At 34.9% G+C, this 136,999-nt stretch overlaps 1 protein-coding gene across 2 annotated transcripts; it reads right to left on the bottom strand.

Moving 5' to 3' along the window:
* Nucleotides 1-15,380: 15,380 nt before the first annotated feature.
* Nucleotides 15,381-101,964, bottom strand: LOC136025257 (kinesin-like protein KIF11). 2 transcript variants are annotated; one of them, XM_065701105.1, is made up of 10 exons: nt 101,872-101,964; nt 72,170-73,008; nt 61,501-61,642; nt 55,430-55,585; nt 42,328-42,485; nt 36,182-36,331; nt 32,504-32,737; nt 27,707-27,936; nt 24,568-24,999; nt 15,381-15,558 (listed from the first exon to the last, which is right to left on the bottom strand). In XM_065701105.1, the coding sequence occupies exons 3-9, from the start codon at nt 61,549-61,551 to the stop codon at nt 24,881-24,883; spliced, it is 1,098 nt and encodes a 365-aa protein (XP_065557177.1). In that variant the 5' UTR covers nt 61,552-61,642; nt 72,170-73,008; nt 101,872-101,964; the 3' UTR covers nt 15,381-15,558; nt 24,568-24,880. The 2 variants fall into 2 exon arrangements, with proteins under 2 accessions (XP_065557177.1, XP_065557178.1); XM_065701106.1 differs by lacking the exon at nt 24,568-24,999.
* Between the last annotated feature and the right edge of the window lie 35,035 nt (nt 101,965-136,999).

Here is a 136,999-nt window from a genome sequence, read left to right as displayed (position 1 = left end):
CAAATAATCAAAGAAATGTCTTTGCCTTTGAGCCGGTAAACAGAACAAAGGTAGGGTTTACATGATTCAACCCTAGGTCTATGATTCACTTTAATCTGAGAATATGCAAAATATTTTAGCCATATTTAATCAGAAATTCGTGGTAATGAATTTAGAACAAGAAGAATCATGATCTTTCTAACCTGAGTTAAATAAAAAAAAAATAAGTTGTTTAAATGAAAGTAAGGAGCATTATTAAAAGTTAAAACGAACAGAAATTACACCGTATATAAAAGGGACTGCTCCCTCCTCAACACCCCACTTTTTACGCTAAAGTTTGACTCTTTCTCTCAACTCTACTTTTTAAAACAGAAAAAAACTTTAGCGTAAAGAGCGGGGCGTTGAGGAGCAAAGGCCCCTTTCATATACGGAGTAATTTCTGTTCGTTTTAAGTTTTAATGTTGCTTCTTACTCTCATTTAAAAAAACTTGTTTTTTTTATTTAATTTCTGGACGTTGTTGAATTAATACATATTTTGATTTTGGCTCTCCGCACATAAATAATCAAAACAAATTCGCGTATTAATTTTTTTTTGCTAAATGACTTTCTCATAGTTTTAATCGGAAGATTTTAAGAAAAAAGAAGCGAGGGAGGAGGCCTAGTCGCCCTCCAATTTTTTGATTACTTAAAAAGGCAACTAGAACTTTTAATTTTTTACGAACGTTTTCATTAGTAAAAAAATACGTAACTTACAAATTAACTTACGTAACGAACTTCTATAGTCGCATGTTTTTCACCCCTCGTCGATGCCTCGCTCTTTACACTAAAGCTTAAATTTTGAACCAATTCCTTAAGAATGTCCTTTGAATCACAAAGGCCGTAGAATAAATAGTTGTAATTACCAAAAATACTTTAGCGTAAAGAGTGAGGTATTATGAGGAGGTAAACCATGGAGGAATCCTCATATGCGTAATATTTTTTGTTCGTTTCAAGTTTTAATGCTGCTCCTTACTTTCAGAGAAAAAACTTTTCGTATTTATTTTTTCATTGTCTTTTTAAATAATGCTAGAAAATACTGCGCCCCCTTCATTGAAATTCTCTACCTTCATGAGAAGTTCCTCCATAAAAATATCCTCCCACATAACCCCCCCAACTCTCCCCTAAACCAAAAATATCCCCCTGGAAATGTCTGTACATTTCCGAGTACCCATTACTATATGTAAACACAGGTCAAAGTTTGTAACTTGCAGCCCCTCCCACGGGGACTACGGGGGAGTAAGTCGTCCCTGAAGACATAGTTATTAGGTTTTTCGACTATGCTGAATAAAATGACTATCTCGGAATTTTGATCCGGTGACTTTAGGGAAAAATGAGCATGGGAGGGGGCCTAGGTGCCCTCCATTTTTGGTCATTTAAAAAGGGCACTAGAACTTTTAATTTCCGTTAGAATGAGTCCTCTTGCGACATTCTAGGACCAATGAGTCAATACGATCACCCCTGAAAAAAAAAAAAAAACACGGATCCGTGATTTGTCTTCCGGCAACAAATTCGAAATTCCCCATTTTTGTAGATAGGAGCTTGAAAATTATCTCTGTTACGCTGAATCTGATGATGTGATTTTCGTTAATATTGTATGCCCTTTAGGGGGTGTTTTCCCATATTTTCTAAAATGAGGCAAATTTTCTCAGGCTCGTAACTTTTGATGGGCAAGACTAATCTTGATGAAACTTATATATTTAAAACCAGCATTAAAATGCAATTCTTTTGATGTAACTACTGGTATCAAAATTTCATTTTTAGAATTTTGGTTACTATTGAGCCGGGTCGCTCCTTACTACAGTTCGTTACCACGAACCGTTTGATAATTTATTATTTAAAATAAATTTTGCTATAAAAACCATAATAGGAAGTTGAATTTTTTTCAGACGGATTAGTAAGCTACCAAACGTAATTTTATGAACTCTATGCTTGCCAAGTGAGTTTCGATTAGGGGTGAGGCTAAGATAATTTTGAATTTTTAGGCGCAAGTAATAGATGATTATTATCGCCTCCTTACTTAAAATATACTCATATAAGAATGACAGAAACTACGCCGACTTGGCTTGTTGCTGAGTATTATATATCTTCCTGAATTTACCCCATCAGAGCAAGGATTAGCTATCATCACACTGCCCAAATACTATACTTCACACTGCCCAAATACCATTCTTCCACCCCCTCCCCCAATGTGCAAATATAAAGCCCAAATTACATATTTTCTATCTATTCTGTCACTTCTCTTTGTCTTGTCTCACGCTAAGCTGAAAGAAACTAACGAAAAAAAACAAAAACAAAAAACGATTCAATAATGCGACAGTTAATAAACAACTTGAGCGGTAGGGGGTTTATCATAGAAGTGTCCGTCTCATTGAACTATTTTTTGCCGAATGTTTTTAGTCTTTTTCTTTCAATTTTTTCACTAACGTTGTTCTTTGAATGGTCGTGTGAGTTTAACCAATTTTAGCAGTCAGACTTTATTTTCACTGTCGTTCGTTTATAATATACTTGAAATAACGTTAAAGTTTATTAAATAACGTCCCTGTTGTCCTTCTTTTAATATTCATCACAGTTCTGCTTCGCTAAATATTTGTTCAGGGATTTTGCACACGTGTCTGAACAACTCGTATATCTGGTTAGTATTCAATTGGCGTGTAAAACTTGTCCTTAGTAAGATTAAATATACAAAAAAATAGTATTTTTACTGAAAGAAAGGAGCGACACTAAACCTTAAAACGAACTGAAATTACTCCGTGTATGAAAGGGGCTGTTCCCTTCTCAACGCCCCGATCTTTACGCTATTGAATAAAAAAACAAGTTTGTTTTAACGGAAAGTAAGGAGCGACATTAAAACTTAAAACAAACAGAAATTACTTCGTATATGAAAGGAGATGCTTCCTCGTCAACGCCCCGCTCTTTACGCTAAAGTTTGACTTTCTCTTAACTCTACTTTTTAAAACAGTAAAAAACTTTAGCGTAAAGAGCGGGGGCGTTGATGAGAAAGCATCTCCTTTCATATACAAAGTATTTCCTGTTCGTTTTAAGTTTTAATATTGCTCCTTACTTTCCGTTCAAAAAACTTTTTTTTTATTTAATTTCTGAACGTTTTTGAATCAATGCATGTTTTGATTTTGGCTCTCCGCAGATGAATAATTAAAACGAAATTTGTATATATTTTTTTATGGCACTTGGTATTAACCAGCAATCGCCAATTCTGTCGGTCTGTCTGTCTGTCGGTCCCGGTTTTGCTACTTTAGGCACTTCCAGGTAAGCTAGGACGATGAAATTTGGCAAGCGTATCAGGGACCGGACCAGATTAAATTAGAAATAGTCGTTTTCCCAATTTGACCATCTGGAGGGGAGTGGGGGCCGGTTAATTCGCAAAAAATAGAAAAAATGAAGTATTTTTAACTTATGAGCGGGTGATTGGATCTTAATGAAATTTGATTTTTGGAATGATAAAGTGTCTCAGAGCTCTTATTTTAAACCCCGACCGGATCTGATGACATTGGGGAGGAGTTGGAGGGGAGAAACCTAAAGTCCCGGTTTTGCTACTTTAGGCACTTCCAGGTCAGCTAGGACGATGAAATTTGGCAAGCGTATCAGGGACAGGACCAGATTAAATTAGGAATAGTCGTTTTCCTGATTTGACCATCTGGAGGAGGGGGAGTGGGGGGGGGAGGGCGGTTAATTCGGAAAAAATAGAAAAAATGAAGTATTTTTAACTTATGAGAGGGTGATTGGATCTTAATGAAATTTGATGTTTGGAATGATACTGTGTCTCAGAGCTCTTATTTTAAATCCCAACCAGATCTGATGACATTGGGGGGAGTTGGAGGGGGGAAACCTAAAATCTTGGAAAACACTTAGAGTGGAGGGATCGGGATGACACTTGATGGGAAAAATAAGCCTAAGTCTCAGATACATGATTGACATAATCGGAACTGATTCGCTCTCTTTGGGGTAGTTGGGGGGGAGTAATTCTTAAAAATTAGAAAAAATGAGGTATTTTCAACTTACGAACGGGTGATCGGATCTCAATGAAATTTGATGTTTAGAAGGATATCGTGTCTTAGAGCTCTTATTTTAAATCCCGACCGGATCTGGTGACGGGGGCGAGGAGTTGGGAGGGGGAAACCTAAAACTTGGAAAACACTTAGAGTGGAGGGATCGGGATGAAACATGGTGGAAAAAATAAACACAAGTCCTAGATAGGTGATTGACATAAACGGAACGGATCCGCTCTCTTTGGGGTAGTTGGGGGGTATTTCTGAAAAATTAAAAAAATGAGGTATTTTTAACTTACGAACGGGTGATTGGATCTCAATGAAATTTGATATTTAGAAGGATATCGTGGCTCAGAGCTCTTATTTTAAACCCGACCGGATCTGGTGACATTGGGGGGGGGAGTTGGGAGGGGGAAACCAAAAACTTGGAAAACACTTAGAGTGGAGGGATCAAGATGAAACTTGGTGGGAAAAATAAACACGAGTCCTAGATACATGATTGACATAACCAGAACGGATCCGCTCTCTTTGGGGTAGTTGGGGAGGGGGGGGGGGGGTTGATTCTGAAAAATTAGAAAAAATGAGGTATTTTGAACTTACGAACGGGTGATTGGATCTCCATGAAATTTGATATTTAGAAGGATATCGTGTCTCAAAGCTCTTATTTTAAATTCTGACCGGATCTGGTGACATTGTGGGAAGTTTGGGGTGGGGAAACCTAAAATGATGGAAAACGCTTAGATTGGAAGGATTGGGATGAAACTTGGTTGGAAAAATAAGCAGAAGTCTTGCATACGTGATTTACATAATTGGAACGGATCCGCTCAATTGGGGGGGGGGGGGGGGTAATTCTGAAAAATAAGAAAAAATGACGTATTTTTAACTTACGAAGGAGTAATCGGATCGTCATGAAACTTCATAGTTAGAAGGACCTCGTAACTCAGATATTTTATTTTAAATCTCAGCCGGATCAAGCGTAATTGGGGGTGGGCAGTTGGGGGGACCAGAAATCTTAGAAAATACTTAAAGCGGTGAGATCAGGATGAAACTGGATGGGAAGAATAGAAACCTGTCTAAGATACGTGACTGACATAACTGGACCGGATCTGCTCTCTTGGGTGGAATTGGGGGGGGGGGGTAATTTTGCAAATTAAGGTATTTGTAACTTACGAAAGGATGACCAGATATTAATGAAATTTGATATTTAGAAGGATCTCGTGCTTTAAAATTGTAATGTCAAATTCCGACCAGATCCTGTGACATTCGGGGGAGTTGGAGGGGGAAATCGGAATTTTTGGAAAACATGAAAATTGGGGTATTTTTATCTTACGAATAGATGATCGGATCGTAATGAAATTTGAGTTTTAGAAGGAATCCATGTCTCAGAGCTCTTATTTCAAATCCCAACCAGATCTTTTGACATTAGGGGGAAATCTGGAGAAACAGTTGGAGGGGGAAATCTTGGAAAAACACTTGGAGTGGAGGAATCGGGATGAAGCTTGGTGGATAGAATAAACAAATGTCCTTGATACTTGATTGACAGAATCGTACTGGATTCGCTCTCTTTGGGGGAGTTGACGGGAGGGGTTCAGTGATTTGGCGAGTTCGGTGCTTCTGGACGTGCTAGGGCGATGAAAATTGGTAGGTGTGTCAGGTAGCTGCACAATTTGACTTGATAAAGTCGTTTTCCCAGATTCGACCATCTTTTGACCATCAAGGGAGAGGAAAAATTAGAAAAAATTAGGAATTTGTAACTTACGAGTGGGTGATTGGATCTTAATGAATTTTGATATTTAGAAGGACTTTGTGACTCAGAGCTCTTATTTTAAATCTTGACCGGCATTAAACCTCCTATTTTCCTTTTTAAATCAATCTATTGATTCATAGAATTTTGTTAGAGCTCATACCATATGATCTCTTGGCTCTTAGCTCTTCTCGCGTCGTCACAAGTGCCATATGAGCTCTTACCTCTTGTTTTTTTTTTTGCTAAATTACTTTCTCATAGTTTTGATCAAATGATCTTGAGAAAAAAAGGAGCGGGAGAGGAGGCCTAGTTACCCTCCGATTTTTGGTTACTTAAAAAGGCAACAGGGACAACAGGGACAAATTAGCTTATTTAGCGAACTTCTGTCTTCTCATGTTTTTGTTACGTTTACAAAGAGATTCATCCCCTCGTCAGAACCTCGCTCTTTACACTATTAAGTAAAAAAACTAATTTTTTAACTGTAAGTAAGGAGCGACATTTAAACTTAAGCGTAATTAGCGAGGGATTGCAGCGGGGACAACCCATTTCATATACGGAGTAATTTCTGTTCATTTTAAGTTTTAATGTCGCTCCTTACTTTCAGTCAAAAAAACTAGTTTTTTCTAATTTAATTTCTGAACATTTTTGAATTTATGCATGTTTGGTTTTGGCTCTCCGCACATAAATTATTAAAATGAAATTTGTATATTAATTCTTTTTTTGGCTAAATGGCTTTCTCTTAGTTTTGATCAGACGATTTTGAGAAATAAGGGGTGGAGAAGGAGGCCTAGTTGCCCTCCAATTTTTCAGTTACTTAAAAAGGCAACTAGAACTTTTAATTTTTAACGAACATTTTTTAGTAAAAAATATACGTAACTTAAGAATTAACTTACGTAACAAACTTTCATAATCTTATATTTTTATTATGTATAAGAGGAGGTTCGTAGCCTCGTTAATACCTCGCTCTTTACACTAAATCGTAAGTTTTGTCCCAATTCTTTAAGAATGACCCCTGAATCAGAAAGGCCGTAGAATAAATAGATGAAATTACTAAAAATAATTTAGCATAGAGAGCGAGGTATTTATCTCCTCCTAAAAACCTTGCTCTTTATGCTAAAGTATTTTTAGAACCCCTCATATGCGTAATAATCTCTGTTCGTTTTAAGTTTCAATGCTACTCTTTCCTTTCATTTGAAAAAACGTTTTCATGTTTATTTTTCATTGTTTTCTTATAGTAATACTAGAAATCCTGCGCCTTTTTCATTGAATTTTTCTTCCCCCATGACAGATTTCTCCAAGGAAAGATCCTCCAACATAGCCCCCTCCCCTCAGCCCCACCCCAAAACAAAATCAAATCCCCCTGAAAACGTCTGTACATTTCCCAATAACCATTACTATATGTAAACACTGGTCAAAGTTTGTAAATTGCAGCCCCTCCCCCAGGGATTATGGGGGAGTAAGTCATCCCCAAAGACATAGTTATTATGGTTTTCGACTATGCCGAACAAAATGGCTATCTCAAAATTTTGATCCGTTGACTTTGGGGAAAAAATGGGCGTGGGAGGGGACCTAGATGCCCTCCAATTTTTTTGGTCACTTAAAAAGGGCACTAGAACTTTTCATTTCCGTTAGAAGGAGCCATTTTGCGACATTCTAGGACCACTTGGTCGATACGATGACCCCTGGAAAAAAACAAAAAAACAAACAAATAAACACGCACCCGTGATTTGTCTTCTGGCAAAAATACAAAATTCCACATTTTTGTAGATAGGAGCTTGAAACTTCTACAGTAGGGTTCTCTGATACGCTGAATCTGATAGTGTCATTTTCGTTAAGATTCTACGACTTTTAGGGGGTGTTTCGCCCTATTTTCTTAAATAAGGCAAATTTTCTCAGGCTCGTAACTTTTGATAGGTAAACTAAACTGGATGAAACTTATATATTTAAAATCAGAATTAAAATGCGATTCTTTTGATGTGAAAATTCCATTTTTAGAGTTTTGGTTACTATTGAGCCAGGTCGCTCCTTTCTACAGTTCGTTACCACGAACTGTTTGAAAGCTTAAATTTTGTTCCAATTTCTTAAGAATGATCCCTGAATCACAAAAGCCGTAGAATAAATAGTTGAAATTACTAAAAATACTTTAGCTTTAAAAAGAGCGAGGTATTAGGAGGAGGTGAGCCCATCATATGCGTAATAATTTCTGTTCGTTTTAAATTTTAATGCTTCTCCTTACTTTCAGCTGAAAAAACTTGTTCATATTTATTTTTTCATTGTATTTTTTTAAATAATGCTAGATAATCCTGCGCTCCCTTCATGAAAATTTTCTTCCCCGATGAGAAATTCCTCCATGGAAAGTTCCCACAACATATCCCCCTCTTCTCAACTCCTCCCCCTACCTAAAAATCCCCCTGAAAACGCCTGTACACTTCCATGTAAACATTACTATATGTAACCACTGGCCAATAGTTTGTAACTTGTGGCCCCTCCCACGGGGACTGTGGGGGAGTAAGTCGTCCCCAAAGACATAGTTATAAGGTTTTTTGACGACGCTGAATAAAATGGCTATCTCAGAATTTTGATCTGGTGACTTTGGGAAAATAATTAGCGTGGGAAGGGGCCTAGGTGCCCTCCAATTTTTTAGGTCACTTAAAAAAGGGCACTAGAACTTTTCATTTCCGTTCGAATGAGCACTCTCGCAAGATTCTAGGTCCCCTGGGTTGACACGATCACCCCTGAAAAAAAAAAAAAAAACTACAAAAAACAATTTTTGAAGATAGGAGCTTGAAACTTCTACAGTAAGGTTCTCTGATACGCTGAATCTGATGGTTTGATTTTCGTTCAGATTCTATGACTTTTAGAGGTTGTTTTCCCCTATTTTCTAAAATAAGGCAAATTTTCTCAGGCTCTAACTCTTGATGGGTAAGACCAAACTTGATTAAAATTACAGATTTAAAATCAATAGCTACATTCTTTTGATGTAGCTATTGATATCAAAAACCATTTTTTAGAGTTTTGGTTACTATTGAGCCGGGTCGCTCCTTACTACAGTTCGTTACCACGAACTGTTTGAAAGTTTGACCCTCTCTCTAAATGCTTCTTTATTAAGTAAGTAAAAAACTTTAGCGTAAAGAGCAGCCCCTTTCATACAAGGAGTAATTTCTGTTCGTTTTAAGTTTTAATGTCGCTCCTTACTTTCAGTTAAAAAACTAGTTTTTTTATTTAATTTCTGAACGTTTTTGAATTAATGCATGTTTGATTTTGGCTCTCCGCATATAAATTATTAAAATGAAATTTGCATACTAATTCTTTTTTTTTTTGGCTAAACGGCTTTCTCTTAGCTTCGATCAGACGATTCTGAGAAAAAAGGGGTAGGGGAGGAGGCCTAGTTGCCCTCCAGTTTTTCGGTTACTTAAAAAGGCAACTAGAACTTTTAATTTTTAACGGAGGTTTTTATTAGTAAAAAATATACATAACTTAAGAATTAACTTACGAAACGAACTTCTATATTCGTATATTTTTATTATGTATATGAGGTGGTTTATACCCTCGTTAATACCTTGCTCTTTACACTAAAGCTAAAATTGTGTCCCAATTCTTTAAGAATGACTCCTGAATCAGAAAGCCCGTAGAATAAATAGTCGAAATAACTAAAAATACTTCAGCGTAAAGAGCGAGGTATTTAGGAGGAGAAGAGCCCCTCATATACATAATAATCTCTGTTCGTTTTAGGATTTAATGCTGCTCCTTACTTTCAATCGAAAAATCTTTTTCATATTTATTTTCCTTTTTTTATAATAATGATAGAAAATCCTGCGCCCCCTTCATTGCATTTATCTTCCTCCATGGCATATTCCTCCAAGGAAAGATCCTCCCACATAGCCCCCTCCCCTCAGCCCCCCAAACCAAAAAAATCCCCCTGGATACGTCTGTACACTTCCCAATAACAATTACTGTATGTAAACACTGGTCAAAGTTTTTAACTTTCAGTCACTCCCCCGGGGACTCTGGGGGAGCAAGTCATCCCCAAAGACATAGTTATTATGTTTTTCGACTATGCTGAACAAAATGGATATGTGAAAATTTTGATCCGTTGACTTTGGGGAAAAATGAGCGTGAGAGGGGGCCTATTTTTTGGTCACTTAAAAAGAGCACTAGAACTTATAGTTTCCGTTAGAATGAGACCTCTCGCGACACTCTAGGACCACTTTGTCGATACAATGACGCCTGGAAAAAAAACAACAAAAAACAAATAAACACGCACCCGTGATCGGTCTTCTGGCAAAAAATACGAAGTTCCACATTTTTGTAGATAGGAGCTTGAAACTTTTACAATAGGGTTCTCTGATACGCTGAATGCGATGGTGTGATTTTCGTTAAGATTCTATGACTTTTAGGGGGGTATTTCCTCCTATTTTCCAAAATAAGGCAAATTTTTTCAGGCTCGTAACCGTTGATCAGTAAAACTAAATTTGATAAAACTTATATATTTAAAATCAGCATAAAAATCCGATTCTTTTAATGTATCTTTTAGTACCAGAATTCCGTTTTTTAGAGTTTTATTTATTATTGAGCCGGGTCGCTCCTTACTACATTTCGTTACCACGAACTGTTTGATTTAATCAGATAGAAAAAATACTTTAGGGCCTCCAGCTCAAGGAGTGCATACCGTGTTTTTATGAAATGTATAACCAAACGAAGCAATATTTTTCAGCTTAACTCCAATTTAGTCACCCATGGATAAATAAAAAAAATGTATTCGAGAAGAGTCTCACAGCCTTATTATCAGGCTTACTCTCCTTTAAAATAATCAACATTCTAGATATGTCAATGGTTTTTGGCGTGACAATGACAATATCTTATCACTTGTCACTTTGTCAAATCACCCAATTTGTCTCTTCGACAGTCTGATGAAATTTTTTCGTGCTTATAAAAATGTTAATTGCTTATTAATATAGCTAGTGAGCAGGTATCTTTGAAGGGTGGTGGCCCCTGGAATCGCGCACACATCCTGGAATGCTTCCCTGGAATTTATTTCTAATTTTGTATGTGATTTTTTATACCTCCCTTTAATTCGTCTTTGTTTGGTATTTGTTAATTCGTATCAAATTTATGCTCCGTTATTCCCAGAATGGTGCGCTGTCTCCGAATTTAATTCATGTACACTTGCCTGATTGTTAGTTGAACTATTTGTTTTCACCCTAAGATTTCCATTTTTGAAGAATATAAATATACTTAAATAAAATATATTCTTAGTTGAATGCGGATTCAGCTTTGAAATATGCCTCTTTTTCCAGTGACTGGCGCTGGGAGTTTATATTTTTTCTAATCGTAGCATATTAGATAGATAAATATATAGATCCTTATTTGATCGCCTTATATAACACATACTATACAACAATAAAATATACCCCCCCCCCACGTGTCAAGCTCGGCTCGTAAATATTGGGTGTAACGAACATAACATTCAACTCTGTAGTTCAAAGAAAAGTAAATGAATAATTAACTTTAATTACACAAAAAAAATGTAAAGAAACGCTGGGCAGCACTGCTTGGGCTATTACGAAAGTTAAATATATAAAAAAAGAATAATAATAAGAAAAATCTATGCTCCCTTACAAAATCTTAAAAATAACTTTGTTTGATTTGTCATATTGACGAATATTGTCCAATTTGACAAATTAATTTGGCGTATTTAAATCCAGCTTGGCTGAAAATAAATAACTAAAAATTAAAAAATTCAATTTGTCCGATTTGTCAAGAATTGTGAAGGACGTGATAAATTACTTGCATAAGAGTAATTCTTGCAGTTCTTTGAAAGCGTCATCAATCCCTTCCTTTTGTTGGTATAGTTTGCATGTAGACTTTTTACACCTTTAGAACATCTGGGCTTTTGTCAGATTTCAACTAGGAGACGAGTTAAATCTTTAGTGCCAGGAATATTGGCACAAAAAGGTCTTGCAACAGTTTCCCCTGTTAATTTTCAATCCAAGACAATGATCACCTTTCAACATAGAACATATCTGGAAGAATAACGCCAATAACTTCCTTGGAGAAGAAATTTTATGAAAAGTGGCGAAGAATGCACAATCAATAGCCCCGTTTTTTATCAAGTCAATGTGCCAAAATCTTACATTACTTGACAGGAAACGATTTTAACCCTTTCGCTGCTCCAGACGTATATATTCGCATAAATTTCAATCATTTCTAACGGATAAAATCAATTTTTCAATAGCCGTTTTGATCTTGCCTTGCCTATTGATTTGAAGCGAGTTCTTCATCAAAATTATTCATGAATTTGTACGATATTTTGGAAAATAGGAAATATTTTAACCAAAATTTGCACACAGTTGCAATATTCGCATATCTGGCCGAATGATCGGGATGCCATAATAATCGTATATATGGGAACCCAAGGTAAAGCATCAGCTCAACATCGCTGCCAAGTTCGACCAACCTGTTTTTCAGTTATTTAACAAAAAATTTAAATGTTTTTTAAAAAATTACTGAGAAAAATACACAGATGGAAAGTGGCATAAATCCTGCCTATGTTGCACATTTTCATGCAAACAAAGATTTCAGTGCACAAAAAAAAAAAAAAAAAAAAAAAAAAAAAAAAAAAAAAAAAAAAAAAAAAGAGCTAAGAGCTCATATGGCACTTGTGACGAGGCGAGAAGAGCTAAGAGCCAAGAGATCATATGGTATGAGCTCTAACAAAATTCTATGAATCAATAGATTGATCTAAAAAGGAAAATAAGAGGCTTAATGCCGGTCAAGATTTAAAATAAGAGCTCTGAGTCACAAAGTCCTTCTAAATATCAAAATTTTGATTTTGATATTCACGTCCATAACTCGAAAAACCTTCTCATTCTCCTAATAATTTCTTTCTTTGAAACCATAGGCTAGAAAGGTTATAGCTAGAACAGTGCTTACGTAATTCAATACTATTCGAATGTACCTCCTTCTTCTTTTTTTTCAATTCTCGGAAGAAAAAAAGACTTTAGAAATAGTCAAACTTTAAAAATAGTCAAGAAATTATTTTTACTTATTTCTTTAAGAACGAGCTTTTTCGAAAAAAAAATGACATCTTATATACTCTTCTTATTGTAAAGCTGAATTCGACTGAATTCGGGTTGCGAGCCATACCATAGTCGTACCTGTTGATAATGAAACGGCAAAACCTGTGAATGATGAGCCTTTCCTCGACTTTACGCTTGCACTACAGAAGTGCAAAAAACTGAAAAGGCTAGATTCTGCTTTGGAAAGCCTTAATCAAGACCGATTTGTACCCAAGTATCGTATATGTTAGTATTAATATTGTGTACTAATAATAATAATAAAAGAAATATCTTTAAAAAATAATCCTACAAATAGAAACACTACAGTTCCAGCTTCCATTTTTCTACTTAGCAAGAACATGCCTTAAATCTTCGCTTTGGTCCGATAATATCATAAAGACTCATACAGGTCAATCATAAAGATCCCATAGTCTATAATAGACAACTTGTGTCTTCAGACACATCTCAAAACACAAAATGTTGTGGTTTGTGCCACAAAAACACAACATGTGTTTTTGCGAAGGTGTCAACAGCAAAAGTGTCCAAAGGGGTCTGAAGGAGGCAAAACCGGGTATTTAGGTTTGCATCTAAATTACCACCATTACCTGCTTTTGTGTTGCAATTAATTTCTTTATATCTGATATTAAATCAGGTGATAAATCTATTGGCTCAACTCACTAAATTACGTGCGGAATAAAATATTGACATAACAGTTCCGCTTAATTTTGATTTTAACCCCAAGAACGACTATAACATAACTCAGCCGTAAGTTTTAATATTTCTCCAATCACTCAGGAGAACGAAGGCACTTCAAATACGTCATAACAGCTAAAAGGAAACACCAAAATTTCCAGAAAATGTAATGAGCAAATATCAGAACACGGGTATTCGCGTCAAATTCAAACATTTAATGTAACAGATACTTTCATCAGGAGACGAGGGCGTGTTTCCTCACGTCCATAACTTAAGTAGTCTAGTCTTTAAAAGCAAATTATCTTTGACATGATGAAAGCAGAGGTTACAAAAACAAGACAATTCTAAATGACGATGATTTTTCATTGGTGAATACATTAGTACCTTCAGCTGTACATGATTAGCTGCTATTTCATATGAATTTAGTAACACAAATTCTAAAGTAATCAGTTCGTATATTGCTTATCTTAATGTTCCTAGGTTCCCATAAGTACGCTCCTCAAACCCCCAAAAAAATATCGCGAGAGGGGATTAACCTGCGCAATTTTTTTAGGGAAGGGGTGAAACGTTAAAATACCCCTTGTCCCAGGAAAATGTCATTCTCTCAAATATTACACTCAACGTGTACTTTTGGCCTTCCAGAGTAGGAGGGGGACGTCTAATCCTTTCCCAAACGATTCAGCTAATTCAATGCAAGTAGGAGGGCTGCGCTTTAATATTCTTGGGAAATTCAATAAATTTTCAGCCGCCACAGCTAGGGTAAGTCCTTCGATATGATGGCATCTGTTGTTCTCCCTGAGCTGAGAATACATTCATGCTTTTTAATTATTATTATTGTAAACAATGAACGTAGGTAACCATGCTTTAACAAATAACTAATTTTTATTCAAAACAGTGAAAAGTGTCTTTATTGATACCCCTCCACTCTCACTCCTTGAAGTTGCTCATCAAGGTTCCAGTACCCCTCTTTCATATTATTCCCCTGATCCTCTATCATTTCAAATTAATTTGAGCTCGCTATCAAGAGAGGTCATCTAAGGTAATCATTCGGGGTGATTAGCATTCAACACATCGAGTGAGCCCATTTATCTCTAGCCCTGGAGCTACTTTAAACTTTACTTAAAACTAAAGAGTTTATTTACTTTAAATTTATCTACTTATCTATTTATCTATTTATCTACTTATCTACTTTAAACTTAAACTTACTAGAGAGTAGTTGTTCGACAAAACACTCACGCAGCTTTGATATGAGTCTCCCCAGGAAGAAAGCCCCCCGTTGACATTCAGCGCCATCTAAAATGAGTCTCGATTCCAGGACGTTTCCCCCCACATGCAAAAGAGAGAGAAACTTGAGGGAGGGAAGGAGGGAAATATAGAGAGAGGGTACGGGGATGGAGCCCTCCGTACCAGCCCTCCTTCAAAGCCGACACATGTGTCTAATCTACGCATAAGGGAGGGAGGGGCAAAGAAAAATTCGAACAAGGAAACTTAGAAATTATTAGCTAGAATATGTCGTTCTTTCAATTCTAACGCCCCCCCACGAGAAAAGCTTGAGGGAGGGATAGAGGGAGGAGGGAAGGAGAGAGAAAGGGCACGGGATAGAAGAAAAAAAAGTAAAAGTGGAAAAGTTTCCTTCATACAAATGCTCTTGCACTAGTCAAAGTATATAATACAAATTTATTTCTTATACTCGCTCAAATATACATTTTGAATCTGTTAATTATTCTTTTTCCTAAAATTATTTTTCTTTAGACATTTTACAGTCCCTTGAGATATTTTTCAAAAATAAAGATAAAACCATGATTGTGATTATTACTTCACAGGTTTAAAATAAAGCAAATAACAGATTAGACTTACCCCCATTTTCTCGTTTTCCTCTTCTAGGGCTTTTATTTTTCCTAGTTTTCCGGGCAATTCTTTTTCAGTAACGTCTTTCGAGCTTACAAGCTCAGTATAACTTTCATAGCTGAGATGGACACCGTTTTTTTTCTCGGGTTGCTACAAGATCACGTCGCAAGCGCTCAATTTCTTCTGTGTATTCCTGAAAAGAGCACGCAAAATTTGAAATTGGTGTTCAATAAATCTTTGGGCTTAGTTGATGTTTGAGTACCAAGGACAGTGAAAATGAAGATTAATTTTTATTAATAATTATATTAATTAAAATTAAAACTAATTAAAATTAAAATATATTAATTACAAACATTAGTTTTAATTGATTTTTTCAATTGGTTAAGTAGAAACTTACACAACCACATATATTTAAAAAAAAATAAGACAAAACGAGAATTCAACTTTTAATTAAAAAGACCTATCTGTATTTTTGAAAGTAGTGTTAAATCTAAAAAAGAGACGTAAGAGAAAAAATCGGCAAAAAATAAGCTAAAAGTTGATACCAAACAGCTAAAGAAGAGTTGCTGTCCACTGTAAAAACAAAAATTGATTTCCAACAAATGTTTTGCTGAACTTTATACAAGCCCCCCAAAAAATCCAATTTTTCTGTTGAAATTGTGACTTGCTATTTTATTTCCTATAAGTTATTGAATGTACTAAGATTTATGTACTTTTCAGTAGAAAAAAATTTATTTTCAACGTAAATGGGTTATATAATCAATATGGTTTGAACTTCAACAGTAGATTTAAATTTCTTGAATATCATATTAAATTTGACTGTGGAAACATCGAAACTAATATGTTCAGTATAAAATCAATTCAAATATTGGAATTGTAACAGAAAAGATGATTGCTAATTGATTTTTGAGTTTAAAAAGGTAATATAAAAACAAGGAAACATATTTTAACTTTGAAATGAGTTGAATTTACTTGTATACGAAATTAACACACATAAATTTATGTACAAAAATTATATTTTAAGTTTTAGATGCGCTTTTTTTAAGTAGAATGTTTCTTATGATGCTAGCCTAATCTTACCAGTTCTAATGGTTAAAACGTAGTGCCTTCTGACTTCAATTTTTTCTAATTTATAACAAAAATCCTTCAGTGAGAACAACCTTTATTTTTGAGATGAAAGTTGTTTTTGTAGTGAGACCCAAAAAGCGTTAAAAAAAATATTCCCTCAATTTGCCATAAATTTACTGCTAACGTTGAATAGCCAAATAAGTAAAATATCAGAGGAAAGAAGACGCCTGTAAGGGCATTCAAGTCCTTTACATGCACGTAAAGGAACCTGGAGCTTCCAAAAAAAAGAGAAATTTTTAATTTCCTTTCGATTGAGCCCTCTCGCGAAATTCTAGGACCACTGCGTCGATGCGATCAACCCTGGGGAAAAAAACACGCATCCGTGATCTTTCTTCTGGCAAAAAATTCCGCATTTTTGCACATAGGAGCTTGAAACCTCTACAGTAGGGTTTTCTGATACGCTGAATCTGACGGTGTGATTTTCATCAAGATTCTACAACTATTAGGGGTCCCCCCTTTTTTGAAAATTCGGCAAACTTTCTTACGCTCGTAACTTTTGATGCGTAAGACCATGAAAAAGTACAGGCGTCAAGAGGTGTCATACTATCTGGGAGATTTTTTTTGTTGTAATTTTCTGTTTTTTTTTTTAATAAACAACTATTTATTTGATATTTATTGATGCTTCTGAAACTAGAAAGGGAATCATAAAAACTAGATATTAAAGTGTTGGCTTAGGAGGTTGAACAACGCTAGCGATGGAAATCCAATGGAAGAACTAGAAATCCAAAAAAAAATTATTGATTATTCAAAACTAGGAAGAGAAGCTGAGTAATAAAACCTAGAAATTAGATTGTATTCCTAACTTAGTTGAATATATATATATATATATATATAAAAATTAGATTGTATTCCTAACTTAGTTGAATATATATATATATATATATATATATATATATATATATATATATATATATATATATATATATATATATATATATATATATATATATATATATATATATACATATATATATTTATATATATATATATATATATATATATATATATATATATATATATATATATATATATATATATATATATATATATATATATATATATATATATATGAAGACTGATTGTTAGTAACAATACAAAAAGTGTTTGGATAGAACCCAAAAACGAAAATTTGTTGCAAAAAGTTTTACAACAAAACGACAACTGAACAAATCGAAGGATCGGCCACTCTTCGCCGCCTAGAGGCCATCTCAAAGCGCTCCTTATTCTGCTATACATGTCACACAGGCGCCATACCACGCTTTTTTGTAACACTCATGTACTGCTTCGAAGCGTGGTCAATCCCACTTGATGTATTTGAAAGTGGACAAACCCTCACAAAAACCTTTTCGCTGTTTGACTGCGTAATAGTTTTATGCGTATAAGTTTTACACCTAACATGTTTCGATGGTTTAGCATATCTGAGATCTTGGGTCAGAATTAGACACTCGATCCTCTGTAGAAACTAAATCCCATTGATTGTTCCAACTCGTTCGACCTTTTCTGTGTAGGAGTTTGGAACCATCTTGATCAAAATATTAGCATAAAAAACAACGGTGATGTCATTAAAGGGATACTTTTTAGTACCACTATTAGTCTTCCCTCCCCCTTTAGTTCGTATTTGTATATAAGGAGGGCTCATGAGGAATGATTATAACAATAGAACGGTAGAAATCATTTAGATGTACGGTTTGTGGTACTGGTTGGGAAACATAGCCTGGATTGGCATCTTATTTTTTTTACATATTGGCGTAGTCTTGCCACTTTCTCGGACAAGTTGTTTGTTTCTCCGGGTAGTAGTTCAATCAGAACTACTTTTTTTTATATATATATATTGAATAGAACTCTCTCTTCGGGAAATGAAGGTTAGTTTGGGCATTAAATAACAACTTCAACACAATAACTTCATTTCTCGTGCATTCGTTCCCGACAAGGAAGGACGAGATAACGTTTTTCAAAGAAAATAAGAAAAAAATGCACACAAAAATGCTAAAAGCACCAACTGGAATACTGGAACAGGAGTTACCAATCGATTTACCGTGCTCAGTTCAGATGCAATGGGAAGGAGATAGTAACGACTGATTAACAAAAATATGAAATAATGACTTTCAAATTACTGCATCCAAAATACTTCTAGTCCCAATCCAAATACAGAATTTAATGTAGCTTATTCTTATGAATTTTAAATTTTGTTCAGAGGCTTAAGTATTCTCAGCGACAGAAAAGAAAACCGTTATCAATGATAACCTTATAAACGAATCGTAAAAAAATCAGGTACAGTTTTCACTGACGCCTGTCGGCACTTTTGCTTCAAGATCCTTAGGTAGCAATATTTTACCAAAATACTCTTGGACCAGGTTCTAAATCAGGGGGAAATTTCATACGGTGGGAGGGGATTTCCTGTCATGATTTGCAAAACCGTCAGCAACTAAATAAAAAACAATTTTTTTTTAAACTGAAAGTAAGAGGGAACACTAAAACTTTAAACGAAAAGAAATTATTCTGTATATTAGGGGCTGCCCCTTCCTCATCTCTAAGTCTTTACACTTAAGCTTGACTTTTTGTTTCGATTTTTTATGAATTACTCCTGAAGCACAAGGGTCGTTGAATTTAAATAAGAAGCGTTTTTAAAGAACTCTAAGATTGAAGGAACAGCCCCCTGTCTCATATACAGAATAGATTCTATGTGTTTTAAGTTTTAGTGTTGTCCTTACTATCAATTGACAAAAATTGTCTTTTATTTATTTATTTAATTGCATCAACATCCTCACGGAGCAACATTTTACCAGCCATACTATTCAAGGCCAGGTGCTTGAGCAGAGAGACGGGGATTTCAGACCCTGTCTCTCCCTAGTTCTCGAGATTCTTACGATTGATTTGAAATTTCTTAACATCCATATACTTTCCCTGTTGTATATTATTAAAGAGCTATGCCTTCCTCCCGAAAGCAATTCCTTCATGCATGCCAGCTTCAAGTATACCACTTATATAAATTTCGACATCAAGGAGAATTTACATAAAAACACGATCTCAAAAACATTGCCATATCGAGGTTCTAGAACCGAAATTTCTTGTATGTTCAAACATAATCATCTTTCTTTCCACGCTCATTAATTTTAAAAAAGAGTTTAATAAGCTGATAGTTGGGAGGCGCCTCCAGAGTTATAGGATATCAATAATCTAATTAGCATACAAATATCGAGTAGTACCACAGTGTTTACAGATAGTATATGGGCTGCAACTCAACAACACTTAAATCAACACCTGTTATGAAGTCGGTCAAATTGAGCTTGAGAAAATTGTTGTCAAATTTAACTAATTATTTTGCTCATTTATTTTCACGGTTCAACGTGGCAACACTGACGAAATAATGTTACTGTCCTAAAACTTCATGGTTTTTGTAACAAGCAATAGAACAATCAGTACTTAAGTATTATACATGAAACACTCGAGAATCTGGATCGTGAACATGAGACATTACCCGCTTTTTACGGTGATAATACCAGACAATTAGCTTCGGCTCGCTGGGAAAATACATAGTAGCTAAATTTTAATAAAATATTTAGTTGGTATTTTGGTTAGGTTATTTTAGGCTAGTTTAGGATCCCTTTTTCATATAATGCGCTCTAGCAAGCCCCCCTTCCGTAATTCTTTGTTGTGGTTTTCACAGTTTTGCTAATAAAGTATCATATTTTCATCATATTTTGTTTATTTCATTAGAAAACCAACTTCACTTCTCGATTAATAAACCTTTCGGTCCAAGTGTAGGGATTTTTTTTTTTTTTTTTTTTTTTTTTTTTTTTTTTTTTTTTTTTTTTTTTTTTTTTTTTTTTTTTATTGGCTGTCCATGGTAATTCAATGTTTGAATACACAATGAAAAAGAAGAAGATACGAGGCGGGCAAAGATAAAAATTTCAACATAAGTCTAAATATTTTATCTTTTACCTTCTCAAAAACGAGTAAAAGATGAGACTTTTCACTAAAGTGCGTTTCTTACGAGCTGGCTACCAAAGTTGGCTTGCCTTCCATTGATATTTGATCATAGAAAAGGCTAATAGACACGACGCACGTTTTTTTTGGGGGGGAGGGAGGGGTGAATCTTGGGAGAGTTTAAAATTTTCAATAGCAGCCATGACAAAAAATGTTCAAGGCTAATGGTTTATATTTAAAAAAAAAGAAGAACACACAGGATGAGCCAAAAAAAAAAAAAAACAAACGAAAAAACAATAGAAACTTTTTTAAATCGATTAATACAAACAATTTTAAAATTAATACATTACAGTGTGTAACTTTGCCAAAGTGAGCATAAACTGCGCAGAGTGCAATAGATATATACCCAAAGAGGGGGGGGGCATAGCCACGTCCTCCCTTGAAATCTTGAGATTAATACAGTTTCCCTATTTCTTATGGTTTTCCGCATAGTTTGTCAATGTTAGGCATTTAACTCGAAACTTTAGCCTACAACGGTCAAATCACTGAGGCCCCTAGAAATAATTTCTACGTGCGTACCATCTTCTAAGAAATCCAGTCTATCATTACACTGGTAATATTTTCAAGATAGATAAAAGAGCATTTTTGCCGATCGTCACTACAGACAAACATTTCATAAAAAAAAACAATAGGGGCTCCCATATCTGTATCACCTAATCCCCAATTATTACAGATTTAACTTCATCTGTTTCTCAGACATTAAGTTAAAATTAAATTACATTTACATTGCTAGTGCCACTTGAAGTGTTGCAGCAGCCTTAGGTTAGCTTCTCGACAAGTGTTGAGGGCAATACTTTGATTTGTTTCTTCGCAATTGATTAAATACCATAGCTGTCATATATATTTTCGAGGTGTTCAGGTGTTGACACTTCAAAGCTTTAGAATAGTTTGAATAGAGAAGAATTTTTCCTCAAGAAAAAAATTAACAAGACAAAACAAAACCAATGATGACCCGTGCCTTAAAGATGGTCTTAGGATACACTCCGAGACCTCAAACAACCTTATCCTAGAGCTATAATGAGAGAAAGGTTGAGATGGCTAGGGGACGTTCTGCGGACGAAATATGACAAGATGCTGAAGATTGTCCTTTTTGGCCAACCGGCTAGGGCTAAGCCGAAAGCAGGCCGTCCTCTTTTTGGGTGGAAGGATATCGTAAGGAAATATTTCAGGAAAATGTGAACTTCCTGGGAGGGTGTAAAGAGGAAGGCTTTGAATAGGTGGGATGAAAGAGGAGCGTGCGCAGCTGTGCTTGTCTCAGGTAGCTTGATGCTGCTGTGAGTTTTTAGCAGTAAAAGGTTGTTGCTAGTTTTTAAATGAACCTTACAAAACCTTATAAAAACTAAGACTTTGACTCACAACATAACAGCAGGCCGTCCTCTTTTTGGGTGGAAGGATATCGTAAGGAAATATTTCAGGAAAATGTGAACTTCCTGGGAGGGTGTAAAGAGGAAGGCTTTGAATAGGTGGGATGAAAGAGGAGCGTGCGCAGCTGTGCTTGTCTCAGGTAGCTTGATGCTGCTGTGAGTTTTTAGCAGTAAAAGGTTGTTGCTAGTTTTTAAATGAACCTTACAAAACCTTATAAAACCTAAGACTTTGACTCACAACATAAACCTAACACAATCCATGTTATTATTCCTAAAATTTTAGTATGCGAAAACTATAACTAAACTAACATGCCTCAAAAGACAATACCTATTAATTGTTTCCTATGTAAGCTATGGTAAGAACAACCTGATTTTATGTCTATCGCCAAATGACTGCCACATAAAAACTTCTGTAGCAATTGCAAAACAACGTCAATGCGTTGCATTATTTATAAGCGTAGTGTAGCTACTTGCACTAAGATGAATTTCCCTAACCTAGAATGTATCTGAAACGAATAAAAGGCGAATCAATTAGCACGCGTGTAACCCTGCGTCCCTAAGGACGAATAAACTTCACAATTCTTACTTACAAGGCACTATTTGTGGTCAATGGGAAATCATCGAACAACTAAACATTGAAGCCTTCTAGCGTCTGGGCGGCCAATAGTCCAAAATTTGTCGATTAATGCCTATTCGGCTTTAGGCACCATCCAACCAAATTTAAAGTATACATGGACATGATGGTAGAAACACAGATGGTTGGTGATACTTGGAAGTGGAGGACGTCTTTAAAAATCCATCCAAAGGTCAACCTTGTGCCTCAAATCATACACATTGATAATCAGCGCAATTTTTTTTTATTTAAAAAAGGCACAACAAGCCTGAAATGTAAGGGGTACTGAAGGAGCAGCCGCCCATTTTGCTTCTCTAAGATTCTGGCTCAAACAAAGCATCAAATGCCTTCCGCTCTGCTAAAAAGTGGGCATTGCAAAGTGGCAAAGAAGGACTATATATATATATATATATATATATATATATATATATATATATATATATATATATATATATATATATATATATATATATATATATTGCAAAGCGGCAAATATATATATATATATATATATATATATATATATATATATATATATATATATATATATATATATATATATATTGCAAAGTGGCAAATATATATATATATATATATATGCTATGAAATCATGGCACGTTTTGGATTTAACCAAGATGTAACTTGCCTTACTTTCCGCTACAAAATTGGAGGGGCCAAGGGTTCACTTTAGTTTTCCGGTCATACAAATAACAAATCCTTCCGTAATTCTGGTTCAAACAATGTGCGACAAAGTGACAAAGAGTGCAATTTACTAGTACATATGGAAAAAAAATTTCCACCTAAATTGAAAACAGAAAATATATTCATACATGAAATCATGGAGGCCTTCAAGGTATACATGTGGAATATAAGATGAAAGAACTAGTGACTAGAAAAATGTTGGAACAAATGATAGGAAAAAAAGAATCACCAACAAGAGCTTGGTATGAAACATGGAAATGGAAAAGAAATATCCAGCAAAACATAATCAAACATTCGAAGAAGTTTATGAAATAGAACAAGAGCTAAGAGCTCATATGGTATCACGTATTTACGACATTTGCTTATTCTACCCACCAAGTTTCATCCCGATTTCTCTATTCTAAGCATTTTCCAAGATTTCCGGTTTCCCCTCCAACTCTCCCCAATGTCACAGATCTGGTCGGGATTTCAAAAGAGAGCTCCGAGACATGAATTTCTTCTAAATATCAAATTTCATTAAGATCCGGTCACCCGTTCTTAAGTTAAAAATTCCTCAATTTTTTAATTTTTCCAAATCAACACCCCCAGCTCCTCCAGAGTGAACAGATCCGATCAAATTATGTCAATCACGGATCTATAACTTGTGCTTATTCTTCCCATTAAGGTTTCATCTCAATCTCTCCACTCTAAACGTTTTTCAAGATTTCTGTTTCCCCCTCCAGCCCCCTTTGTCCCCGGATCCGATTCGAATTGAAAATGGAACATCAGAGACATAAAATCCTTCTATATATCAAGCTTCATTAAGATCCGATCACTCATCCGTAAGATAAAGATACCTCAATTTTCACGTTTTCCAAGGATTGCAGTTTCCCCCTCCAACTCCCCCCAATGTCACCAGATGTGGTCTGGATTTAAAATAAGAGCTCTGAAGCACAAGATCCTTCTAATTATCACATTTCATTAAGATTTGATCACCCGTTCGAAAGTTACAAATACCTCATTTTTTTCTAATTTTTCTGTTTTACTGTTTTAAAAAGTAGAGTTGAGAGAAAGAGTCAAACTTTAGCGCAAAGAGCGAGGTGTTGAAGAGGGACCAGCCCCTTTCATATACGGGGTAATTTCTGTTCGTTTAACTTTTAATGTCGCTTCTTACTTTCAGTTAAAAAAAAACTTGTTTTTTTTTATTTAATCATTACATGAAGCATCACAATTCATCATCAAGAATACGAAAAAGAAGAGTAAACCAGGAAAGGAGATACCTACAGAATATTTCAGTATAGATCAAAGAACTCTGGGTAAAAGAAAGAAAAGAAGAAGAATTTGAAATATGAATTAGAAAAGGATTTTGTACACTTTTGATAGTCTATTTTGAGAAAACAAAAAAAAAAACAATGTGCGACATGCTTACCTTTCTGCTGAGAAGTTAGCAATGGTAATTGTGGGGATCCTGGAGTAGATTCACTCATACTTCAAATTATATTGACTGAAAATTCTAGCGTGATTCCACTTTTAACAAGGTGCAACATGCCTGGGTTTCAGCAAGAAAAAATAGATGGAACAGTATGGGAGGGGGAATTAGAGGGGAGTCCACATACTCTGTGCTACTGATTAAAATACTTGGATTATTTTGGTTCAAATAAGGAGAAGAATAATTAGTTTCTTTTCAAAAAGTTGAAGGTGGAAGGTGGGGTGGGCCCGGTTTGATTCTCTAGTCTTACAAATTAAAAATGCTCGCATATTTCCCAATCAAACAAGGTGTAACATGCCGGTCTTTCTTCTAAAAAGTTAGCGGTAAGAGAGACACTGGGAGGGGTCACAGGCTCACTCTGACTCGTCAATCCTAAAAATTGAAAATCTAAGCGTGAATCTGGCTTAAAAAAGTACAACATACCTACCTTCTGCTAAAAAATGAACATGGGAAGAATAAATTAAGGATGGGCGGAGCGGCCAAAGCCTAGATTTTGTCTCTTAGTTTTTGTCTGTAATGAATCAGGTCTTAGGTCGTTTGTTAGCACATCGTTTCAGCTTATTCTATTCTATACAACAAAGAAGCTGTTACTTCATCAAAATTTTCAGAATGGTATACCCCACGAACGAATTTTTGTACAAAAACTGATGCAACATTATATCCATCAAGTCTTCAAGGAGAATTGATCAGAGTTAAAAAGGAAACTGTAAAAATTTAGCTTACAAGTTCATTTTTTTTTCTAGGACCAACTTTCTAACATCACTACCAGGGGTATCAATTCACGAAAACGTTTGAAGCGGGGCAAGGATTTTTCTTTCAATTTCTGTTTAATGAAGATTCAAAAAATGATATTTTTTTAGATCAAACGGGACAATAAAATTTAGAGTGGCAAATGTCAACCCTCCCTCTTTAATTGCCAAGAAAGGTAAACCAACGCTGATGAAACAAGAAAGGCGCAAAAAGAAGTCTCAAATTTCTCTACATCGAGAGAGCTATTAAAGCTTAGTGGGTACATGTGATACAATATTTCTACCCTTGCCCCAAATTTCACTGAATTCACGAACAGAAGTGACTTACAAAAGTAGATCATGGCAAAAGTTGACAAATGAACATAAAATTGAGGCTTGACCTCCTTATCCTCCTCCGAATTCACGAAAAAAAGAAGAAAAATTCAGATAAAAAAAACAACTGCAAAATATTGAAATCTTGTTAATCTAAACATGGAGGAGAAAACTACTCTCTTTTTGTAAACTGTTTCTTGGAAGATTTGGACAATAATTCCAGGGTGGATTCTGGTATGACCGATCAGCTGAATTAACATGTTTTTTTTTTAGCACAACGGAAAGCATTTGCTATTGTCCTTGAGAGCATTTGTTATTTCTTTACGTCCAGAGAACGCACAAACTAGCAAGACAACACCTAATTTTTGAGGAAAGTCCATCAACATAGAGATAGTAAATATCACTTTTAGCTCTGAATAACCGAATATAGACAAAGGCCGTGATCTTTATTAAAATTAATAGGGCGGAGTCTTCCCACAAAATATCAGCGTTTGACTTGAATACCGCCTATATTACAGAAAAGATCTGTCAAACTGATTCCAAGTAATTAATGGTCAGTTGCTAATTAAACATAGAACAGTTAATCACAATACGAATTATGCCTAGGTTTTGCCATCCATCCAACTGCAATATTCAACCGCATCATCATTCATCTTTAAAAAACAAACTTTCATCAAGATAATAGTTTCATGAGAATCAAAAAGAACCAAAATATATTCTACAAAAGGCAACAGATTTTGCTCTGACCCTTAGGACTTTTTCAGCTGTCTGTTTTGTGGTAAAAAAAAACAATTCACGTCACGAAAAAGAGCACAAAAACCAATCAGGCTCTCAGACACGGAGGTATTTTCAATCCATGTTGAAATTACAACGTCGAGAAAAAGACGAAAACAGATGTAATTCCATCTTTCTACCTTTTTTTTTACCACGACGGTTCTGACGTTCGTCAGAATTTTCAATCCATTCTGAAATTATCACGTAAAGAAATAAATGAAAACAAGCGAAATTCCATCCTTTTACAACTTCTATCACAACGTTCTACTATTTCGTCAGAATGGATGTTTTCAATGCATTTTGGAATTGCAAAGTCGAGGAAAAGACGAAAACAGGTGTAGTTCCATCCTTTTACCATTTCCAACATGACGTTCTGGCGTTCGTCAGAATAGATATTTTCAATCCATTTTGAAATTATAGTGTGGAGAAATAGATGAAAACAGGTAGAGTTCCATCCTTTTATCATTTTTTACCACGACGTTTTGACATTCTTCTGAATAGATATTTTCAATCCATTTATCCCGGAAATCTTAAAAGAATCATTTAACTTCACCCGTTTCACGCCGGAGACAGAGATTTTCAGATTTAATGAAACTTACATCATTAAAAAGTGTAAATTTCGCTTTTCAATTGGACCGAGCAGAATTGTCTTCTTGAAGATCAGGAAAAGGCAGCTCCTAAAAATCAACTGAAAAGAATTATCATTTGAGTAATTTGACCGCTTTGAGAGTTTCCTGTGGTGCCACCCGTTTTGACTGACAAACTCACCAACAAAAGGAAAATAAATTTCACTGTCTTTTTAGTCAAATTTCACAGTCAAACCACAAAATTCTCAACTGCCTTCGTTCATAGCTAATATCGCTGTAGACTTTGCTAATGGACCATTTGTCTGATTTTCAAGGTATCGAATGCCCCTAACGAGAAATGTTGATGATTTAGAAATGCTAGACTGAAGGAGTTATTGATAGCTTTATGCAAGTACCCAAAACTGTGCTTTCTATGCATCCCCAGAGGTAAGCATATCGTAGGTCAGAGATTTAACAAACATAGACACTATTCATCTTTTATTTAGGGATTTTTGGAAGCTAATCATGATTTTCATGGAAGAGCCGGATACCCTATACCCTACTTTTGTGTCTGACTAGATCGTCTACTAGATCGGCGGGGGATAGCTTGTTTAGTGAGCCTTTGATTGGTTCCACTCAGCCCGACAATAAACTACCAAAGTTTGAAAATGGTCTTACGGGTTTGATTTCGACTCTTCGAGGTTATTGGTAATACTCTTCGAGCGAAAACTATTACAATAAACCCCTTGATTTCGGGTTTATTGGTAATACTCTTCGCTCGATGAGCATATTCTACAGTTGACATCGTTTCCTCTAAGTTGCTAGCAGATGGCGCTACTGTAGCAATTATAGAAGTCTTCGTCCGACCTCCTAGCGAGTCTTGCAGCAATCGCGTAAGTTTTGACTCTCTAAAATGGAAATGCATTTCATTAGTTCAACAACTATATTTGTATTTATAGACAAAAGGATAGAAGAGACCCTCACTAAGGACTCAAGGAGAGACTCAAACAGTACAGTACACTTTCTTTTAAAAGAGGAAAAACATAGGCTATGTAAATTATGTAAAAAAAAGTTTTCCACATGAAGTTCAAGAGAGACGTCAGAATTTAAACAAAAATTATCTTAACCATAAGGGATGCTATCCCCTTGTTCAGCTCCTCTCCACTCTTTACTTAAAAATTTAGAAAATGTCGAAGAGTTGTTTAAGGTTATCTGAAAGCTAACATTCATATTCACGCGCTTTTATAATTTCGTCATGAAAACACTATCATAATATTCCTTATGGCACCAAAATGTGATTTTAGTACCATTTTTTCAGTGTAAAGGCTTGAAACAGTAAAAGGTCTACCACTGGAATCTCCATGATCACAAACCCTTAAACTAGTGTTTAAAATCCCCTCTTAAAAGCTCCCTTTCCTAGTCACCATTGCAAGTGGAAAAATTTTTTTTTGAAAACTACCGAGTAAAAAAAATCATTCAAATACAATGCTAATTCGTTAATGATGGAGCCTATTTATTTTCATTTGGACACTGCGAAAACCATTGCTTCGCAGTTTATACAATGTCTATCTACAAAATCAGCTAAAATAAGCTCACTCATAACATTTCCCTATAATTAGAGAATTCTGAAAAAACTAGCTCTTTATATGAGGTTTGGCCTAGCTTCAGTCTTTTAGAGAATTTAAATTGTATGGTAAAAGTTATAAATATTATAGCTGGTGAAAGAACAACAAGGTATGTTCCTCAGATAAACCTTATATTAATGAAAAAACAAAAGTAATCCATTTGAAACTAAAACTTTTTGACTTGGAAGCAAAGATGACGCCTTAGCCCTCCCTAAACAAATTAAGAAAGAAATATGCCGTGCTGTTTCTCGTTATGGTAAGAATAAATTAAATTGCTTAAAACAGAGCAAACCTCAGCAATGGTTTAAGAAAGTGAAAAAATAGGGGGTCACTGGTAAAAGAACCTTGATTTTCTTCTGGACGAACCACCTGAAAAGACAGCCAATGAACTTAATAAACACCCAGCTAACATTGGGCAAACGTCCCCGCCTCTCTAGGAAAACAATCTAATCCTTGAAACTCCAAAAGACAAAATCCCGAAAATTTCAGCAAAGGAAAGAATAGAAAAAAATACAGAAACTCAAAAAAACTACTACATGCCTTATTAATATTCTAATTGATCTAATAAAACCATTCCCTGATAAACTATTAACACCCCTTGTTAGTATTTTTAATGATATTAGTAGTCCCGGATGTTACCAGCCGTGCTGGAAGCTGGGCTATGTTATTCCAATCCAAAATAAGGGAGGCTTGAACGATTTTAATGGAGTACGACCATTCACACTGACCCCAGTTTTTTCAAAACTATATGAGGGTTACTTAGCTATTTGATGAAGGCAGAGACTCTTTAACTTATTGACAGACAACAATTTAGAAACCTCAAGGAGACATCTACTTCACACTACCTCGTTAAGTCTTCTTGACACCATTCTTAAAAACCTTGAAAACCCTGATACTTGGTTGAATCTTTTATTAATTGATCTCCAGAAAGCGTTCGACCTAATTGACCATAATATCCTTGCAAATAAACTGCTGACGGAGTTCCAAGTGAGTACCTTCCTAATTAAAATTGTTGCCTCTTTTTAAGAAATCGTTCTCAAGTGCTTAAATATCAAAATATTTACTCCGATCCCCTTCCTGTCTTTTGTGGGGTCCCCCAGCGAACCCTGGTGGGTTCCATTTTATTGCTTAAAATGATTAATAGACTCAAGACTGACCAGACAGATCGATGGAAGTATGTTGACCACCTGTCTGCACTTGAGGTTAGTCGATGAATCATTAAAAGCTAAACTATGACATTACTTGAGAATGTCACAAAGATTTTTAAACATAACCCCTTCTTTCACAAATCCCATTCCTCCCAGAATCTCTGTGAATGCATAACACTACTTTGGGTGACAATTACTGCTAACTTGAAGTGGGATGCCCAAGTTCAAAACACCCTCAAACAAGCTTTCTCTCCAGTTTCTTCTCTAAAACTTTCGAAAAAATGTTCTTGCCCCTTAAGGATCTTCTCCGACTTTATTGTTTTTTCATTCGGCCATTACTGGAGTATACTTGTCCAGTGTAGCATTTCGATCTTTCTTCAGAGCATATTTATAAGACAGACAATGTCTAAAAACGAGCATTTAGAATCATAAATGGTGAAGGGAAGGTTCCATATCATTATCTACTAGGTATGTTCAAGCTCACCAAGTTGGCCGAGAGAAAGAGCCTCCTGTGCTTCCGTTTCGGTCCAAGACCCTGTCTGTCTCCTGATTACCTTACATCATCCCTGAGCCCTACCTCCCCACCCGCAACAGACGGTCCCGTAAAAATCCTAAAATATCCCCAAACTAAGTCCCATCCCGCTAAACTTGAAAGATGTCACAAGAGTTTTAGAGTTTTATTCCGAGTTTTGCTCAATTGTATAATAGCCAGGAATATATTATATATATATATATATATATATATATATATATATATATATATATATATATATATATATATATATATATATATATATATATATAATATATATATATATATATATATATATATATATATATAATATATAATATATATATATATATATATATATATATATATATAAATATATATATATATATATATATATATATATATATATATATATATATATATATATATATATATATATATATATATATACATATAGATTTTAACATTAAAACTAGAGTTAAAATTAAAATAAATTAGAGAAATTTTTAAATTAAACTCTATTCTATAAGCACCCTATAAACTAGTATTTTATTTTGGGAACACTAGTTAACGGCTTTCTTGCTCCCAAAAGCAGGTGCCTGATTGTTCAGTTGTGCTTTGTGTTTCCAATAATCGCTAGTTTTCTAGTGTTCTACAAATATGAGGGGATATCATGGGTTAAAATACAGGATAGAATCTTTCTAGGTTCTATCTTGTTGTAACTGTTTGATGAAAAACCAGACGTCACAAGCCATCAAAGCCATCTGAACGAAACATTTATATATTGAACGAAGGTTCAGTCAAACGGGGTTAAGCTGCACGTGGGCTGAGTTCCATGGGGGCCCAGTTAAACAGAGGTTCAGTTTCACGAGGGTTCAGTTAGACAGGGATGAGTTTCACAGGGTTTTAGTTCCATGTGGACCCAGTTAAACGAAGTTTCAGCTGAACGGGGGTACAGATGCACTAAGATTCAGTTAAGTTGGGTTGAATTACACGACGATTCAGTTGCAGAGGGGTTCAATTACACAATGATTCAGTTGCACAGGGGTTCAGTTAAGGGGGTTTAGTTACACCAGAGTTCTTATGCACAGGGGTTCAGTTGTATGAGGGGTAGAATGCACGAGGGTTCTGTTACAGGGGTTCGGTTTCAACGGAACCGTTAATCAAATAATGATAAAAGACGAATCAAGAATATTAGGTTGAGATAATAATCTCGATTGTTTTAATATTCATTGGTTCATTTGTACTGTTTATCTAAAGTCATTTTTGCATGTCAAGAGGTTTTATAAACGACAAAAATGAAACCAAAGATGAAAATTTCCACATCTGTAAAATGACGTAAATGTAAAATAAAGATCCCCAAACCCAACATTTGTCATGGCATAGCTTTTAATACACAACAGGGGTTCCCATAAAAATTATTTGCTTTCTCCTACAGCTGGTTTATCTATATAAAAAGCAAATAATTTGCCTTATTAATAGTTAATCGAGCATACATGAAAGGGATATTTAGGCACGTAGTACCGCAATATTGAAGGTTCACCCTTTTCCGGCCAATATCTCATATTTTCAGTATAATTTTCCCAATTTTTGAATTTGTGTTTCAATCCCAATTGCGTGCCATATTGAGTAAGAATCTGGCGTACTTGCCAGGTTTATAATGAAGGAAAATTTCAGTTTTATACAAAATTCTGAAGCATGATTCAAATACATCAATAAGAATAGATTCAGCAAAAAGGATATGCGCCGGAATACTATATTGACATATTCTCTAACTTCCTTGGTGAATTGGGCGCAGGAAAAAAAATCTCAACAATGAAGTTGTTCTCAACTTCACAGAGGAAAACTTACCTTACAAAAAATCCACTTTAAATCAACAGTATTTTGAACTGTAAGTGTCGAAGTTGTAACTGCACTTTCTTAAGTAGTACTAATAAAATAATTATCTGTCATTCAATTGATCGGTTTCATACTAAGACGACTATATAAACTTGACGAACCCAGTCTCAGAGAGTTCAAGCAACAGCATTATTTAAAAAAATAAAAACCTTAATAAAAAAAAATCTGATAACAGGGTTTCGAAGAAATGCTGGGGAAAGAAATTCAACTTTTTTTACGAAATTTCAAGGAAAACTGAAGAATTTCTTCGAAAGTTTGAAGACAGCGAAAGCACTGACTGCAATTTCATTACCTGTATGGGATATGTGGAGTCCTTTCCACTAGTGCTGTAATAACGCGACCAAGAGTGAGGAGGGACTGGTTTATGTTACCAGCTTCTCGAGCTCTTTTATCGACTGCGCCAGAGCGGCCAATGTTCTCTGATCCAGCGAGATCAACCAAATTCAACTTGCCCACCTTCATAAGTTCCCCATCTGCTGTACATTCTTTAATGTGCGTTGTGATCGAGAAAACAGTGTGTGAACGACTGAAATAAAAGGAATAGAAGCGTTTTTGAGATTCTTTAAAGAGTTTTTTAAAACAGCTATACCACCTACTACCACCCAAACCTAAAATAACATAACTTAAGAACATAGACTTCGGGCTAAGAGAATTGAAATAGTCATTTTAAGGCGCTTAGAATAGAATGAAAATATAAAACTAAAAGAATGCTTAATTTTTTTTATTAGGTCAATAAACTTCGAAAAAACCAAATAACTTAAATAAGCTATATGTTAATCATAAAACTTTATATCAGAAGAATACCCTGAACAAATTATTTAGAAAGATAAATTCTATTAACTTCTATAAGTCTATAATTTCAATTATATTCTAATAAATTTTATTGACTTCTATAAGTCTATTAGTTCAATGAACTTCAAAAAAAACAATATAACTTAAATAAGCTATAATTAATGTTAATCATAAAACTTTATATCAGAAGAAAACCCTGAACAAATTACGGCATATATCTATAAATATTACAAATTTCCATTCTTTTTAGAAAAATAAATTCTATTAACTTCTATAAGCCTATAAGTTCAACTATATTCTAATAAATTTTATTAGCTTCTATAGGTCTAGTAGTTCAATAAACTTCGAAAAAACAAAATAACTTAAGTAAGATATAATTCTTGTTATTCATAAAACTTTATATCAGAAGAAAACCCTGAACATATTATGCCATATATATATATATATATATATATATATATATATATATATATATATATATATATATATATATATATATATATATATATATAAACCTAAATTCTTTGTAGAAAAAATAAATTCTATTAACTCCTATAAGTCTATTAGTTCATGAACTTCGAACAAATATAACATAAATAAGCTATAATTATTGTTAATCATAAAACTTTACATCAGAACAAAACCCTGAACATATTATGCCATATATCTACAAATATTATGAACTTCAATTCTTTTTAGAAAAATATATTCTATTAACTTCTGTAAGTCTTCTATAAAAAAAAATATAAATATTGCCGGTCTTGGCAATCCTTTTATTTTTGTCATTCTTATGCAATTAAAACTAGCCCTTCAATTTGGCTTCGTGCCCAAAATTATCAGGTAAATTTCAGTAAGAAAATATCTTAAGACTGTTTAATTTTAGTTTTGGCTGACAATGTAGAACAACAAGAAACAAGAATGACACCTTATGTTGGCAAGTGGAGTATTCTTGCCTTTTGTGTTAATCAAATCATAAAAAAAATATATCCTAATATATATTCAGAAAAACAGAAAGATCCTTCTATTCACACAAGACACTTGATTCTTCTGGATATAGCAATTCATTTGAAGTTTTCCCTGGTTTTTGCGTGTGTTTGATTGCTGTATCAGATTTATTTTACAATAACATTGTTTAACATTGTTAAAAAAGCAAATGTTTAACTTTAACTTTAACATTGTTAAACAAGCAAATGTTTCACTATCCATTTTTAAGCTGCTAAACAAATTTAATTGTCCTAAGATACATTCCCTCCGTGTTTACTTATCCTTTATCAGGCCGTTATTGGAATATGCATGTCCGGTCTGACATTCGCAACTTTCAAATGAACTTAGTGAAAAAATCGAGTCGGTCGCTCAGGATCATTTACAAAGAAGGCAAAATTCCATACTCCTTCCTCCTTAAAGCTGCACGCATTACCACCTTAAAAGAAAGGAGGGAAAAAATGTGCCTGCTTTTCGCTAAATCAGTCATTTCCAATCCCCGTACTGAAGACTTACTCTCTGATTTTCACAATCCCATCAGACTCCGACTCCCCCGGTCAGCCTCCTTAGCAATCCCAACTTACTCTCCGATCCATGCTGTTACAGAAAGATTTCGCAAAAGTTTTATACCCTTTATTCTGGAACACCTTAATAATAATTCGTGATTATGTACTTGCCAAATTCCCCTTTTCCTCTATTGCCGTTTTTATTTTTTTGATTTACTGCAATGTTTTTGTAATTTAATTGTTAAGTTTACTGATTTGCCCTTTATCTTTGATGATTTTGCTTTTAATTTCTTTTAATTTTAAGTGACTTAATGTACTGTTTTGAATTTTTTTTTTCTTAGCTTTTACTGACATATAAAGCGAATTCGGCTCTATAGAGCTTGTGATAGTCTTTTGAAAATAAATATTATCTTATCTAAACATATTATAATATTATAAAATATGACATTTGATGCATATTATTAATAACAATTATTATAACAGTTGATAAATATGATAGTGGTCAAATATGGTTATGAAATGTGGGCACTTCGGAAGTTGGGGGATGATAAGTTAGGTCTTTTCCAGAGAAAAATATCCACGTAGCATTGCGGCGTTGGATGCTAATATAAATATTAATATAATAAATGATATTTATATTAATATATAAATAATATATTATAAATATTTGAACTACGAGACAAGCACTAGTGGTGATACTATTGGAAGCGTATTGTCATGACAATGAGAGTTCTTTGGAGTATCGAAAAACTTCCACTTTTATGAAGGTGGATATGCATGAGTGAGATCTCCAGAGATAAGGTAGTATTAGTCCACAGTTAATAGCCTACTGATATCTTTGGGTACCCGTTTGACTGACCATATTTTAAACAGTATGTTGTACGAAAAATTTGGTCATATCCCACTTTCTAGACTCAAAATAAGAGAAGGATTGACAAGTTTTGTGGATGAAGGATTACAGGTTGCTAAAGATCGTCCTTTTCGACAATTCATGTAGGGATAAACGAAATAAAGAATTTAAAAAAAAATGAAACTTCTTGGGAGGGGGTAAAGAGGGAAGATATAAATAGACTGGGCTGGAAGAAGAGCGTGCGCGGCTGTGTTGGCCTCAAGCGGCTTGGAACTGCAGTGACTTCCTAGTAGTAGCGGTAAACTTTTGCAACTAAACTATTATCACACCCAAATAGGCCACAAAAATTCTTCAATAATATTGGTATTAGTGGTAGTGCTTGTAAACTAGAACAATAGCTATGAAATCTACCATAAAGAATAAACAACGATTTTAAGAACTTTTTGTTACCACTCCTCATTACTACTATTCTAAGTTTCCGAAAATTTATACGAAGGAAATAAAAAAACCTTTGTCATGTTAGCGTTTAGGGTAGAAGGTTAAGGGGAACAGCAGCTCCACTCTCATGTAGGGCAATTTCAACTCTTGTAAAGCTTAAATGTTACTTTATCCCCATTTAACGGCACACAAGAAACTAGATGCACATAAATGTATAGATCGACGCATGCAATAGACCTTGTGAATTAAGTATTCAAGGACAAAAAGCATGGGAGGGGGTAAAGACCCTTATTTTCTGGTCCAAATATACAACTTCCTGAGCATTTTCAAGTATTTAGATATTTTTTCAATAAATTAAAAAGTTATCCATGGTTAACAAAGGCTATAAACAGGCATTACTTACCTTGAGTGGGCATTCATCAAAGTTGCTGCAGTCTGGCGCTTATCTGATCCTCTCTGTAAAATCTGGTACCCCTCAGCCTTACTACATACTACTTTCTCTTCAACACCTTGTACGATCACAGCTCCTTTTTTAGTTGAATCTTCGTATAGCCTAGAAGGTAGTATGTACATAAGTAAAAATTTAGTAAACATTTACGGTCCGTAAATTTCATCTTCAAGCACATGGCTGTCAAATATATGGATTTACGCGGAGCTGAGACTATTTAAGTGTGAACCCAAACTGGAAATAAATTTACTTTGCCTGGTCAATGTGAAGTGTTGCAGTAGCCCTTTTTCGATTTTGCCAACGGAAGAGCTGCAACAGCAAAACTTTGGTCATGAATCCGAGAAATGGGTTTACAAATATTATCTTGACTTTGCAAGTCAATAGAGCCTTGAATAATGTACCATTATCAGAACATATTAGAAATACATGTTGAACGTATATTCATGTATATATATATATATATATATATATATATATATATATATATATATATATATATATATATATATATATATATATATATATATATATATATATATATATATATATATATATGTTAATTATATGAATAAAAACAAATAAAACGTAGGCATATTGGCATAAGAATGAAACCCCGTTTGTTTATTTGTTTGTTTTCGCTTTGTTTATTTGCTATCGATTAGCTATAAGTAGGATATCAGGGGCATCAGCTCGTAAAATGAACTAGTTTTCACTGGAGTGAGTACGATAGCACCCCTCGAATATCCCCCCATCGAGGCTATACCCGGCCAGGACACAGAAAATTGTTAATTAATTTGCACATTTTCTAATGCTTCATTTTTGAAAATAGCTGTCCAAACAATCTATTCTTTCTTGCACGTCCCTCCCTGTAGCGGAAATGGAAACAAATTTTTCGTATCCTCAAATAATTCAGATACCAGTAATACGTACACTCTCTGGCGAAAGATGCTAACTCTAATTGCCAAAGATGACTATGGTATATAGGTCTGGATTTGCTGGATTTTTGGATCTGGATTTGCTGGGCCTAGGAACACACAATATCAGGGGGCGCAATAAATTATCGCTGGGTGATTTTTTTTTAATTAGACTGATATGATTTATCGTCAATGTGTCAGGTTCACTCGGCTGCTGCGCAGCCTATTCACAGAAAAGTGATTTTAAAACAACAAAGGAATTCTGCGACCACTTATAAACTGCCAGATGTCTCCAGAAAACGGTAGCTGAGACTTTGGAATCACCTCTCTCTTTCATTATTTTTGGCTCATTAGCTGTGATCTGTCCAGTATCCCCAAGAGATTTCCCAAAAAATTCGCAAAAAAAGAGCGGCAGAAACACTTGGGTATATATATTATTATATAGAGTCTAATTATTACTATGTATTTAACCCTAACTTTTCAGAATGATATTGCTGCAGTTACTGTAAGTAATTGAAGTTACTGCAGTAATTGCGAAACCACATTATTGTCATGCATTTTTTTTTTTTTTTTTTAATAATAGCTGCGTAACCAACTTCATTATAACCGATACCGATTAAGCAGACTGATGTTATTACCTTCAAACCTGTCGGAAATAAAGGAAAATGTAGACGAATGATTTGCCTTAGCCTAAGATGCATATCTGGAACCAATAATAAGTACACTAAATAGTAAAATTTTCAAGTCCCTTATTCGAAAACAAAACCACGGTCCAGCAGTCAATTCAAGTCTCTAAAATTGTCTCAGATTTATAATCTGAATTCTTTCTTTCAATGAGTAAATTAAAAAATGAAGTTGTTAGCCCCTCGAAACCTTTTGAATGTAATAATGAATGAAAAATCTCGAAACTTGCAATTTAATACCACTGATCCTAGTTTGTTGTATTTAAACTATCCGTTACTATTCATAATCATAAATAGACACTGATAAAAATAAAAGAAAGGTACACCAGTCAGTAGAATAACACAAACCCCTCGTCCCTGAAGACGACGGTCGTCAAACATCTAATTATTAATTAAACTCCCTCATTTGTCTCTCAATTAATTTAAAAAAAAACATTTCCCACAAAATCAGTATTTTCAAAGAAAAGTAAAGAATTCCATTGAAACAAAAATGAGCAAAAAATTAAATCAAATAATAAACCAAGCCTAAAACTAACATAAATCGGCATCGATTGATAAATGAAACCCAAAACGAATAGAAATTAAAACAAATACCCGAGTCAAACTCAAAACCAGCCGAAATTAACATGAGTAGGGCTAGAATCTCTATGCCTTCCCAAGGCTAGAACACAATTTGCAATTTACTGAAACAGAATACAAATGGATGTGCATTGTCAGTTTAATATATATATATAAGCTGGCATTTATCCCTTAAAATGTTAGTAATATTTGATTCATTAAAGTAATAAAAGTGGAAACATTTAAAATTTATTTCATATATTCACACATCATTATCGTATATTCGTATACTTCTTGAAATGTTTATCTTAATGCGCTTAACCTTACAAGTAGTTGTGATAGAACTGGAAATTGGAGCAACGGTAAAAGTAGTAGAACTAGTAAATGTTGCAGCAACAACAGTATTAGTAGTAGTGTGCATATATTGCCTTTGGTCAACTGATCTTCCCCTTTAGGAATTGTCCGAGAGTTCCAACTTAATACACAAATCAATTCTTAAGATACGCTATTTTGACAATCTAAATACACATATTCTATTGTTAGTTCAAATTTGCCATCAATATTCTCTCAAATTTTCAAACAGTTGGTGGTAACGAACTGTGGTAATGAGCGACCCGGCTCAATTGTAATCAAAACTCTAAAAAATTGAATTTTGATACCAATAGCTACATCAAAAGAATTGCATTTTAATGCTGATTTTAAATAAGTAAGTTTCATCAAGTTTAGTTTTACCCATCAAAAGTTACGAGCCTGAGAAAATTTGCGTTATTTTAGAAAATAGGGGAAAACACCTCCTAAAAGTCATAGAATCTTAACGAAAATCACACCATCAGATTCAGCGTCTCAGAGAACTCTACTGCAGATGTTTCAAGCTCCTATCTACAAAAATGTGGAATTTTCTATTTTTTGCCAGAAGGCAGATCACGGATGCGTGTTTATTTGTTTGTTTGTTTGTTTTTGTTTTTTTTTTTCCAGGGGTGATCGTATCGACCCAGTTGTCCTAGAATGTTGCGAGAGGGCTCATTCAAGCGGAAATGAAAAGTTCTAGTGCTCTTTTTAAGTGACCAAAAAATTGGAGGGCACCTGGGCCCCCTCCCACGCTAATTATTTTCCCAAAGTCAACGGATCAAAATTCTGAGATAGCCATTTTATTCAACGTAGTCGAAAAACCTTATAACTATGTCTTTGGGGATGACTTACTCCCCCACAGTCCCCGTGGGAGGGGCTACAAGTTACAAACTTTGACCAGTGCTTACATATAGTAATGGTTATTGGGAAGTGTGCAGACGTTTTCAGAAGGATTTTTTGGTTGGGGAAGGGGTTGAGAATAGGGGTATAGGCTGGGGGACCATCTAGGAATTTGTCAAGGTGGAAGAAAATTTCCATGAAGGGAGCGCAGGATTTACTAGCATTATTTAAAAAAAAAACAATGAAAAAATAAATATGAAAAAGTTTTTTCAGCTGGAAGTAAAGAGCAGCATTAAAACTTAAACCGAACAGAAATTATTACCCATATGAGGGGCTCACCTCCTCCTAATACCCCGCTCTTTACGATAAAGTATTTTTAGTAATTTTAACTATTTATTCTACGGCTTTTGTGATTCAGGGGTCATTCTTAATGAATTGGGACAAAATTTAAGCTTTAATGTAAAGAGCGAGGTACTGACGAGGGGGCGAACCCCCTCATATATGTAATAAAAACATGAGAATACAGAACTTCTTTACGTAAGCTAATTTATAAGTTATGTATATCTTTTACTAAAAAAAAGATTCGTAAAAAATTAAAAGTTCTAGTTGCCTTTATCTTAATTCACCAAAAAAATCGGAGGGCAACTAGGCTTCCTCCCCCGCTCTTTTTTCTCAAAATCATTCGATCAAAATTATGAGAAAGCCATTTAGCAAAAAAAAAAAAAAATATGCAAATTTCGTTTTAATTATTCCTCTGCGGAGAGCCAAAATCAAAACATGCATTGATTGAAAAACGTTCAGAAATTAAATAAAAAAAAACATAAATAAAAAAATAAAATAAAAAAGTTTTTTTTAACTGAAAGTAAGGAGCAAAATTAAACCTTAAAACGAACAGAAATTACTTCGTATATGAAAGGGGCTGCTTCCTCACCAACGCCCCGCTCTTTACGCTAAAGTTTTTACTGTTTTAAAAAGAAGGGTTGAGAGAAAGAGTCAAACTTTAGCATAAAAAGCGGGGCGTTGGTGAGGAAGCAGTCCCTTTCATATACGAAGTAATTTCTGTTCATTTTAAGTTTTAATTTTGCTCCTTACTTTCAGTTAAAAAAAACTTTTTTTTTTATTTTTTTATTTAATACCTTCATAGATCTAGCCTTAATAGTACTATTATCACAGTAGTTTCGGTGGTAGTTAAAGTAGTTGCAGTGTTAGTGTTGTATTTGTAGTAGCAGTAGCAGAAGTATTAACAGCGGTGGTAGCATATGTATATTACCTTTTGGTCAGTTGACATCGCTTTTACGCTGCCCCGGAAGTTTCACCTTGACACGCTAAGCCGTTTCAAAAATAATTTCTATGTGCACTTTTGACATCCTTTTTGACGCCCTTTTAACCTTGATACTCTAAGCCTTACAATTTGTTGCAATTGAAGTAGTAGTCGGAATAGTTTAGTAGCAGTAGTAGCATAAGGAAAAGTAGCAGTGGTATTAGTGTTAGTAGTGACATGCATATATTATCTTTTTGTCAATTGATCTTTCCCTTTAAGTATTCTACGAAAGTTTCAGCTTAATACCCAAATCAATTCCTGAGATACACCCTTTTGACAATCTGCATGCGCATAGTGTGTTTTGATTTAGTTCAAATTCCCCTCAATGTTCTGTCAAATTTTCACCTTCATACGTGTGCCTTAATTGTACTATTGTCATAGTAGTAGTGCTAGTAGTAGCAACAGTAGTAGCAGTAAATGTATAATTATTACTAGTAACAGTAGTAGCAGCAGTATTAATAGCAGTAGTAACAAGTAAATTTTGCCTTTTGGTCAACTGAACATCCCACTCACGATGCCCCTGAAGTTTCCTCTTGATATGATAAACCATTCCAAAAATATTGCAGATACGCCCGATCAGCAATCTGTATACACACAGTACGTTTTGATTTAGTACAACTTTCCCCTCAGCGTTTCCATAGATATTTTTTCAATATACTCAGCCTTAGTAGTACTCGCTACAGAAGTTGTAGTTCTAGTGATAGTAGTGATAGCAGTAATAGTACTTGTGGTAGCAGCAGAAGCAGCAGTAATTTCAGTAGCAGTAGCGTGCAAGTATTGCCTTTTTGGTCAATTGATCATCTTCCTTATCATCTCCTGATTCCAAATTAAAATACTAAGTTATTCCTGAATTACACCCTTTTGACAACATATACACATAACATGTTTTGATTTATTTCAACACTCTTCTCAACATTCCCTGAAAGACTCATCTTAATGCCCTACGTATTTTGGGGAGGTCAAACATTCATACCTTTTCTCAATAACATGTACTATAGGTAAACAATGCGCAAATTGCATTACTTATTTTAATTTAATAAACTCAATCTAGATAGATGTTTTCACCTTGAACTCTGAATTCGTACTGTTTATTATTCAATTATTCATAAATCAATATTTAAATAACACAAATATTTCTAAAAATCCAAACTCAATGCATTTCTTAAAGGTTTTCTTTTTGAAAATATAAAAAATAAAAGAAAAAAGAAGCTGATCCTAAACCACTTTGCATTGAGTTTTAGTGCTTAAGCTCGTCCTATTTTCCTCAGCATGCTTAATGACAGTATGACCAACCAACTTTCCGTTTTGAGCAGCCACGTTTTAAAAGTTTAAGATTCAACAAGAAAAGCACCATGTCCGGCAGCTTATTGTTCGCGCGCAGACACTACAAAGAAGGCTGCGTCTGGGCAGCCCATGGCTTCCAAAAGAAACACTTACCGGAGTTTGGACAAATCACTTTCAGCTGATAGCAAATCAAAAAGCTCCTCGTTGTAAAGCTCAATAAATGAGACTCTCACTGTAAATTCAAGCTCTTGTCTTCGAAGTTCATCAAACAGTTGTGAAAGCGCACGCGGAATTATACCACAAAGCGGATCCTAGAACAAACAAAATGGAGATAATAGCAAATAAATAATAGATAGTACATAAATAGATAATAAAATACCTTCCGTGTACCATCATGCACAAAATCAAAGGACATATGATAAATGAATATAAATAAATATAATAAGTGAAATGATATTTCAGTGCTTTCAAGAGAAGGATTCTCTCGGTAGTTAAAGACAGTTTGCTTGAAAAATTGCAGCTGGCATGTGACTTGAGAACGGATTTCCTGGTGCCAAGCCAAACCTACCAATCCTGGTTTGTAAATAGAATTCATTTTCAAGTTTCAAATCGAGGTTGGGTGAAAATCTGTTAAAAGCAATTTACCGTATTTAATTAATTATATTTAAAATCTAGAATCTTAGGACGTCTGTTCTTCAGCCTAGAACTGATGTTTCGAATGACCTCAATTTAGCTCCATTCATTTTTTGCAGCATAGTACAAACTAGGAATGTACTCTCTTACGCAGTACCAAGGAATAGACCTAAATGGAATAGGCCTCCTGCGTAATGGCTTCATGAACTAACAATTCGTTCTTCAACTCCCCAAAGACATTCTGTCCTAAAGGTAGTCGCAAAAAAATCTGACAAGATAATTTGATCAGTAGATGCAACCTCAAAGGGCATACGTTTCAAAGGATATACGATAAGAATGACTCTATTTGGAACTGCCTAAAAAATATTTGGAAACTGCTGGATTGTATCACTTACCCTCTAGACCAGCTCAGCTGTGCACTTAGCTGTGCATTCTGTCAAATTGAGAAAACCCGCCTCAAATTTTTATTGCATAGACCCCGCTATTCCTAAATTTAACATTCTTTCTGTTCAAAATAAAAACTAGATAGCTGGGTTAGAAAGTGCCAAGAAATTCAAGGAAGTTTCGGATGTCGGGAGATTGGGTCCAAATTTGCCCTGACTTCAGGGGCAAAGTCAGCCCCTGACTTCTCGTTTACTTAATTATTCTCAATGAAAATGGAAAAAAGGCCTCATTCAATGAACAATTACACTATGCATTTTTACAGGCTCCTTACCCTTTTTCTACAAACAAAAGCCCCATTTTCAGGCCCCTCCATATCAAATACAGAGTTGAACACGGGTTGTGCAGATTTTGAACAACCGTATTCGGAGCTTTCAGAGCCCCTTTCAACCATGCTATTCTGGTGCGTTTTAGCTTTGAAGAACTACTGTCCAACACCATTGAAACTCGTAAATGAAAACGATGTATACTTCCACTGGGTTGAGCACGAAAAAACTGGAAATGAATTTTGCCAAACCAGCTTAAAGCACACTTCAACTCCAGTGCCTGAGAAAAGAATGAAATATTTTCTAAGCTTTCTTCCTCAGGTGTTATCCAGAACTTGAGGCAGAAAAAACCACTTGCTTAGAGCTTATTATCTTAACTCGTTGATTGCCACCATTGTATCGAAAAATGGTGCAGCTTTAACTTAAACGGTGCAGCTTTTAATGGTGCATTCCTTTAGATGCAGGGTAGCTCTTTGCCTTCTCATGCTTCTTTTATTTTGTATACTTTTATTTATTTTATTTATTGTATATTTTTATTTTTTTTTATATGTATTTTTTATAATTTGTTTTTTATTTTTAAATAAAAAAAAGGGTCTACTTTTTATTTTTTTATTTTATATATATATATATAAATTATTTTTTAATATGTATATTTTATTTATTTATTGTATATTTTATTTATTATACATGCTCTTTTATTCCAATACTTCTTTTATACTATCTTACATTCATTCACGAAATAAATCTATGGTCTTTTAGCAGCGTTTGACAGAGTAAATATTTTAACGAAATTTTAATTGACAGATTGAATCTACTAATACGAAAAAAAAGGAAGATCACTATAGTTGCAGCGTCAGACGGAACCAATTAAAGAAGAGACTCCAGACCATAGTAACCGAAAATTTTAAATACGTTTTGAAAAAATTGTCAAATGAGGATGAGTCGTCATTTGAATGTGATTAATTTAGAACACTATTTCCAAAAAAAAGATAAAAAGACCATGGATTGTCAGTTTAATTTGCACATACTGATACTTATTCCTCCTCTGGTGGCACAGGAGGAACTAAGATCTAAGGTAAGGTAAGGTTTGTTTTCAGCAAAGCTCTTAATTATGTTCTGGTCTTGAGAAGGCAAGGGGATTATTTAATTTTGGGAATTAATTTTTGCTCGTTTTGAGTTTGACTGAGCTATTTATTGTAATTTTTGTCCGTTTTGAGCTTGATTTGTTTATTGATAGTGATTTGTGGTAGGTTTAAGCTTGGAAGATTATTGGCAAGCTGGCAAGCTGGCCTGAAAAATAAAACTTAAATCATTTCCAAAAGATTCTATATATGTTCTTTGACAACCTGGATACACTTACACTCTTTTAACTTACTTATATTGTAACAACAGAAGTAGTAATAGTAGTAGCCCCAAAAGTTTCACCTTAATACCCCAAGTTGTTCTCGACATTTTCAATATCCCTGACACGTTCAATATCCCTAAATGCATAGTTTCTGGACCATTCTACCATGTTGAACAAAATGGTTGTGCTAAAATTTTTACTGAATGTGTTTGGAAAATGAATGGGCTTGAGAGAAGTGCTTCTTGCCCTCTAATCTCTTTTTACTCTTAAAAAGGGCACTAGAATTTTTAGTTTTGAATCCAATGAGCTCCTTTACAAGTTTCACTGATATTTCTAGCAATTATAGAGCAGTGCTGCCTATGATATTGCTTATATAATCTTTTGAAAACCTACATACATTCAGTCTTTTCATTTAATTGAAACTCCCCCTAAACGCTCCCTAAAAGTTTCATCTTAATGCCCTTAGCAACATTAGTTACAAGTTCAAGATCCCTCACAACTTACTCTTAAAGGTCAAAATTAATAATGTGAGTTGCTCTTCAGATTTTGCTTAGCTATCTTTTTGAAAGTCCACATGCTCACAGCTTGTTTGATTTAGTTCAACATTCGTCTACATATTCTTTAAAAGCTTCACCTTAATACCCTTAGCTTGCGCAGTAGCAATAGTTGTAGCAACATTGGTAGCAGTATGCGTATAGCACCTTTGGTTTCTTCAACATCATCTTCAACACACGCTGAAAGTTTCAGCTTAAAGTACCATCAACCGTTTCTGAAGCATTTTTGATGCGTCTGCTTGACAACCTGTGTGGACACAGTGTGCTTCAAATTAGTTCCATACAGTTTCTATGTATCCCAAATTTTTCTACTTAACATGCTTAATTTCAATAGCAGTAGTAGTAGTAGTAGCAGTAAAATTAATTTTAGTAGCCTAAGCCTTAGTGGCACAAAAAGAACAGAAGCAGCAATAATAGTAACAGTAGCAGTAGTATGAATAGAAGCAGTAGCATTAGGATGCAAATATTTTCTTTGTTATTACACCCTTTTGACAACATGCATACAGACGGTATATTCAATTCAATTTATTTATAACCCATCTACAAAAAGAGGGCGGAACGCCCTTAAGATGGAGTAATAAGAGAAAAAAAAAGGTACAAATAAATACAAATCAACACAATCAAACAATTAAATAAGTAATGCTGACCATGGGTGAGACACTATCGACATAGAAGAACGAAAATCATGAAGCCTTTTATCAATAATAGATGTAGGAGAAACTAGGCGGAATTTGTTCACTAAGTAACTATTTCTAGTCCAAGGAGGGTAACTGAGAAGGAATTTAGCATAACGAAAATATACTCTACGAACAGATAGTTTCTGAGATTCACTAAAAAACTACCAAACCGGACAAAGAGAAAGGAGATGAGGTACAACTAGGCTATTATAAATTTTCGCAAGATTTAATTTATCAATATGTTTAATATTAGATGCAATTGAAGCATAAGCAATTCTCAGTTTTTTCTTCAAAAGTTCAAGGGATAAATTCACAGTTTCTTTCATATTTTTTCCAATAGGCATTCAAAGGTAAACTAATTTTTGAGAAAGGGGGACATGAACATTAGCTAAAGATAAAAAAATAGGGTCATTTGTCTCTTTAAAATTGAAAGCTACAACAGCAGTTTTATCAACATTGAAAGAAAGCCCAATATTTTTATATTCATTATAAAGCTGATTAAACACGTTTTCACATCCACTAAAAGTACGGCTTAGATTCAAAACGTCATCCGCAAAAGTTATTAAAGACAGGTTAAATCCACGGTGAATATAACTAAAATTAACAGAATTTTGGGCATTTAAAACAGAGTTATTAAATAAAGAAGGTGAGGTAAGGCCACCTTGACGGCCTCCTTTCAAAATATTAAAAAGGGAAGATCCCCCCTTTAACTTCGCCTTAAGGTGATGGCACATATACAGAAGGCACTTCACTATACAAAAATTTACCCCTCTTTTATACGCTTCAAATAAAACTTGGGAAAAAAATACAAGAGTCGAAAGCACGAGCAACATCTAAAACACAAAGGATAATATGGGATCTAGTTCTTTCTGCATCAGCAAGAACATTCATTAAAGCAAAAAGGGCATGCTCCCGGCTAATACCTTTTTGGTAACGAAACTGGTGGGGTGGGACATAACATTTAGAAACAATTTCATCCAAAATAACTGACTCAAACAATTTAAAAATAATACAAGAAACTGTTATAGGTCGGAACGAATCACATGAAGTAAAATCCTATTTGCCTTTTTTCGGGATAGGGGTTATTTGACCAACTGTAAATTGATAAGGAACAACTCCGTTTTCAATAGACATTTGAAAAAGTAGAGATAAATGATTAAAAAGAAGAGCACTTGCATAATCAAAATGTCTGGCAGTAATTCCATCAACTCCCGCAGAATTTCTTTTCTTTAGTTTTTGACAATAAAACGATACATCACTTGGCTTAATAATAAATGTCGAGGGTTCGTGTTTCTTCAGACAAGCACTTAATTCTTTTTCAAATTTTGACTCAAGAGCAGGATCGGGAGAAGAAAACTCATGCTTATAATAATTTATCCACTCAGGCTCAGGAATATTATTTGCACTAATGTGTTCACAAGGGCGTTCAAATTTTTTCCAGAGCTTCGAAGGGTTCTCTGCAATTTTATGAGCGTTTTTCTCAATAAGATCAACCTTATGTTTTCTTAACACTTTAGCAAAAAAACGTTTAGAACGTAGCCGCAGACCATTTATAGTCCCAGACTTAGGCCTGCCGCAATCCCTCCAAATATTCAGCCAAATTTTAGAAGACTCGCACGCAGAAATAAGGGAAGGGTTTTTTGACCAACCCTTAACTTGAGAGCCTTTCCTAATACACTTGCACGGGACAGCTGAAGCTTCAGCACACTTTAATGCAGGGTTAATTTCAGCTAGATAGGTGGTAAGTCCGATGGCTATTTCTTTTTCACTAAGGCCAGAGCGCGTGCACAACAAATGAAAGGGCGCCTTTATTTTATTTAATATTCTGTCACATTCAAAACGAAACATCTCGCGGTTAACTTCTTTCCAGTCTTTTATATAAAACCACTTTTTATCTGGCTGTTTAGGGGCATGAAATGAAGCATTTATTTTCAACTTTATTGGAAGGTGATCCGAATAAAAGCCATCACAAATTACCTCGACAGTTTCACAGGGGAAAGATGTAATAAAATGATCAAGGTTAGAAGTCGCTGACAGGACACCAATAAACGTGAAAGATTCTGTTTTGTCAGCAACTGAGTAGGAAGGGGGGAGGGAATTCAGAAGGAGTTCGGTTCTTGGCGATGAACTGTCTGTTAAGTCACAATTAAAGTCTCCTGCAATCAAAACTCGAGCATTTGGATGCTTTGAAACTCCCTTCACAAAACTCGCTAGTTTTTTGCAAGCATTTATGAATTTATTCTCTGATTGCGAAGAGCAGTAATTAGTTGGCAGGTAAACGTTTATACAGATTAGGTCCGAAAATTCGGCAGCAATGAAATGGTCATTCGACTCAAGCAGATTGACGGGAAATTGTGAAATAATAGCTAATCCGCCTGAAGGTCGGCCACGGCTCTTATTCATTTTCGCTGGGTGAAATAAGAGATAAGAATTCTGTGAAATGCTGAGTAAATTTTTCCTTTCATGAGACAAAAAATGTTCTTGCAGAAAAATTATTTCATTTGTACTTAAAAGTTCAGAGAGGACTAGGCCTTTGTCAACCACTTTGCCATTGATATTCCATGAAAAGAGACTTAAGGCTCGAGCCATTATGCTGACTTAACTTTACTTAAAAGTCCTTGGGCGACTGGACATTTGAAGCTGTAACAGGGATGATCCTGTGATTTGCACAATGCACACTTCTTGGGCCTTTGACAAGGAGATGTTTTGGAGCTTGAATGACCATGATCACCGCAGACTGCGCAAATAGCTTCATTTTTGCAGCTACTGGATATATGTCCGTAAGCTTGACACTTGAAACATCTTACCGGGAGGGACAGATACTCAGCCACTTTGACCCTCTCACAATCTATGACTGGGGGATTTTTTATGGCATTCATAAGATCAACTTTGGTTTCAAATTTCAATCGAAACGAGTGGGTGTTGCCAATCTGTCTTGAACTGACACATTTAGGAATCAGTGCGCGAAGTTCATCGTCATTTATATTGCTGGGGACAAATCGAGCAATACCGAGGTGAGAGGGGCTCCTGATTGTTGCAGAAAGAGATTTATCACCGTTCTGAAAGACCCCGACAAGAGTTTCTGCATCAGCCTTGCTAGCTGTAACAACTCGCCAATTATCTTTTCTGGGCTGAACTTCGACAATTTTAGAGCACTCTCTGCCACACATTTTTTGCAAAAAGTCTTTCCTCAAATCCGACTTCGTGAGGTCAGAGGGCAAATTCTTGAGTACCACTGCATATGAGGGCTTTGTTTCAGTAACTGTAGGAACAATCGAGGGGGCGGGAGGGTCCTTATTCATGAAATTGTCTAGCTTATTACAAACTTCTGTAACTTTTCTGGTGATTACCACAGCTATCTCACCAGGACAGATAGGGACTTCGTCAGGTTCAACTATCACAAAGACTGGCAGCTCAACGTTACGTTGCTCACAAAGTTCAAGTACCTTTAACATTTTGTTAATATTGTCTTCGGCACTTTTTTTAATTGACACTCTATTGGTGTAGTGAGCAGAAGACCACAGTATCTCCTTAGCCTTGATTATATCGTCCTTTGTAAAAAACTCGCATGCTTTACGGCTTATCTCGTCACTCTTATTTCCAGCTTTTCGAGCACGATTTAAAAAGTTCAAAATCGCATTCCAAACTAATTTCTCCGACATGGCTATTGCAGATAATATGTCATTGAAATATATTCAAGTTCTTAAGTCCTTGTACGAAAATCTCTTTGCTTAATAAATCACTAAGTCCCAAGGGAATTTGCACTCAAATACCAAAACTATCAATTAGCCAACAAATGAAAATAATCCGATTATGAATGATGTTTCAATAAATGTCTATAGGGAAATCAGACCAGCTTGAGCTCACTGTATTAATAGGTTATATCCAAAATAAGGTGTTTACCAAGCGAACTCTCAAATAAGACTGATTGTGATTGAGTTCACATTCCCCCCTCAAAATTCCTTGAAAATTGCATCTTCATACCCACCCTTAGGTATCTTTGTAATAGTAGTCACAGTAGTAGTATTGATATTACTATTAATAATGTTAATAGCAATAGCGACGGTAATAGTAGCAGCAGTAACATTATCATAGTGCCTATTGGTCAGTAGAACATTGCTAGTATGTTCTTTGTTAACCTGTATGGTCATATACTTCTTGGATATTTCATCTCAATGCTCTTAGCCTTACAAGTAGTTGCAATAGAAGTAGTAGTAGTAAATTTAGCAGTTCCAGTAGTTATAGCACGAAAGTGCATATATTGTCTTTTGGTCAGATTGATCTTCCCCTTTAAGCATTCTCTAAAAATTCCAACTTAATACCCACATTAATTCTTCAGATACGCTTTTTTGACAATATGCTTGCACTTAGCGTCTTTTGATTTAGTTCAAATTTCGCTTCAATATTGTGAATGGATTAGAGTGGCAGTAGTAGTGGTGGTGGTTGTAGTATTGGTAGCATCCAAATATTGCTGTTTTGATCATCTCTCTTATCATTTTCTGGATTTTCCAAACTAATGTACTCACTCAGTTATTCCTGAGTTGCGCCCTTTAGACAATCCGTACACATATAACGTGTTTAAATTTAGTCCAACATTCGCCTCAACAATCTCTGAAAGACACCTGAATTCCCTTCGTCTGCTTGTAAAGTAAAATTCAAACAAGCATACATTTCTCAATTACATATACAATGTGTAAACAATGAGCGATTTGCCTAACTTACAGCCTAAAACATAATTGACAGACTTTTCAACAATGCTGAATAAAACAGCTCTCTTAAAATTTCAATTGGATGTGTTTTGGGAAATGATACGCTTGGGAGAGGGGAGGTCTGATTGCCCTTCATTCACTTTTGAGTCATAAAAAGGGCACTAAAACTTCTTACTTCCAATCAAATAAGCTCCATTCGATCCTAAGTTAATGCAATCATACTTTCCATAAGAACCTTATATGCCCCAGGGCATAACTTATAACTCTTGTCCATGGGCTCAGGGGGGTTGTGTTCACCCTACAGAGATTGGCGTATGATTTTCGGACAATAGGTAACAAAATGGCCATCTCACAATTTCAATTGAATTTGTTTCAAGAAAAAAGGATGTCAGGTAGGGGGCAGGTTAGTTGCTCTCATACCCGTTTGACTCGTAAAAGAAAACTAGAACTGTACATTTTCAATCAAATAAGCCTCTTTTAAATTTCAAGTGACGATCCCTTCCATAAGTACCTTATGTGCCCCAGGGGCATAACTTACAACCCTTACCCCAAGACTCTGAGGGTTTGTGTCAACCCTAAAGGCCTCGTTATGTGATCTTTGGACTTTTTTTGAACAAATGGATATATCAGAATTTCTATAGGATGAATTTGGGGAAAATATGACGTGGGGTGGGGGCTGCTGTCCAATCACTTTGACTCTTAAAAAGGGCACTAGAACTTCTGATTTCCAATCCAATGAGCCCCCTCCAAAGTTTATACAACCACCCTTTCCATTAAAACCTTATATGCCCTTGGGGATAACTTACAACACCACAACAAAGGGCTGTGGGGAGGGGGGTGTCATTCTCAAAAACATAATTTCCAGGCCTTTCAACTATATTGAACAAAGTAGCTATCTAAAAATATTGATTGGATGTATTTGGGGAAATGATGAGCCCGGGGGGGGGGTGTTGTTTCCCTCCGGTCACTTTTGGCTATTAAAAAGGGCACTAACCTTTCGATCCAATCGAATGAACCTTTTCAAAGTTTCTACAACAACAAATGGCCATCTAAAAATTGCTGGGTGTGGGGAGGGGGTTGCCCTCCAATCACCTTCGATTATTAAAAAAGGTACTAGACCTCTCAATTTTCAATCGAATGAGCTTTTTTTAAGTTTATACGACAACTCCTTCGATACCAACTACCCTGGTCTAAAATAAACAAACAAAATACCAAAAAAATAAAAAAAATAAATAAATAATATATTGTACCCACATCGTTCTCAACCTAGGCAGCACCATTGCGCTGCCTATGATTCAGGAATGGTAACTGTTGCTTTGGCTAATCTTTTTGCTACAATTTATTGCAAAAACAAATTTATGGGAATTTCGAAAAAAACCTGAAGACCTTAATTAAAAAGATATTACAAAATCTATATGGCGTATCTACAGGGGGGGATGGCGCAATCTACAGGGGCGTAGCTCCAGCAATTTTATTGGGGGGGGGGAGACAAGACGGGCCCACATCTGGAGAGTCGATGGGCATGGAGTGTATATTAACTTTTCCCCAAATTATTGAGGGCGGGCAGCTGCCCCCTCCCCACTACGCAACTGTATGGGTGTATACAGTATATGTTGTTTTTTATTTTTTTCAGTGGTACATGTTGCGTCACAGTATATATGTGAATAACAATACATTTTTATATTTACTTCATAAAAGGAAATAATTAGGAATTTCACAAAAAGTAGAAATAATAATGATGATATAAGCTATCGTAATACATTATCTATTTACCAAATTTCAAGTCAATACAGAAATGTACTTCTGCAGGATTCTAAAAGAAATAATAGTGATCATATTTGTATCCCGGGGATCTTTTCTGTCCAGATAAGTTCAAAGGCACTTGAGGAGAATTTGAGATATTTACAAAAAAAAACGTCAATAAAAGATTTGCTTTTTATTCCCAGCTAGCATTTCTTGAGGATTAAAACGCAATTTGTCGCAAATATCTCCTTGCACCATTTATAAGTTTTATGCAAAGAAAAAAAGAAAGAAAATGAAGAAAGATAGAAGAGAAACTGATAAAAGAGGAAATTTTGCTACTCTAACACAGTCTGCTTCATATATACTAGTATAGGCTAGTTTTCTACTTAAAATTCGCTGCTTTAATTGAAAACTCACACTTGTCCAGCAGAATAGGAAATATTCAAGATAACGTTTATTCATTAAAATTGGGATTTCAATTAAAGGCCTTGGTTTATTTAGATCCAATCTTAAGTCACTATTAATTATAAAGCTTTTTGCTAGTGCTTTTTTTATTGACTACCAAATAGAAATTAATGGTTAGAGTAGCATGCAGAGAGCAGGCTGACTTCAATTACATATAACTTACTTCTATAAAAGAAAAAGTTTTAGTATTTTGATCAATGGTCTACGTTACTCAGGTACCAACCTCATGATTCAATGCAGTCGGGAGTGCAATGCGTGATTGGGGGGAAATCATCAAAAGTAACTCATGTTTTTCACCTAGATTTCTCCAGGTACCCATTTGCAGTTGAGTCGACTTTGGCTGATCTTACAGAATCACGACACTCGTTTCAAACCAAATAAACATTGACACCAGGACTCGAACCCTTTACATCTGGGCTCTGAGTCTGGAGGAAGGCTCAATAATAAACATAGCTCAAATAAATATAAGCTAATAAAAACGTCCTACCTTTTAGCAAAATTTGGTTCTTCTATCTTTAGCCCAATACAAACAACAGAAAAAAAATATGAAAATAAAACATTACTAATAACTTTATTCAGTCTTTTGCAAATTTCTGAGCAATACTAGATGGCACTGGTTGTTTTTATCTTCTAAAGGACAAACTTGAGTGACCTCTCTAATCATTTTCTCTATCTTAAAGCTAATGGGTTTAAAAAAGAGGTGGTCAGCTTAAATGCTGAATATTTTTAAAATACTTGGCATAGCTTCAATAATTCCCACAAGAAGTGATTCATAATTTTGAAATTGAGGAATGGACTTTACAACATTAGCTGCCTTTATTTCTTTTTTTCTCAGCCAAAAACAAAGACGAGGTACTAGCATTATTAGCATTTACAGTTGAGCAACTACAAAGTAAAACACTGAATACGAATCTAGCAATAGACATAATCTGACCTCAACCTCCAACCCATAACAATTTGTCCAAAAGCAAGTTACAAATTAAGGCATAATCACAATTTTCCGTGTTCAAGGAGGCACACTCGTGCCTCTATAAAGAGGCGACACACGACAATGTTAAGCGATCTTCGGTTCCAGTGGTCGCAGAGGGATGGGGAGGGATGCATTTCGTAGCCCGAGCTCCAACTAAGAAACCTGCAAAATTTCATCCCCCTCCAAATTTTCCTTCATGGGGAAAATCTGGCCAAAAGTTTCGACCCGTCAACCCCAACCCCCCTTTAACATTGTCCGATCGGGCTGAAATTCACAAGTTAAGGTCCCCTAGGGCCCAGGAGCTTATCCGCGAAATTTCAGCTCGATCCGATAACTCCTTCCCTGTTTTCCAGAAACCACGCATAGCCACTTAAAATTCATTTTCTTTTTTTTTCTCGACGCCTACAGGTCACATCCGACATCGGATCTGGGTGTACGAAGACTCATTCGATGCGGAATTCTCCGAGTAAGTGCCCTTGAAAGTTTCGTAGGAAAATCTTAACCCCCCGAAAGTTTCGACCCCCAACCCCACCCCCCTTTTAACGTTGTCCGATCGGGCTGATCCGCGAAAGCCCCAGGAGCTTATCCGCGAAATTTCAGCTCGATCCGATAACTCCTTCCCTGTTTTCCAGAAACCACGCATTAGCTACTTAATTAACACATTTCTCTCCATAAGAGCCCATGTTAATTTGAAATTTTTAAAAGTTATTGAGAAGTTATATTTACACACATGCAAGTGATTAGCTCTGTCGGTAGAGCGTGGCACTTTTAATCCTCTGGGTCAAGGGTTCAAGTCCCTTACGGGCGGTTTTTTTCACAACATCAAAAAAATTTTGATAACACCTGGACAGCTTATCATTTGAGAGATAACAGAATATTAGCTTCTTATGAGCAAAAACGTACAGAAATAATATGAAAAAAACTTCGTTTTCTTAAAGAGTTAAAGAGGCTGCGTCCCAAAGTCAAACCTTAAAACGTACAGGAATTAGAAGAGGCAGTTGGGGGGCTGCCGCCCCCCAAACCCCCAGCTTTTAAAGACTCTTTTGTACAGGTTTTTTTTGTGGGGGGACTTCATTGTTACTAATTACTAGTTTCGGCGCAATGGTTCTCCTGTCCTTTTGTGTTTAACATTTTTCGAAGTTATTCCATTATTCATTCATTTCAATTTTTTGTTAATTAAAAGAGGGTCTTTCCGAAGCCAAGAGCGGGGGGTTAGCAAAAAAACAAAAAACCTGTACAAAAGAGTCTTTAAAAGCTGGGGGTTTGGGACGCAGCCTCTTTAACTCTTTAAGAAAACGAAGTTTTTTTTCATATTATCAATTCAATACACCCATCCCAACTACCCAGCCCTGAGGCCTCCTACAATACGTATCGCCCTAATATTTCCATTGAGCTGCCAGTCACTGTGTATACTGTCTAAGTCTATAACTGACAAGGAGAAAGGCTACTCACGTTCTCCCAAGATAAATTGTTGGCGTGTTCATTCCTTTCTCCTTCCATCGTGAAGGTTTTTCCAGTGCCTGTTTGACCATAAGCAAAGACAGTGCAATTGTATCCTGCTAGCACTTCTTCAATCATTGGAGAAACAACTGACTTGTAGACATCAACCTGTCAAAAGAATATTTGTAAGAACTTAAAACAAAGCATAGAAACACACTGTCTACTTGCAGATCCTAATTAAGGGAAAGGTGGAGGTTTCAGTGGAGACATTTTAGGCCACTTTTGTATATATTTTCTCTCAAGAGTCCAATCTTTACATCATATTCAATATAGATAACCAAAGAATTTGGCTCAAATAATGCAACTAACAATTATACTTAGACTAGCAAAACTGATGATAAAAATATGGTATGGTATGATTTATTTCAAGAAATAAAATTGAATAGAGGGGCCATTTAGAATCAATAAGATTGACACAACTCGGATTTATTTAAAGCTTACAGTTTTTGAAATTCCATCATTGCATTTATCATTGCATGAATAATTTTGATGTTTGAGCTCACGACTGTATCCAATGAAGAGGTTAGGGGGTTTGACCCTCCCCCCAAAAAAACACTTGTTCAACTCGCAAAAACATAATAAAAATGTGCAAAAACACATTTTTATGCACCCCCCCCCAAACAAAAATCTTGGATACGGTCTTGTTTGAACTGAAAGGTAAAAGAAACAGCAAATAAAAACACTTCATAAAGCAAATCTTAGCAAATGAACACCTGCAGCGAACCATAATTGGTATACATCAGCTACATAAAAATATTACCATATAACAACAAGAGCCAAGTGTCAGCACAATTTTCTAATAATGGTGAGGGGTATTAAGGGGCATGACAGTGAGGGGTATTAAGGGTACCAAGAAGAGAGAACTTCAAATTCTTTTACCCTAGAAGATCAGAAAGTGCAACAATTTCTAACATTTGGACAAAACATGATGCTTTTCTGGAAAAAAAAGAGAGTAAAAGATCAGCCACAGGGTTGTCAAATTTTTTCCCCATGAATGTGTCCTCTAAACATCCAAAAATGTATCATTTTTAGCTAAAATGTATCCATCTTGAGATCCCAAAACTAGAGTTTTTTTCTAGAGAGAAAAAACACTACTTTGGTAAAAAGTGACACTTTTTACGTCAAATTTTTACCATTTTTACCAAAACATATATCCAGTTGGGAAAGGTTTCGTTGTATGTTATTAGTTAAAAAATATGTCTCTTTTACATCACACATCTCCAAGATATGTCACTTATTCCTCCCCACCAGTAAAATTTTTCAGGCTCTCTTTATGGACATCATAAGTACAAAGTTATAGGATGCTGTAAGCTTTGCATGCTATTATATCCAGTCTTTCTAAACGTTTTGGCTCTCCAAAATAATTAAAAAAAATTTCTACGAGGTTTCCCCTATTTTTCAGCAACATGTATCTTTGGTCTCATGTTCCTTGGTAGGATATTCCTAAACACTTCTTATTACAGTAATTTATTCTTAACACATTCCACTGCTGTGCAGTAGACTTTACAATTTGTGTTAAACTTGGTATACCTGCCTGTATTTTCCATCTACTTGATGGTTTCACAGCAGGTCTGATTATTGTGGGGAAGGGAGGCCAAAGGATTTTCCAGGCAAGGGAAGATTAAAGAAGACAAAAGTGCGAATTAAGGGTGGAATCTTTCCTGATGTTCCTATAGGATCTCTTTTGATCTACTTTTTGGGAACATCCCCCTCCTTAGTTAAAACCACTGTCAAGGAAGATCTAAAAGAGTTCCAATGTTTATAACCAATTTTGGTTGCTCTATATATGCACTGATAGTAATATCCTAGCTACAATGACACTTTCCATAGATTAACAATGCCAGTTTTTACAAAAAAAAAAGAGATAAACTAGCAACTAAAAATGTGCCAACCATGTTTTGCAGCTTTGAGCATCAATGGTTAGTCCATTAGACAAGGCCTGCTTGCACACTCACTGGTATAGTGGGCTTTCCCAATGTAAAGCAGTACAATATAGAAGAAACTCTACACATACAATTTTCCCATCTTGAAGTAAATCCTACTTAGTTCTGGGAGCAAACTTAATGAGTCTACTCTACGTATACACCTATTGTCGTCACAAAGGACCTTGAAACAACAATTTTTATCTTTGAAAATTCCTAGCACTGCTTGCACATGTTAATTACGTGAATTCTAGCCTAAGATGGCAGAACATGGAACCTGTTTTATTGCTGTCAATCTGCTTTATTGCTATGCATGTGAACACTATTCAACCACCAATCATGTGACTCTTGACCACTAGGGTTTAGGAGCGTTTTATCTTTCAAGTTAAATCCTATCAGTTTGTTAGTGTGCAGAGTTGGCAGTGTAGGAATACACCTATCCATCCACAGCTGAGCAGTAGCCGAGCAATAGCAACAGAAGATCATTTGAACTAATAGGGCTTGTAGTACCAATATTGGGGGATATGCTCAGCATGGCTTGGTACAAAATCAGAAGATATTTCAATCCTACAGCTTCCAACAGTACCTTTATCTGTTCACAACCCCATTTGCATAGCTTGTATGGGTTTTATTGTTTTAATGGAACCTTTAATGAGGAAATTTACTTGTCTACACAATGACTATAATCTCGAAGAATTTTTAGATGTTTTTTTGACAACTCTGATAAATAGTCACATTTTATATGTTTGGCAGTTTGCATAGGCAGTTTGTTGGAGGCTGCCAATTTCCTCAAATTGGCTAAAATAATTTTGGCTAATATATCGATTTCTATATAATTAGAAATAAAGAAACAAAAGAAAGACAGGAAGAAAAGACATAAAGACAAAGATTTTACTCAAAGAGTAGCAAAAGGAATAGGTTTTAACATGCAAAAAACAACTGCTTGATTTTTGTAGTTTTGCCAGATAGTGCTGCATGGACCCGTGATTTGGAAAGAGCATCAAAAACTAATGTTAGAGGTGGAGAAAAACATATCATGGAATTCCAAAGACTACTCATAATTACAGAAATCAGACTGAAAAATCTCTTACCTTTGACATAATTAGGAGCTAGACCAACATCACTCCCAGAAGGGTGATTATATAAAGCATAAAGATTTTACAACAAACTACCAATATTAAAATAAATGTCTAATAAGAATATAAGTTAATAAAAAGTTTCTTGACTTCTTGGTTGTGACTTCTATGGGCTCAACTGGTAATACAATTGGTTGATGAAAAAAAAAAAACAAGCATGGTGCCAGACAGAGCCATCTGCCCTGAAAGGGTTAATATAAAAAATAAGTTCGTATAGACTTGAAAAGAGGGATGTCTGTATCATAATACACTTATATCAAACAGTTCGTGGTAACGAACTGTAGTAAGGAGCGATCCGGCTCAATAGTAACCAAAACTCTAAAAAATTGAATTTTGATATCAATAGCTACATCAAAAGAATCGCATTTTAATGCTGATTTTAAATATGTAAGTTTCATCAAGTTTAGTCTTACCCATCAAAAGTTACGAGCCTGAGAAAATTTGCCTTATTTAGGAAAATAGGGGGAAACACCCCCTAAAAGTCGTAGGATCTTAACGAAAATGACACCATCAGATTCAGCGTATCAGAGAACCCTACTGTAGAAGTTTCAAGCTCCTATCCACAAAAATGTGGAATTTTGTATTTTTTGCCAGAAGACAAATCACGGGTGCGTGTTTATTTGTTTTGTTTTTGTTTTTTTTTTTCTTCTTCTTTTCCCCAGGGGTCATCGTATCGACCAAGTGGTCCTAGAATGTCGCAAGAGGGCTCATTCTAATGGAAATGAAAAGTTCTAGTGCCCTTTTTAAGTGACCAACAAAATTGGAGGGAACCTAGGCCCCCTCCCACGCTAATTGTTTCTCCAAAGTCAATGAAACAATTCGGAGCTTAATATACAATGCTGGGTGTTCGGAGCCTCTCTATTATGGAGTATAATTTGAAAATAACACAACAATACGAGCGATAAAACATATATACCACAACCATAACTCAACTAACGAAAGAACTGCTAAGAGATAACACAACTATAAAGCGAAAACTGGTGAAAACTAACGGGAAAATAAACGAACTAAGAGGTGGAAGAGGCCCAGAGAAAAAATATAATCCTTTTCCAATTTTGAGCCTAACTTCCGCAAAGGAGTAATAATATCAGAAGCCCCGAAATACCGAATTATTTTCTTTTCAAACAGTTCATGGTAACGAACTGTAGTAAGGAGCGACCCGGCCCAACAGTAAACGAAACTCTAAAATAATCGCTTAAATATACATCAAAAAAATCAGATTTTCATGCTGATTTTAAATATGTAAGTTTCATCAAATTTAGTCTTTGTCATCAAAAGTTACGAGCCTGAGAAAATTTGCCTTATTTTAGAAAATACGGGGAAACACCCCCTAAAAGTCACAGAATCTTAACGAAAATCACACCATGGCATTCGGCGTATCAGAGAACCCTGTAGTAAAATTTTCAAGCTCCTATCTACAAAAATGTGGAATTTCGTATTTTTTGCCAGAAGACAAATCACGGGTGCGTGTTTATTTGTTTGTTTGTTTTTTTTTTCTTTTCCCCAGGAGTCATCGTATCGACCAAGTGGTCCTAAAAAGTCGCAAGAGGGCTCATTCTAACGGAAATAAAAAGTTCTACTGCCCTTTTTAAGTGACCAAAAAATTGGAGGGAACCTAGGCCCCCTCCCACGCTAATTGTTTCTCCAAAGTCAACACACCAAAATTTTGAAATTTTGAGAAAATTTTGAGCCATTTTGTTCCGCATAGTCAAAAACCATAATAACTATGTCTTTGGGAATGACTTACTCCCCCAAAATCCCTGGGGGAGGGGCTGCAAGTTACAAACTTCGACCAGTGTTTACATATAATAATGGTTATTGGGAAGTGTACAGTCGGTTTCAGGGGTTTTTTTTTTGGTTTTTGGGGTGGGGTTGAGGGGAGGGGCTATGTGGGAGGATCTTTCCATGGAGAAATATGTCATGGGGGAACAGAAATTCAATGAAAAGGGCGCAGGATTTTCTAAAATTACTATAAAAAAACAATGAAAAAATAAACATAGAAAAGTTTTTTTTCAATTGAAAGTAAAGAGTAGCATTGAAACTTAAAACGAACAGAGATTGTTATGCATATGAGGGGTTCTAAAAATACTTTAGCATAAAGAGCGAGGTATTTACGAGGAGATAAATACCTCGCTCTTTATGCTATAGTATTTTTAGCAATTTCAACTATTTATTCTACGGCCTTTCTGATTCAGGGGTCATTCTTAAAGAATTGGGACAAAACTTACGATTTAGTGTAAAGAACGAGGTATTAACGAGGGTACAAACCCTCTCATATACATAATAAAAATTAAAGAATAGAAAGTTTGTTACGTAAGATAATTCTTAAGTTAAGTATATTTTTTACTAATAGAAAAATTCGTTAAAAATAAAAATTTATAGTTGTCTTTTTATGTAACCGAAAAATTGCATGGCAACTAGGCCTCCTTTCCCATCCCTTATTTCTCAAAATCGTCAGATCAAAACTAAGAGAAAGCCATTTAGCCAAAAAAGGATATAATATGCAAATTTCATTTTAATAATTTATGTGTGGAGAGCCAAAATCAAACATGCATTAATTCAAAAACGTTCAGAAATTACATTAAAAAAAACTAGTTTTTTTAACTGAAAGTAAGGAGCGACATTAAAACTTAAAACGAACAGATATTACTCCATATATGAAATGAGTTGTCCCCTCCGCAATCCCTCGCTCTTTACGCTAAAGTTTGACTCTTTGCCACAATTCTGCTTTTTAATACAATTAAAAGCTTTAGCGTAAAGAGCGAGGGATTGCTGAGGGGACAACTCATTTCATATACGGAGTAATTTCTGTTCGTTTTAAGTTTTAATGTCGCTCCTTACTTTCAGTTAAAAAAACTAGTTTTTTTTATGTAATAGCAATCTAGAGTGAAAACTAAACATAACTTTTGCACCTTTGTTATCTTTATGCATTTATACAATTTGTCAATAAATCAAAACGTCATACCTGCTTTGACTCCTGCCCAAAAACCTTGTCAAATGTAAAAGTTTTACTCATAGTGGCTTTGTCCAGAATTTCCAGTTCTTTTGTCCCTCGTGCTGACACAACAGTAGGTGAATGTTTTGCTCTTTCCTGTCCATTCTGTGGTCTAAAATAAATATACATATTTATCATATATGCTTCAACTCAATTTGCAGTGAACTTTTACAAATACTTAGATTTTACTAATTTGTAAGCCAATCAGAAAATCCTTGAAAATTCTGATTGACTCAAATTAATGCTAGTAAAATCTATGTCTTAATAGTATATTATTGTGAATGAAAAATTAGCAGCATACAACCAAGAATCATACAGGAATGATAAAGGTTTGTTGGGGGGAATTGGGCATCAGATGACTACAAAGGAGACATTTGGCCATGATTATTGCTTGATATTCACACTCCCCAATTCTTTTTTTTTTTCTTTCAATACTGCAATAAAAACAAGTATGCACACGAAGTCATTGCACATTGAAAGAAGAAAGGAAAACAGCCAGCCCCTCATCCCCCCACCAAAAAAACCAACTATTTCTTCTTACAAAATACTGAAGAAAATAGGCTTGGATGCACAAAAAGTTGGATAACTGACCATCACAAATAATTTTGAAAAATATCCATCCCCTGTATCTCTCATAACAAGAGCTAAGAGCTCATATGGCACTTGTGACGAGGCAAGAAGAGCTAAGAGCCAAGCGATCATTTGCTATGAGCTCTAACAAAATTATATGAATCAATAGATAGATTTAAAAGGAAAAAAGAGGCTTAATGCCGGTCAGGATTTAAAATAAGAGCTCTAAGTCACAATGTCCTTCTAAATATCAAAATTCATTAAGATCCAATCACCCACTCGTAAGTTATAAATACCTATTTTTTTCTAGTTTTTCCTCTCCCTTTAGCTCCCCAGATGGTCGAATCTGGGAAAACGACTTTATCAAGTCAAATTGTGCAGCTCCCTGACATGCCTACCAATTTTCATTGTCCTAGCACATCAAGAAGCACCAAACTCGCCAAATCACTGAACCCCTCCCCCCAACTCCCCCAAAGAGAGCGAATCCAGTAGGATTCTGTCAATCACGTATCAAGGACATTTGCTTATTCTATCCACCAAACTTCATCCAGATTCCTCCACTCCAAGTGTTTTCCAAGATTTCCCCCTCCAACTCCCCCAATGTCAAAAGATCTGGTAGGGATTTGAAATAAGAGCTCTGAGACATGAGTTCCTTCTAAATATCAAATTTCATTAAGATCCGATCACCTATTTGTAAGATAAAAATACCCCAATTTTTACGTTTTCCAAGAATTCTGGTTTCCCCCTCCAACTCCACCCAATTTCACAGGATCTGGTCGGAATTTAAAATTAGTACTTTAAAGCACAAGATCCTTCTAAATATCAAATTTCATTAAGATCTGGTCACCCTTTTGTAAGTTACCAATATCTCATTTTTCCAAATTACCCCCCCCCCCCCCAACTCCACCAAAGAGAGCAGATCCCGTCCGGTTATCTCAGTCACATATCTTAGACAGGTTTTTATTCTTCCCATCCAGTTTCATCCTGATCTCTCCGCTTTAAGTATTTTCTAAGATTTCCACCACCCCCCCAACTGCCCCCCCCCAATGGCACTGGATCCGGTTGAGATTTATAATAAGAGATCTGAGTTACGAGGTCCTTCTAAATATGAAGTTTCATGAAGATCCGATCACTCCTTCGAAAGTTAAAAATACGTCATTTTTTGATAGAAACAGGTTTCTATTCTTCCCATCCAGTTTCATCCTGATCTCACCACTTTAAGTATTTTCTACAATTTCCGGTTCCCCCAACTGCCCCCCCCCCAATTACGCTTGATCCGGTTAAGATTTAAAATAAGAGATCTGGGTTCCGAGGTCCTTCTAAATATGAAGTTTCATGAAGATCCGATTACTCCTTTGTAAGTTAAAAATACGTTTTTTTTCTTATTTTTCAGAATTACCCCCCCCCCCCCCAATAGAGCAGATCCGTTCCAATTATGTAAATCACGTATCTAAGACTTCTACTTATTTTTCCCACCAAGTTTCATCCCGATCCCTCCAATCTAAGCGTTTTTCATGACTTTAGGTTCCCCCACCCCAAAATCCCCCCAATGTCACCAGATCCGGTCGGGATTTAGAATAATAGCTTTGAGACACAATATCCTTCTAATATCAAATCTCATCGAGATCCAATCGCCTGTTCGTAAGTTAAAAATACCTCATTTTTTCTAATTTTTCAGAATTACCCCCCCCCCCCTCCCAACTACCCCAAAGAGAGCGGATCCGTTCTGGTTATGTTAATCATGTATCTAGGACTTGTGCTTATTTTTCACCAAGTTTCATCCTGATCCCCCCACTCTAAGTTTTTTCGAAGTTTTAGGTTTCCCCCTCCCAACTCCTCCCCCCCCCAATGTCACCAGATCCGGTCGGGATTTAAAATAAGAGCTTTGAGACACGATATCCTTCTAAATATCAAATTTCATTGAGATCCGATCACCCATTTGTAAGTTAAAAATACCTCATTTTTTCTATTTTTTCAGAATTAACCCCCCCCCAACAACCCCAAAGAGAGCGGATCCGTTCCGGTTATGTCAATCATGTATCTAAGACTTGTGTTTATTTTTCCCACCAATTTTCATCCCGATCCCTCCACTCTAAGTGTTTTCCAAGTTTTAGGTTTCCCCCTCCCAACCCCCCCCCCCAATGTCGCCAGATCCAGTCGGGATTTAAAATGAGAGCTCTAAGACACGATATACTTCTAAATATCAAATTTCATTGAGATCCGATTACCCATTTATAAGTTAAAAATACCTCATTTTTTCTAATTTTTCAGAATTAACCCCCCCCCCCCAACTAGGTTTCCCCCACCCAACTCCCCCCAATGTCACCAGTTCCGGTCAGGATTTAAAATAATAGCTTTGATACATTATCTCCTTCCAAACATCAAATTTCATTAAGATCTGATCAACTTTTCTTAAGTTAAAAATACTTCAATTTTTCTCTTTTTCCAAACAGGCCCCCCACTCCCCCCCCCCCCAGATGGTCAAATCGGGAAAACGACTATTTCTAATTTAATCTGTTCCGGTCCCTGATACGCCTGCCAAATTTAATCGTCCTAGCTTACCTGGAAGTGCCTAAAGTAGCAAAACCAGGACCAACAGACCAACAGAATTTGCAATTGGTTAATACATTCCAAGTGCCATAAGAATGAATATCCAATAAAGTATCTTAAGAAAATCATACTATTTCTTTTCATAATATTATAGTAAAAAAGAAAAAAGAAAAGGCCAAATGGAGAGACAAAGTGAATTGACCTGGGAGTAAAATCATCAAAATAACAAAAGGCTTATTCTATCTTAGAGTTGTTTTATGGGTACCAACAAGAAGAGGGAGGAAGATCAATTTAAAGACAGAGTATTTGCCCCTCTTTTTAGAACACCAAAATTAAACAGAAAGTACAAGATTTAGGGAATTGTTCCTCTTTTCTGGCAAAAATAAAGTCTGTTTTTCAACACTTTGCACATACATTAGACTGTTTTTGCTATTATGTGTTGTTGAGGAAGAACACTTCATTTAATAGCATATCTGAACATAGATGAGAGGTGACAGCTTTATCCTGTGACTTTCTTCTTCCTTTGCTTAGAAAATTTCAGATTGTCCATACCTTTTTTCAGTGATAGGGGACTTACAATGCAATTTGGTACACCAACTATAGTCTTTGTTAAATATATTAGAAAAATATATTAGAAAGACTTAAGCATCTTGAAGGACTAAAGACCAAAATAACTCAATTTAGAGTCACAATTACCATAAAATTGCTCTTACTAACTCATCAGATGATTATGAAATGTGACCCTTACCAATTTAGACATCTTGGTATCCTTTTGACGGATAATAGATACTGAACCGACCCTGTAAAGAACATGGCATCTAATTTATGATACCACCAGATGAGGGTAGCTCTTCTAAAGAATACACAGTAGACACAAAAATAGTTCACTGGACAATTCTATTGTTTATCTTATTTTATAATGTCAGTCATGTTTGTGACAATGCACCCTACCACTCTGATGATCCAAGATATAGCCTGAAGATATATACACAACTAAAATAAACACTAAAACAATTAAATCCTTACCTTATAATGTACAGCACATATCTATTGATCAGATTATCATGTTCCCTTTAGGTTATCCACATTTTCAAGCCATTTTATATAATATTTAATCTGGCATTTCCATTGAAATTCCTATGGCAGAATGGTTTTAATGGGTCAAGAATGTAGTAAACAAAATTTAACAAAGAAGACATGATGTATCACTTGATGATAATTAGTAAAGAAATGTATTGTTTAGGATCATATCTAGGACCATCACCAGAGGGGGGTGGAGTTCCATTGTCACAAATGTGACTATTACATAAAATTTACAATATACATTGCATAAATTATATAAAAATGGAGCAATATACAAACTAAAAGAAAATATCATAATAATCATCAACGTCAAATGTTAAAGGTCATCAATGGTAGGAACTGTTTAAGCAAGGAGATAGTGTCTTTAACACCAGCTGAAGTTTTTAAAAGGAGACTTGACAAAGAACAGGAAGCCAAACCTTCAAGATACAACTGGAGCGGTTCGTCATTTGTGTCTCATAAATATTGATTACTATTACCTTAAATCACATGTCCAGAAAATAAGGTGTTGATGAGCCTCCTTTCCTGAATGCATCTATAGTTTGGGACTGGATGGTGGCTTCAGAGAGGCTGTTTGAGTGAGGGATAGCATGTACAGAGAAAAAGTGCTGGTGCTCACATCAATGGCAAGAGGGGACTTGCAGCTTCTTTGTATGACCTCTTGTTGTACTTGCAAGGAATGCAGAGAAAACTTGACTTAGAGGTTGTTTTCAAGCAGTTTGCAAGTAGTGATTGCATCTCCTTTCTTCCTTTGATAGACTGGGGTGAAGAGTTTGAGATTCACAAGATGTTCTTCATATGGCTTGTCTTGCATAGCTGGCATGAGCTTTGTTGCTCACCTTTGGGCACTCTCAAGTGCTTTAATGTCCATTTAACAAAGGGAAGATGCTAGGGTCATTCTAAATTTTAGGTGTGGACATACAATAGCTTTGTAATAGAGTTTGTCATCAACAATAATCCCTGGGTCCTTCTCCTCACTTTGAGCTTCATGTGGGTCATCTCCAATACAGTAAGGTTGCCTAGGGTTTGTGTGTCCAAAATTTAGATCAATTAGATCAATATGAAGATTTAGATCAGTAACTTCTTGCATTTGCAATAGCTGATGAGGTGTGCTGATGGAACTTCAATTATTCAACTGTCCTTACCATTTCATAACAACAAAATCACAATAGACCAGTCAGATTAAGCATAAAATATTTGTTAAAGAAAGAGATGAGATGACCTAAAAAAAGCAATGGATAAAACTTATTTTAGGGCTTTTTCTAGCCCTACTAGGGAGAGGGCATGGAATTGTCATGACAGCCTAGTGACAGTTATATTTGGTAAGAGTGTTGATCAATGAATCAAATGGTGCTATTTTTTCTAGCAGGCCAATCCCAACTAGCCTAGTTTGTCACTTATTGGTCATATAGTAAACACTCAGGAAGTGAAGTTCAATTAATGCCAATGAAATCATACAAAATATGATGAAAATATAATAGTTTAGAAAAAATTTTAGGCTATATATCTAAACATTAGAGAGGGGGTGGAGGGTGAAGCATAGCTTATATTATACTATCCTAACCAAACCACCAACTAAGTACTTAAATAAGATATAGCTAGAATTTTTTTTCCAATCAAGCCAAAGCTAATTGTGTGGTATAGTTTCTTGTGTCATGTTTGCATTATCCACAATTGAAATTCTATAGTGTTTATTACATAGCCAATAAGTACCCCTAGTTTTAGCTAGTTTATCTTTTTAGCTAGTTATCTAGTTTATCTATCTTTATAATCCTGATACCGCTCCAAGCTGTGATTTAAGGTAATTTAAGGTAAGGTAATCTTAAACTATCAAGATCATGTCCAAGACAAGGAACACAAGGTCTTTCTTTATGAATATAGCCTCTACTTTGATGAAACATTTGTCTAAGATTATGTACTGTCTAATGAGTCTACTGGGGGTTTTACTCTAAGCTAGCTTATATTTTTTCTTTTTCCATCTTATTTGTGACCCAAGTTAAAAGAAGTATCAGCCAACTTTGTACATAGCATAGGACTTGAATCTGTTTCTGAGGTTGGTGGCACCTGAAGCAAAATTAATTACAGCATCCCCTTCCTGACTCAAAAACAAATGGAAAAAAAGGGTAAAATTCTACTTAATTGACTTCTTTCTATCTCAGAAAGGGTTTAGGTTAGGAAAATGAAACTTTCAGGGATGGGTCTACAGGCTAAAGTATGTCCTGGGAAGGTATTTTAAAGTATCCACCTCCACTCCTTCTCCCTCTAGAGGGCCCTGAAATTTGCCTACATGACAGGTATATACCTATTTCAATTTTGACAAAACAACATTTTACCTTAATTTTCAGTTACTAGTTGCATTTTCTCTGCCTTTAGTTCTGAAAATGCAATTCTTGATATTTGAGTAGAATTTTGAGCCACACCAATGTTTTTTCTCATAATTTAGGAAGTGTATTTGCATATCTTTAAAACCTTATAAAATAGAATTGAGCAAAGTTATGAAGCTGAAAACAATTTTGTTGTACTTCAATTAAGCAGAAAATCTATTGTGCAAGGTCTCACTTTAATAACACATATATTTTTAAAGGTCATCAAAGGTCAGGGCCCTCTAGAGGGAGAAGGAGTGGAGGTAGTTGCTTCAAAATACCTTCCTGGGACATGCTAAAGTCTGTAGATTAATCCCTGAAAGTTTCATTTTCCTAACCTAAACCCTTTCTGAGATAGCAAGAAGTCAATTAACTAGAATTTTACCTTTAAAATTCTAGTTAATTCTCAATTCTATTTTATAAGGTTTTAAAGATATGCAAATACACTTCCTAAATTATGAGAAAAAACATTGGTGTGGCTCAAAATTCTACTCAAATATCAGGAATTGCATTTTCAGAACTAAAGGCAGAGAAAAAGCAACTAGTAACTGAAAATGAAGGTAAAATGTTGTTTTGTCAAAATTTCAATAGGTATAGACCTGTCATGTAGGCAAATTTCCAGGCCCTCTAGAGGGAGAAGGAGTGGAGGTGGGTACTTCAAAATACCTTCCCAGGACATACTTTAGCCTATCCCTGAAAATTTCATTTTCCTAACCTAAACCCTTTCTGAGATAGCAAGAAGTCAATTAACTAGAATTTTACCCAAATTTCTAACACATAGCCTTTACACTTTGCCAAAATGGAATTGTAGTCAAAAATAGTTAGCCTAGTTTCTAGCCAAAATTTTAACTTTTGGTAAAATTCTAGTTGATTGACTTCTTGTTATCTCAGGAAGAGGTTAGGTTAGGAAAATGAAACTTTCAGGGATGGATCTACAGGCTAAGGTATATCCTGAGAAGGTATTTGAAGTACCACCTCTACTCCTTCTCTCTCTCAAGGGCCCTGACCTTTGATAACCTTCAAAAATAAGTGTGTTATAAAAGTGAAATCTTGCAAAATAGATCTTCTGCTTGAATAAAGTACAGCAAAATTGTTTTCAGCTTCACAACTTTGCTCAATCCCAATTTATAAGGCTTTAAAGATATACAAATACATTTCCTAAATTTTGAAAAAAACAACAACATTGATATGGCTTAGCCTAGAATCCTACTCAAAAAACAGGAATTGCATTTTTAGAACTAAAGGCAAAGAAAAAGCAACTGGTAACTGAAAATCAAGGTAACATGTTGTTTTGTTAAAATTTTAATAGGTCTAGACCTGTCATGTAGGCAAATTTCAGGGCTCTCTAGAGGGAGAAGGAGTGGAGGTGGGTACTTTAAAAATACCTTCCCAGGATATACTTTAGCCTGTAGACCCATCCCTGAAAGTTTCATTTTCCAAGCCTAACCCCTTTCTGAGATAGCAAGAAGTCACTCAACTAGAATTTTACCTTAGCTTTTTTCTATAGCAAAAAGGCCCATCATCTTTAAGTGTCCTAAAGGACTTAAAACTAAATTTCTGAGTAAAATAATTATTTTATTCAGAAAGAGCATAAAGTAGGCATTGAGTTGTAGGCTATGTTCACTTAATTCACAGCTCAGTAATGCAAACATCTCTAAATTTACCCACTGACCACCCTTCCTCCTTTGAACAACCGTGATGAGACTATATCCATCCACTAGGAGAGGGGCTGGGCACAGTTAAACTAAAACCAACTCTAGTCATCCAATGAAATTGTTGGAACAGGGCTCTAGAATCCTAGGCCTTACCACCGAGAAGGTTCAAGGGAATGACTAATTAACTGGCATACTGAACTTATAATTACCTGACTCTGACAAATACTTGAATATTATCTTTTTTTGACATTCTAAACTTTTCACTTCTATCAGAATTTAAAACACAAAAATCGTTGTAAGTTATTCTGAATTTTCAAATTAAAGTTGCGTTTGATTCACTTTTCAAGTGGACTGAAACCAGCATTCCGACGTTTTATTTGCGATTCCGAGTTAACTTCTAGCGTTCGATTTGTAAAAGTTGACTGAAATTTAATGAAAAGTTGACTTTTAACAACTTTTACATTTTGTATGTTCGTCTCAAGTTAACTCGGAAAGAAGACAGAAGTTTCAATTATAGCTAATCATGGAGTATGTCTTCAGATGGATCCAAGATGAAGGCGCCACTTTTGTGTACCAGTGTGGTGAATTATTGAGCTTGATTTTATGTTGTTGGGTAGGTTGCACTAAAATAGACTTAAAAACTATGTTATTAGCCTAATTAAAACTGGCTTTTTTCTTGTGTAGGTGGGTGGGTTGTTTCTTTTACTGGTTGGGTGGGATAGGTAGATAATAAAATGATTAAGAAAAATCTTATAAAGTTATTGGAATATTAGTTAAAGTTACTACTAAGCTACTTGAGCAATAATTTCAGAGCTGGTTATCCGAATACAATTTGTGGGGCCAGAAGTTTAATTGTTAGATTGCAGATTGTGATTTTCATATGTCTTCTTTTAGTCATTCCATTCAAGATGCTTTGGATATTTTTTTTATTGTGATAGATTGTCTTAATGCTCTGAAAAGGGAAAATATTTCAATTGCATAGGATGGGAAAATTTCAGTAGGCTAATCAATTTAAAGTCCTAAATTAGCAAGGGAAGTGTTTACTTCACTAAAAAATAAGTTGTATACAGTGATTTTTTTTTAAATTCACTGTATAATTGGAGTTCTTTGAACTCCAGTTATACAGCCCTGTTTTTGGCCCCCTTTAGTCTGTATCTAGTTCCTGATTGCCCATTTAGCCTAAATTTCATTTTTTCTGTTACTCATTTCTTGTCAATATTACTAAGGGTTCATAGTTAAGCTCATAAGCAGTCATTGTTAAACAACATGTGCTTATGTGGTAAAAGCCAAGATAAGGACCTGTAGGCCTATAGAAGAAAACCTGTTAAAAAAAGGTGACTCTTTATTATTTACATAATAATTATAGCTAACATGTTCTATATGCAACCCTGCTCTACTTTAGCCCCAATCCTCCTAATATGGAAATCTAAAGCTGAAATTACATATTTCCTATTGATTCTGCAAATCTATCCCTCAACCCTAGTACCTGAGAATTGAAGCAACTGTGGCAAAAGAAAAACAACTAGGCTAAAAGGTGGCAGAATACATTGAAAATATATAATTTGGGCTATATATTTGCAAATTAGGCAGGTTGGGAGTAAATTTTTTTTGTTTACATTTTGACTTACAAATAAAGTGAATTTACCACTTGATGCCTTTTTATATGTTCTTTACAAGTATAATAATTGCTTATATTGCTAGTTCAAACTTAAGCACTTTTTGACCTAAGCTAACAAATTTTCAAGAGCTCAAAAAGCACTTAAATTTGAACTTGCAATTGAAGCACTTGTTATGTTTGTAAAGAACACAAAACAAGGCATCAAGGGGTATGTTCACTTTATAAGTCAAATATATGAACAACAAAAAAATTACCAATTATTAGCAGGAGGGTCAACCAGAAATGAATGTACTTCTCTAATAATGACCAAGTAACAATATGGACCGGAAGCAAATTATGGTGAATGGATGCTTTACTTCTGTGGCTTGTGTGATAACTTGGTCTTCTCTTCTATTCTGTGTTTATTTAATAAACCTCGTTTTGAGGTTGTTTTTTTTTTTAGTTTTATCACTCTTTGTTGAATGGAAATAAAATACTGACCCCCTGTCTAGAGTAATACGCTTTTCTCTATAGGTAAAGCTCACTTTATGCATTTTTAGTTTGCCCCATGGAGGAGGAGGGTCAACCAGAAATGAATGCACTTCTCTAATAATGACAAAGTAACAATATGCGATCATCAGATTCTTGCTATATGCAGTAATACCCACTTCAGAGCATTAGGAATGAAAGTAAACATTTACCAATATTGATATTTTGAGCTCATTCATAAAATATTTCAGAATTTCTTTTGGACCGCGACAATCAATAAATTCATCTTTACTTCCTCCTCAAGTCAATAGAAAGAATGTAGCAAAGCTTACCTTGTGCCCAAAGAAATGATCTGAGATAACCAAGGTTGTTGTGGTTATTGCATTGGAAGACCCTGAGGCTCCAGTTGAGTTAGTACTAAGCACGCAGTTTGATAAGTTATAGATTGTATAGGCTGTTGTTGTCCTTGGTTGGGTATAACATTCTCAGTACGGATACTACAAGCAAGTACTTGCTGGGAGATACCACAATGCTGCTAGCTGAGGTTGGGTGTTATTTGCTAGTATTAATAGCATGTAGGATGGGATGCCAAGATGAGGTATTACTTGGGCATATCCGACTGCTGCTATATGCTAGCCAGCATCGATGACAATTTTAGCACCATTTTTACCCAACACCGGTTGAGGACAACCCACTTGGAGAATATTAGCCAGAGAAGGAATCACTTGCACTTTGCTGATTACAAATCAAAATTTTCTGTTGTCACATTCCTTGTGGTTTGGTTATATTGCTGCACTGAAGAAAATGATTATTTGACAATTCTTGATGTATTGTCTGTGTTGCAATAGACCATAGCTTCGTATTTCTTAAGACTAGTGATCAGCACAACACATTCTCACTCGTTCAAAACAACTTCAGACCTCGCCGAAACTGGGTGAATTTACTTAATTATATTAAAAAACTTCAAACTGATTCCTCTGGTCACTTTGCATTGATGCCTCCATTAAACAAAACGATTGATCCTCAAAACCAAAAGAAAAAAAAATATGATCCTCATTCAGCAAGCTAAATTTCTTTTCTATGATTGAGTTTCTGGGAAATTGAAGCATGCGCTATGTGTCTAGCGATTAGATTGGAAATATGTGTCTCCCATGTCTTGTTTCCAAGAAATCTGTAATTAAGACAAATGAAAATTACAACGCATGCGTATAAAACCAGTAATTTCGAATGTTGTTTATCTATCACTCAAATAAAAGAAACACAAAAGCAATACTTAAGTCTGAATCAAAAGTGTATCGGCTCATTTCCTAGTAAAATATATTAAGTAGAAATATATACTTCCTGAATTTGTAGAAAGTAACAATTGAGTCAGCAAATTGGTATAGAGACCTGTCCTTCTGTAAGGATAGCTACATCTGATAGACTAAAATAGGATAAATGAGATTTAAGAGATGAAAGTAGTCACCTTTCTGTTTTTATATTAAATTAGAAAAAAAACCTTTTTCGACTGAAGGTAAGGAGTAACAGACTCTATTGACTCTACTTAGATGAAGAATTAAATAAAAAAAAAAGTTTTTTAACTGCTAGTAAGGAGCGACATTATAACTTAAAACAAACAGAAATGACTCCGTATATGAAAGAGGGGGTCCCTTCCGCAACACCTCGCTCTTTACGCTAAAGTTTGACAAATTTACTTTTTAAAACAATAAAAAAAAGCTTTGCGTAAAGAGCGAGGCTTTGGGGAGGGGAAAACCTTTTTATAGCACTTGGTATTAACCAAGTGACATATAGCAATCGCAAAATCTGTCGGTCTGTCTGTCTATTTTTTACCCGATTTGATCATCTGGGAGAGAGTGGGGGGCCGGTTAATTCTGAAAAATTATAAAAAATGAGGTATTGTAACTTACGAACGGGTTATCGGATCTCAATGAAATTTGATATTTAGATGTATATCATGTCTCAAAGCTCTTATTTTAAATACCGACCGGATCTGATGACATTGGGGGGAGTTCGGGGGGGAACCTAAAATCATGGAAAACGCTTAGTGAAGGGATCGGGATGAAACTCGGTAAGAAAAAAAGGAGAAGCCTTAGATACGTGATTGACATAATTGGAACGTATCCGATCTATTGGGGGGGGGGTAATTCTGAAAAATTAGAAAAAATGACGTAAATGAGGAGGTACTATTTAAAAATCATGTACACCTACCCATTTTGGATTTTTAGGTTTTCAGCCAACTGCTTATACATACACTTTGGTATGAGAATATAACCAGTGTACATTAAAATTCAAACAAATAAAGCAACTAGATAATAAAAGAAGAAGTGTAAACCAAAAACACTTCTGTCCCAGGTAGTCTTTGACCAAAGCTATAAAACGTCACATATTTCACTAAATGTCTAAACGTTATTAATGTCACTAGAAGAAGAGTAAATGTTTTTCATGTTCTCAAAATTTAAGCTAAATTGAGGAATAAACTTTATAAACACGGATGATTTTGCAGAGAGCAGATTTTGAGACTATTTCTAGGAATGGTTAGCTTCTAAACTGACATGTATGAAGAAAGCACTAGGCCAGAGTAAATATATGCTTATGTGCCGATCCAGGAGAGAAAGTTCTGCTTAGAGTTTACACCAGTCACGTCAAAAATTAAGAATATCAACTCCTAATTCTTATAGAGCTACAGTATCAAAAACAAATTATTCTTAGCTTAAAAAATGAATTAAAATCACAGGTATGAATACCAAACATTTTGCTAATTTTTGAGCCCAAGATGAATTTCATAAAATTTTTGATCGTCATACATGCTTATGATGTAAACTCTCTTCGTCACCACAAATCACAAGTGGAACAATTACTTTTATTAATTCTACATCAAACTGAATTTAATTTACGGTGATCAGCGACAATTCGTGTCAGTCTATAATTAGGAGAAGAAGTTTTTGCAACTTCAAGAAGGCGACTATGGTCAGTAGAAAACTGGAGGTTCCAGGGCTTAACAGCTTGGCAGAATATTTTATACCATCTCATATATAGGTTTATGCGTAAAGTTTTCTGAATTTCATTTATAGAATTAGAGGAAGAAACGAAATTACCGAATTCATAATTTCCTGTAACGGCCGTTAAAATCCCCACATAGGATCTTAATTCCCTCCAATTTCCGGTATATGAGGTCAAGATCACATTTATAATATTTTGCACATTATTATAATGTTTACTACCGTATAATATAAGGACTTCTAAGTTTATCATATCACTAGTCAAATCTAAAATTTATGCGATTTGAAAATAATTATCGTTTATTAAAATGCTACTCCTCCACCTTTTGAATGTTGACTTCTTGTTTTTCTTGGTCGATTATGGTCACTTCATAACCCTTAAAATTGATAATAGTTGTGTTGGAGCACCATGTCTCCTGTACACACACTATCGTAGGGTTTTCATCACTTAACATATTCTTGAATTAAAATAATTTTGACTTATTCAAGTTGTTGCAGTTTAATCGCCGAAATTTCATTGTGCTGTTTCTGGTGACGCTACTATCTTGGTTATTCTGACTAGTCCCTTGATTCCTTCCCGGTTGTTTCAAAAAAATTTTCTTCTATTTCAGATCCTGTTTCGTCAAAACTCATTATTCCGGGAAACAATTTTTTCGCAGCTGTTTTAATTTCTTCATCAATCTTCAAATTTTCATTTAAGTTGGGTTTTGATACAATTTCCATAGTACATGTAAGGAGTTTTTATATTTTCTGGATTTATATAGTTGCATATATTTCTGGGTGAGCCCTTTCTGGAAGTAAATTTTCTGGTGGATTGCTGTTTTCTACTGCCGTCGGTCTTTCTTGCCCTGTTCATGCAATTTCAGCATATATCATTTTTGCCTCTCTCCACGAAACTTGATTCTTGGATGCAATTTTACTAATTTCAAGAACTTTGTTATACTTTGCGCATATTTATCCCCACTAATGTGGTCTGTGCTCTGACTGTTTCTGCATCTAATTTGATTTTGGGTAAAATTTTCAGCGGAGTAGCCCCTGCTGGCACATTTTTTACAGGTCTGTGAGCTATTACGGCACAGATCTTTCGTATAATTGGCAGTTAGTACACCTTCCAGGTTTTGGTGTCCATGGCATGACAGAAAAACTTAGTGGTCCAATAGTAACTTTATCTGGTATTGGAACATTTGATTATTGGAATATTAAAGATTTAGTGGGCGTCAAATCCCTCCCCTATCTTCTTTAGAAGCTTCTTAATTTTTTGAAATTCCGTATTTATTTTTCCTTTCTATTTCTATTTCTTCTAAGTTCATGTTTTCGTACAAAGTAACATTTTTCTTAAATTGGTTTAAGCTTTTTGGTGATGATACCTCAGTTGGGTATTCGTTAATAAACTGAAGGCTCTTCAAATCATCGAAGTCATTTTTATTTGTTACATTAACTGGAATATCTCCTCTTGTCATGATCTTCATCTCATCTTGGACTTGGTAATTTTTGGAAAGCCAAAGGCACGCGGTAACTTTGCTGATCTTATTGCATTGTTCATTTTCTTTCAGTTTGATTATTAATTGGACAATTTTCATACTTTCTTCCTGTTTTAGCACTGAAATTGAAGAGCTTGTTGACACTGTTCGGTGCCTTTTGTTATCAGGCAACCTTTCTAAAAGGTGGTTTCACCTTTTTCGATATTCATATGGTTTCTTTCACTATAACTTTTCTTTTTCATCAGCACATTTTTTCCAGCTCCTTTTTTATGGCAATTCATTTTGGGGTTTCCCTACACTGCACTTTTAAGTCTATTGAATATACAAATAACTGTCAACTTTTGTTTCCCTTCACTCTGATGTTGTCACTATGAAAGGCAAAACGAAACCCCCCAGCCAACAAGGTTGGAAAATTTTAATGAAATTGGATCCTAAGCCGTTGGACATATTATTTCAACAAGTCTTAAGATTTGAAAAATGACAGAAGAATTAACAGACTCCATCTCTACATTCTTAAGATCAGCCAAAAGGATATAATCTAGTAAAGACATGAATATCTAAAAAAAAAACAGACGACAAGCAAAAAAATTAACATCAGACAATTCCAAGCTCGAATCTGGGCAAAAAATAGAAGAAATCAATTGTGATAAATTAAAGACTGATGAAAAACTAGTAAATAAAAACAAAACTCTTAAAGAAAAGAAGAAGAGCATCTCCAAAAACCCAAACTAAAAGTGTTCTAAAGCAACAAATAAGGAAAAAAAGACAATACATCTAAAATTTCACCACAATAAACGTTTCTAAATGTATTAAATAAAAAAATAAGTTTTTTTAACTGCAAGTAAAGAGCGACATTAAAACTAAAACAGAGATTATTCTGTGTATGAAAGGGGCTATCCCCTTCGCAATACCTCGCTCTTTACGCTGAAGTTTGACTCTTTCTCACTACTACTTTTTAAAACAACACAAACTTTAACATAAAAAGCGAGACGTTGCGGAGGGGACAACCCCTTTCATATACGGAATAATCTTTGTCCGTTTTAAGTTTTAGTGTCTCTCCTTACTTTAAAAAAAAACTTGTTTTTTTTAATTTAATTTCTGAATGTTTTTGAATTAATGCATGTTTATGATTTTGGCTTACTGCACATAAATAATTCAAACGAAATTTGCATATTAATTTTTTTTTCGGCTAAATGGCTTTCTCATAGTTTTGATCAGAAGATGTTGATACAAAAAGGAGCCGGGGGAGGAGGCCTAGTTGCCCTCCGGTTTTTGATTACTTAAAGTCAACTAGAATTTCTTTACGAACGATTTTATTAGTAATAAATATACGTAACTTAAGAATTAACTTACGTAACGAACTTCTATATTATTATATTTTTATTACGTATATGGGAGGGGTTCGCCCCCTAGTCAATACCTCGCTCTTTACACTAAATTTTGTCCTAATTCCTTAAGAATGACCCCCTAAATCCCAAAGCCCGTAGAATAAATAGTCGAAATTACTAAGAATACTTTAGCTTGAAGAGCGAAGTATTGTGGAGGAGATGAACCCCCTTATTTACGTCGTAATTTCTGTTCTTTTTAGGTTTTAATCCTGCTCCTTGCTTCCAGCTGAAAATTTTTTTTTTTATTTCCTCATTGTTTTCTTAAATAATGCTAGAAAATCCTGCAGCCCCTTCATGGAAATTCTTTTCCCTCACTATAAATTCCTCCATGGAAAGATCATCCCAAGTAACCCTCCCCCCCCCCGCTTCAACACCAAAAAGTCCCCCTGAATACGTCTGTACGCTTTCCAATAACTATTTCTATATGTAAACAATGGTCGAAGTTGTAACTTGCAGTCCCTCCCCCAGGGACTGTGGGGGATTGAGTCGTCCTGGAAGACATAATTATTCGGTTTTTCGACTATGCTAAACAAATTTGCTATCTCAGAATTTTGATCCGGTGACTTTGGGACAAAATGAGCGTGAGAGGGGGCCTAGGTGCCCTCTGATTTTTTGGTCACTTAAAAAGGGCACTAGAACTTTTAGTAGCCCTCTCGCGACATTTTAGGACAACTGGGTCGATACGACCACTCTAAAAAAAATAATAAAATAAAATAAACACGCATCTGTGATCTGTCTTCTGGCAAAAATTACAAAATTCCACATTTTTGCAGATAGGAGCTTAAAACTTCTACAGTAAGGTTATTTGATACGCTGAATTAGATGGTGTGATTTTAGTTAAGGTACAAAGAGTTTTAGGGGGTGTTTCTCCCTGTTTTTTAAAATAAGGCAAATTTACTCAGGCACTTAACTTTCGATGGGTGAGACTAAACTTGATGAAACGTATATATTTAAAATCAGCTTAAAAATGCGATTCTTTCGATGTAATTAATGATATTAAAACACTGTGTTTTAGAGTTTTGGTTACTATTGAGTCGGGTCACTCCTTACTACAGTTCGTTACCACGAACTGTTTGATAGAGACCGAGACAAGAAGCACTTTTTGAACTCGTTTTATTGTAAAAACACTATGATTAATTATTCTGTGAACGAATTTTTCTCTAGCATTATTTAAAGGAAAAATTGGATCTGCTTAAGATATACCACAAGACTGTGTAATGCAGATGAGCTGAACTCGCAAAAGTTGAATTCGAATTTTTGATGTTCTCATGAGAGCTAGCCCCAGCCTTTGCTTAAAGATAAGTTTTGGATCTGTTTATCTAACTTTCATTTATCTTGCAATAGGGTTATCTTGACTATTGCTTGGGCCTGTCCCACTTGTATTAGGTACAGCTGATCGATCCTTGGTCTAATTCATTTGTATGATGGCCAAATTTAAGCAGTTTGAATTGGTTTTAGCAAATTTCCGGGGATACCCGCTATGGCCGGTTAGCATCCTAAAAGTTGGCACTGATGCTAACGGAGGTACTAGCTGCTTGTTTTTCTATGGATTGTATTCTGAACACCGAATCATTGAAGCTAGCCTAGCATCCTTCAAGGATTATTCTGATGAAGCCGCAAAGAAAACTACAAAGTGGGTCAAAAAAGCATTTGAGGAAGTCCAAACGTCACCAGAATTTGCTGCTCTTAATGCGACTCAAAATCAAGAGCGATCACCTGCATCTGCACTATTAGAAGAATTAACTGCAATAGAACAAGACCTTGTGGAAATTAAGCAAAGGCTTGAGGGCGATATTAGCCGTAAGATAGTTGAAAAATCAAAAGACAACGGAAGCGTTCTTAGACAGGCTAGTCAAATAATAATAGTGAAATTTATGATGCTATAGTGCTAAAATATAATCTAGAGTATCCAACACTCACTTAGAAGTCTTGGGACTGAAATTGAAAACCTGGAAGAGGGAATCAAAAGAACTGAACTAAAGTTGGACGGATAAGACTAAAATGCTCTGCTTGACAGTCTTGTGTTCCAAGGAATACAGCAGAAACCTCCAAAATATGGGTGTCAATGTATCGGAGAAAGATGTAACACTTTCTTACCTGTTCAGAATGAACAATACATCTCAATCACAAAATAGTTCGGAAAACGTTCCTAGGGTTTTTGTCAAAATTACAAGTCAAGATTTGGCTTACAAAATCTATGTATGTTTTGTAAGCTCTCACTAAACGTCGTAGTGACATCATGAATTTAGCAAGGGACAAATATGACGTTAAAAATGGGTGGTCAGATAGCGGCCAAATTCTCGTTAAGTTGCCTGGACACCCTTCTGCAAGAAAAAACAGTCTATTGTAGACTGTGCATGGTCTTTCCAGTTATCATTCTTTGTTTGTTTTTTGTGTGTGTGTTTTCATGTGCTGCTTTATTTTTTTTCTAGTAAAAAGAATTGCCTTTTGTCTAACGTTTTTCTTTTTCGATTGCCTTCATTTTATTTGTCTTAACTTACTATATGTTCTTGTCAATCTTTACGCAGTGAAGCTTTTTTTTTTTTTATTCGTATGTTCTTTCTTATGTTTTTGCTGAAAAATTTGTTGGCATCACCTATCCCTAATACTGAATCTACGATTATATCCAAGCCATCATGGCGTATTCAGATAAAGGTGAGCACTTGATTGAACTGGCTTGTAATAATAGATGTATCTAATCATTCTGGTGGTTCTTCTGTGTTGGGCCGTCTTGAGCTTTTGGAAAAAGAACCGTTAGATTAGAAGAGGTATTGAATGAGGGAAGTAGGATTATGCGGCAAGACAGTTATTTGGGGGCTGTTAATAAAATTGAGACTAAATGTAGAAGTAGATTGTTTGAAGACCAAATTGGAGTCGGTGAGTCCTTAGTTACACAGTTGAATATTCAAGGCCTTTGTTGATTCATTGATGAATTTAAATTCCTTCTTTGTGAGTAGTATTTATTCCCTAAAGTAATTAGGTTGTGTGAAACATTTTTAAATGATATTAATGATTCATTGGTTGATATTCCAGGTTATACGATTAAACGGTTAATTAGGTTGAACATGTTTAAAGGAAGTCCTGCTTTTTACATTGCTAATGGTTGTACATATTCGGTTCGTAAAGATCTTTCTGTTAATTTTGAAGGAGTATTGAGTCACTTTGTATTGAATTACTAATTAATCAGAAAACCATTCTATTTGCAGAGGTTTATAACCCCCCTAATGGACCCTTTAGTTCTTTCCTTGATATTCTTACGGGTGTATTGGAAAAAGTTCTTAGTCTGAATTTTGCTATTATATTTATGCGTGATTTTAATATTAACGTATTGGGTAAAAACTCATCAATGGCGATTGTGTTTTTTTATCTGCTATTACTTCTTTTGTGTTTTTTGCCTTCTATTTTGATCACAACACGTATCACTGAATTGGCTGCCACTCTTACCATTTCACAGCGGAGGATTCTAATTGGAGTCACAGTCTACTGCTGGATAAGTGCCATCTAGTTATAAGAAATAGAATCAAAAATTATATGATCAGATAGCAGATACCGTGTTAATTATTTGAGGGGGGATCTCTGGTACACCGGTAGGGCCACTCATTTGTCTTGATTTCACAAGGCATCAATCGGCCATAAAGGTAAGACTAATGTTATAATAGTCGGTTTTGTTTTGCGGGTGTTATTAATTTTTTTCGTATGTTTTTGAATCTTTCTTTTTCACCTTAGAATTTTTAGTTGTGTAGCTTCGTAGTTGTGCTATCTAGTTAGTGAGGTAGTGATTATTTTTCAAAAAACTAGCGATTTTTTCCTGATTCTTGTGATATTTAATGGTGGAGCACATAAAATTAAGCGAAATAGATTAGTCTTGAATCTATTTATTGGATAATGCATGTCAATAAAAAAGTAGGTGTAATATTTATTAGATTAAGACAGCTGAGTATATTCTTGAACCAGATGGAGAACTGTTTGATCTGGAAATCGAAGACGATGAGGACCTTAACCATGATGAAGATGAGAACGATACTGACTGGAACCCCATTGTTCACTCCTCCCTTGATACGACGTTGATAAAGATGATTTACCTTTATCGTCGTTAACTCACGTACACATCGTCAGCCGAAGTGTATCTACACCACCACCCTTTTTCCAATCTTCATCTTCAGGAGAATTTAGATGGAGAAGACAAAACTTTGAATCACCCGATGTAACATGGAAATCTTTTCTTCGTCCACTTCCTCCGGGAATTACAACCCCTGTTGAATATTTCAAGCAGATGTTTGACGATGACATGGTCGAAGGCCTTGTTTTTCGTCCAATTTGTATGTGACGTAGGGTGAGGTTTCCCGACTGAGAGTCACCCGCAAAGAAATGAGACAGCACCTGAGGATCCATATGCTTATGGGCATAATAAAACGACCCACATTGTCTCAAGACTGGGAGAAAGCTACAAGGTTTCCCCTTATTGCAGATGTCATGTCCAGATACTGGTTCGATACCCTTCGAAGATTTTTTCATTCAAACGATAGCCACCTTGCTATTCCAAAAGTTCAAGACGGCTACGACTCTCTTTTCAAACTTTGGTCGATTTAAAGACAGACTGCGAGCAAATCTAAACAACATCCCCGCGGAGGAAAGGCAGCGTATTGACGAGCAAATGTTCCCTTATGAGGAATATTTCAATCAATACCTCAAGCTTCAATCAATACCTCAAGGACAAACCCCACTCCTGGGGAATCAAGATATTCAGTCGTGCATTGGCCAGCGGAATCATCAATGAATTTGAGGTCTATATTGGGAAAGGTTCGGTTCCGGTCAATGAGCTTGGTCAGGGACTGACAAAGCTCAGGGAGATGACTTAAGACGTCAAAGATTGAAGCTGTAAAGATTTAGATTTAAGTTGTAAGAGTTTCGATGAAAGATTTGAGTTGTGAATAATCATATAAACATCTAAGTTACAAAGATCTAAGTTAAATTTAGGTTGTAAAGGCTTCCATCAACGATTTTATAAACTGATAAGGGACGAAACGAGAACCCTAGAGCCTGTCAAACCGAGAGATTTGCCAACTGAGTCATTTACTGACAACTGAGGGATTTACTGACCAAGTTCAAGGTCAGGGAGCATAGTCAGGGACAGATGTTGTGTATTTTTTTTTTAATCCCAAAAAGGATTCAATTGAAATTGTAAGCTTTTAATTGTTTTAAAAAGCAGAATTGTGGCAAAGAGTCAAACTTAAGCGTAAAGAGCGAGGGATTGTGGAGGGGACAACCCATTTCATATACGGAGTAATTTCTGTTCGTTTTAAGTTTTAATGTCGCTCCTTACTTTCACTTAAAAAAACTAGTTTTTTTTATGCAATTTCTGAACGTTTTTGAATTAATGCACGTTTGATTTTGGCTCTCCACACATAAATTATTAAAATGAAACTTGCATATTAATTCCTTTTTTTGGCTAAATGGCTTTCTCTTAGTTTTGATCAGACGATTTTGAGAAATAAGGGGTGGGGAAAGCCCATCTGACCTGTAATTTTTCGGTTACATAAAAAGGCAACTATAAATTTTAATTTTTAACGAATGTTTTTATTAGTAAAAAATATACGTAACTTAAGAATTAGCTTACGTAACAAACTTTTATATTCTTAAATTTTTATTATGTATATGAGGGGGTTTGTCCCCTCGTTAATACCTCGCTCTTTACACTAAATCTTAAGTTTTGTCCCAATTCTTTAAGAATGACCACTGAATCCGAATGGCCGTAGAATAAATAGTTGAAATTACTAAAAATACTATAGCATAAAGAGCGAGGTATTTATCTCCTCCTAAATACCTCGCTCTTTATGCTAAAGTGTTTTTAGAACCCCTCATATGCGTAAAAATCTCTGTTCGTTTTAAGTTTCAATGCTACTCCTTACTTTCAATTGAAAAAACTTTTCCATGTTTATTTTTTCATTGTTTTTTTTTACAGTAATTTTAGAAAATTCTGCGCCCTTTTCATTGAATTTCTGTTCCCCCGCGACATATTTCTCCAAGGAAAGATCCTCCCACATAGCTCCCTCCCGTCAACCCCACCGCCAAAACCAAAAAAAAAATCCCCTGAAAACGCTGTACACTTCCCAATAACCATTATTATATGTAAACACTGGCCGAAGTTTGTAACTTGCAGCCCCTCCCCAGGGATTGTGGAGGAGTAAGTCATTCCCAAAGACATAGTTATTGTCTGCAGACAATATGACAATGCGGAACAAAATGGCTATCTCAAAATTTTGATCCGTTGACTTTGGAGAAAAAATGAGCGTGGGAGAGGGCCTAGTTGCCCTCCAATTTTTTTGGTCACTTAAAAAGGGCAGTAGAACTTTTCATTTCCGTTAGAATGAGCCCACTTGCGACATTCTAGGACCACTTGGTCGATACGATGACCCCTGGAAAAAAAAGGAAATAAACACGCACCCGTGATTTGCCTTCTGGCAGAAAATATGAAATTCCACATTTTTGTAGATAGGAGCTTGAAACTTCTACACTAGGGTTCTCTGGTACGCTGAATCTGATTGTGTGATTTTCGTTAAGATTCTATGACTTTTAATGGTTGTTTTCCCCTATTTTTTAAAATAAGGCAAATTTTCTCAGGCTCGTAACTTTTGATACGTAAACTTGATTAAACTTATATATTTAAAATCATCATTAAAATACAATTCTTTTGATGTAGCTATTGATATCAAAACCCCAGTTTTTAGAGTATTGGTTGCTATTGAGCCGGGTCGCTCCTTACTACAGTTCGTTACCACGAACTGTTTGAAAAAAATGTCACTTTGAGCCTTAATAGCGTTTTTTTTTTATTCATTTTCTTAGGATCAAGTTTTTGAGAGAAATGTAGTAAGTAAAGGATTTTCTCCAAATTAATGGTTTTGCATGTTTATATGAGTCTCGTGCTTTCATTAGTTTTGAGCTTTGTTTCTTGCTTGGACGGCTACTTGTTAAATTCAAATTCATAAGAAAACCAAAGCGTAAGACAAATAAAAATAATTTCATATAAAAATTCTGCAAAATTCGCTCAGTGTAAAATTGCCCCTGAAAAGTTCACCCCCCGGAAATATCCTTCTTCATAGAAACTTCCTTTTACATGGAAAATTAACGCCGTCAAAAATCTCTTCAATATATACTATATACCCCCCCCCACCAAAGAATACATCCATAATTCCCAACAACTAACACCATACGTACACAATGGACAAATTTTATTACTTAAGAACCTTCCCTTAAGGGCTGGGGGGCTATTTTATTTCAAAAGGCAACTATGCTGAACGACATTTTCTCAAAATTTTGACGGGACAATTTTAAGGAAAAGGGGGCACGGGAAAGGGGCTAGTTGCCCTTCAATTTTTTTCACTCAAAACGGGCACTAAATCTTTTAATTTCCGTTTAAATTATCCCTCTTCCGATGTTCCAGGACCAACGGTTTAATTCAATCCCCCTGGAAAAAAAAAAAACAAAGAAACACGCGTCCGTGATCTTTCATCTTTGAAGTTTAATAGCTGCCCTCTCCTTTATTCAAAAAATAACGCAAATTTTCTCAGTCTCTTATCCTTTGAAGGGTAACAATAAACTTAATGAATTTTACATAAATCTTTTTTTCCGATTTTTGTTATTTTGTGATTGATCAAACTCAGATTTGAGAGTTTGTTTTATGGCATAAGCCCTTCTAGAGGGGGCCAGCCTTCAGTACACTTTGGTAGAGACCCCACCATATTTCGCAAGCTTATTTCGGGTATTTCGCAAGCTTACGGTGTATGACATCACATATGATAAACATGGCCCTATTTAAAGCTAAGATTTTTGGAACCACAGATCTACCGCATTTCAAAACACACTTCGGGACCAAACTACGCAATATTTATTGTATATCTTCAGAACAAGTTCTTTTTCTTTCATTAGAGCTTTTTGTAAACCTGGTATCATTTTTTAGTCCGCAAGCGAGTTTTTTTCTTTATTTCACTCCTAAGCCACATTTTTCACGCTTGCACACACTCCTATAACACAAAACTACCCCCAAAAAAAATCATTATTAGTTCCAAACGAGCCTTTTTCTTTATTTCACTCCTACACTAAACTATTTATTCTTGCGTAAACTCTTGTAAAATCAAACTACCCACAAACCTTCATTGATTAATTTCAAACGAGTTTTTTTCTTTATTTCACCCCTAAACCATACTTTCCACACTTGTGTATACTCCTATTACATCAAACTACCCAAAAGGCTTCATTGAGTGAGGTCTCTGCAGTAAGGTCACAAGCTCAGCACGAAGGGGTCTTCAGCCAGCGGGTGGGAGCTGCAGGGAAGGGGGGTTGTTCACCTACCCGTTCCGGGAAGGGGGCAAGAGCTTCAGCCGGGCGACAAAGGGAGGGGGTAAAGGCCTTTTGAAAGAAATGAGCATTTAATTTTTTCAAGGAATTTAAGGTTTTACTATAACGAATTTTGAATTTTTAATGTTTTTGTATTATAAATTTAAGTTTTTAACATTTTATTATAATGAATTTCACTTTTTAATGTATATTTTTTGTATTATAAATTTAAGTTGTAACATACTATAGCGATTTTACTTTTTATTTTTTTTTTTTTTTGTATAATGCTTTTTTGATTTTTCATAATTAGCATTTTTATGTATCTATGTGTTTCATTTCTTTTTTAAGACAGAGGAAAGAATTTTGGCAGAAAAATACAATCTTACTTGTCTTTCATTCATCTATTGTACTTTTTCGAGAGTGGGTTTGATAAACACACCCGTCGGCAAGAAAGCAATAAAAAAAACGCCTATTATATCCATTAAAGCGCTTCAAATTCCACAGCGGCCGTTTTTTCTGGTATATGTTGAAGATGCCAATCTATTCATGTAGAGAAATCCCTTCCATGGACCCCTTGACAAGGCCCCTCGTGAAGAAAGTGTAAACAATAAGGCTTAATTCAAAGAGAGTCAAACTTAAAAGCCTTGTTTAAAAAAGTGAGAGTGAAGGGCCCTCGAAAACAACCGTGAAAAACATATGTGGGATATGTATACACCTTAGAAAATAATGTAAAAAAAAATGAAATAAATCTTAAAATACAAAAAAAAATCGGTTAAAAACGTTCAAAATGTAAACCAAAAAGGCCTAATTCAAAGAAAGCAAAACTTAAAAGCCTTCAAAAATTGAGTAAAATGGAAGGGGGTTTGAAAATCCCCATGAAATACCCTGTGTGGTATATGTATAAACCCAAGAAAAACATCGGTTAAACCCTCAAAATATTAAGCAAAAAGTCCTAATTCAAAGAAAACTGAGCTTAAAAGTCTTCTAAAATTGAATGAAGCGGAAGGAGGTTCAAAAAACTCTATGTAGAATTTACAAAAACCCGAATAAATAATAAAATATAAAACAAATCTTAAAATACAGAAAAAATGGTTTAAACTCTCAAAATATAAAGCAAAAGCGCTTCATTCAATGAAAGCCGAAATTAAAAGTCTTTTGAATTTGAGGGATAGCGGAGGGCTCTCGGAAACACCTTTCTCCATAGCCTTGTGGGTAATTTGTTTTTATGGGAGTGTACACAAGTCGTTTGACATTAATGAAAAGAAGGCTTTCAGGTAGTGTATTGCTATAGGAGTGCAAGCAAGTGTGAAAAGTATAGTATAGGAGCGAAAAAAAAAATAAGATAAAACTCGTTTAAAATTAACAAAACGAAGCTTTGATGGTAGTTTGGTGTTATAGGAAAGTATGCAAGCGTAATAAATATATTTTAAGAGCAAAATAAAGGAAAAACTTGTTTGTATTTAAAAAAGTGAAGGCTTTTGGGTAATATATCAAACAGTTCGTGGTAACGAACTGTAGTAAGGAGCGACCCGGCTCAATAGTAACCAAAACTCAAAAAAATTGAATTTTGATATCAATAGCTACATCAAAAGAATCGCATTTTAATGCTGATTTTAAATATATAAGTTTCATCAAGTTTAGTTTTACCTATCAAAAGTTACGAGCCTGAGAAAATTTGCCTTATTTAAGAAAATAGGGGGAAACACCCCCTAAAAATCATAGAATCTTAACGAAAATGACACCATTAGATTCAGCGTATCAGAGAACCCTACTGTACAAATTTCAAGCTCCTAGCTACAAAAATGTGGAATTTTGTATTGTTTGCCAGAAGACAAATCACGAGTGCGTGTTTATTTGTTTGTTTGTTTTTTGTTTGTTTTTTTTTTCTTTTCCCCAGGGGTCATCGTATCGACCAAGTGGTCCTAGAATGTCACAAGAGGGCTTATTCTAACGGGAATGAAAAGTTCTAGTGCCCTTTTTAAGTGACCAAAAAAATTGGAGGGCATCTAGGCCCCCTCCAACGCTCATTTGTTTCCCAAAGTCAACGAATCAAAATTTTGAGATAGTCATTTTGTTCAACATAGTCGAAAACCATAATAACTATGTCTTTCGGGATGACTTACTACCCCACAATCCCTGGGGGAGGGGCTGCAAGTTACGAACTTTGACCAGTGTTTACACATAGTAATGATTATTGCGAAGTGTACAGACGTTTTCAGGGGGATTTTATTTTGTTTGGGAGTGGGGCTGAGGGGAGGGGGCTATGTTGGAGGATCTTTCCTTGGAGGAATCTGTCATGGGGGAAGAAAAATTCAATGAAATGGGCGCCGGATTTTCTAGCATTACTATAAGTAAACAATAAAAAATAAATATGAAAACGTGTTTTCAAATGAAAGGAAGGGGTAGCATTGAAACTTAATACGAACAGAGATTATTACTCATATGAGGGGTTCTAAAAATACTTTAGCATAGAGAGCGAGGTATTTCGGAGGAGATAAATACCTCGCTCTTTATGCTAAAGCATTTTTAGTAATTTCAACTATTTATTCTACGGCCTTTCTGATTCAGGGGTCATTCTTAAAGAATTGGGACAAAACTTACGATCTAGTGTAAAGAGTGAGGCATTACCGAGGGTACAAACCCCCTCGTATACATAATAAAAATATGAGATTATGAAAGTTTGTTACGTAAGTTAATTCTTAAGTTACGTATATTTTTTACTAATAAAAACATTCGTTAAAAATTAAAAGTTCTAGTTGCATTCTTAAGTAACCGAAAAATTGGAGGGCGACTATATTCAAAAACGTTCAGAAATTAAATTAAAAAAAAACTAATTTTTTTTAGCTGAAAGTAAGGAGCGACATTAAAACTTAAAACGAACAGAAATTACTCCGTATATGAAATGGGTTGTCCCCTCCGCAATCCCTCGCTCTTTACGCTATAGTTTGACTCTTTGCCACAATTCTATTTTTTAAAACAATTAAAAGCTTTAGCGTAAAGAGCGAGGGATTGCGGAGGGGACATTCCATTTCATATACGGAGTAATTTCTGTTTGTTTTAAGTTCTAATGTCGCTCTTTACTTTCAGCTAAAAAAATTAGTTTTTTTTTAGTTTAATTTTTGTTATAGGAGTGTACACAAACGAGAAAAGTATAGTTTAGAAGAGAGCTTTATGACTTTAAATCCGAGTGTCAAGCGTGCGATTACTACTTGGGTATGAAAATATCTAGGAGGGGAAGAGCCCTCCCCCTACTGCGGGTAAGGAGTAGCTCTGAAATTTAAAAAGAACGGAAATCATTGTCCCATATATGACGAAGCTACTTCGTCTCCGGGAAAATGATAACTGCAGTGTTGCTTCTACATTAAATTTAAATCAAAAATGGGCAAATGTTAATAAAAAAAAGTCTTTCTAAGGAAAGTAAAGAGCAAAGTTGAAACTTATAACAAACGAAAATTATTTCATTACAGCCTCTCGAACATATAAAACTAGTGCTAAAAATAAGTGGTGATATTTCCCCTATGTTAATATTTTTAACAATATTAACTATGTTAATATTTTATATATATATAAAAACGAAAATTATTTCATTACAGCCTCTCGAACATATAAAACTAGTGCCAAAAATAAGTGGTGATATTTCCCCTATGTTAATATTTTTAACAATATTAACTATGTTAATATTTTTATATATATATAAAAACGAAAATTATTTCATTACAGCCTATCGAACATATAAAACTAGTGCTAAAAATAAGTGGTGATATTTCCCCTATGTTAATATTTTTAACAATATTAACTATGTTAATATTTTTATATATATGTAAAAACGAAAATTATTTCATTACAGCCTCTCGAACACATAAAACTAGTGCTAAAAATAAGTGGTGATATTTCCCCTATGTTAATATTTTTAACAATATTAACTATGTTAATATTTTTATATATATATAAAAACGAAAATTATTTCATTACAGCCTCTCGAACATATAAAACTAGTGCCAAAAATAAGTGGTGATACTTCCCCTATGTTAATATTTTTAACAATATTAACTATGTTAATATTTTTATATATATATAAAAACGAAAATTATTTCATTACAGCCTATCGAACATATAAAACTAGTGCTAAAAATAAGTGGTGATATTTCCCCTATGTTAATATTTTTAACAATATTAACTATGTTAATATTTTTATATATATATATATAAAAATGAAAATTATTTCATTACAGCCTCTCGAACATATAAAACTAGTGCTAAAAATAAGTGGTGATATTTCCCCTATGTTAATATTTTTAACAATATTAACTATGTTAATATTTTTATATATATATATAAAAACGAAAATTATTTCATTACAGCCTCTCGAACATATAAAACTAGTACTAAATATAAGTGGTGATATTTCCCCTATGTTAATATTTTTAACAATATTAACTATGTTAATATTTTTATATATATATAAAAACGAAAATTATTTCATTACAGCCTCTCGAACATATAAAACTAGTGCTAAAAACAAGTGGTGATATTTCCCCTATGTTAATATTTTTAACAATATTAACTATGTTAATATTTTCATATATATATAAAAACGAAAATTATTTCATTACAGCCTCTCGAACATATAAAACTAGTGCTAAAAACAAGTGGTGATATTTCCCCTATGTTAATATTTTTAACAATATTAACTATGTTAATATTTTTATATATATATAAAAACGAAAATTATTTCATTACAGCCTCTCGAACATATAAAACTATTGCTAAAAATAAGTGGTGATATTTCCCCTATGTTAATATTTTTAACAATATTAACTATGTTAATATTTATATATATATATATAAAAACGAAAATTATTTCATTACAGCCTATCGAACATATAAAACTAGTGCTAAAAATAAGTGGTGATATTTCCCCTATGTTTGTAAAATTAAAAGAAACTAGCACTCTCCTGAAAACACAAAAGCCAAGTATAAAAACAAGAATATTGATTAGGGATTCAAAAGTTAAGACTCAAAACAACAAATTTATCTATAACACCTGTCATAATCTTACACGAGCTGTGATATCAGTAAATATCAGTATACAATTAAAATTATCTTAAAAACTTAGGCATAAAAATAAATACTATCTAAATAAGTGAAAAGTCATTAAACAGGATCCAAAAATAATGAATCGATTTCTCAGATTTTATCTTAGTCTCACCTAGGATTACTCGAAATGAAGAACAAATAAACAATTTGATGAGCTCAGGAAATCCGGTTATTTCTATCAATACAGCGGAGAATTTTAAGTTATGATAAAATTTCTAAAGCGAATCTGTAGTCCGAATATTATCAAAATTGGTCCTCTTTAAACTTGTCTACAAAATCATAAATAATCACAATCACAATCAAAATCACAATCATAAGGTGTTGTTTTCAGATCCAGAACGATAGTCGATAGTTGGACTGAGTTCATTGTGCAGAACGGATGTCACATTAAAAAAACAACAATCCTAAAATACTTTATTTTTACACTGTTAAGTGTTCTTAAATAGTTTACTTTTACAGCACCAGCGGTCTTATATTTTTTTTTTGTTTTCAGTAAAGCGCTAGTTTTCTGTAACCCTACAAACGTAGGGAAATACCACCAGTTGCTTCATTTTCACTAGTTTTATCGATATGTGCTAGATAAGCTATGATGTTATTAATTTTTGTTCGTTGTAAGTTTCAACTTCGCTCTTTACTTTCCTCAGAAAAACTTTGTTTCTTTTTTAAATTGGTCTTTTCCAGACATATAGTTTTCATTACAAAAAAGAGTTTGGCTTCTGCCCGCTACTCCAACCGTAAAAGTCTGAAGCCTATACCGTGATTGGCGCTTTACTGAAAAGTAATTATAGTACAAATATTTTCTTTTGTTTTTGTGGCAGCATTGACAATGAAATAAAAATTGCAGTGCAATAAATTACTGCTTAATGAGCTTCCAGATAATAATGTCATTATATATCAAATTACTTGTTAAAAATAAAATTTTCTGAGGAAAGTAAAGAGCAAAGCTGTAACTTAAAACAAATAGAATTATTACTTTCCACTCTATCTAACATGTATCGATATAAGCAATGGAAATGAGCGAGCTCCTGATATTTCTCTATGTTTTCCTGTTTTATAGAAAACTATGACTACTGAAAACACACAAAAAAACATGAGTTTTGATACAGTAAAAGCAACCCATTTAAGGACACATTTTAAAACATAAAAATAAAAAAATTAGAATTGCTGCTTACAAAAATTAAATTTGTTAGCCCCGCTGCCGGCGGGGCTCATGGACTAATACGATTTGCTCTATAGGTAATGTTACATGTAAGCAAGTCCACTTTATGCATTTTTAGCTTGCCCTATGGAGGAGGAGGGTCAACCAGAAATGGATGCGCTTCTTTAATAATGACAAGGAAACAAAATGTGATCGTCAAAATCTTGCTATATGCAGTAATACGCACTTTGGAGCACTTGGAACAGAACTAAACATTTACCTATATTTAAACAGGGGTTACAACAATTCAACACAAGTTAAAAAACGAAAGAAAGAGTTTGAAGCTTAGTAGACATCGTTGTTAGAACAATATCATTATCGAATTGTTTTTTTTTTTTTTATAAGTATAAGCAGTGTCTTTTTAAGAAAAGAAAAAATTTTCAATTTTTTTAAGTTCAGTTCAGGATCGCTAAAGTTATTCCGTAAACTGCAAAAATATTTATGGTGCCTGAGCAATATTAAAAAAAAAACTACTTTTTTTAACTGAAAGTAAGGAGCGAAATTAAAACTTAAAACGAACAGAAATTACTCCGTATATGAAATGGGTTGTCCCCTCCGCAATCCCTTGCTCTTTACGCTAAAGTTTGACTCTTAGCCACAATTCTACTTTTTAAAACAATTAAAAACTTTAGCGTAAAGAGCGTGGGACTGCGGAGGGGACAACCCATTTCATATACGGAGTAATTTCTGTTCGTTTTAAGTTTTAATGTCGCTCCTTACTTTCAGTTAAAAAAACTAGTTTTTTTATTTAATTTCTGAACGTTTTTGAATTAATGCATGTTTGATTTTGGCTCTCCGCACATAAATTATTGAAATGAAATTAATATATTAATTTTTTTTGGCTAAATGGCTTTCTCTAAGTTTTGATCAGACGCTTTTGAGAAATAAGGGGTGGGGAAGGAGGCCTAACTGCCCTCCAATGTTTCGGTTACTTAAAAAGGCTACTAGAACTTTTAATATTCAACGAACGTTTTTATTAGTAAAAAATATACGTAACTTAAGAATTAACTTACGTAGTAAACTTTTATATTCTTATATTTTTATTATGTGTACGAGGGGGTTTGTACCATCGTTAATACCTCGCTCTTTACACTAAATCGTAAGTTTTGTCCCAATTCTTTAAGAATGACCCCTGAATCAAAAAGGCCGTAGAATAAATAGTTGAAATCACTAAAAATATTTTAGCATAAAGAGCGAGGTATTTATCTCCTCCTAAATACCTCGCTCTTTATGCTAAAGTATTTTTAGAACCCCTTATATGCGTAATAATCTCTGTTCGTTTTAAATTTCAATGCTATTCCTTACTTTCATTTGAAAAAACGTTTTCATGTTTATTTTTTCATTGTTTTTTTTATAGTAATGCTAGAAAATCCTGCGCCCTTTTCATTGAATTTTTCTTCCCCCATGACATATTCCTCAAAGGAAAGATCCTCCCACAAGGCCCTCTCCCATCAAACCCACCCCCCAAACCAAAAAATCCCCATGAAAACGTCTGTACACTTCCCAATAACCATTACTATATGTAAACACTGGTCAAAGTTTGTAACTTGCAGCCCCTCCCTCAGGGATTGTGGGGGAGTAAGTCATTCCCAAAGACATAGTTATTATGGTTTTCGACTATGCTGAACAAAATGGCTATCTTAAAATTTTAATCTGTTGACTTTTGGAAAAAAATGAGCATGGGAGGGGGCCTATTTGCCCTCCAATTTTTTTGGTCACTTAAAAAGGGCACTAGAACTTTTCATTTCCGTTAGAATGAGCCCTCTCGCGACATTCTAGGACCACTTGGTCGATAAGATGACCCCTGGGAAAAAAAAACAAAAAACAAACAAACAAATAAACACGCACCCGTGATTTGTCTTCTGGCAAAAAATACAAAATTCCACATTTTTTAGATAGGAGCTTGAAATTTTTGCTATAGAGTTCTCTGATATACCGAATGCGATAGTGTGATTTTCGTTAAGATTCTATGACTTTTAGGGGATGTTTCCCCCTTTTTTCCAAAATAGGGCAAATTTTCTCAGGCTCGTAACTTTTGATGACAAAGACTAAATTAATTGAAACTTATATAATTAGAATCAGCGTAAAAATTCGATTCTTTTGATGTATCTTTTAGCATCTAAATTCCTTTTTTAGAGTTTCGTTTACTATTGAGCCGGGTCGCCCCTTACTACAGTTCCTTACCACGAACTGTTTGAAAAGAAAATAATTCGGTATTTCGGGGCTTCTGACATTATTACTCCTTTGCGAGTTTAATTAAACTCCTTTTAGGCTCAAAATTGAAAAAGGATTATATTTTTTCTCTGGGCCCCTTCCACCTCTTAGTTCGTTTATTTTCCCGTTAGTTTTCACCTGTTTTCGCTTTATAGTTGCGTTATCTCTTAGCAGTTCTTTCGTTAGTTGAGTTATGGTTGTGGTATATATGTTTTATCGCTCGTATAGTTGTGTTATTTTCAAATTATACTCCATAATAGAGAGGCTACGAACACCCAGCATTGTATATTAAGCTCTTAATTTGACGTTTTTTTCTAACGTGACCAGATTCGTCCTGCGCCCTTTTCATTGAATTTTTTCCCCCATGGCATATTTCTCCAAGGAAAAATCCTCCCACATAGCCCCCTTCCTCAACCCTACCCCTAAAACCAAAAAATCCCCAAGAAAACGTCTGTACACTTCCCAATAACCATTATTATATGTAAACACTGGTTGAAGTTTGTAACTTGCAACCCCTCCCCCAGGGACTGTGGGGGAGTAATTCATCCCCAAAAACATAGTTATTATGATTTTCGACTATGCTAAACAAAATGGCTATCTCAAAATTTTGATCCGTTGACTTTGGGAAAAAATGAGCGTAGGAGGGGGCCTAGATGCCCTCCAATTTTTGGGTCACTTAAAAAGGGCACTAGAACTTTTCATTTCCGTTAGAATGAGCCCTCTTGCGACACTCTAGGACCACTTGGTCGATACAATGACCCCTGGGGAAAAAAAAAAAAAAAAAAAACAAATAAACAGCACCCGTGATTTGTCTTCTGGCAAAAAATGCAAAATTCCACATTTTTGTAGATAGGAGCTTGAAACTTCTACAGTAGGGTTCTCTGATACGCTGAATCTGATGGTGTCATTTTCGTTAAGATCCTACGACTTTTAGGGGGTGTTTCCCCCTATTTTCCTAAATAAGGCAAATTTTCTCAGGCTCGTAACTTTTGATGGCTAAGGCTAAACTTGATGAAACTTATATATTTAAAATCAGCATTAAGATGCGATTCTTTTGATGTAGCTATTGATATCAAAATTCAATTTTTAGAGTTTTGGTTACTATTGAGCCGGATCGCTCCTTACTACAGTTCGTTACCACGAACTGTTTGAAAACTTATGTTTTAATTCAAACCACGCGTTACGTGATTCATCTTACAGGTTTGAACGAAATCAGTTATATAATGTCAGTAGGAAGGACCAAAACCCGAACATTTAATGATGATTCGATATTTTGCCTAGAGATTACAACAATGCCTAATTTTTGGACCTTTCAATAACGTTGAACAAAATGGCTATCTCATATTTTTGATTGAATGTGTTTGGGGAAATGAAGAGCGTGGGAGAGGGTTAGTTGCCCTCCAATTACTTTCAATTTTTTAAAAGGGCACTAGCCCTTTCAATTTGAAATCGAATGAGCTCTTTTAGAAGTTTCTATGACAACTCCTTTGCTGAGAAGTACCTTGGTCTAAGAAAAATAAATAATAATTAATACATTGCACCAACATCGCTCTTTACTTAGGCAGCGCTATGGTGCTGCCTATGATAAGATTTCTACTAGAGAGTAAAGTTACAAGCTCCAAAATTTGAAGTTCATTGTTAATAGTTTCATCTCTAGGAATCAGTTTTTATTCCAAATTAGATTATGACTACCAGCCCTGGTAGGTGTGTAAGAAAATGAGCAGCTGAGTTTTGAAAAAAGATATGCAAGATTGTGGAAACCTGACTTTTAGTTGAGCGTGCTCTAAAATTGGCAATACACCAGGATGACCTCTGTTGGATATTCAGGGAGATGAATACTTTTTGGCAACAATCAAACAAAATTTCCAGAATTGGCCCGTAGTTGGGAATTTTCTGCAGAGAATATTAATAAAAATTGATTTAACTAATGGTTTGAACTTGAAGTGGCAAGATTTTATAAAATGTGGGAACGACTGCATTTCATACCACTTTTTAAATTAGGGATTTCTTTTCAAAATTGGCGCTCATTGATCGTTTAAAAGTCTGACAGACTCTTAGTATGTCAAAATCAGGGTCTGCTGAGGTTTAAGCTCATGTAATTTGGCTTAATGGTATGGCCAAGCTTATCCATAAACATTTATCAAGAATTTCATCATAGGCAGTGCAATAGCACTGTCTAAGTAAGGACTGACGTGGGCTCAGTGTATTATTAAATTAAAAAAAACTAATTTTTTTAGCTGAAAGTAAGGAGCGACATTAAAACTTAAACGAACAGAAATTACTCAGTATATAAAATGGGTTGTCTCCTCCGCAATCCCTCGCTCTTTACGCTAAAGCTTTTAATTGTTTTAAAAAGTAGAATTGTGGCAAAGAGTCAAACTTTAGCGTAAAGAGCGAGGTATAGTTCTTTAAACTTTAGCGTAACTTCAAACTTTAGCGTAATTTGAAGTGTATAGTTCTAGTTCCATTTTGAGAATCAAAGATGATAGAGAACAACTACAGTTCGTGGTAACGAACTGTTTGAATTTTAATGCTGATTATATATATATATATATATATATATATATATATATATATATATATATATATATATATATATATATATATATATATATATATATATATATATATATATATATATACGTTTCATCAGGTTTAGTATTACCCATCAAAAGTTACGAGCCTGAGAAAATTTGCTGTGTTTTAGAAAACAGGGTTTGAACGAAATTCACATTTATTTCACAACAGTCACACTATTTTTATCATAGAATTTAAACGAAAATCACACCATCATATCAGCGGATCAGAAAACCATACTGTAGAAGTTTCAAGCTCATATCTACAAAAATTTGGAATTTTGAATTTTTTGCCAGAAGACAGATCACGGATGCGTGTTAATTTGTTTGTTTGTTTTTTCCAGGGGTGATCGTATTGACCCAGTGGTTCTAGAATGTCGCAAGAGAGCTCATTCTGACGGAAATTAAATGTTCTGAAGTCACCGGATCAAAATTTTGAGAAAGCAATTTTGTTCAGCATATTCGAAAAACCTAATAACTATGTCTTTTGGGACGAGTTAATTCCCCGCAGTCCCTGGGGGAGGGACTGCAAGTTATAAAGTGATCATTGTTTAAATATAGTAATGGTTATTGGGAAGTGTATAGACATTTTCAGGGAACTTTTTCGCGTTGGGGTGGGGGTGGATCGGGGGAAAGGGTTCCGTGGGAGGATCTTCCCATGAAGGAATTTATCATGAGGGGAGAGAATTTCCGTGAAGGGGGCGCAGGATTTTATAGCATTATTTAAAGAAAAACAATGAGAAAATAAATAAAAAAGTTTTTTCAACTGGAAGTAAGGAGCAGCATTAAAACTTAAAACGAAGAGAAAATATTACGTATATCAGGGGGTTCGTCTATTGCTCTTTATGCTGAAATATTTTTATTAATTTCAACTATTTATTCTTCGGCCTTTGTGATTCAGGGGTCATTCTTAAAGAATTGGGACAAAATTCAAGCTTTAGTGGAAAGAGCGAAGTATTGACGAGGGGGTGAACCCCCTCATATTCGAAATAAAAATATACAAATATAGAAGTTCGTTATGTTAGTTATTTACAAGTTACGTATTTTTATTACTAATAAAAACGTTCGTAAACAAATTAAAAGTTCTAGTTGCATTTTTAAGTAGGAAAAAATCGGAGGGCGAATAGGCTTCCTCCCCCACCCCTTTCTTTCCAAAATCGTCCGATCAAAACTATGAGATTTTTGTGGCTAAAACTATTTAGCCACAAAAAAGATTAATATGCAAATTTCTTTTTAATTATTCATGTGCCAAAATCGAAAGATGCATCAATTCAAAAACGTACAGAAATTAAATAAAAATAACAAGCTTTTTTTAACTGCAAGTAAGGAGCAACAATAAAACTTAAAACGAACAGGAATTATTCCATATATGAGGGTTTGTCTCCTCCTCAACACCTCGCTCTTCACGCTAAAGTTTGTTATTATTTTAAAAAGTGGAGTTGTGACAAAGTCAAACTTTAGCAAAAAATATTAGTATGCAAATTCTTTTTAATTATTCATTTGCGGCTAGCCAAGACAAAAAAATGCATTATTTCAAAAACGTTCAGAAAATAAATAAAAGAAGCGATTTTTTTTAATTGCAAGTAAGGAGCGACATTAAAACTTAAAACGACATTAAAACTTAAAACGATCTGTTCGTTTTAAGTTTTAATGTCGCTCCTCACTTTCAGTTAAAAAAAAACTTTTTTTTTATTTAATCCCAAAAAGGATTCAATCGAAATTGTGAGATAGTCATTTTGATACCTATAGTCTAAAATTCATTTAGCATTGTTCTTAGGGTGGAAACAGCAACCCAGAGACTATAGGCAAGGATTGTAAGTCATGCCCCAAGAAATATAAGATTTTTATGGAACGGATGGTCGCATAAACTTTGGATTGGATGGATCTCCTTTATTTGGAAGTGGGAAGTTTTAGTGCCCTTTTTTAAGAGTAAGAAAGAGAATGGAGGACAATCAACCCCCAAGCCTATAATTCCCCAAAACCCGTCTGATTAAATGATTAAAATTTAAGTCAACTATTTTGTTCAGCATTGTTGAAAGGTCCAATAATTATGTCTTTAGAGATTTCAACCTCCCCACAGTCCTCAGAGCATGGGCTGTAAGTTATACAATTCGTTCATTGTGTAGATATAGTGTATGTTTTGAGAAATGTTTGGATGTTTGACCTTTACTTTCCAAGAAGACGATGGGCACTCAGGTGAGCCTTTTAGAGAATGTTGCGGGGAGTGTTGACCTGACTCAAAAGACGCTATGTTTATACTTATTGTCAAAAGGGTGTAAACTCAGGAATGCCTGAGTATATTAATGTGAAAAAATCAGGAAATGATAAGAGAGATGATCAAAAAGGGAATATTTGCCTGCTATCAATACTACTACAACTATCATTACGACTACATCCATGCTACTTCATTTACAATATTGAGGGAAAATTTGAACTAAGTCAAAACATGCTTGACCTCAAATATTACTACTGTGACTATTATTACAACTATGCCTAAGGGTATAAAGGTGAAATTTTAAAAGATTTTTTTTGGGGGGGTGAACTTAATCGTAACACCCCAACTCTTTGCAGATTCTCAAATGGGCCTAACGGCAATATCTTAGGAACAGTTTTCTGTGTGAAGTTGAAACTACCAAGGCTTGTTGTAGGGGATGTTGAACAAACCAAAAGAAAATACTTGTATACTTATGCTACTGCTTCTGCTCATACTGCTACTACTGATAATAATGCTATTGCTTTTAATGCTAATACTCCCTTCAAAGCTACTACAACTACTGCAGCAACCAAGACTAAGAAAAAAGTACCCCGATGCGCCATAGCTATCTTCCTAGAACTTTCCCATTTCTTTAAATTCTTCGTCCCCATAACTTTTACCTATCAATCATATCCAAATTTTACCCTCTTAAAAATACCCTTCCCAACTCCCACAACTGCTGACATTTACCCTTCAGTTAAAAAGAAAATCGTCTTCACCACACATCAGACAATACTTTTGACCGTCTATCTTCCTAGCTTTCCCCAAATATTTCCATCTTTAACCCACAGGCAAACTATCTATCCTCATTGAAACCACCAATTGATGTTCCTCCCTGCCCAATTTACATTTGAAATAAATTTCAATTCGTCAAGATCTGACTCCATCACTGTTGTAACTCCTGTGTCAACCTATTTAACAACCATTAACCTCCTGCTGGCCTAATATTATCACCAAAAAACGTGTTAAACAAATTTAACACTATTGTTTACTGGAGAGGACACTGTTCGCCCCTGAGTCCTCCCATAAAATCTTGGTTGGCAGTTTAGGGTAGTGCTAGTAACAGATAGGATTTTTTCTAATGGTAGCCTATTAACCCCTTCAGCAGAATTTCTTACAAACAAATGACGCTATTTGCATACCAAATGAAGTCACTCCCTACCATAGTCCCACTCTCCCCCAAGAACAGCCAGTAGAACAACATACTCGGGAAACTATAACCACTAAATGTTGAGATAGCTACTCATTTTTTTTTTACCATTATCATTTTGTTGCAATGGCCAAGGTACATGATCTTGCAACTTTGGATCATGATTTGGTCTTTATTTTTTTTTTTTTTCATGGATAATTTTATAGAACCAATTTTCCCGTCCTCAAGAATCGCGTTAATAATTGTGTAAAATGAAATAGGTCAAGAATCGCGTTATAATGAACTTTTCTTTGTCTTTGAGACGGTCAGCCGACGCCGAAGCTCCCAATTTGATAATTCACAGATGACATTCGCAATTTTGCTAGTAAAGTATTCTATTATCATCATATTTTATTGTCACCAAACTTCATCTCTCGAGTGTGTTTTATATAATAGACAGGTACCTAAAATTCAAGTTAAGCTACTTTTTGGTGTTTTAGAAAGGGTTTAGATTTTTTTTAAAATGAAACTTCAGCAAAGAATTCAGGGACAAAACATACTTTGGGAAGGTATCGCTAAGCTTTGGTAAAATTCTAGTTTAGCTACTTTTTGCTGTCTTGGAAAAGGGTTTAGTTATGAAAATGAATTCTGGGCCAAAGCCATACTCTTGGAAGGTATAGCCAAGCATCCATGTTAGCACTCTTCTGATTTCTAAGTCTCGGAAATTTGTCTACTTCACAGTTTTATACCTATTGAAACTTTGACAAAAAGACATTTTACCTTAAATTTCAGCTATTAGTTTCTTTATCTCTGGTGTTAATTCTGAAAGTCCAATTCCTGTTGTTTTGAGTAGAGTTTTAAGCCAAATTAACGAGTTCTTTTTCTAAATTTAGGAAATGTATTTGTGGGATTAAATTGTAACTCATAAATTGGGATTGAGGAAAGTTGTGAAGCTGAAAACATTTTTGTTAAGCTTAATTTAAGCAGAAGATATATTCTGAGGGTTTTCAATTTTAAAACACGAAGATTTTTAATTGTCATCCAAGGTCTGGGCCCTCTAGCAGGAGGAGTGGTGGTAGATACTTCAAAATGCCTTTCCAGGACACACTCTAGTCCTTAGACCCATCCTTGAGAATTTTATTTTCCTAACATAACTCCTTTCATAGATAGCAATTAGTAGGTAAACAAGAATCCTAGCGAACATAACATAGCTCCTTACTTTCAGTTGAATTTTTTTTTCATTTAATCACTGATCAAAAACCTATCCTTTAGCATTCATCACACAGAAAGAAGAAAAATTTAGCAAAGCGAGTGGTTTCTCTACAAAAGGAGTGCAGTATCTTGGGAGTAGATAATCCACATACCTAGAACTAATCCAATGAAAAATATTTGTCTAGTATTCCATTTTAAAATGTTTTAACACATTTTCTAGTCAACAGATGCCTTCTGAATGCCTGAATACCTTCAAGTACCTTTTCGGGTTTTGCATATCCGGCAAGAAACTCCTGCCAGAAGCACAGCTTAGATATACAATATCGATATACACACAATATATAATATCGCAATATTGTATATCTAAGCAGTGGTCACAAGGAACAAAAAATTTATAGACATATTACGGGATTTACAGGATATTACGGGATCAAACAGTTCGTGGTAACGAACTGTAGTTTAAAAATTTTAAAAAATAAGATAAAACTCGCTTAAAATTAACAAAATGAAACTTTGATGGTAGTTTGGTGTTATAGGAAAGTATGCAAGCGTAATAAATATATTTTAAGAGCAAAATAAAGAAAAAACTTGTTTGAATTTAAAAAAGTGAAGGCTTTTGGGTAATATATCAAACAGTTCGTGGTAACGAACTGTAGTAAGGAGCGACCCGGCTCAATAGTAACCAAAACTCTAAAAAATTGAATTTTGGTATCAATAGCTACATCAAAAGAATCGCATTTTAATGCTGATTTTAAATATATAAGTTTCATCAAGTTTAGTCTTACCCATCAAAAGTTAAGAGCCTGAGAAAATTTGCCTTATTTAAGAAAATAGGGGAAAACACCCCCTAAAAGTCGTAGGATCTTAACGAAAATGACACCATCAGATTCAGCGTATCAGAGAACCCTACTGTAGAAGTTTCAAGCTCCTATCTACAAAAATGTGGAATTTTGTATTTTTTGCCAGAAGACAAATCACGGGTGCGTGTTTATTTGTTTGTTTTTTTTTTTTGTTTTTTTTTCCAGGGGACATAGTATCGACCAAGTGGTCCTAGAATGTCGCAAGAGGGCTCATTCTAACGGAAATGAAAAGTTCTAGTGCCCTTTTTAAGTGACCCAAAAAATTGGAGGGCATCTGGGCCCCCTCCCACGCTCATGTTTTTCCCAAAGTCAACGGATCAAAATTTTGAGATAGCCATTTTGCTCCGCATAGTTGAAAACCGTAATAACTGTGTCTTTGGGAATGACTTACTCCCCCACAATCCCTGGGGGAGGGGCTGCAAGTTACAAACTTTGACCAGTGTTTACATATAATAATGGTTATTGGGAAGTGTACATACGTTTTCTGGGGGATTTTATTTTGTTTGGGGGTGGGGCTGAGGAGAGGGGGCTATGTTGGAGGATCTTTCCTTGGAGGAATCTGTCATGGGGGAAGAAAAATTCAATGAAAAGGGCGCAGGATTTTCTAGCATTACTATAAGAAAACAATAAAAAATAAACATGAAAACTTTTTTCAAATGAAAGGAAGGAGTAGCATTGAAACTTAAAACGAACAGATATTATTACGAATATAAGGGGTTCTAATAATACTTTAGCATAAAGAGCAAGGTATTTAGGAGGAGATAAATACCTCGCTCTTTATGCTAAAGTATTTTTAGTAATTTCAACTATTTATTCTACGGCCTTTCTGATTCAGGGGTGATTCTTAAAGAATTGGGACAAAACTTACGATTTAGTGTAAAGAGCGAGGTATTAACGAGGGTACAAACCCCCTCGTATACATAACACAAATACACGGTTATGAAAGTTTGTTACGTAAGTTAATTCTTATGTTACGTATATTTTTTACTAATAAAAACGTTCGTTAAAAATTAAAAGTTCTAGTTGCCTTTTTAAGTAACCGAAAAATTGGAGGGCAACTAGGCCTCCTTCTCCATCCCTTATTTCTCAAAATCGTCTGATCAAAACTAAGAGAAAGCCATTTAGCCAATAAAGAATTAATATACAAATTTCATTTTAATAATTTATGTGCTGAGAGCCAAAACCAAACACGCATTAATTCAAAAACGTTCAGAAATTAAATAAAAAAAAAACTAATTTTTTTAGCTGAAAGTAAGGAGCGACATTAAAACTTAAGACGAACAGAAATTACTCCGTATATGAAATGGGTTGTCCCCTCCGCAATCCCTCGCTCTTTACGCTAAAGTTTGACTCTTTGCCACAATTCTACTTTTTAAAACAATTAAAAGCTTTAGCGTAAAGAGCGAGGGATTGCGGAGGGGACAACCCATTTCATATACGGAGTAATTTCTGTTCGTTTTAAGTTTTAATGTCGCTCCTTACTTTCAGCTAAAAAAATTAGTTTTTTTTATTTAATTCTCAATAAAAGAGAACTGTGGACGAGTATAATGGCATTAATCCATCTCCAATGCATTCTGTTGATCTGGCCTACAACCAAATTTCCAACTTAATTTTTATGATTAATTAACGGGAGTGAAGATCGAAAAAAGGATTTTACAAAAAGATAGTTTTTTTTCGGGGAGTACAAAAGAATAACTTAAGAGACCCACCAAAAATTTGTTCTCCCCCCCCCCTTGAAACGGCCTTGTCAGGTGTCTCTGTGATATGGCTCGGACGGCTGAAAAAGCTTAGAGCACAATTAACACAAAACAAAGCTACTTTTTTCGGCAGAATGTACTTTCATATTGTTAACACAGACATGTATTGTGTTAAAAACAATAACAAGTAAAATAATAAGGGATTTATCTAAAACAGTGAAATTATTTATGTCTTACATGAAAATTTTGGCTCTATAACCAAGAACCGCCGCCAGCAAACCATATAATAATAAGAATAATTTATTTTAAACCCTCTTTACATACATAACATGCACTTAGATGAGTACAAATACACAAAAAATAAAAAAATGAAAACAGAAACAATAAACAAAAAAGACTAAAAAAAAGCAAACAATATCTCAGCTGCTTAAGCAGCACAATTAAGTGGAAAGTCGACAATATTTTCTCGACGCTTGTAGAACCTATTCACAAGCTGTTTTATTTTTTGGAACTATCGAAAACGCCATATATACTCGAAATGTTCTGGTTTCGGGCCCAGAGCGGCAATTGCAGAAAATATTTGCAAAAATGGAAGAAAAAAATCTAATTTTCTTCCGCTCAGGTATTGGTCCACAAAGGGACCAAGAAGAAGACATGTGGTGCAAAAAAAGTGTTGTAAAGTCTTCCCAGGGCTATTTTGTGAAACTTGCCAGCGAGTAGTCCGTACGATTTTCCAATAAAGACTATTTTAACTGTATGAAAATAAATTACTATGGGAGGGTCAAAATAAAGGTTAAAAAAGATTTAATGGAGATACTTTAAAGCAAAAACCAGATTTTGCATAACTGATTTGCAGATTTTTTTAAAAATTCCTTACCAGCCAGGACTCGGCTGCAGAAAGAAATAGATCCTCTCTAATTGTAGATAAGGAATCTGTTTACAGATCTTAATTAATATGCTCTAAAGCACAAAAAGACTATGTATCAAAGAATTGAAGAATCACTTATAACCAAGGAAAGGGTTGAGTAGGGAATGGGTTCTCTAAGCTCAAATTACGAGTAAGTCCTCGGACCGTTATGGGGTTAAGAAGTCCGTCGTAACCAGGAATGACCTCTTGGAGAGAATAGGCTTACCAATGAACTTACCTTAGTTCAGTACTGAACTAACTCTTGTCGAGGCAAGACATCTCTTTTACTTCGTAATATTTCTGTTAACTGTGGCTTGTTTTACATCAATTACTGCATTGTTAATTCCGGGGCCCCTCTTATTTGGATTTATGAAGAAAGGGGCCCATGCCTGTAAGTTTCTTTGATATGTCAGTTTGATGAGTTGAGGAAAGAAGCGAGCGTACTGTATATTTAGCAATATATTAATTACCGATATAATATAATTATCGATGTCTGTCTCGAAAAAGTATTTCGATGAGCGTATTGACGACTTGAAGCAATTGATTGAAATTATTCGTAGGGAGAATGCAGCGTTAAAAAAGAAAACACTGACTTGAAATCTGCACTTGTTGCAGTTAAAGACCAGTGTTTAAGAACCGAATTGTACGCTAAGCGCAAGAATCTTCTTATCCATGGGATACCCAACAAGGAAAATGAAAACATTGAAGAAACTGTTAATGATTTTTTATCAGAAATGTCGATACGGAACTACAGGGATATTAAGTTTACGGCCATCTATAGACTTAGAAGTAAGGCTAAACGTCCCATCAGACAAAACTCGCGCCCGGCATCGGACCCTATTCTTGTATCTGTTTTAAATCTTCGACATAAGGATAATATTATGGCTAGTGTTGGTAATCTAAGAAATACGGGGAAAAGCGTCAGTATTGACCTTCCATTCGAATTGGCTAAACGTCGGAAAGAGCTTCTGAGTACGGCTTATAATTTAAGAAATTGTTAAGTTCCCTCCGATAAAGTGTTTCACACAAAGGTGGTTCAAAAAGGGACTAGATTATGGCTAGAATCCAAAAAGACTCCTAGTTCCAACTGGATCAAGGTTGGTGACGCATGCTACGACCCGTTTACCCTAGTTTCCCCCTCGGCCAATACTGATTTTGATTCTGACGCATGATCATTAGCGAGTGCTCGCTTCCACTCTATATATTATATATAAAAAAAATGCTGTTCTTTATTGTTGTTTGTCTTATTGTATTTTTCCCTTTTATTTTTCATTCTTTTCCCTCAGTGTTTACACCTTCCTGTGCTATTTTACTTGTCATTTTCTTTTTGTTTCAGATCAAAATAATCAAGTTCGTGTCTTAGACTTTTTACTTGGGAATGTTAAGCAGTTGACGTCACTGGTGTTCACGCGACTACAGCATGACTCTCGATCACCTGTATTAGTAAGTAATTATGGTTAATTTTGATTCTCCGTTGGGGATTAACGCCAACATAACATTAGAGAGATTAAATGATAATGAAATTAAGAGTGTTAATTTTAATGAAATTATAAATAATCCGGTTGGTAAAGCCCCCAATACGAGTTTTGATGAAAATTTTGTGAATATTATTGATAGCGTGTTTGTGGAGGAGCTAAGATTTTGGGGCTCCGGAGCTCGGTGGGGCGATGTTTTTCCGGTTGTGTATCTTAACATTCAGGGCCTAAATTCTTCATTCGACGATAGTCAATTATTATGTAGGGATTCGTGCCCAGCAATTATCGGTCTCTGTAAAAGATTTTTGAATGAGAATAATCAGGTACTTTTGGATATCCCCGGTTATATGTCGATTTTTCTTAACCGTAAGATGGGCAAAAAAGATGGACTCGGATTTTACATCCAAAATAATTTTCAGGCTATACTAAGACATGATTTATGCATAAATAATGAAAAAATATTTGAGTCACTTTTTATTGAAATCCCAATTAACGCTAAGAAAAGGGTAATAATTGGCGAAGTATATCGTTCTCCAAGCGGATCTGTGACTGAATTTCTTGAAACATTAGATGACGTTCTTAGGAAAGTTCTAACTGAAAAATATGAAGTTATATTGATCGGTGACTTTAACCTTGACCTTACGAAATCGTCGTCTAGGCAGGCTTCTAATCTCTTGTCTTTACTAATTTCGTACGGTTTAGCTCCTTGTATAAACATACCGACAAGGATTTCAAACCAGTCAGCAACGTTAATTGACAATATTTTTTCATCGCTTCACTCCATTAGGAATGAAGTACTGCTTTCTGACATTTCCGACCATTTGCCAGTTTCAGCCCTGTTTCAAGTCCTCCAAAATCCACAAAAATTAGTCCCCCAGGATAAACCGAGATTTTGCTGCTCACCAGTGGAGCTGGATAGACTGAAAGAAGGTCTTGGTACATATAAATGGGACTTTTCTCTACCAGAAAATATTAGTTTAGGCAATTATAATGACATATTCGGCCGGTTTTATGACACTGTTAAGGAAAAATTCACGTCTTATTGTCTAAAAGCTCCTTTAAATAATCCTCGATCAAAAAGATCAACACCTGTAGCTCCATGGTTAACATCTGGAGTCCTAAAATCAATAAAAAGGAAGCAGAACCTTTGGAAGGAGTACAAAAAAAGACCAAATAAGGCCAAGTTAGAAGCATTTAAGTTGTACCGTAATTTTCTGAAATCAATTATTCACAGAGCTAAAACAGTATATTTTACAAAAAGATTTGTTGATTGCGGTAAAAATATAAAAAAGACGTGGGACGTGATTAAGGAAGTTAGTCGGCCGTCCATGAAACCAGAAGGTCTGCCTAAGTCTCTCATTGTAGATGATCAACTTGTAACAGAAAAAGGCCAAATTCGACATCATATGAATAAATTCTTTGCGGAGATAGGGAAAAAAACTGCTAATAGCGTTTCTTATTCCTCTGTGTCACAGTCTTGGAAGCAGTTCTTAGGTCCCTCGTGCTTGAAATCAATGGTTCTTGGGGAGGTTACGGTGCAGGAAATTAGAAATATTGTTCTGTCTTTAAAGAATTCTTCAGCAGGTTTCGACCAAATTTCTGCTAAAGTAATTAAACATATTCTTCCATTGATTATCATCCCAATTTACCATTTGATTAATAGGTCATTTGAACTAGGAGTATTTCCCCAACGTCTTAAACTTGCTCGTGTTATAGCTTTCTTTAAAGGAGGTGACAGAAAGGACCCTGGGAACTACAGACCGATCTCTCTTCTGTCAGTGTTCTCTAAGATATTTGAAAGAGCAATGCTCAAACGTCTGGTGAAATTTCTTGAAGCTAATTTTTTTTTCCATCAGCATCAGTTTGGGTTTCGCGCAAAGTATTCTACAGAACATGCTTGTAATAGACTTCTCAGTTTATACGACGATCTTTAGATTCTAATCTTATTCCTGCAGCCATTTTTCTTGATGTAAAGAAAGCTTTTGACAGCCTTACACATAAGATTCTCATTGGAAAACTTTGTCATTTTGGTGTCCGTGGGGAAGCATTGTCTTGGTTCTCGTCATACCTAACTGACAGATCTATCGCCACAGAAGTTACAGACGAAAAAAATCCAATTGAATACGGAGTACCCCAAGGTTCTATTCTTGGGCCAACCCTCTTCCTCATATATGTGAACGATCTCTACCGACTTTTTAACACCCCAATTAACAATGTTTGCTGTGGATTGTGTCACAAATCTTACTCTCAGAGTACGTTGGTGTTCACACCTAATAGTCAAGAAGAATTAATAGCATTTGTAGATGACACTACTTTAGGTGCTGCAGCTCTGGATGAATCATCCCTTATTCTATAGCTTCAAGCAATGACTGAGAAAATACTCTTTTGGTTTGACATAAATCAACTAACTTTAAATGTAAAAAAAGTCCTACCTTCTTATTTTTTCTCGTAAAGGTGTGAGCTGCCCCACAATTACTGAGCTTCATACACCAAGAGGCTCCATAAGTCGTCCCCCGGATCGATATGTGCGATTCCTGGGAGTTCTTTTGGATGAAAATTTGTCATTTAAGTGGCATGTTCAAATAATAAGAGTGAAAATTTCCCGTGGACTTGGGATCATCCGAAAATTAAAACGTTTATTCCCTTTCCCTATCCTCCGTCTTTTATACTTTTCTCTGATTTACCCTTATATATGTTACTGTTCGGCTGTGTGGATGTCCACATTTCCCTCGGTACTTGCTCCTATTCACAATCTTTATGAGAAAGCGGCAAGAATTCTCCAGTCGGCTACACACACTCCTCTTGACCTCCTCAAAATTAAAGATATTTATGTTTTATCTCTATCTTCGTTGGCATATCAATATTTCCAGGGAGATCTCCCATGTTGTTTTGTTCTCTTCCTTACATATTGAGTTGATTTCTTTTCCTTACATATTTATATTTAGATGTTGTTTAGTATGTTTATGGCAACTTTTTATGATTCTTTATTTATTGTATGTCGTTTCCCAAATAACGAGCCATTAGGCCCTTTGGGATATTGTTTTTGTTATTGTTATTTTATGAAAATAAATAGAACTTGAACTTGAATTGTAAACAAAGAGTGAGCTTTCCAATGTCAAATAGGCAGTGTGCTTGATATAAAAAAAAATCGAAATAAAAAAGCAAGCTTTTGTTCAAATGAAAGTAAAGAGCAACATTAAAATTTAAAATGAACAGAAGTGAATCAGTGTTTAAGGAAAGCTGCACTTCCTCGACCACCTGCTCTTTACGCCAAAGGCTTTTAGTCCTTTACTGAAAATATTTGAGAGTAATCAATATATTATAGTTAATGGGAACATGGGAACCAAATTTCCTTTAAAACATTTGAAAAGAAAATTTTATTGTCTAAAGAAAAAGCCCATAAATGAGCTCTCCCATTATAAGACATTGCCAAACAAATGCTTCTCATTCTGCTCCTTGTCTACTTGTGGTGGAACAGTGGGGACCTGAAATCCTTATAGGCCTAGGGGAACTTTGAATACCTAGGGCACAACGAGTGAAACTTTAGTGCAAGAACAACACGCTGAGGAGGACCCTTAATTATTGAAGAATATCTGATCGTTTTGAGTTTTAACCTCACTCTTCGTGTTTGTTTAAAAAATGACTTGTTGACTAAACTTATTTAGGTTTTTAGACCACCGTCTAAATTTTTGAAAAGACTCTGTATATCAGTTGTGCAAAATCTGGTTTTTGTGCAAAAGTGGCTCTACTAAATCTTTTTAACCTTTCTTTTGATCCTTCCATGGTAATTTCTTTTCATGCAATTAAAATAGGCTTTATATAGCTATAAAGCTGTCTTGCTACAGTATTAGCCAATTCATTCAGAACCAATTTTCCTTACCTTATTTTTTTTATAGATTGTAACTTCACGTTCAGTCGGAAAATTATTGACATGAACACATGTATAATGTTTAACTCATTATATGTTTAATGTTTTTTCTGTTTACGCTTCACCTTTTTAAGCCTCGCAATGGCCAATTTTGTCAAAAAGTTTAACTTGTTGATTAAACTGAAACATACTCAAGAATTACGCTTAGCTAGATCTCAGAAAACTGGCTTCATAACAACAAAGACAAGTGACGGGTGTACGGTACATTAGACTTGTATGATTTGGGCTATATATTTGCATATTAGGGGGGGGGGGTTAGTTTAGGTTATGCTAGGTTAGGGTTGTTGTCCAAATACTTTACTCTTTCCCTCGCCTCCCCCCCCCCTAATGTGCAAATATATAGCCGAAATTATATTAATATATAAACTCAAGGTAATATGAAGGTTTTTTTCATTAGGATCAACCTAACTTAACTCCTTCGTTGTGTTTCGTTTTTTAACAAGTACCCCAGTAGCTATTATCTGTGCTTAAATGTATTTTCGATTGAATTTTGCCTCCTGAGTCTCTTGACATTTCTTCAAAAGTGATCTTAATGACCAAAGTAAAGAAACGAGTTTTCTGACTTGTTTCGCAATATTTTTAGTTGCGTAATTTTAACCCAGGTAGTTTAATTTGTTCGAAAAGCTTTGAAGGATTCTGTATTGGATTCTGATTATACATTAAATAAAAACAATTATAGTTTTTTAAACTGAAAGTAAGGAGTTATATTAAAACTTAAAACCGACAGAAATTACTCCGTATGTGAAAGGGGCTGTTCCCTCCTCAAAGCCCCTCTCTTTACGCTAAAGTTTGGCTATTTCTCTCAACTCTACTTTTAAAACAGTAAAAAACTTTAGCGTAAAGTGCGGGGCGTGGAGGAGGGAACAGCGCCTTTCATATACGGAGTAATTTCTGTTCGTTTTAAGCTTTAATATCGCTCCCTTACTTTCAGTTTAAAAAAGACTTTTTATTTAATTTCTGAACATTTTTGAATTAATGCATGTTTTGATTTTGGCTCTGCACACATGAATAATTAAAACGAAATTTACATTTTTTTTTTTTTTTTTTTTTTTTTTTTTGCTAAATGGCTTTCTCATAGTTTTGATTGGACGATTTTGAGAAAAAAGGAGCGGGGGAGTAGGCCTAGTTACCCTCCAGTTTTTTGGTTACTTAAAAAGGCAACTAGAACTTTTAGTTTTTTTTTACAAACGTTTATATTAGTAAAATATACGTAAATTACGAATTAACTTGCGTAAGGAACTTCTATGTTCGTATATTTTTACTGCGTATATGAGGGGGTTCGCCCCCTCGTCAATACCTCGCTCTTTAGACTAAAGCTTAAATTTTGTCCCAATTTCTTAAGAATGACCCTTGAATCACTAAGGGCGTAGAATAAATAGTTGAAATTAACTAAAGTATTTACTAAAAATACTTTTGCGTAAAGAGCGAGGTGTTAGGAGGAGGTGATCCCCTCATATGCGTAATAATTTCTGTTCGTTTTAAATTTTAATGCTGCTCCTTACTTTCAGTTGAAAAAACTTTCAAATTTATTTTTCATTTTTTCTTTAAATGCTAGAAAATCCTGCTCCCCCTTCATGGAAATTTTCTTCCCCCGTGATAAACTCCTCCATGGAAAGTTCCCCCACATAACCCCTTCCCCCAACCAAAAAAATCCCCCTGAAAACGTCTGTACACTTCAAAATAACCATCACTATATGTAAACATTGGTCAAAGTTTGTAACTTGTAGACCCTCCCACGGGGACTGTGGGGGAGTAAGTCTTCCCCAAAGACATAGGTATTAGGTTTTTCGACTATGCTGAATAAAATGGCTATCTCAGAATTTTGATCCTGTGACTTTGGAAAAAAATGAGCGTGGGAGGGGGCCAAGGTGTCCTCCAATTCTTTTTGGCTACTCAAAAAGGGCACTAGAACTTTTAATTTCTGTCGAATGAGCCCTCTCGTGACGTTCTAGGACCACTGGGTCGATACGATAACCCCTGAAAAAAAAACGAAAAAACAAACAAACAAATAAACACGCATCCGTGATCTGTCTTGTGGCAAAAAATGCAAAATTCCATATTTTTGTAGATAGGAGCTTGAAACTTTTACTGTAGGGTTCTCTGATACGCTGAATCTGATGGCGTGATTTTCGTACCTGGTATTTGCAGATTCAGTTTAATATGGCCTTTACTTTTCTTTGAAAATCTTCTTTTTCGGGAAAGTTCTTTTTTAATTAATTTTGTTCGTTTTTGACTGCAAAAATTTTTAAGTTTTTTGAAAATGCCTGATTTCTAAATAATTTTTTTTAAACATCAAACTTTCATCGAAGTATCAAAACTAGTGTCAAAGTACCGTGGTACAACAGTTCGCGGTAACGAACTTTAGTAAGGAGCGACCCGGCTCATTAGTAACCGAAATTCTAAAAAGCAGAATGTCAATACCGATAGTTACATCAAAAGAATCGAATTTTGATGCTTCTTTTAAAGTTTCGTCAAGTTTAGTCTTACCTATCAAAGTTATGAGCCTGAGAAAATTAGCCTTATTTTGAAAAATAGAGGGAAACACCCCTTAGAAGTCATATAACCTTAACTAAAATCATACCATCAGATTCAGCGTATCAGAAAACCCTACTGTAGAAGTTTCAAGCTCATATCTACGAATGTGGATTTTTTTTTTTTTTGCCACAAGAAATTGTTTTTTTTTTTTTTTTTCAGGGAGGATCATATCGACCCAGTGGTTCTAGAATGTCGCAAGAGGGTTCACTCAACGGAAATTAAAAGTTCCTGTGCCCTTTTTAAGTGATCAAAAAATTGGAAGGCACCTAGGCCCCCTCCCATGCTCATTTTTTCCCAAAGTCACCGGATCAAAATTCTGAGACAGCCATTTTATTCAGCATAGTCAAAAAACCTAAAAACTGTGCCTTTGGGGACAACTTACTCCCCCACAGTTTTCTTGGGAGGGGCTGCAAACTACAAATTTTGACCAGTGTTTACGCATAGCAATGGTTATTGAGAAGTGTAAAGACACTTTCAGGGGGACTTTCTTGGTTGGGGGGTGAGGGGAGGGGGTTATGTGGGGTATACTTTCCATGGAGGAATTTGTCATGGGGGAAGAGAATTTCCATGAAGGGGGAGCAGGATTTTTTAGCATTTTTTTTTAAAGAGCAATGAAAAAATAAATATGAAAAAGCTTTTTAAACTGAAAGTAAGGAGCAACATTAAAACTTAAAACGAACAGAAATTGTTACGCATATGAGGAGTTTACCTCCTCCTAATGGCTCGCTTTTACGCTAATGTAATTTTATTAATTTCAACTATTCACTCTACGGCCTTTGTGATTCAGGGGTCATTCTTAAGGAATTAGGACAAAAATTAGGCTTTAGTGTAAAGAGCGAGGTATTGACGAGGGGACGAACCCCCTCATATACGCAGTAAAAACTTGTGAATTTAGAAGTTCGTTACGTAAGCTAATTCGTAAGTTATGTATATTTTTACTAATAAAAATGTTCGTAAAATAAAAAGTTCTAGTTGCCTTTTTAAGTAACCAAAAAATTGGAGGGTAACTAGGCCTACTCCCTCGCTCCTTTTTTTTCTCAAAATCGTCCGATCAAAACTATGAGAAAGCCATTTAGCCAAAAAAAAAAATAATAATTAATATGCAAATTTCGTTTTAATTATTCATGTGCGGAGAGCCAAAATCAAAACATGCATTGATTCAAAAATGTTCAGAAATTAAATAAAAAAACTAGTTTTTTTTTACTGAAAGTAAGGAGCGATATTACACTTAAAACGAGCAGAAATTACTCCATATATGATGGCTGTTTCCTCCTCAACGCCCCGCTCTTTACGCTAGAGCTTTTTACTGTTTTAAAAAGTAGAGTTGAGAGAAAGAGTCAAACTTTATCGTAAAGAGCGGGGGGCTAAGGAGGGAACAGCCCCTTTCATATACGATGTAATTTCTGTTCGTTTTAAGTTTTAATATCGCTCCTTACTTTCAGTTACAAAAACTTTTTTTTTTTATTTAATCCTTATAAAAATTGGATCAAAAGAACTTAGAACTAATTATTAGTTTTCTTAATTAGTTAATAGGTTAGTATTTGATTGCATAAATAGTTAGCAATTACTTTTCATTCAAAGCCAGAAACATATTTATTTGGCCTTTGAACTATTTTGGACAGAATGAATATCTAAAAAATTTTACCGTATGCCCTTTGGGAAAGTGGGGCGTGGTCTGATTGCCCATTGATCACTTTTGACTCTTAAAAGAAGAACCAAAATTTTCAATATCTGATCAAATAAGCCCCCTCCAATATTAATAATACCACCCCTTTCACAAAAAAAACGTATATTCTAATAATGGGCAAATTACACCAAGTTACAATCCTTTTTCTGGAAGCTATGGAGGATTTTTTAGTTCCTAAGTTTGTAGCAATTTGAATTTAGGACTATTTTGAACAAAATGGCTATATCAAAATTTTTATAAGATGAATTTTTATATAATTTTTATAAGGGGAAAAGGCTCAAGGGGGTAGGGCTTGTTACTTTTTAATCATTTTTGATTCTTAAAAAGGGCACAATAAATTTCGATTTCTGAATGAATGAACTTCCTCCAACGTTTATACGACCAAGCCTTCCGTAGAAGCTTTATATGTTAACGATTGGCTGCTTGTATAACTTACAGCTCTTTTCCTGTTGGCTTGGGGGGGGGGGTTGAAACCTGTAACCATAGCTATTTGACATTAGTACGATTTTGAACAAAATGGCCAACTCAAAATTTTGATTGAAAGCGTTTAGAAAAAAGGTGTGGGTGTGTTGCTTACCGTCTGATTACTCTTGAGTTTTAAAAATGAATCTAGAACTTTCAGTTTAAATCAAATGAAGCTTTTCCGAATTCTATACGATTACCACTTCGATAAAAACCTTATATATGAAAAATGGACAACTTGCATGCTTACAGTCCTTGCCCTGGGTGCAATAATAGGTTTTGTCAACCCCCGAGGAATATTTTTTTTTAATTACTTCACCTCTTGACTATTTCGGACATAATGGCCATTTCAAAATTTTTATTGGATACGTTTGGGGAAAGAGGGCGTACCCTCCAATCACATTTGTCTCTTAAAAAGGGCATAAGAAATTATTATTTCCAATTTAAATAGCTCCCTCCAAAATTTATAATACCATCCCTTGCATATGAAGTGCTTTTGGAGAAAAAATTCAGCCTTACGGCCTTTGGGTTGGTGGTGAAAGGCTAGTTGCCATCGGATCACTTTTAACTCTTAAAAAGGGAACTAAAACTTTTCTGTAAAAAACTTTGTTTACCCCGGGGCATAAGTTACAGCCCCTCCTCCGAGTTGGGAGGGGGGGTATGTGGACCCCGAAGTTTTTCAGTTGTGGACCAACTGATCTTTGGAATATCTAAAAAAAGTACTATCTCAAAATTTTGATCGAACGCATTTGGAGAAAAGGAGGGGGGTATGCCCGCCTATCACTTGATGACTTTTAAAAAGGTAATTAGAAATTTCAAGTTCCAATCAAATGAGCCACCTCTTATGTTTATACGATCACCCCTTATAATAAACTTTATCTGCCCCTGGGGCATAACTTACAACACTTCCCCCAGGCTCTGGGGGGTGTTTTGACCCCTGAGTTTTTGTTGTTTGATCTTTAAACTATTTTGAACAAAATGCCTATTTCTAAATTTTGATCAGATGTATTTGGGAAAAAGGGGCTCGGGGGGCTAGTTGTCCCCCGATCACTTTTCATTCTTAAAAAGGTCACTAGAAATTCTTAATTACAATCGAAAGGGCCGCCTTCAATATTTATACTACCATCCTCTTTATAAAAACTTTATATATCCCCGGGGTATAATTTACAACACTTGCTCCCAGGTTTTGGTGTTCTGTGTTATCCCTGGAGTCATTGTAATATGATCTTAGGTCTATTTTTAACAAAATGGCTATATAAAAATTTAATCGGACGCATTTCAGATATCGCTTGACTCTTAAAAAGCGAACTAGAACTTAATTTTTAATCAAATGAGCCCTCTCTGAAGTTTATACTAGCACCCCTTCTCTAAGAACCATATGTGCCCCAAGGGCGTAACTTACAGCGCACTCTCCCGGACCCTGGGGGTTGTGTTGACCCTGGAGTTTTTGTTACATGATCTTTGAACTATTTTTAACAAAATAGTTTTCTCAAAATTTTTATCGGATGTATTTGGAGAAAAAAGGGCTTGAGGGAGGCAAGTTGCCCTCTGATATCTTTTAACCCGCAAAAAGTGAACTGGAGCTTTAATTTTCTAATCAATTGAGCCCTCTCTGGAGTTTGTACGAGCATTTCTTCTACAAGAACCATATATTCCCCGAGGGTGTATCTTACAACGCCTGTCCCCATACCCTGGGGGGCTTTGTTGACCCCGGAGTTTTTATTATATAATCTTTGAACTTTTTTAACCACATGGGTATGTCAAAATTTTTATCGGGTATATTTGGGGAAAAAGGGTGTTGGGGACTAGTTGTTTTCCGATCAATTTTGACTCATAAAAAGGGCAATAGAACTTCTGATTTCGAATCAAATGAGCTCTTCTGAAGTTTATGCGACAACCCCTTCCATTAGAAGTGTCTTTGGGAGAAAATAAAAATAAATAATGGCCTTTACTTTTGGCAGCAATATAGCGTTGCCTCTGAAAGCGCACAAAATACAAAACTTAGTACTAGAAATAAGTCAACTGAATGGAAGATGTGGAAAGAACTACGGGGATCGTGCAATTTTGAAACATTGCGTCTGAAACCCCTTCTCCTCGTGGTATTTAACTCTGATACTCAATTCGTGTTATGGATACTCAGCTGCGAAAAAAATATTTTTATTTATGCACATCATATACTAAGTGAAAAATGGTTGCTGACTTTAGTGGATCAAATAAGACGAAGTATTAGCCATAACAACGGATCAAAGCAAATATATGTCGATTAATTCCAGATTTGCCTCTCACTTAATCAGACTATCTGTCTTAGCTTTTTCTACGGTTAGCAATGGCTTGACGCCCACAACTGTTCGATTTTAATTTAAAAAAAAAAAAAAGTTGCCAGTTGTGTTCTTTCCAGCCAACCAATCATGCCCTTTGAATATTTTTCTTTTCCTAGATATCCATTCACCCTTTCTTTTTACCGAGAGAACCTTGATCTCATTATTCGAAAAGTAAAATGGTATTGAATATCTTCCTGGTGTGGTGATGAAACAACAAGTGGTCTTTTTTCCGGTTACTATACTAAGAAAGTTCATTTTTCACGTTAACCGTCGCATTTCGCGAGAGTTGGAGCCCATTCCTTCTATTTTCTCCCCTTCACCTTTGCTTAATTGTCTTCAAACAGTAGCCTACGGTGTCTTCAATCTCGCTAGGAGAATCCTTTAGACTTTTTTCTCCTTCCTTGTCATTCTATTTTTGAAACGTGTATCCCAACTTCTGTCCACATATGCAAACTAAAGAGTAGAGTCGATTTGTTTGGCGAAGGAGGATCGATCCTAGATTAAGAGGGATTTTGGGCCCATTTTAAGCACATATACAATATTTCTCCTTGGTGATTTGAGAAAATAGTCAACAAAAAGTACATAATTGGGAGACCAAAAAAGTTGTGTGATAGTTGCAAAATTTGAGTAGGCTGGATCTGGAGGTATTTCCATTACTCCCTAGATCTATATAAATATCCCCTTTTTGGTATTTGCTTTTGGAAAAAAGAAAAAATTGCCCTCTCCCTCTGTATTTTCAAAAATTACCTTTTTTGTATATTCATTAAAAAAAAGATTTCTGTCCCCTCCTACTTTTTCGTGAATTGATTCCCCTGGGTATCTGCCTAGTCTGCATATTTACACCCGATACCCTAATATTGGTATTGCCTGGTATACTTTTCTGAATATTCGTATGTTTCAAGTATGTAGGCAAAGGGGGGGGGGTACTTTGGATCACTCAACCAAAGGGATATCCATATTGTTACGATTTCCTCCCAACGATATGCTGGGAGGAGATGGGTGTCGAGAAATTCCTTGCACCTCCTTCGCCACTGAATATACTCTTGTGCATGTGACTGTTGGGAGACCTTAAACAGTGGCCGGGTGTTACCACCCGCCTAATCCCAGTTTGAGCGATAGGGAGGTCGGTTTATTGTTGTGTTGTTTTCTCCCACAATCCATTTGTTTTGTCTGGATCTTCTCCCACAATCACAAGCATTTTTATATTGTCTTTTTTTAAACTTGTTGATTAATTTTGTGTATTTCTTGCAGGTTTCTTTGAAGGTACAATGCAGGCATCTTTACTACTGTCGCTATAGTCAGTGTGCTCCATCTCCACCTGTTATATTAATATGAGAAGTTTTATTAATAATTTTGGGTTAGATATTGGTAAGTACCATTGCTCAAAATCTTATGGGGGATCTGGAGATTTTCCAAAATTAATTGATTTAAAAAGAAAAACGTTGATTAAAAAAAAACGATTTAAAAAGGGATTATATCCTCATGTTTGCAGAGATAGCTGTAAGTTGGTAAAGAGCAAATCACGGCCCATAGTTGCCAAAGCTTAAAAAAATATTTTGAAAAAATTCTGTTTGGTGAGAAAAAAATCGACATTTGACATGATTAAGCAATGGTAACTATAATTTCAACGTCATTTTTGCTCAAAATGGGTCAAAATACTTTGAAATACAAATTCTAAAATAGTCAATCCATTGTTCATGGTCTAAAACCTTTAACGGGAAGTTTTGAGCCCTTCCTTCTTAAAGAAAAGAGAAAGAACGTTGAAAGCCTTGATTATGGCTGGACGGTTTTTAAAACTGGGTATAATAAATTGAGTATTTTTGCTAGATTTGAATGAAGCAGGCTATCAAAAGGACTGACAAACAGATCTTGGTAATTAACAATAAGTGAAAAAAAAACATTTAGCTATAATTGTTAGCATTATATAGATTTTTAGGTATCAACTTTTTTCTCAATAGGGCTAGGAGGATACTTTACGATTGCCGGGAGATGTTTTATGGCTACATTTTACAAAAACTAGTACCTATTATAAATCCGTCTTCATAACTCATTTGTAAAGAGTCGTACTGTCATACGGCACTTTGGCTGCAATTTCTTGAGTAGAAATGGCAGCAGAAAGATAGGGAGGCATAGCTAGTGTACTATTGTAACCTTTAAGATGGGGCGTCCTTGATCCGAGGTTTACAACCCCCCTCTTTTATATTCCCTCTCCCACCCCGTTAGTAAGTGAAAACTAAAAAAAAAAACTATATTGTCATTAAAATTTCATTCACTTATTTCCACCTTTATGAAAATGATTGAATTTTTATGTGTAAATCTGAAAGATCGGCGCCAAACATACCCCTCAGCAAGGCCATATTCAGAGTGGAGTGTTAGTGGGTTTGCACCCACTCCCTGGAAATTTTGTCCGACAAAGCACATATAAACAAATTTTAAATTCGCTTTTTACAAAAAAATTTGTGCACTCACCCCATGAAAAAACATTTATGCCCCCCCCCCGTCAAAGAAAAATCCTGGATACGGCTCTGCCTCTCAATATATCCACCAAACAAAGTTCTGCTAATCGTGTGCGAAAATTAAAGGGATGTTAGAAGTAAAACTCATGTTGAATGCTCTTAAAAGGAAATCATTCTTACTTCTTTGATTTCATTGCGCAAGTTAAACAAAGATCTTTTTGTAAGGTTAATTTTGTATATAAAAAACAAAAATAAAGATTAATTTTAAAAAGAGGTTTTTCTTACGGAAGTAAAGATAGAAGTTGAAAATGAAAATGAATAAGAATTATTGCCTCGCCAATTACACTAGATATATTTGCAAAACTGCCCAAATAGGCTGGCATTTTCCAATGATATTTTCCATTTTTCTCCATTTGTCATTTTCCTCATACTGACAAGGTATTTGAGGCAGATACAATTGACGCTTCACGTCTGAATTAAAAGTGATGCCAGTTATTTATATATTTCGCTTTCATTCTCTCTCTCTCTCTCTCTCTCTCTCTCTCTCTCTCTCTCTCTTCTATCTCTCTTCTTCTTCTTTTTCTTTCTATATTCTTGTGTCTATCTCTGTATCTCGCCCCTCTCTGTAACTGCCTCGTGCTTATTTACTTTTTTTTAGGTTCTTCAATGGATAGTGATGATGGAGAAGATGATGATCCGGATTTTTTCGACATGCTTCAGCGTGCTATGGTTGGCGATTATGACGTTGACGATATTTAGAGTGAGAATTACGATTCGGATGAATTCTCTTTTTAAAATCTGGACAGGATTATCGTTTGCGCGTATAAACTTCATAGTGAAAGGTGAAAATGTTTTGCCAGTGTGAAGCCACGGCTTCATATTTTATCTAAGTGGGTCAATTGAAGTCAGGAGGTGAAGAGTCCTTCTTGGAAAAGTGTATCCATTCCAGGCTGTATTAGCTGCACCATAGATCTATCTTAAGAGGAAATATCAGTTTTTCCGAATTTTTTCAAAGGGGTTGGGGACAAAACAGCCATTTTATAGTCCAAATTGCATTTTAAAGCCCCTTAAGTAAAACCTCATGTAAAGTGTGATTCTACATTATCAAACTTACATAGAACCAACTTGTGGAGACAAAGAAGTGATTCTATCCACACTGCGTTAAAACTATCCGCCATAACAGGGATTTCTGACCTAAAAACTTTTTTTCGTCTTTTCCTTATGAATATCGCAAATTCTTGAAAATGAAAGTTTTTTGAAAACCTTATAAACTAACCCAATAGAAAGTTTTCGAAGAAGAAATACGCCTCCTTTCTTCTGAAGTCTCCGGATCCACCACTATTCATGCGCGTTAAATATGGAAACGCGATAGTCATAGTTAGTCGTACTTAATTGACATGGAAAGAATAGATGAGTGTAAAAAGTATTGTCATCTATTTTGTTGCTGTTTTTTTTTTTTTACTAGGGTATCTTTTTGTACCTTTAGATGGCGGCTCGCTCCTTTATCACTTGGTACAATGTGGCTAGAAATGACACGAAGATGAGGCTTTTGATTTTTTCTTTTCTTCTAACATGTAAACTGATTTCAAAATGTTGCCATAGTAAACTTAGAAAATTTCCTAAAGGAATTTGACTAGCTTTTTTATTCGCCTCCCCCCCCCCCTCCAAGAACAACCTGCGTGTCTGTTCCTTATGGAGGATTTGATGCAATTATAAGGACCTTGGAAGCTTATGGGAGGGGAAACTCAATATTGGCTATGAGAACAACTAACATCGTCCAGTGTTGCGACGGAAAATTACAAAACTTACCAAAATGATCAAAGAGTCCAAATAAAAATTGTATCGCACGTACTTTCTTTTACCTCTCATTTACTTATGCTTCAAATTGAGCCAAAAATAGATGGCCCAAAATTTGAGCCAAAATTGAGCCAAAAAACAATTGGGAACTCTCATTGAATTCTATTTTTAATCTATTCAAATTAAACTCAACTCAAGCTTGTTCTGAATTATCTAGTTTAGGAAAGAAGTAGCCCGCATGAATAAAATCTCAGGCTCAATCCAAAGCAACTAAGTCCATAATTTTAAGAAATTGAATTTAAATTGAATTGAGATTGAATTTAAACACGCCACACTTAATTTGAACATAGCTTCTGTTAAATTGCCCTAGTTCAGATAAGTTGTAGCCTAGTTTCACTGAAGCTTAGATTGTATCTAACGAAACTTTCTTACTATTGAAGTCAACATTGTAATAGACTAATATTGAAGTCGAATTGAGCTTTTTTGAATTTGTCTGATTAAAAAAAAGGTACCTTTTAGGAAATTTTAAATAGTGCCCAAATGCAGCTAATTAGTATGATTAAAATGTAATTTTTACAACTGTTACTAAATTCAAACTTGTTCTTGATTTTTCTAGTTCTTCTGGTTGATGCTAAAGTGTCCAGGATTCAGAAAGGTCTAATTCCTATTACGGCTGTGTTAAGCCGTTTTCTTTGAGGCTTACATAAATGTAAAAACAAACCGGAAAAGGGGGTCAGTTAGAACTTCTTTGTATTGGTAAATGTTGATATTCTCCGAGGCCACTATTTTTACCGACTGGGAGAATGTTTTTTTCAGTGTGGTTGAAGTTACCATTAGTTTAGTGCGTTTTTCCTGCTTGTTCATTGTTCAGTAAAGTGCTCTGAGACGATGAACAATTAGGGTACCTATTGGGGGAGGAGGTAGATTTTCAAAGATAGCTTTTTATCAATATTTTCAGTGAAAAGAATCGGGAAAAAATTACCATCCCCCCACCTTAATAGATTTTGGATAATTTCTTTTTTGTGTCTTCATTAAAAATTTAAAATTATCCTCGCTCTCTCTTCCACTCCCCCCTCAATTTTTTCATATGTTGGCACTCCTGGAACCAAGACACTAGAAAAGGGACGTACCAAATGTGATACGAGTTTTGCGGCATTCATGCTAATTTTGTAAATTTCAATATCTTATGGAAATGTTCTAAGTCTGTTGCTTGTAGCCTATAGACGTATTATTGGAGTTGTTCTATTTTTTGTATGATTTATACGTAGGCTTTGTGATATAGCTTGTTTACTCCTCATATCGTTAGGATATGAAAATTAGTGTTTTTCCTATAGCTTCTTACGCTCATACGCTGGGATTTATAGGGGAGAATGGAGAAGTTCTCACGACAAATAGAGAATAATTATATGCAAGTAAAAGAAAAAAAACTATGCTAAGAGTAATAACTATTTATTATTGTTACCAACTAAAAATTACCGAAAACATTACCATTTATTTAGTTTGAAGCGCAAGTCAAATTTTATATTTTTTTTATTCAACACAAATTACACGATCTGTACTGGAATTTGTATGTTTGTTAGAATGATGCGTTGCTAGAACACTGATAAATAAAAAAATAAACGATTTAGGCTTCCATAATCTTTCCATAAAATTCTGGTTTTACAACGCAGATAACCTGAGGTATAGTAGTAGGTGTGAAAGCCTGAATAAATCTGGTAATTGTTATTTTCCTACTAGTTTAAGATCAAAAGTATATGTACATCAAAAGAAATATATAATCAAACTCGCACTCAGGAAGGGGACCAGTCGTTCTGGAAAAAGTTCCCAGTTTTCTTTTCATTTGAAATTTTATACTAAAAAAAAAGATTTGTTTTAATTCTAGAACTCCCAATTGATTTTCTGCTTTAATACTTTAATGCTTTATGTTGGCTTAAAGTATGAATACTTTAAGTCAGCTTAATATATATTCTATTCCTGGACGTGAGATATTATATATTGAGTTGTATTTATCTCTTCAATCGCTACTCTGGTGAAGTGCTGACTAATAAAGGTTCATCCAGGGTCATATCCTAGATATTTGGGAAGGGTGGGGGTACAAAAGATTTTTGGGGGGAGAAGGGATTAAAAAATACTTTAAAAAACGTATCAAAAATTTGTTTATATTCATTTTTTTACGTTTTCCGAGTCGGACAAACATTTCAGGAGGATTCAACCCCCCTCCCTCTGGATACAGCCTTGTGTTTATCATCTATTTTTAACCAAAAATGGAGATTCTAAAATTGTATTCCGATTCAAACACATGGTTAGATCATACTGATCTTTTTTTATACTGATTTTTTTTTTTTTTTTTTTTTTTTTTTTTGGCTGTACCAAACTTCGTAGTAATACCCATCATAATCTATACTAATATCCTACTCCAAAATTTCAGTTCGGTAAGTATTCTTCTGAGGTAGACAATTGTACTTATAACGGGTAAAATAATCGCAGTTAAGTGCAAAATTATCCCCGGAGGCAATATAGCGCCACAGCAGTGGTGCTATATTGTGCCACCTTTGTTTTTAAGCTAAAATTTCTTCATTTTTTATTTAGGTGTAATTTTGGAATTTTTGGGTATTGCGGGTATCTTGGCAATTTCAAGTGGTGTCAATAGACGACCTAAATGGTGAAGTTCATATTACCGCTGGTATCCTGCGGTAAGAATAAAGTACAACACCATATAGTTATGAGGGCTCTAAATGCTGCTGTAGGCCTATACCACACCAAAAATAATTTGAGAATAGTTATTAATTAGGGGCAAATTGAGGATATATTTTAACTAAAGCTTATGCGAGAATTAACGTATGTATTACTGTTTCTAGTGTTTTATCTTTATCTATCCATCCTTGGCAGCTTTTACATTTTCTCCTCTTTTTCTTAAAGGACCGAAGATATTAAAATAAAAGCTAGTTTTTGATCCTTCTGGACATAAAACCTCTAATATTAGCGATCAGTTAATTATTTAATCAATTTAACTTTTCATTTTCACTGTCCTTGGTACTTCAATGGACTATTTTTTCCCATGCCACGCAATGTTTGGTTGGTCTGTTGAAGTGAATGAAGAGACGATTTCTTCTTATTTTAAGGGCCATATTCCCTCATAGATACCGTTGCTGTACCCTCATAGATACCCTCATATTTCCTCATAGAAACCATCGTATTGATCTTTTGAAGCATTGTGTTATTGCAGTGATAAAGTCGTACCTTTAATAGTGTTTACTTAGTTATGGAAATTGTTTTGTATGCATAGTCCAGATGAAATAAAAAACTTGGATATAAAATATGTATTCTAACTAGTTTATCAACTCCTTTTGTTTTTGCAGTCATTTTAAAGTAATGGTTTATCTGGTTGCATTATTTGGCAAGTAAAGAAAAATACAAACGATGGTATATGTTGCTCGTCGGAAGGAGGGAGGTGGACGTACATGTAGAAAATAGCCATTGGCACCGCATCAAATGTCGCACTAAGACATAGAAAAGTTACATGATTTATGCTACTACTTGCCCCTGAAGCTCTATTTTCACCTCAGGAGTATCCGCAAATGGATTTTAGGAGGCCCCGTGAAATCGGGTATCCAAATTCAGACCTAATTAACGACTTATGCAGAGGAATAATCGAGCTAGGTGATAAAAATTCTTAGAACGGAGAATGACACCGAGTTTTCTAGAATAGGTAAACTGAGATGTGGGGCACAAGAATAATAATTCTTGTCTCTTAATAATATCAAATTTGAAGGTAAAATTGGGATGTCGAAATGAGACCTTCGATTTGTAGTTTCTTAGTCCCAGATGCATTGAAATTTAAGAATCAGACCACTTTCTGTATCCAGAAGGTATGATATGATTTCAGATAGGGAAAGCTTCGATAAGGTCATCTGCGTATGGACAGCTACATGGAGCATGGCACTGTCAGTAATCGCGTATTGAAAGTTAATGAAATCTCTAGTGTTGAGCAATAATTTGATTAAGCGGTATATCTATATATTAGTGTTTTTACTTTCGATATATCGATTTCGACGTTTCTTATCGTCTTTTTTTCGCTCAGATCAACTTTAGGGTCTGGTAAAATTCAATAACAAAGCAATTTATTAAAAAAATAGCATTTTACACAATATATTTCCAAATTTTCAATAAAATACAGAAAAACTTCTATGAAGTGAACGATTATTACAAAAACCCTGATTTGGAATTCCTCGGGCTCAGGATAACAAAAAAACGAGCCACTGGCTATTTTTGGCTACTCAAATTAGCAACATGACAATATTTTCCACTGAGGATTGGTCCAGCCTTTTAGTGATTAAAAAATCAAAAATTGTTTGTTTTTTTTCAACTGAAAGGAAAGAGCAACACTAAAACCTAAAAGTACATAAATTGTTCTGTATATGAGGGGTATACTACTTCCTTAATACCTTGTGCTTCACGCCAGTGCTTCTTTTTTATTTTATCAATCTCCTTACTATAATTAGATGGCGCTTGTGTTTCAGTATATTTTTTTTTTAATAATTGAGACAGAAAGTAAAAATTAGTGTAAAGAGCGAGGTATAGAAGAGGGGGATATGACCTATATACGGGATAATTTTTGTTTGCTTTAAGGTTTAATATTGCTCCTTATATTTAGCTGATTTTTTTTTTAAATTTTCTGATAGTTTTTCAGTTAATTCCAGAAAATTTGCCTTTTCTGTCCATAGAAAATCCCCCCCCCCAAAGAAAATTCCTCTTTGGAAAATTTCTCTCACGTAATATCCCCTAGACAATTCCATGCCTGCTGATAACTCACCCATAAAACTTCTTGTGGATAATTCCGCCAGGAAAATTCTTTTTACTCTACTTTCATTTGAAAAAAAAAGACTTGTTTTTCTTCTAATTTCTAACCATTTCTCGAAACATGCAGGAAATTTTCCCTCCGTGGAAAATTTTTACTGGAAATTCTCCTCGCCCAATGTCTCAATGGAAAGTTTGTCCCCATGAAATTCCCACATGTAGAATCTCACCCGAGGAAAATCTCCCCCTCCCCTCATGGAAAAATCTCCAAGACAATCGTAACTCCTTTGAATGTCTTCCTGGACAATTTTCCCGGAATATCCCCATGTGTAAAATTGAATTTGCAAAGAAAAAGTAAACTAAATAAAAAGAATTTTGTATAAGAATTTCAGTAAATTCCCCCGTGTATAGTTTGCCTTTGAAAGTTCTTCCTCTAAAACTTCCCTCCCCATCAAGAATTCTTCCTTGTAAAATCACCCAACAGGAAATTCCCCCACATAAAATTCTTTCTCGCCCAAAAATGTCTGTTTATTTCTCAATAACAAGAACTATATGTAAAAACTAGACAAATTCCATAGCTTGCAACTTTTTTTTCCATGTACTTGCAGGGTTGTGTCATCTCCAGACGTGTGATGCTTGACCTTTCAACTATGCTGATCAAAATAGCTATCTTAAAATTTTGATCTGATGACTGTTAAAAAAAGGAGCATGGGAGGGAGGGGAGTGTAGTTGCTCTTCAATTGGTTTGGTCTCGAAACGGGGAGCTATTTGGACCAGTTGCTCCTTATATAGCGCATGTTGCCATGAACTATTTGATTAGCTAATCATACTTGGAATCCACTCTCAGAAAGGAAATTGGTGGCGGCATGGACAATAAGTTTATGACAACTTTGTATAGGTGTTTCTGAGACCCATATTACAAGACTTATCGGCTTAAGTGGCTCAGTTTTTCATGGAACTGAAGACTCCCTACTGAAAATCTAGAAAGCCATATGACAGATGCAGCTGCTGACGAAGCTTGTCTTGCATTTACTACTGAAACTTCGTCATGTGATCCCCAAAAACTGGCTTGATTCTTGATTCTACATTTGTATCTACTGATACTGATTCCAGTAAGGACCAATCCATGAATTTCGCTATTTTACTCTCAACTTGAAGAAGATCGTCAGGGTAATATATAATTTCTAGAAACGCGGATTGAGGTATGTGGAAATCGTGAAGAGTGTGATCTGAACAAGGCTTATAAGCTTAGAAGGTATTTTATCTAGTCAGGTCTTTTGGAGGCTCTCAGCAACGTTTAAGAGCCCACCTTCACTAAACTAGTTTGAGAACGGGCTATGCCATCTAATGGATACAGTTATGTATGGTTTGTTTCTTCATATATGAGACAGTATATTCTTCTTCTCGGCCATTTGATGATTCTTCTTCTCGGCCATTTGTGAAACAATTTTCGTTGGATCTTTACTACTGCATGTTCACTGGTAGATATCACAAAAAGCCGAAATAATATTGTTTTTGGTATCGATACTCACGTTTCGACATTCGATATCGATATTTGGTGCGATATATCGATATCTGACATCGCCCAAAACTAGAAATCTCATTAACCCTCATCTTGCTGGTATACACTAAAAAAAAATTCGTGTCCAAAGAAACCACCCCCGGTGAACCCCCACCAGTTACTGGACACTTGCTGGAAGTAAAGCCACGGAGAAGTACACAGTGGTATAACTTCTTGAAAAAATTCTAAAGCTCAAGGTGGAAGACCATCAATTTTTCCCAGTTTTTTCATCAGGAGTTTTATGTGCTTGGGTTCATTGGATTTATGTATATACACATCAAAAGTAATTTTTCTTCTTCAGTGCGGTTCAGTATGAAAGATATATTAAATCTAAAACTGCTTAAACAATTTTTATTAGTCTAAAAATTACATAATTTAATTAAAAGATGAAAACAATTACAAAAACTTGGGTATATTGACGGAAATTACATCACAAAATACGAGGAACCGAAGAGCACTAAAACGGAAATATCAAGACTTTATCTTTAAGAACACAAAAATTCGTGTTTTTGTAAAAAAAGACGGTAACAAATGTAACAAGTGAGTGTGCAATTTTTTTTTTAGCGGGGTAATTGTATTTTGGGGGGTTCATTAAAATTGAAATTTTAAGTCCTTGTCTTTTAGCGGAAGTACAGGTTTTTGCCATTTTGAACTGCACAACAACAATTTGGAACATTTATCCCTGAACATCTATACAGAATAGCTAAATTGATCAGGTTTCATAGACTATTAATGTTTTATTCTAATAGATTTGTTATAATGTATAGCTGTGTACCGATTAAAAGGAGGAAAGTCATTTGCTTGATATTCAATGCAGCTTATTGCAATTAATTTTCATCATAGGCAGCATAAGAAAACCATTTTCTTTGCAAGGAGAATGGTTTTCGCTGGCTGTCAGTCACAAAAAAGCATTACAACCGATTCACAATAACCTATTATAAGCACAGGGTAGATCTTGTGGCAGTAGAGCGTTGCTTCAAGTCAAAAAGTGAATTTTTCAGCTTTGAGCAAATAAAGATGAAGATGACCTCAAAAATTAGAATAGATGACGCTGTCTGTTGTTTCGAAACCCTGATATCGAGGAAGAAAACAAAGAATAGTATATTTGTATTCCAAAATACACCGCTGGAGACTTACAGAGGTACTGCTAAATAATTAAGAATCCTACCCTTTCACCTTTTCCAAGTAAGCGCCTTTCCAAGATTTATCATAGAATTCGGTCAGGTTCAAATGGGCTAAATTTTCATGTCAGATCCCTAATTCAAGTTCCCGCGTCCCCGCTTTGCAGGTCATGTAATCTTAAGAATGAAACAATAGATCACTGCCTATTTGAATGTAATATGCTGACGTCTGCACAGTATACCGTAAGATGTAAAATGTTAGAATGTAAATGTTAGATCAAACACCACAAAATTCCACTAACAGCCAAGAGTCTTGCTGACCATACTCTCGCAGAGCACAGAGCTCAATATATATTCTTATAATTCAACTGCTGGTATCAAAAGATATACTTCAAGAAATATGAGCAGATACAAATTATATAAGATAAACCAGCTCCATAGCTCTGTCAATCCCACAGAGTGAGCCAAAAGGAAAAGGGCTAAATAGTATCCACTGAAAAGCCTGTCTGGTGAATAAGAAGAAGAAATATTCCACAACTTATTCCTGGTCTAAAATAATAAGAAAAAATGTACAACAGTTAAGCAAACTTCTTTATTAGCCTATATCTGATAAATTCCACATCCAAAGAAAACATGCTAATAAAATATACCTAATACCAAAGGTTTTTTGTTTATGCTCTTTCTAAACAAGACAGGCTATCATGGTTGCTTTTCTCTGAAGTAATTTAAAATGTGGACAACTGTGGGAGGAAATATGAATATCTGATTAAGTGACATATGTTGTGTATTTTAAAGAAAGAATTTTATTATTTTGAGGATCAAACCTTAGGAAATTTAGCAATTTATAGAACTTATAACTCACTTTCTGCCAGTTTATGTAAATATTTTGGTAATTTTGTAGTTGGCTGTATAATTTAGCTAGGATGAAAGCAAAAACATCATTTGATGCCTTTTATATGCTTGTTCATAGTTCAGTAATTGCTTCTAGAGCTGATTGCATCTTAAGCCTTAAAAGGATCCCAAACATATTTCATTGTGGTAAAATTCTAGTTTATGACTTTTGGTTATCTTGGAAAGGGGTTAGGTTAGGAAAATGAAACTTTTACTGATGGGTCTACAGGCTAAAGTATATCCTGGGAAGGTATTTTAAAGGGTCAATGTTGGTATTGCTGGAACAATTTTTTGGGTCATGAAACTACTGTTAATAGATACATTTTGACTTTTTAAATATTCTTGTATTTATACATGTAGAATTGCAATCATTTCCATTTTCATTGATTAGAAATTTGAAATTGCTAATGTTTTAAGACTGAAAATTGCTATGTGGCTTTTAGAGACAATTTTTGTTAGGTTAGGTTAGAACAAAAAAAATTGTTCCAGTAATACCAACATCTCTGACATCCCAGTCTTAAAACATTAGCAATTTCAAATTTCTGATCAACAAAAATGGAAATGATTGCAATTCTATGTGTATAAATACAAGAATATTTTGGCTGGAATAACTCCATAACTGTGAGTTTGCAATAGTTTTGCAAGAGAAAAAAGATGTTCAAAAGTCAAAATGCATCTATTAACAATAGTTTCATGACCCCAAAAAATCTTCTGGTAATACCAACATTTACCAACTACTGCAAACCTAACCTAACAAAAAATTGTCTCTAAAAGCCACAGAGCAATTTCAAATTTCCAATCAACAAAATTGGAAATGATTGCAAATCTATATGTATAAATACAAGAATATTTAGGCCAGAATAACTCAATAATGGTGAGTTTGTGATAGTTTTACAAGAGAGAAAAGATGTTCAAAAAGTCAAAATGCATCTATTAACAATAGTTTCATGACCCAAAAAAATTGTTCCAGTAATACCAACATTGACCTTTTAAAGTACCCACCTCTACTCCTTCTCCCTCTAGAGGGTCCTGAAATTTTCCTACATAACAGGTCTATAGGCTACCTGTTGAAATTTTAACAAAACAACATTTTACCTCAATTTTCAGTTACCAGTTGCTTTTTCTGTGCCTTTAGTTCTGAAAATGCAATTCATGTTATTTGAGTAGAATTCTGAGCCATATCAATGCTTTTTTCAAAATTTAAGAAATGTATTTGCATTACTTTAAAACCTTATAAATTAGGACTGAGCAAATTTGTGAAGCTGAAAACAATTTTGTTATACTTAGTTAAAGCAAAAGATCTATTTTGCAAGGTTTCACTTTTATAACACACATATCTTAAAGGTCATCAAAGGTAAGGACCCTCTAGAGGGAGAGGGAGTAGAGGTATGTACTTCAAAATACCTTCCTGTGACATACTTTAGCCTCTAGACCCATCCCTGAATGTTTCATTTTCCTAACCTAACTCCTTTCCAAGATAGTCAAAAATCGCTAAACTAGAATTTTACTATTAGTTGTTGCAATAAGTATTTGAAGAATACTTATTTATACAAATTAAGGCTTAATAAGGCTGACTTATTTATACAAATTCAAACTTTATTCATTAGGCAACTCAAATATAAACCATTTTCCTACTGTTTCAATTTAAATGTATGCTTTTTGAATGCTGTTGACAAAAATAGCACTGATTTTTGTGATTTGAAATTTTGTTGTCAATAATTCAGGGTGTATTCTAATTCAGGATACATATTTGCACATTAGGGGGGGGGGATAGAGGAGGAAAAAGTTCATGGTAAATTTAAAGTAGGCCATACAATTCAGCTGCAATGAAAGTGAAAACATTATTTGATGCTTCTTTTATACTCTTTCATAATTCATATGAAATATTTTTGGGGCCCCTTTAATGGCTCAAGATGCAATTAGCCCCAGAAGCAATTATTGAATTATGAAAGAACATTAAAAAAGGCCATCAAATGATGTTTTCACTTTCATCCCAGCTAAATTACATAGCCAATTACAAATTTACTAAACATTTTACCTTAAATTATAGCTAGGAGCAATAAACATGAATGGATTCAGCAGTAACTGTTTCATTGAATATCTTTGCAACTGTTGACAATTTGTAATGAAAAGAATTGAGTATAGACTAGATATTGTGGATTGCTTGACAAGTTTCAGGCATAGTTCTTGAGTTGGTTCCAACAGTAGGTAATAATGCTGGGAAAGTATTAGCCCTCAATAACTTGTTGGCTAAAATGGCATCCTCTCTATTTTTTTTTATCAACAAGTGTAGGCTAGAGAGATTCAGCTTTGATAGTCTTATAGGGTAGGAGAGCTCCTGCATGCCAGATATCACTTTGATGGTAGGTCTCTGCAAATCTTAGATAACTTTTATGTCTTTTTTAAAATATGGGGAGGTAAGAAACATTTGAGCTTCAAGCTTAGGAAATACAAGTCCCTTACAGAAGACTGATGACTTTGGAATGAGTAGAAATAGCATGCTTTATGCAATTAGGCAACTCAAATATAAACCATTTTCCTACTGTTTCAATTTAAATGTATGCTTTTTCAATGCTGTTGACAAAAATAGCACTGATTTTTGTGATTTGAAATTTTGTTGTCAATAATTCAGGGTGTATTCTAATTCAGGATACATATTTGCACATTAGGGGGGGGGGGGGTAGAGGAGGAAAAAGTTCATGGTAAATTTAAAGTAGGCCATACGATTCAGCTGCAATGAAAGTGAAAACATTATTTGATGCTTCTTTTATACTCTTTCATAATTCATATGAAATATTTTTGGGGCCCCTTTAATGGCTCAAGATGCAATTAGCCCCAGAAGCAATTATTGAATTATGAAAGAACATTAAAAAAGGCCATCAAATGATGTTTTCACTTTCATCCCAGCTAAATTACATAGCCAATTACAAATTTACTAAACATTTTACCTTAAATTATAGCTAGGAGCAATAAACATGAATGGATTCAGCAGTAACTATTTCATTGAATATCTTTGCAACTGTTGACAATTTGTAATGAAAAGAATTGAGTATAGACTCTAGATATTGTGGATTGCTTGACAAGTTTCAGGCATAGTTCTTGAGTTGGTTCCAACAGTAGGTAATAATGCTGGGAAAGTATTAGCCCTCAATAACTTGTTGGCTAAAATGGCATCCTCTCTATTTTTTTATCAACAAGTGTTGAGAGATTCAACTTTGATTTTCTTAAAGGGTAGGAGAGCTCCTGCATGCCAGATATCACTTTGGTGGTATGTCTCTGCAAATCTTAGATAACTTTAATATCTTTTTTAAAATATGGGGAGGTAAGAGACATTTGAGCTTCAAGCTTAGGAAACACAAGTCCCTTACAGAAGACTGATGACTTTGGAATGAGTAGAAATAGTATGCTTTATCAGTCCCATAGTTGAACTAGCCTGAGCAGCAGACCTCTTAGCATGATGGCTGAATTTTAGTTCATTGTCAATAGTGACACCAAGATTCTGCTCATTATTTACAGAGGAGAGTGGGTGGCCTAAGAAAAAATAAGAGTGACAAGGATTCAGTTTGTCAAAGGGAATGATATGGCACTTGGCAACATTGAATTAAAGAAGCCAAGCATCAGCCCATGGACCCAGCAGTTGAAGATTATTTTGTAGAAGGGTATAATCTTTGCAGGACAAGGCTGATCCAAGAAGCTTCAGATTGTCTTCAAAAAGAGTTGATTTACTGCTGATAATGAGAGGAACATCATCAATGAAGATATTAAATGCTGTAGGACCCAAAACACTTCCCTGAGGAACTCCACTCAAAACATGTGTAGAGGAAGAAAGAATATGATTACCAGAGTCATTAAATAACAAAACACTGAGATCAAGAATAGAGAAAATTGAGAATCAGGGATTTCTCTGCAGACTTGACTGCACATAATTTAATTCTAAGTTGCCTGTGAAAGACTTTGTCAAAAGCTTTAGAAAAGTTAAGCAGAATCATATCAGCAACTATATCAAGCAACTTGCTGATGTGATCATATGATTCAAGGAGATTGGTGTCAACAGATCTTCCAGAACAAAAGCCATTTTGGGAACTGCATAAAACATTATTTACTTCAAGGTGTTTAACAACTGCAGAGTTCATTATTCTTTTGAGAACCCTAATAACTGCTGATGTCATGTTAATGGTCAATAATTTTCCGGCCTTTCTGCCTTTTTTAGATATAGGAATGTTATGTGCAGTTTTCCAATCCAGAGTTAGTCTGGAAAGACTTAATGATAACTTGAAGAGTAGAGAAAGAGGTTGACACAAAACTGTACAATATTCATGGAGGATATGTGGGTGAATGCTGTCTGGACCATCAGATTTATTCAGTTCTTTGGGGTGTAAGTTCCTTTAGAACAAGTGTATCAGTCATCAGAATAGTTTTCTGTGGTTTTATTTTTCTATAGCAATTCCATGCTATAATTTTGCAATTTCATTTTGTTTAAATTAACAGTCTCCTCTGTTTACTATTGCCATTTTGCCAAAAATTTCAGTGCTCCAAAAAATTATGGAACATTTCGTAAATTGGCAGAATTTTAAGGTGTATAAATTATCAAGTCTAGGCCATCTGATCTGATTATAATAAATAATGGCATATAGAAAATAAGAGTTTGGAATACCAAATAAGCATTAGGTTTAAAATTTTATGGTATGATTATCTTAGTTATTTGAGATAAAAAAATGAGCAATAGATCTCTTTAAGGATGAAAATTCAAGTTTAGATAGTTGTAATAAGCATATTTAGAAAGAGCATAAAAAGGTTTTTTGAATAGTGTGTTCAATGGTGTTGATTCATGGAAGTTATGGGAGAAGGTAAAATTACATTTATCTAAGAGGAATACTTAAACTTACCAATAAAGATTTCTGTAAGATTGTTATCACCCCAAGAGCTCCTAGTGAGTCAACTATTCTTTCTACAGCTTCTGTATCTACTAAAAAGTGATTACAGGATATATTGTCTGAAAATAGTAAGACCAGCAAAGCTGTTCAACATGCTGATCAGCTTTGATTAATAAATGTTCATAAAACTGGTCACATTAATGAAATCATTATATTACCAAAAAACTCACAGACATAAGTGCATACAATTTTGAAAGAATCACAATTTTTGGTATTTTGCATCCTCTGCCACTGGAAAAAATAGTACTTATGCCTCACCTTACTTACTTTTATGGGGTAAGGTTTATATTGATTGACTGTCCAGATAGCTAAGAAATAAACTTACCTTTATAGTTAGAATTGTATCCTGACTCCAAATTTAACATGCATTTGCTTTAGAAATGAACTTTACTCTACCCCTGAATATACTAATGCAGGGTATATATTTGCACATTAAGGGGGGGGGGGGTAAAGTTAAAACTTACCTCTATAGTCAGAATTGTGTTCTGAATCCAAATTTAACATTTATTTTCATCAGAAATGAACTTTCACTCCTACCTCCCTAATGTGCAAATATATACCCTGAATTGGTATCTGTAGGGGTGGAGTTAAAGTTCATTTCCAGCACAAATGAATGTTAAACTTGGATTCAGGATGCAATTCTGACTATAGAGGTATGTTTGTTTCTTAGCTACCTGAATATTTTGTTAGTATAAACCTTACCCCTTTCATATACTTGGTGCAGAAAATAAGCAACTTTATTTGACTGCAATAACAATAATCTACTTATAGCTTACTATAAAGTACAAGAAGAAGTGAATCAACTAAATATATAGAAAAAATGAAACTAAAACGAAAAGCTAAGTAGTAAATTATGTGAAAAACATTGGAAAAGACCAAGAAACATGTTTGATATATATGCCAGTGAAAAGATTAACCTTCCACATAGTAGGTGTTATAAGATATGCTTCTGCAAATAGATTCAAATTATATAGACCTATTCCTGATGGGAGCTAGAAATCCTAAGCACCTGGAAATGTAGACCTGGCACATCTTTGCAATGTGTAGATTTAAACTGAAAAGAAAGACCAGCCTAAATGTAAGCTATTTAAAATAATGGAATAGTTGTAAAATAAAGAATATTACGATGGGTTTATTCCAAGTTGGTGTATAGAATTTCTAAGCATTTTAATGTACAGGGTTTTAATAAACACAAGAAAACCACCCTTAATTAGAGTTTTTTAATATATAATTCCAAATCTAACTACTGGATGATAGTTTCTTGCTTGATACTTTTGTACAAATATAATTTAAAGCAGCTGCTTGGTTTTTCTACTAGATTTAGAATTGCTAAAGGGTTCTATCTAAAATTCTATCTCTAGAGTGGTTTTTCCTTTTTTTTTGTATTGGGGTTCAAACCTTTTTTTTGGTTATGGTAGAATGTCCCTAGTAATTTTCTGTCTTGGTTATTCCAAGACTGAAACCCTAAATATAAATTGAAAGCTTGAACCTGGTCAATCTTGCATCTAAGAGATTCAATTTAGCAATCAATAATACTTGGCTTTTACGTTTTTTATTTGTAAATTATTATGCGCCTGTTTTGTACTTGACCTTTTCTCTTTAATTGCTTTTTAGCACATTAAATAAATAAAAAAGAATTTTTTTTCAACTGAAAGTACCAAGCAACATCAAGACTTAAAATCTAAAGAAATTACTCTGTATATGAGGGGGGTTGCCTCCTCCTCAATACCCTTCTCTTCATACTAAGGTTTTAAGGACTTTAAAAAAAGTTCTTTATTATAATTAAATGGAATCAGGAGTCATTGTTTAAGAATTGGAACAGAAGATCTAACTTTAGCATAAAAAGTGGGG

The sequence above is a fragment of the Artemia franciscana genome, chromosome 3 (assembly GCF_032884065.1).
Source record: "Artemia franciscana chromosome 3, ASM3288406v1, whole genome shotgun sequence".
In the NCBI taxonomy this organism is placed as follows: Eukaryota; Metazoa; Arthropoda; class Branchiopoda; order Anostraca; family Artemiidae; genus Artemia; species Artemia franciscana.
This window is presented reverse-complemented; position numbering and strand designations above follow the sequence as displayed.

Excerpts from the sequence above, each read along its gene's own strand:
- LOC136025257 (XM_065701105.1), bottom strand. The coding sequence starts at position 61,551 with ATGAGTAAAACTTTTACATTTGACAAGGTTTTTGGGCAGGAGTCAAAG. Across the intron at positions 55,586-61,500 it reads TTGGGCAGGAGTCAAAGCAG|GTTGATGTCTACAAGTCAGT; the intron begins GTATGACGTTTT and ends TTCTTTTGACAG. Across the intron at positions 25,000-27,706 it reads GAAGAGTCGAAATCAAACCC|GATTGACGAGTCAGAGTGAG; the intron begins GTAAGACCATTT and ends TTCAATTTTTAG.